Source organism: Neolamprologus brichardi, chromosome 18 (assembly GCF_056152115.1).
Source record: "Neolamprologus brichardi isolate AB-2024 chromosome 18, ASM5615211v1, whole genome shotgun sequence".
NCBI classification, from domain to species: domain Eukaryota; kingdom Metazoa; phylum Chordata; class Actinopteri; order Cichliformes; family Cichlidae; genus Neolamprologus; species Neolamprologus brichardi.
This window is the reverse complement of record NC_142121.1, coordinates 16,632,134-16,776,312: the sequence shown is the minus strand read 5'-3', so window position 1 is coordinate 16,776,312 and position 144,179 is coordinate 16,632,134. Positions and strand designations below refer to the sequence as shown.

Here is a 144,179-nt window from a genome sequence, read left to right as displayed (position 1 = left end):
CCCCTCAATGCACAAACTGTGACTGTTCTGCTTTAATATAATTCAGAATAACAGTAGTTAGCATACAAGGTCCAAATGAGAAACAAATCTATATTTCTAACATCTCAATATCTGTTTGTGGATACAGAAGAAGAAAACTGAGTTACGCAAAGTTCAAATACTTAAAGGATGAGTTGAGTGCCACAAGACCGAAAGGTCGGTACAAAAATTGGACTCAAGTGCAGGAACCTAGAAAAGAGATAACGGAAAGTTGAAGTTGTTATTGGGCCAGAGATGCAGCCTGGAGCTTGGCAGTTAAGCAGTCACACTGAGGAGAGAGGAAAACTGAGTTGGGGAGGTAGTGGAGAGGAGCTATACATGGTGAGTATATTGTACAACTTTTCTTATTGCAGGTGGAGGAAGTAAGCGATGAGGGAGGAGTGATGTAAATCTGGAGTGAGGTCAACGGTGTGGAATGGCTAACCTGAGATCCAGAGGTTCCAGATGGTGTGCAGTGGCAGGAGGGCAGGCAGGTGAGGCACAGAGCGATTTACAAAATGGGGGTAAGGTATCCTGAGTCCTGAGGTTTAAGTCAAGATGAGTTCAGGAACTGTGGCACAAGAAAATAAGGTTAGCAGGGTAAATCACAAAGAGAGTTTGAAACATGCAAACCGGCTGCCAACGTGAGTTGATGACAAACTGGCGGTGAACGAACGTCAGCGTGAGGCTCAAATCACTCTGGCTTGATTGCCTGCAATCAGCCCCAGGTGTGTGGAACTGCGGAGGAGAAGATGGTCAGGGGCGGATACCAGGTAGACTCAGGAGCCTGATGGAAAATTCCAGCCACACACCCGGACCATGGCATTGAGCCTCTTAATGGGGCTGAACGAAAGCCTTTACCTCAGCTGTCCTACACAGCGAAGACGAGAACAGTGAAGCCAACTTTGTTTTAATTCATTTTAATCACAGCAGTGCAGTGTTGTTTGTCCTATTTCTTCTTAATTCTAATGTTACCTAACAACACATTAAATTAGCCAATCAACTATGTATGTGTGCACAGTTCTGCTCCAGTTTCATCATAGTTTAATAAAGTTGAAGTTTTGGCACTTTAATATAGACTTTTAGGGCTTATTAAATCATGTGGCACATGTACAAAGATACTGAGAAATGACATAACCAATGAAAACACTTTAGCTTAATGTAGTTTCCTGTAGTTTTTGGTTAAGAAATACCCCAAACCCATGTGTGGCTTTTTATTAGCTGCTTTTGGGTGTGTGGAGATTGCATTCACGGAGATGTATGAATATAATCTGCACGTACTGAGCATCGTTTCTAATGGAGAGCCATGTGAGACTAGAAGCTGCACCAAAGTAATCTGGAGGTTGATTTTTTATACTAATTATATCCCCTAAGAGGCATCTATCGCAGCTGAGTGGGAAATGCAAAGTATGCTCTCCAAGTCTAACCGCATTACATTCTATTTATTCTAATGGATAAATGACCATCTTTATCGGCAAATGTGGTCTAACAAATTGTAGTGTCATGAATAGAAATTTAAAAAAAGAAGATATTTCCAAGCCTTATAGTGATTTATTGTTACCCATGTAACAGAAATAACTTTCTGGCTGCACATCAATAAAGTTAGAATCACCATGGTAATGTAATCTACTTTTTCTAACTTCAACTTTACAAGTTTTCTTTTTTATCATAGCTGCCATGACAAAACGGTGACAGGTTGTGACGCTCTGCTATTTATAAACAGCTGCTGCTCTGAATAAATAATAGCACCAGAATAGGCCTGTAGTATAGGTCACCTTGCTGCTCATTTCATCAAGTTCGTCAAGATTTTACTTAATGTCTGCAGAAAATATTTCACTTGAGGTAGCTCAGTAAAATATGGATTTATGACACATGGCTGACCTTTGAGAAAATGCCTTTCACGGCTCATTATTTTCATCCATTACAAATATCTTAAGTTATTCAAGAGGGTGACCGATTTTTATGTGCTCTCCACTCTGCCTGATTGTTAGTGTGATATCAAACACTTTATGAGGATGTCTGAAGCTTCTTTGGGGGTTAGAGCCAAATAGATACACAACACAGTCTGACTGTTTGGTAAGGAAGAGACAGGCTATCATTATTAGCCCAAAACAAAGGATGTGTGAGAATGCGAAAAGCAGTTTCTGCTTTCAAAATAAACATTCTGCCATTTCTTGTTCTTGTTATCTTACCATAGTGTTAATGATGCAACACGCTGACGTTTTTGTAAGTTGAATTTGACAAGGACGCAGAAAATTCCAGGTGCATTAAGAATAAGAACAAACAAATACAACAACTGCAACACATTAGTAATGAGTAGCTAACTCAAAGGTAAGACATCTGGGAATCAGACATAGAACTGAATTTAATATTGCATGCAAACATATGTTTCTATATTCCAAGCTTGATCGTCCAACAGTAGTTTGAAAGTCAACAAGTCAATGATTAAACCATGATTTCGATACTGTGTAATTCAATCGGCATCATCATAATTAACAATGCATTAAATGACTTGAACTAGTTCACGTCAGCCTCAGGTTCAGTCTCTGTGGTCCATCCACCCAACAGCCTGGTGTCATTGTTTCCAGCTTATTTATTTTAGCTACTTGTTCATTTTTAGATAGTTATACTTAAAGGTTTTTCTCAACTGTCACGGGTAATGGAAAAATACAGACTCAGTCGCGGAGCTCTGGATGCAAAGTACACAGTGCGTTTATTTACAGTGCCCAAAAATAGTTTCAAAACACAAAGTGAAGTGCAAAGTCCAACGGTGATCTTCTCCAAACTCCCAGTGGTGCGCAGGTGAGTTCCCAAAGTGACATCCAAGTGTGTGTTCTCCTCCAATAGCTTAACCCCGCGGGCTCCTTCTCTCCAACCTCCAGCTCTGTATCTTTTCCTCCTACAAATGAGCAAAAACACCAGGTGAGGAGGCTAGCCGGCTAAAGCTAAGCTACAAGTCAACAAACACTCTTTACTACCGAGCTTCCAGTACAATCCAGCGTCGACTGCCATCTGGACACACAGTTAAATACCTCAGCCCACAACGAAGGATGATCAGTGACAGCTGGGTGGCAAATCAGGTGCAGGTGTGTCAGCCACTGGGTAGGGGAGGAGGAGAGAGAGAGAAACGCACATACACACAGGCAGGTCGCCCCGGGAAGGACCGTCCGACCATGACAGTAACAGTGTTTTGTGGAGGTTTTGTTGCTCCTGTTGTGTGAAACTGGATTCAAAGAAGGTCCTGCACCACAACCAATGATTGCTTTGGTTGCTGATTGATTGCCACAGTTGCCTGCAGATTTTCATGTTTGTGTGTAAATACTCGCTAACTACTTGCCAGTGGATAGGTACAACTTGCCTTCAAAGTACAAGTTATACCTCAGTGCTGCAGCCAGCGTATTTCATAAGGAGCCACTTTTACTTTGAAGGTAAATGGTCTGTATTTCCAGTTTGTGTTGTACTTTTCACAATTTCTCTACAGCTCAGAGAGTAGCTGGACAGTGTTTATAGACAGCCCGATTAAACTACAATTGCTGCAGTGTGCTAGCCACCAGAGCAATCACAAGGATGTTTCTGCCAAGCGATTGGTTAATGCACATTATTCCCTAGCGACATGTGCTTGGTAGGAGGTCAAAAAGCTTTAGGCTATCTGTAGGCTTGTGTCACTGGGGTTTAAGAAATAACTTTTTAAGCAACTACCACCAACAATCTGTAACTACTCACAGGTAGGTGGGGAATGCTTATTTCCCCCCTTATCACAAGTGATTAACTCCTTATCTCTAGGCCTGCTTCTGTGGTCTTATTCACTTTATCTACGTTGTCACCATATAGATCCTAAAATAGAGCACAAGACATCTGGGTCACATGTCTACAAAACCTCAAAATTAACGGTCATATAGAGTGGAAACAAGATTTCTTTTACTTTGTTAATCAGGTTTTTAAAGCTAACATGTAGACAGCTCTTCAATCACATTACAGTTTACCCCAGTAATGTAACGTGCTACATTTCACTTACAATTATGATGTTACTTATGATACAAAGCATCTTCAGTTATCTGAACAAAGAAAAAAATCACCAAATAATCCTATTTTTTCTTCCTGTGCACATCTTTAACAATCGGCTGTTTTTGGTTTGTGTGCAGGAAGATGAAAATCATGGTATGGTACAGCGATACAGGAGATCTGTATTTTTATTCCATAAAAGAACAAAGAGTGCAATGGTAAAGTGCAAATTGCATCCAGGACTGAAACAACTAAATTACACTGGTAACAGAACTTCAGCTCTTTGCAAACATCTGCATAGCCAGGATGCTAACACAAAGCTAGCGAAGAATCCAGAGTGATGATAAAGCTGAGTAAATGCCAACCTCAGCTCAGCAACCAGAGCTGAAAACAGCAATCATGAAGATGATCATTTTAAGTAACATATTAGTTGCTACACATTCCTGCACCAAGAGGCATTTGCAATATTATTAATATTTAGACTAGATGATAGGTTCAAATACTTTAACATTACAAAGTATTTAGCTGTCATTATAGTAAAAACTTTTGAAAGCCTTTTTCCTCTTGTTCATTCATGATGCCACTGTAAATGGAGACTACAATGGATCTCTTTCCTAATAGCTGAACATTCTGATATTGTTTCCTGTGCCCTTTCTCCTTGTGTAATACTCTCATTGTTTAAACCTGCTGTGTATGGTGCTAGTGATGCACCACATCCTGGAGCTCATTTCAAGTGTGTGCCTTGGCACAGATGTGAAAAATACCGTGTCAACACAAGAGCACACATTAAATGTACCAGGACTATACATGTAACTACCAATGTATGGGAACGGCTCAGTGGACTTTGTCAGTGCGTATATATTTAGCCGCTGCAGTCCTTTATCAGTGTGGTGACGTCTCCCACAGTCTCACCCAGCTGTTTTTATCAAGTCATTCTGTCAGCCAGGCAACCCCACACTGCTGCATTATTCATACTCTGCTACGGAGACAGGGGAATTGGAAGTCCCGACCACCACTTTGAAGACATGCAAAGAAGGGGGGAAAGACTCTGCACCGCTTACATCTGCTGTCACCGGTGCTTTCCCAGTTGCTGTGATCACGTTGAACGCAGGAAAATTATTAATGAGACTATACTAACATGTGGAGGTGAGATCTAATTGCGAATAGATGCTTACATTTATGTGCACAGGTATTTTGTGTGCATGGATGCATGCACATGCATGTGTGAAGAATATGCAATTTTGTTTAATGTCATTGTCACCCAGTTTTCCTTTTGGTTTTGTACCAATGTTCATTAAAGCCATAAATCATCTTCCGGGCTTTGGGTTTCCCTTGCACAGGCTACAAAAGAATACAGCTCCCCTCTGTACTATAAATATCTTAGATGGTGAAACACCCCTTTCAGGCACTGTCAGAGACAAATCTAACCACCATCTTGTTAAAAAAAATTGTCTGTGTTCATTTCAGGATAATTACATAATCTGAAAATTCTGACAAGATAACGGATGTGATGGAAAAATGAAAAAAACACGTGTGCGCCCCCACCCCCACAATACCTCATATTTCTAAAAGTCTCCTTGTCATTTCAGTTTGATAGAGACTGTAGCTGTAAGGAATATGACTGATCTTCCATCACAGAGATTTTTTTTTGTCAGTCCTAACATCATAATAGAAATACAGCAAAGCTGAATAGATTGACAGCATTTCGTAGATGCACACAGACCCACACACAAAACAAAAGTAATATTCCAGAAATGAAAGAATGCATGAAACCCTGATGTAAAACTAGGCAAATAACGCCGTGACTGTGTATGCTGGTGTTTGACGATTTGCTCGTGTTTGCATAAATGGGAAAGCCTGATTGACAGAATGACTTCCAGTATTGACACAGTGTGATTGAGTTGGAGATGTGAGTGCACTCTGCTGGCAGTGTTCTCCATTTGTCACCATCTTGAGCCATGAGATGGGCCGGAAGACGCCCGTTGGACCGGAGACCTCCTATCTGCCTTGCCGTAATCCCGCTCTTAGGATGTACAGGCACGCCTACGGCCCCCAAGAACACCCATCTCATGGAAACTAATCCATTGATCCCACTCTGTGTCAGCCACCAAAGCAGTTAAAGCTGCGAGCTACAGAGCTATGCTATGTCAAGTGTAGCTCTCATCACCAAGGATTCGACAATGTGAAGATATTGTGGAATGCAAATGGTCAAATGGCAGCTTTGTTTATGAGTAGTACACAAGAAAGAGGTTGTTGAAATAGCTTCTTCTCTAATTAAGACTCAACCCTTTTTATGAAATTGATTAACATGTATAACTAATGAATGGTTTTATATTCATTATAGATTTGTCTGTAACTTAAATCTAATCAAGAAAGACAAGAAAAATCAGAAACACCATTAATCATCATCTGTTTTCCTAATGTCTAAGGCCAGCTTTTTATTCCCCAAGTATATATCAAGTCTACGAATAAAACCCAAATAAAAATTGATATAACATGATTTATGAAAGAGGCTCATTGGAGAGTAGGGCAATGAAAATGCCATCCGCCTGAAAATCTAATAAGCATCCTCTCTGAATCAGCGAATGAGGCGGTGGCATGTACAGGAAGCCTTTCACAGGGTGATCATGTATTAAACAGACTTCCTCTCCTCAAATATTCATGGGCAGAGATTTACTCATTAATCTTTCATTATCTTCTATCTCTCTGTTTTGCATACATCAGGAGCTTGAAGCTGTTATTGGTTACAATCACCTTCACTGCGTACATATTCCTACGTGCGGGTGCCTGCACTTTTGAGCTGATTATAGTGCCTACGTGCAGCAGATAATGAGTCAACTTATTATTTGAGCATCTGATTTTGCTGCTGCCTTTTCTGTCTGATTTAGGAATGAAATTTTTAAATATTTGTGATGAAGGAGTCAGAGTGTCTGGATGCCTAGCTCAAGGGTTCAGTGGGAGAGGTGTTTGGATGACCCACAGACTAACAGGATCTCTACATAAACACAGATGTTTGTCTCAAGGAGCAGATACACTTCAACTTGTCATTATGGCTGCAGACCTGTGCATAAATACAAACAGCCAAGTGGTGGTAGAAAAAGCTCTGAGATAATTAAACCTTTATTTACAGGGAAGTGAAACTCTTGAGATTAGGAAACTCATTTGCAAGAGTGTCTTGGGCCATCATGTGTGGCATGAACCTAGCATGTTTTACGCGCCCTCCTGCTGTGAGGGAACAGCACTAAACACTTCACCGTTCTCCTGCTTCCAGTTCGACGACCACCATGTTCAGATCCCCTGCCATTTGCTTTTGAAAGTGTTGTAGTGTATAAAACAGAAGAAAATAGACAGATTCACTACATGAATAAATGTGCTTAACTGCATTTTAGTACTATACAATGCAATAAGTAAACATTCTACTACTTACATCGCTTTACTCTCATAAGGGGCAGTAAACGAACTAGATTTATTCTAACTTCAAAGCTTTATGATCCGAGTCACGTGATGCTGCAGTGTGTTCCAAATTAGACCTTGGGTTGGAGACAGAGCAGGCTACAAACTATCCTCCAAGATGAAAGCAGTTTTGAAAGTCCAGTGAGGTCAGTGGTTCACTGGCTACATACTTGGCTTCCCAGAACCACCCCCAGCATGATTAAGGATGTGCTGTGATGTGATCCCTCTGATTACCATAGATGACTATAGGAAGGCAAAGCTGTGTGTAAGACTTCAGGGGGACACTGGTGGGCAGCAGTTGTATCGACCTGCTACCTTGGATTCCTGTTAATAATATACAGGGACTTAACACGCCTACATATGTGAACAATGTGCAAGAAGAAATGCCTGGGCAAAGAGAACACACCAAGTCGGGAAAGCAGAGGAACAAAAAAAGGCATCGAACTAGAAAATAAATTACACATGCACAAAAAGAAACACTTTTGAATGTAAGACGCGTACACTCCCGTTTCCTGCACATGAGGAAAAAACGCTTTAAATGAGGCAAAATCTAAATGTCGCTCCTGATAATGACTTTCGTTCTGCTATTTGTCCACTGACATCATCATCACCATGGTTCTCAGAAATTGGACCTTGTTATTCTGTCGACTCTCTTTCTACATGGTCTGACTTACTGGTAACAATGCAATTAATCAGAAACTCTGGATCGAGTTTCTTTTTTCTGAAAAACACAACTTTTGGTTTTAACTTTAGGGATGTGCAAAGGAGTTCTTTTCAGTGTCTTCAATCACTAGGAGCATTTCTTTAAAAAAAAATAAAAAGTTGCTCAGATGATTTGTTTGAGTCCACTGACTCACTCAGGGGACTCAGCTTCGTTGTGTAACCTGTTCAGTAAACGAATCACTGAACCTGCACCTTTCCCCTCGGAGTGACGGGATCTGAGACCGTCTTAGAAGCCACCGAACAACACTCAGGGCTGTCATTCCATGTGTGGTAGTTTCACATGAATCACTGAAAATGTGCAGCTCTCTTGCATTGAGTCACGGCTGCTGAAGCACCAATGTGTAAGGTGAAACTAGTACTTTGATTTAGCCTTTTTTAGGAAAGTGTGTTACCAAAAAACAAACTTGCTTTTGATTGTGTACCTTAGTATTCATGTGGCTTTGTAAGTGGAAGAACACGACCATTTAAGCCAATTATCTTGTGCTAAGTCAGCCACATCAGTCTGGTTAGCCCTGCAAAGAGTCATATTTGTGTGTAAGAATGTACTTGTTCATTTACTTTGAGTAATGTATATACTGAAGACTGGATGATAAACTGCACAACCTCACATAATATTTTGAAAAGAAACAGTACCAGTGTATCACTGACATCTACAGAGTATTACAGTTGATGTTGCACGACTAGGTGTTTGGGCAGTGAGTTAGCCCAGTATAATCAGCAGCAGTTCCTTAAATCTTGCAATATGTCTTTTGGAAGAAGCACCTGACATTGAGTTGATAACATCTTTTTACATCTTTACTGCAAAAATGAACCGGAAAACATCTCAATTTCACAGTTTTTCCATTTGTAGATTACCCTGACCTTTTCCAGGAAACAAAATGCCTGTCTTTTCTGGGAAGGATTGGCTACGGATCCAGACTGTTAACAAGCACAGGGAGATCTTTTCCATCCCAACAAAGAGTGTTGTACTTATTTTTTCATATTTATTTTATGAGATACAAAATGTTTTCTGAAGTCTTCCTGCTAACACTGGAGTTTTCTGATATGACTAATGCAATAGTGAATCACCATTGTACAGAACCTGGTCAGGCTCATCCTGTTTCCACCGCTCATCCGGCTTTGAAGAGGTACGTATGTCTGCCATCTGTTGTTATCTGGGCACCCGCTGACACCACACGAAGATTCATTCATATTCATTGATTGGAGCTTGTCGGGCCCTCTCCAATGTTAAAAAATAGATGAAGGTGACTTTATGTCCACGCTGTCAATCAGAAAGTTCAGTAAATTTGAAAATATATCTAAACCTGACTATAAAAACTGGAGCCTGACCAATATCAGCCAAAACTAAAGTAACTGATCTGCTGAATAGTAATGCATTAGCAAGTGCTGTGTAAAAGTTGACATTTTGCTAGGAAAATGGCAAATAAGTGCAGCAATTTATTGAAAAATAGGGAGAACATACATGGAAATACAATACATAAGCAAAAGGTTTGTTTAGTTCTAACAAGCTTGAAAGTTAGTAATTTGTAGCAATAGCAATGACCACCTTTATTCTTCAAAATAGCCTGGACTACGTTAGGCAAGCATTCTTGTAACAGTTCAGGAACAGTTCTTTAGGCTTCAAGGACATCCCAGATATCTTCTTGGATATTGTCTGCCTTTTGTGCCACCCTGCATCATGCTCAGTGTTCATTAGTGAGCGTCAGCGTGGAGTGCGAATTTGGACGTGTGAGTGTCTCTTTGTGAAGAGGGGAGCCTTGATGTGTTTTCCCTTCCCTGGAGGGCCCCTTTCCCTTCACCACTGTATATAGCACTTGGTGTGACTCTGTAAATAAACTCGCTTTAATTGTTTCATTCAGAGTCCTGTGTTTGAGTCCTGCCGTTCACCATGATGCATTTCTATTCAGGTATGCTTCTACGGCATTGTCAGTGCATTTGGGATCACTGTCATGCTGAAAAATGAACCCATTGCAATCAGATGCTTTCCGGATGGTAAGGCATGGTGGATCAAAATCTGATGATACATTTCTGCATGCCCAATTCCTACAGTTTCAACAAAATCCCCATCACCACGGACTGAAATGCAGTCCCAAACCATGACATAGCCTCCACCGTGTTTTACAGGTTCCTGTATCGACTCAAAGTTGAAGCTCTCCCCTGAGCACCTCCATGCATATTGATGATTCATCACGCCATAAAACCTGTTGGCACTGATTCCCAGGCCAGCTCTGGTGGCAACTGGCCCATACTTATTTTCCTCTAACCTTTCCTTAAGAACATCTTCTTGACAGCCACTGATACCATTTCTTTGTGACCGACTCACTACCTTGGCAAAACATTACTCCATTGTGACTGCAAATCGTGGACAGTCAATAGTACTGCAGGCCAAAGGTTTGTATTTTTCACATGTTTCGAGCAAAGACTACTTGGATCATGTATCCAGGAAGGAAAAACAAAGATATGAAGAGAAAATACAGATTTTGGGGACTTGTGATCCATACTCTGCCCTGGCAGCTTTATTTAAATCTCTCCGAGAGCTCCAGGATGGTGACATCTAAGTGTATCTTGTAGAGAATTGCTGATCTTCATTTATTTATTTTTATTTATACAGGTAGTCCCATTGAGACTTAATGTCTCATTTACAAAAGAGGCACTTCTAACACATTTGACAGGATGAAAGCTTTCAAAATACAGAAAAGCTACATGTATTTTCAATCTGGATGGGTAAATATTGCCGCTATGCAGGAGGTGAAAACAAGACGCTAACTACATAAAAACTAATGCACAAGGACAAAAGCTATGATGAAGTGTATTGACACTTTTGAAAATGTTCTGGAGAGAGGATATCCAATCAGAATTAATTAAGTTGTGTAAAAAGGCAGGATGGGCTTGGAAGTGATCCAATCAGAAGTTAAGTACTTGTGCAGCAAGGTTATATGCACACAATTTGATCAGCCTCTAACAAACAGGTTTTGAGGGGGTTGGTGAGGAAGTTCCCATGCTCTGTGTTTCTCATGACAATGTAACAAAAATGTCAACGCTTGGGAGGAAGAGAAGAGTTGACGTGGACACATTTCTCATTTAATGTCAAGGAAAATAAGATGCTTTGTAAACTGTGTGGAGCAACTTTCAGGGGTAAAAATATGACAAATTTTTACACTTTATATTTTAGTCAACTGAATCAAGTTCAGATTTAGTTAATCATACGATATTTAGGCGACTAAAAGTAAAAGACTTTTGATGATTAAATTATGACTAAAACTAAATTATGTTTTAGTCAAAAGATTGTGAAGAAAACAAAATCAAAATTTGCAGTCAAAATAAACCCTGGGCTGGAGGGCAAAGGACCACAATACTGTTTTTGCCCACCAGGTGGGCGTGTCCCACTAGCTCTGATGTCACATCGACTATGAATAGGTGGATGAACTGAAGGGCCAGATGCATCTTACAGGTCTTCACTGTCTTTACTAGAGTTTTTCCTACTTCTTACCAGTGATGGGCAAGTTACTTTGAAGAAGTAATTAATTATAGTTACTAGTTAGTTCTTCAAAAAAGTAACTGAGTTAGTAACTGAGTTACCAGATTCTAAAAGTAATTAATTACTTGAAAAGTACCTATTGCGTTACTTTTAAAAAAAATGTTTAAGCTTCTGGGGTCCAGGGTATAATTGGCCATTTAACCACTTTTGATTTTACCTCGACATTTCACCTTTAAAAACTATTTACTTTGCCTTGTTTGGTTTCATTCTTTTCAGCACAACTTCCTGTGTCTGAATTTACAGTTATGTTTTCATTTTGATATGCTGTATTAACACAACTGATCTAAAATCAGACAAAAAACATAAAAAAAGGTGATATTTTCACTGTAACAACCACAAACATGTTCATTGAATCATATTTCATAACTTTAAATGCAAATATAAATTGTGAATTTTAAAATCATATGCAAGTTTTGCAAACAACAAGTTATTTGCAGCCATTTACCTTTTACTCTATTTTTGAAATAACCATTTCAAACTATTTACAGAACCATCAGGTGTTCTGCATTCAATAAGATGCCACACAAATTATTTGTGCCACTCCAAAAAAATAAGACCTGCAGGTCTGACAACAGCAGGTGTATCACTCCTGTTTCTACCTGGAGACAGCAGTCACCTCATTGTTCTGACACACAACACAAAACTATCCACAACACTACACTCTGACTACACAACACACAACACACTTAACTACACGCTCCAAACATGCCAAACGTCACAAATCTCTCAACATCTCAAAACTCGCTCTCCCTCTTTTTCTGCTTTCTCGCTCGCTCTCTCTCTCTTTCTCTCTCTCGCCATCGCTCCTAAAACTTCCCCCTCTCCCTAAACAACCAAATGTCATGTCGCCATATCATTTTTGATTGGTCGAAATGGTGCATTTTTCCACCAACACGAATGGGCGTTTTTTTGTTTTGGTTTTTTTTACTTTTTGGTCATAAGCAGAGAGTGCTTGCTAGCGCTGTCCTTAGACAGCAAACATGATGAAAATATTGAGGAAAAAACACATATATTGTTTATCATGACTCTGGTTTTAGTGGCCTATCAACACACTTTAAAAACTGGTTTATGTCACCTTGTTGCTTTGTCATCTTGAGGTGGTCATGTGATTGGCTTACCACGACTACTTTATTCTTCCTCAGTCAAACAGCAGCAGTCACGCGATTGTTTTCTCCCTAGCTCCAGGTGTTGTGCCAAAAAGTGGTTTGTCTACCAGAAAGTAATTACCGTCCGCGGGAGCGCCCGCAGCTGCTTAAAGCTGTAGCGCCCAGATTACTTACAGCTACTTCCTTTGCAACTGATATAAGCCGCGGTAACCTGAACACAGCTTCAACCGGCTGTTTGTTGAAAAATAGTAACGCGACCGCACCGCATTTTACACGATACGAATAGTAATTAGTTAGATTACTCGTTACTGAAAAAGGTAACGCCGTTACTCCCATCACTGCTTCTTACCAATATGACATTCACATACTGTTTATCTTCTGTAAAACGTTTTTCAGGCCTTTGATTTGTTTGACAAACTGTGTTATCTTTCGCATTTTTTTACTAAAGAAATGAGAACAAACGATGTGTTTCAAGGTTCAAGCTTCAAGTAACAAAATCTCTAAAATGCTATTTAAAATTGGTTCTTTGCTAAATTGTCTGTAACAGTGGTTCCTTCCTTGAGTTAGATGCCTGTTTTATGTTTGAATTAATTATAGGTCAGCATTGCACAGCTTTAAAAAATCCTTGAAATGGCTGAAAAAGCAGCCAATGTCCAAGGAAAAACTTTGAAAGACCTGTAGAAAACCTGGAGAATTGCTCAAGACCACCTTGAAAAATTACAGGAAAGTCTCTTGGCAAGAAGATAAAAAGAAATGTATCAAGACTTTTGCACAGTACCGTGGTTTTATATATTGCTTTATTTTTGAAAACAAAATCCTAAATAATTTCAAAAGATGACTTGTGTTTTCTATTTGTAAATTGGTTTCCATAATTTTTATGTCACTAGTAATAATAATGATTTCAAAAATCTAACCCTGGTAATGACCTACTCAGGAAAGGAAAGAAAACATTGTGAATGCAAACAAGTAAAAACAGAAATCAATAAGCAAATAAGTAAAAATGTGACTTTGGTTCAACCTGAATTTGATGCTAAAGGTCAACTCCAAAGCCCACACTGTGTTAACAATAACACAACAAACCCAAAATATCACGACAACACCCATTTCAACACTTGTCATATTCACAGTAAAGATCCAAAGTGTAGAAGAAAAACCACCCACCGTGTATACAGCAAAAATGTCAATACACACCACAAATCCCCCCTGTGGCCCACACCGTATGCTGTCATGAAAAAAGAGCCTAACTTGTCTCTCAGTGTTCAGTCATCTGTGTTCCACATGACCTGTTAGATATGCTTAATAGCTGAAGAACACTTCAAAGACACAATGACAGAGGACACACAAAGATCCCAGAAGTTTATTTGCCAGCTTTGGATGCATCCAGACAATCACGACTTGGCTGACGGGATGTAATGGAAAGTCCTACGACTCATAGTGGGAACAGCACAAACATCAGATTCAAACAACACAGCGCAGCACTGTCAGTAGTAGAGTGCCAGCTGAAACAGATGGGCAGATAAAACAGCTGTGTGCCTAAATTAATAGGGTTTTCAGCATCAAGCTGACAGCTTGTCTCGGTGGACAATGTGTTACTCACTGACTATAAATGTAATCAGATTACAAACGCTTTTTAAAAATCTAAGTGATGTCTTGTTGGTTTAATCAAACACATTTAGCCCAAATTTTCATGTCGAATTTGATTTTTTTTCTTCTTTTTGTAGACAGCCGATGAGTTTGTTCGGTTTGTTTTTCCTGCTGATTGTAAATTGGATTATAAATTGGATTTGTTTGTAGATAGTAAGAGCAAACATAAAACATGTCATGATCAGTGGTTTGCCACCAGGTTTTTGCTTTATTGGAGTTTTGATTCTTGTTTAATAGGTATTTTATTTTCACTGTGGTATCTTGCTCTCAGTTTTTCTTGACTATTGTTTGAGGCCTTGATTTTCTTTGTACTCTAGTTTCTTGTGGCATTTATGCTCTAGTTACAGCTCAGTGTTAGCGAAGTTTGTGTTTGTTTTTAATTTCCTCGGTGTTATCAGTGTTTTTCTTTGGTCTTTCTGTGATCATTTTTGTTCCAGTAAAACTGTTTTTGTTTTGAATACAACCAAGTTTCTGTTCTGTATTTAGAAAGTGGATTACTATTTGATTTGCTCATTATTATATTATGACCTTCTTTCCTTATCGAGTCCCTGGTTTCTGTTTTATTTATGGATTTTTAGGGAATAGTTTAGTTTTTTTTGTTTCACATCGTCTAATATTTGTAGATTGTTGTATTGTGTTTATGCCTCAGTTCCTTTGTGTTTGTGTGTGTTTGTTTTTTGATTTGGGTAATTTTCTTAAGTTATTTCCTGTTTTATTTTCTAGTTCTTTTTTTGTCTGTTCTGTTTTAGTTGCTCCTCCGATCTGTATTAACTTGATTGCTTGAATATTTTCATGTCTTGTTTATTGTGTTCAGCTGTGTCTCATTTCTCCTCCTGTGTCTCATCCCTAATGAGACTTTTCCATGTCTACGCCTTTACTCGTTGAGTCCTCTTTTTACCTCCCTGTTTATTTGTGTGCTCCGTGTTTTCTTGCATTTTGTTTTCTTTGAGTTGTTGGACCCACTTGTGTGCTTCAGGCGTCAGTCAGGGATAGAGGCACTGGCAGTCGCTTCTCTGGCTATTGAACCTCAGTCCTGGGACATGGAACTTCACCTTTCTGGTGGGAAAGGACCCTGAACTAGACATTGAGACATACTACATATAGTCAGGATCACCTCAACAGACAGGTTGGATTAGAACGTGTTTGCTGGAGAGGGTCTGGAGTTGCCCTCAGAGAGAGGCAACAAGTGGGGCTGGGTATATGTTATTCCCTCGCTTCCTGCCTGTATGTTGGAGGTTTCTCTCATGGACTTCAGGATTGCTTCCCTGTCCCTCCAGTTCAAGGAACAGACTTTGACTTTAGTTTACCAAAAAGTTCTTTGATTAAACACTGGTCACCTGCTGACCCATTTGTATCCTTGAAATGTGACTAATTCCACAGAGGAAGGGTTATGGAATTAGATCAGATTTGTCTATTTTTTTAATTTAAAAATGTGGTTCAGATATAAGGGACATGTTTTTTTTGGCTATGAGTAGTGTGACTTATCCCACTCCTCACACCTCCTGAGTTGGACATATAAGTATAAGACTGTTTTTGGAGTGGAAACAGTGCAATCTATTTGCTAGTCTATGTAATTTTTTGGAGACATGGTAGTGTATCGACAGATGAATGTTTAATATTCATTAAGACTTGTGTCTATGGTCACCCAACTCACACAAATCCACCATTCAGTCTCCCGTTGGCTGCACTAATGGTTCACCCACTCCTGGATAAAACACTTGGCAGGCATATTGAGTATTTCTCAAAGCAGAGAGGAAGGCCTTCTGAGATATTGAACATCTTCAGTTCAGAGCTAATAATAATGACAGACAGGGTTTGAAACTTCTTCTTACAAACTCTAAACTGTAGATTGCTAGTTTCTGGTACTATGCACGTCACTTCTGGAATGGGCTGCATGACAGCGTTAGGTTAAAGACTCACAATCCCCTGTAAGCGAGAGACGTTAAATCTTTTGCATCTCATTTTTCAGAATGTTTTAATTAGTGTGGTGTGTATGTGAGTGAGTGCTTGTTTGTGATAGATGTTTTAGTGTGAATGATTGTAGCACATGCATTAGTTATGTTTTTCCAGTTACTTGAGTATTTAATTCATCATCCACCCCAGTGCTTTTCTGCCCTCTGATCTTTACAAAAAGAAAATAATTATTTGTGTGTTAAGCAGCTAATTTACAAAATGATTTTTCCATACTTACAGAAAGTGATTTTCCTCCATCATACCCCAATGTTTCTGAAGTTTGTGTAAGTTTATCATTGCACTCATTGCCAGTAGAGGAAAAATAAGCAGTGCGGAAGGAAGTATTGGGAACTTGACAGTCTTTTGGGAATGACTGTCAGCATTCTAAAAGAAAATTCCTGAGACATTATTACTGCTCAGAAAGAGAGGGACAACAGCGAGGTTATGCACTGCAGACTATTTACTGACTGGAAATTTGGCCCACCATGTCTACATAACAGCGCTCATTATTTTACCTGATAATGAGCACTGTGATTAATGAGTAAATTACAAACCCAATAAATCACTTTACATTAAAACAAATGTCATTGTTGGTATTTAACTACACACTTCTATTGACTTCTATTAGACAACTGAGTTATAACTTCATTTCCATTCTAGTAACAGTTCACATCACCAGTTTTCTCAAGGCACCATATTTTGTAAGATAGAGATGCTGTAGTAGTAAAGGGAAACCCCGGTGATGAGACCAACCCCAATGACCAAGCGCTTGGCAACAGAGGAAAAGAAGAACTCTCTTTTAATAGGAAGGAGGAGGCAGGGTTAAAAGGCGACCGTAGATATAAGTTTAATGTGTGAGCCAAAGGACAAACCCTGATCAAAAAACTACTCCGTACTATAAAGTTTACACTTTTAATTGTAACATTATGACTGAGTACGCATTTTTATTATAAATGTTGTCATTTAAATTCATGTTTATGGCATTATGTAAAAATGCATTTATACACTCCTCTTTCAGCCACCTTGAAGTGCTTTGTGTCAGCTGCCTGCAGCAGTGTGACCTTCCTGCCTCTTTCTCTGGCTTGCTATTATATATATATATATATATATATATATATATATATATATATATATATATATATATATATATATAAGATTGCACTTTCTTATAGAACTGGAGACAGTGTGAGACACCCTGTGAGCTTCACAGGAAGTGCATCATATTTGAACGTCTTGTGAAGTTTACTCCCTGGCCTATATTTTCAAATTCCTAAGCAATTTTCAAGGATAGAAGAAAGGATTTTGGAGAAAGAGATTTTTGTCCTCTATTTACAAAGAAGCTTTCTCCTGTTTTATCTGTAGGGCATGTTTGAAAATGTGCCTCATGGATTGCTGGTCCATGAACGGGGTGTATGGGGACCGGATGTGTCACCAGGTTGATGACGTGTTACCACTGGGAAATGCTTCTGAGGATGCAAACTTTTGACATGTGGATTTGATACCGTCTAATGGTTTCCGATGAGTGGGAAATCACCTTGAGACTAAACTTTTCAAATCTATTCTTAGGAGAGGAAAAAGAAGCCAAAAAAAAGTGTCATCTCTCTAGCGCCATCTCAACAGAAGAAAACCTCAGACAAGGATGAGAGAAATAATAAATGTCAAGTATTATTTTATTTTATTAGGCAAAAGTAGATCTTAGATGTGCTTGAGTCAGTTTGATTTATCATCTGCTGAGACCAGCTGAGTGCCTCCTAATGACTTAGAAAGATATAATTCTAAAATGTTCGTTCTCATCAAAAAATAAATAGTCACCATTTTAATTAGGTGTTAGTCACACCTAATTAAAATGTTGCTGTCCATGTCTGACTTCATTTTTAGGGAATCTGACCGAGATTTTTCACATTTTCACAAACAAAGCAAGTCGTAATCCAATATTCACGGTTCAGTTCTGCCAAAGGGGCCTTCCTTGTATGTCTCCATCTCTCATGTGTACTTGCTTAAAGTCAATTAAAAGACAAGCAAAAATGATGTATTTTTGTGTTTTGTGATACCATGGATATGATAGTGAAGACAAATGGGCTGAGCTGATTTAATTTAGTCTCTGTTGCAAGTCTCTTATGAATGTGTATTTAGGTGCGGCGCTACAAATGCGCTGCAGGTGAAAAAATATCTGCTAACACACAGCATTGTTAGCTGAATGCACACTCTCAGGTTATTTACTGCAAATGAAAATCCTTTCTCTTATTCTTTAGAGATACAGTCATGTATTCGATCCTCGAGCAGGTGTATGTGCAGTGATTTAAATGATTGATCTGCCTTAACTAAATACACCATAACTGTCTCATTTGTGTGTAGATCAGTCCTATAGATCATAATGCAGCTTTCAGGGACATGGAGACTTATAGTAACTACTATAGTAAATACTTTGAGTTTCCTTTTAGAGGAAAGGATCACCATAAATCAATAAAAAGTTGCTCTCATTGATCACCTTTATCCTTTGATGGTGTGGTGGTGTTTTCTTGCTGCTCCCTTTAACAGGACACTGGGTATGAAAATGATATGCAATGGCATTCAAGGTCACGAGGTTTTAGGTCTTACATAGCAATTTCTAGGTTATATTCCTCCACCTGTGTCACAGAAACTTGTGGGGTCAATGCCAGCATACACTGAAGCTGTTAGGAAGATATTTTAGGCTCATTTTTCCTATAATTTTTCACCCCCATACCTTCACCCCCAGATGTGTCTGCCATACAGACACATAAAAAGAACAAAGGGTTGGAAGAATACTGTCTAAGGTTTATTTTTAGATGAAAGAGAAAATAAATAAAACGCACCTTTTTTGAACAGTTAGCGTCAACGCCAACAGTCAACGGCCACGTTTTTCCTCTAGGTTTTATCTGACTTGTGTTTGGATCTATTTGTGAACTCACCAGGGAAATGTTATATCAGCTCCAATCAGTCCCACCGACTGAGGGAACCAGCTGCAGCACTGCAGCATCACAGGAGGTTTAACTGTTCCTGCACTAGAGCCGGCCAAATCAACAAATCTGCTCTCTAATAAAAACTCGAGTGCAAAACAGTCATCATCTGGAGAATGCTGCGCTTGCCAATAGTAATGCATTCACTTTGGCTCTCTTGTGGTTCTTCCCTTTCTTGATCATTTACTTAAAAATCTAGGAGTCAAAGTCAGTTTATTTATGGCCAGTGGTAAATGGTAGATGTTACAGAAAGAAGTTACATTAAAATAGGCAAAGTTCATATCATGCTCAAAAAGATTCCAAACTCATGCTAGTAAAATGAATATATTTTCTAATTTTAGTCAATGATCAGTCTCTTTTTTGCATTATTGGAGTAAGTCACACAATAATTTAAACAGTTTCAAAGCTGGAAAAACTTTTTAATCTGTGTTTTCTTGCCTTTTTGAATCCATCCAAATATTTATTACAAATCTTTGTCAATCTTACTGAACAGGAGCCGTCGTGATTTCAGTGGGGCATTACAAAAATAATAGCAGATTGAATTTATTTATGAAGCTGCTTTTGAGTGAATTACTTTCAAGCCAAGATGTGATGCTGGCTATGTGTAGTGGTACAGCTGCCTGAAATGTTAAAGGAGCTGCTTTTGCTGCCGTTAGCTATTGCAAAAAAATTCATCTTCATCCTCCAAAACATTTTCCCCACAAACATATATGCAAAGGACATCTGTACAAGTTTGGTCACTTGTGCTTTACATTTGAAATCCACAGATTCATATCTTACCTACAAAAGCTAGTTTGAAAGTGCATTATGTCATCACAAAATAACCAGGTGGGACTAAATGGGTTGAATCAGGGAAAAACATATCAAAGAATATGGGAAGAGGACAGGAATGTCTTTTTTTTTTTTTTTTTTACTTCTTTCCTGTGTGAACATTTCATTTCATCTAGTTTTTTCAGCATATGGGCTACAGGCACGAAACAACAAAGAGTAATAAAAACAATTAATTTGAGATGTTATGTTATGTTAGATATGTTATGTTTTACATAACATAATGATAGAAATAAGGACAAGGAATGTGAGACCACAGACAACAACATAAAATGGTCCCAGTGAGCCAATATCACCTCTGGTTTAAATTTACTAGCACACATATTGGATATTTCTGCTTTCATGTCTGTTTATTTCACATCATTGTCACTGTTAGTAAAAAATGTAAATTCACAGCTCTGTGCGCACAACAACTACAGTCTGTCCATACTAAAATGCAAAGTCTGTATCCACCTCTGAAAGCAACCAAATATTGTCCAACTAAAATAAGGAGAAATAAGACATCTTGCCATCTGAATAGCAAAAGACTTCACCCTGCTTTTAACAAACCTCAGATTCCCAAATCAATCTGAATTAAAGTATTTGATTACCAGTTTCCTAGCAACCCAAGACCATGGCCATCTGTTGCTTCTGCAGGCAGACGAGTCGGCCGGCGCTGTAGCCAGCAGGGAGGAATTCCACCACCCTTTCCTTCTCTCAAGCTTCTGCAGAGCCCCTTGTTTCATTCCAAAAGAAAGAGAAAGACCCAAAAGGGTACAATTTGCAGTATCTGCAAAACCCATCAAAAATACTACTTTCCTGAGTGCATTCTGTTCAATAATTCAGCTGCGGACAGAAGGAAGAAATGAAATATACACACAGATAAATGTCCCACTCTGTTCCATGCAGGCCCTGGGAGGACAGCATACTTCTCCTAACACGATGGACTTGAAATTGCAGATATGTGAAGACAGGATATCAGTTTGAGTTCATCTTCTGACTGCACCTGCCAATGTAAATTTGCACCAAGCATGTTTGAGGAGAAGCAGTGAGAGAAATTCTCAGCAGTGAACATATCCTTTTCAAACCTTTCATGAGAGTGAACCATTCACCACATCCAGTTTATTATTCTCTTAACCGCTTAACAAACATAAGGTCACATGGGAGTAGGGATGGGTATCGTTTAGGTTTTATATGATACCAGTACCAAACCGGTACTTTTGAAACGGTGCCGGTGCTTAAACGGTGCTCGAGCCGGTGCTTAAAGAATGGAGAACACACACTTTGTCCAAAAACCTCTCATGTTCAGCTGTTTTTTTGTACAAAGATAACAATGTTAGCCTTTTCTGCAGCTACAGAGCATATATGGTATCACTCTTGGCTGGAAGCAGTGCTTAATAAATGGAAAAAACACCAATTTTGTCTAAAAACCTCTCATGTTTAGCTGTTTCCCACTTTTTCTTTGGTCATTTTAGCCTTTTTGGCCAGGGTGAAGGGAGTATCTGCCATCAAATAAGAGGACAGCCTCATGTAACTACTGCTAGTTCACCTTACGTGCATTAATGTAATAACGTGGTTAGCCTACTCAATGTAAATTACACACCAACAACATTAAGCTACTCACGCAGAGAAGAACGGCTGCTGCTGCCATCATCATCCGTCATCATTTCTGCTACACTGGCAGGGCTAGGGGCCAGGACTCTCCTCTTCGGGTTCTTGGGGATGTTGCTAAATCTGGGACCGATAACAGGCACCACTCCCGCAGTAGATGGGCACGGTGTGAGGTCTCGCAGCAAGCTATGAAATACGGTGGATTTCTCGGCTTTTAAAAAAACGCTATGTGTCGCCAGGTGTTTCATCAGATTTGAGGTGTTACCTCCTTTGCACAGTATCACCTTAAAGCACTTGTTGCAGGCTGCTGAGTTTGCATCTTTTGCTGTGAAGTACAGCCAGACTTTTTATTCTGTAGCTCTGCTCTAAAAGAACGTACGTACCTGGGCCTGCCTACTATCCTCGGAAAGGTAAAATGATTGGCTAGAATCCAAAGTGTTTATGTCAGTGTTTATGTCAGATATGGGTACCCATCCCTACATGGGAGCTGGAACCAGTGCATCACACACAACCACATACTTGCACACCCACACTTATGGACAATTTAGAATCACCAAAAAACCAAACGAGTATGTCTTTGGGCTGTGGAAGGACACCCACACAAGCACTGGGAACAACATGCAAATTTCACACAGAAAGGCTCGAGCTGACCAGGACTTCAAGCTAGGAACTTTCTTCCTGTAAAACCTCACAGCAAGAAAGTTGTGGATTGTTTTAACTCCCTCAGTGGGATTATTAAACATTCACTGAGGCAGTGAGATGCTCCCACTAGAGCTGAGGAAAAGGTGCAAACTGTCTTCAATCATAAAACATAAGCTACATAAATGAAAAATGGGGGAAATGCTTTACTCACTTGCACTGATTTTCAAAAGTCAGTTAGTGGTTCCCTGCAAACCGCTGCTTGATCACCAAGTGTTATCTCCTAGCATTACTGTGGAAACTAACTGTATGTTCCATGTGAATCTGCACTTTATTTGGAATCCAAGCTCCCACCAACAACAAATCACTTCATGTCCCAATAATCTACACATATTGGCAATTTCAGAAGCCACAGTTTTTACTGGCCTTATCCAAGTCAAAGAAGACAATTTATTCATTTTCAGCACTTTGTGTCATGTTTCCATTTGGTTGTTCAATTTGTGGCCCTTCACTTGCTGTAAGCACTCTAACTCAGTCTGTCCCTCTGAGAAAAGATGCTTCTTCTCGGCAAATTAATATTCCTTTAGATTCTACAGAACTTGTCTAATATCTTTGAGTCTAATCCAAAGCAGATTTTTTCCTAAAGGCTCAAACTCAAAATGTAAATTAAAGGTCACACTAGGATTCAGAAATATTTGTTGACACTGAGAGAGGCCCAATATAGAGCCATAAAAACAGAAATAGGACTGAATTTCCTCAGTCTAGATGCTGTTGGTGTTGGAGTGAGTAGGAGGAAATATGAAACCTTTCCTCTGAAACTAAAAGAACAATTTGAATGTGCAGTGTAGGTGGGGGATTGTGTAATTGTATTTCTGTAAGGAAAGATTGGTGCTTTAGAGCCAGCATCAATTGACATATACCTTTGAGAGGTCAAGGATCAAAGCTGGGATAGGCTCCAGTTCGACCCTGAACAGGATAAGTGGAAGAAAATTGATTGATATAAACTTAGAACAAAAAGAAAGGAAGTTTTGCTTGGTGGATTATTTCTTACTTGTAACAATGATTCTTGTTAATAAATCTTATAAAGTTGGAAAGCCTGTTTATTTCCCCTTAAATGGTGCCACATTTGTGTGGCAAATACATTTGTGGTTTGAGCAGCAGAGTTGAGTATGTGGGTTAGACCCAGAAAAACTTGCTAAATCTTTGCCAGTGCCAAACAATTTATTCTGCTACTGACTTTGAGCTTCTTGTACCCCAGATTCTGAAAATCAGGTCTCTGGTTGGTACCTGATGAGCTTGGACCTTGCTACAGCAGCCAGTTGATTCTCTACTCCCAGCATGTCATATTCTTGATAGAGCCCTATCCATAGGGTAATATCAAACTGGTGTTTAACAAAGACGAGTTGCAGCATTATTTGGAGTGATCGCTAGTGCCATCTCCAAATTACAGGGCAAGTTCCATAACACGGGAGATGTCAGAGACAGACCAGTGGGGCCCCAATAAGACAACACGACAGGAAGCTGTTTCTTCATCATGTCAGCACTTAAGAACCGGCAGTCTTCTACAGATCTGCAGGATGATGTGGCTGTCTGCTCTCTACCCAGACAATCCAGAACAGACCGCACACAGGCAATCTCCTATCTCACAGGGACACCAGGGCAACTGCTGGTTGAAGAACGAGATCCCCTCCCACGACATTGTATGGCCAAGTTGAGACTAGTATGAGGAGGAGGTGCCAGGCTGTTGTGGCCATGTGTATATATACATCAGTCCTCATTAGCATAGTGATTTGTGCCAGTGTGTAGTGACTATACAAGTTACAGAGTAAGCAATACAAAGAGTAACAGATTACTTTCTCCTGAAAGTGAGTAAGCAATGAATGCATTAGTTAAAAAAAAAAAAGTAATGAGTAATGTGCAGTGCATTAAGTCTTTTGAGTAATAACCCCAACACACTACTTATCAAAATAACTAAATTATGGAAGATTTCCTGCCCTAATAAATACATTAGCCCAACTTAAGATACATTTTTGTATTACTGAAGGTTCTACTTATTTGTGTCTATTTGAGGGTCGTATAAACTGACCTTACAGGTATTTTTAAACACATGAGTGACTAGTTCAGCAGATTTTGTCATTGAGTTTACAAGACTAGCATGAATAATTACTGGACAGTTTAATTTATATTTATCAAAGGTTGGGAGGAAGGTTTGATGAAGTGCCTGGACAAGGACCAGGAGCAGGGCTTTGATGAGGATGTTGAAGGGACCTCAGGTGCATAATCCTGTTCCACTGTCAGGCTGAGCCCTCAAGGATTTGTTTGCTCCAATTTAGTCAGTAAAGCATTTGTGACATTGTGTGCTGACATTGGGGTTCAGCTCAGTCCGTGTGTTAATTTGTAATAGTATTGGCAGGTCCTGCTAGTAAAACATACAAAGCAAATTCCAACTAGTCATTGAACATTCTTGTTGTTTATTTTGGGGACTGCCCACATAAAAAGGTTGCCAACAGCTAATTATATTATATGGAGCATAAACAATTGATAATTTTTCTACATTTGCAACAGATTGTCTACTATACTCCAAAGAGAAACATGCTTTTAGGGCATCTAAAAAAAGTGCTGGTGATTTTCTTGCAGTAGTAAAAATATTACCTAGGACAATTTAATCACCTTATAAAGGAAATGACTTTAAGCTCTAATACAAAAAGTCAAGATCCAATAAGATCTTTGGGTTAATGGATATACTGAGAGAGAGAAAAAAGGTCTACAAATGAAAGTTATTGTTAGCATTATTTGTGTCATGGTTCTTGCATTCAAATAGCTTTTTGTGATCAAATAGTTTGTCTACTTTTTATCACAGTTTTCAATAACAAACAACATTTTACAAAAAAGGGAAATAAATACTTTTATGAACTTTATATTTAATGCAGTGACCATTTGGAAACATGTCCTTTGATGTATTTAAAGCAGTGATACAGCTTAGTGATGAGAAGCACATCCATCTAGCGTCCTATTAATGGGTGATCTATAGCTTTAAATCAATTCCTAAGCCAGTGGTTCCCAAACTTTTTTCGCTGGGCCCCCCTTTGTTTTACAGAAAAATGTTCGCGCCCCCCCCCCCCCCCCCTCGCACGCACGCACACACACACACGCACGCACTAACACATCCTCCAACCACACACACCCATATTTTGCTCAATTGCGGTTTATTTCACACCTCAAACATTTAGTAAACAATTAAGCAAAAACAAGTAATCTAAGAAAATAAACTGCTAACTAATTTACACTACGTCCACACCTACACGGGTATTTTTGAAAATGTAGCTGTTTCGTCCACACATAAACGGCGAAAATGGAGATTTTTTAAAACTAATTTTTTGCGTTTACGTGTGGACGAGGAATAGAGTTCATGTGCCTTTTTTCACGTCAGCTGTGCGCCACGTTATTGTTTACATGAGAGGAATTGCAGAATGGCAGATAGTCAGATTAACAGTATTTTGTCTCTATCTTCAGGTTTTACACACTTACATATAAACACGCAGTTACTGTCTATTTAGAAAGGCAGAGGCGTCACGGTGTGATTATTTTACATGTAGTTGTTTTTTTCCTGTGTAATAATATTCAACATTGCTATCAATACATTTTTCAAAAAAAAAAAAAAATGCCTCTCTGTGCAAAATGGGTTTAAAAACATGAACAACTGTGGGATACTGTTTGTCCGTGATTTAGACAGGGGGAACAAATCCTGGCAGGATCAGCCTGATGTTATTTGTATCCCACAGTAACTTTAATGCATAAAGAGCTAACATCTCCAAAATGTCAGGAGTAGTTAGTCATTACAACAAGTGTTTGTGAACTAAAAATCAAGAATGGGGATACTGTTTGTCCGTGATTTGAACAGCCCAGCGTGTGCTCCCGACAAAGGGAAAACCAATTCTTCAGGGGAGACCTACCTTGGCACTTGTGCAGGTGAAACCAAAGGGAAGATATGCTTCGCTATATTTTCTAGTCTTTGGCTTAGAATGAAGTTGATTTGGAAACATATTCAGCGATGCTTCATCTCCTGCTTTTGTGTAGGCGCCCCGTGCTAGCAGCATTGTTTTTTTTGTTTTTTTTTTCCCCTTTTCATGCCGCGCCCCCCCTGCAATGGCTCTGCGCCCCCCCTAGGGGGCGGGCCCCACACTTTGGGAACGTCTGTCCTAAGCAAGCAGTATCTACACAAGGACTGTGGTACATTGTGACACACCCGAATAGATTTGCTTTAAACCCATTATTGTATCTTCTTAGGAATATCCCATGGCTTTATGTGAAACCACAGTTACCCGTATCTCTCCAAGTGCATATCAATAGCTGTAATCTATTGTGGAGAAGGAAAGAAAAGGTTTGATCATCATTTTCTTTTTACCTGTCCAAACTAAATATTTGTGGTGGAGGAAGATCAGCTCACATTATTTTTGCCGACCACACAATTGGTCCAAATTTGACAAAAGCTTCATGCAGCTGTTTGCAGTCCTGCCAGCTGGAGATCCAGCAGCCCAAGTGACTTAATTTTTTTGTTTGTTTCTTTTATGTCCTTATGAAACAGCTTGTCTTTAATTTTGCTTGCGGTGTTGGATGCTATACGAGTCATGAAAACAGTTTCGTCCAACTGGGATTCAGTAGCAATCAATTTGGCAGTGGGACACCTAAGCAGTTTAAAATCTCTCTGTCGTCCTCTCTAACGCTAGCCCTCCTTCTCCTCTCCTCTACCAGCCTCAGAGACAAAGTGATTTACTCCAGGGCTATGTTTAGAATCCACTGTCACATCACTGAAACACTCAGTAATGTTCATCTATAATTAGAAACTCTAGTGTCACTTCTATTTTTTTTTTTCATTTCAGCCTGCTGTTGCCTTCATCCCTTGTTTGAGTATATGAGCTATACTTTGCCACCATATGGCTACCTGCAATATAAGTAACTTTGTAATATCCAAAGTTTTGTTGCAGCACATTAATTTCCCTCCTGATTCTGTGTATGTGTCTGTAATAAACAGTATCCGATGAGTTGCTGAACCTTTTCTAATTTATTCTTATTGGGGGAAGAACGTTTCCCGATTCTGTGTTGTTGTACACTTAGGTTAATTAATAGGAATGACATTTTCTGAACTTGCTTTTTCATTAATGTTAACCAAGTTTTGTAGCCAGATGTTCTGCATGTTTACACTGCAAACATAGAGTACTGTGCAAAAGTCTTGAGTCAACCTCAGAGGTATTTTTCTCTCCTCACAGACTCACACCAGGAACTGTTCACATGTTAGTTACAGGAATGGTTTAAGTCTGGCTCCTTTGAAGCGAAACATAAAGAAATCAGGTTTGAAACCAGATTTTAGCTCAGTACTACATACAGTCAGAACATTTGGGAAACTGACATCTTAAGTATCAGCATTTCCTCATTTTCTTCATCAGAAAATATATAGACACATCTTAAAAACAGGGCTGACATAGAAACACTTCATTCATTCAAAGGAAAGCACTTAAACATCCATCTTTGTTTGTATTAGCTGTTGTCTGTTTGCTCGTAGGACCCTCCCTCTCCCCTCCCTCATCCACTGCTTGCCATTCTTCCCCGCTGCTGGCATTAAAAGGGGGGGGGGGGGGGGGGGGGGGGCACCAGCCCCTTTGGAATCCTTCTTTGCCATCATTAGTATTCTGTGGGGAAATAAAAGGACCCATCTGTGGAGGTGGTGATGAGGGGGTGACAGGAGGAGGAGGAAAAGAGGGAGGGGGCATCCCCTGAGAGACCAGGGGATTAACCACTGACACATGGAGCCTGCTAATAAGGTGGTTTGGTAAAACCCATCCATAGGATCAGTATTTACATGTGTAACAGACACCAGGCGCACATATCCATACACCTACATGCATGCTACAACAACAATGTGGCTTATACACTTAAAAAAGTGTCAAAGTCTATCACACGCTGCAGCCAGACACACACAGTAGCAGTGCAGCACCCTTTATTAAATTTGTAGTAGGGCCACATCTGGTCACATACACCCAGAGAACAAAAGAAGTGGAGGAGGTGGGGGGCAGTGTCAGATATGGAGATTTCATTCCATGCTGTAGAGTATTAATGTGCATGTGCACACGCCAAGCATCTGTCACGTATAATTGGAGGGTGTCAGGTGTGGACATGGGGCCAGATTCAGTCCACCCACAACATGGATTGTCTGCTCCCGTGACTGGTAGAATCTGTGTGTCAACATCTATATTTATTACGGGGCTGACCCAGAGGTTTGGGAAGATGACTGGCTGATAGCGGATGAATGACTCTTGAGATCGTCATGAATCATGTTGCATCATTCACAGATGCCTCTCATCTACAACAGCCGTTGCAGTTGTTGATTTAATCGGAATTCGTTGATTGCTCCAAACATTTCTCCAGAGGCTTTTTTTTCTGGCTAAATAATAAAATAAATAAATAATCTGCTCGATGTCAGCTGTGTTCAGTTAGAGCATCTTTGTTAAAGCAGTAAAGCAGGACTTTGTTTGTTTTGCTCTCCACATTATATTGTCACCAAGTGCGACATCCAAGTGCTCGAGATCATGAACATGAGACCCTTCCTCTCAGGAGACTTTCCTGTTACTGGCACCGCTCAGAAGCCCCACAAGAGTCCCCAACGCAGCTTGATAGGAAAAAATCTCCACACCCCTCCTTTTGCGGGGAAGGTTCTGACACTTTTGCAGTTTTGTTTGCAAAAGCAGTCTCCGTGTAGACTTCGAGTTTCTGCATTACCAGACTGTTCATGAACGTCTGCTGACACGAGGAAGGGGGATTGCTCATTACCTTCGGGTTTCATTCATGCTAGCTAGGTAATGTGTCGCGCGGGTTGATAGCACCGCTCGGAGTGGGAATTTACTCATGGGATGAGGCAATTAACTGGGATGCAGTGCATGCTTCACAACAGTATGACAAGGAGTTCTGCCTCTGTCAGTCTCTCCGTCTCACCTAAATTTAACTTAAATGACAGTCTAGTTTAGCAAGCTCGTATATAAATAGATCACTGCAAATTGAGGAACAACAAGGTAATATAGTGCCATTCAGCGCAAATCAGGGTCTGATTGGCTTCATGAGATATGCTGGATCTAGAAATAGAATTTTGCTGACAGAGGAAGCAGTTGGGACCAAAGATCGATACGCTCTCTCTCTCTCTCGCTCCCTCCCTGCTTTAAACCTTAGGCATTTTGTCTGAGCGCTGCATTTTGTTTTCCCTTTTCCTGTCTGGCCATGCACTGACTGAAGAGACGGTGGTTTTGATTGTAATAAAGTTTACCTCTGAAATACTCTTGCGCCTGCAGAGTCAGCTTGCCTCAGAATTATGCAGACTGAGGTTTAGCCACTTAGGAAACATTAGTTTTAAATGTTTAGCATTAGTGCTCAAAGGTTGTTTTTTTGTTGTTGTTGTTGTTGTTGTTGTTTTTTCAATAAATCTGCCTAAAAACCATGAACTTACACTTTTTTGTCTAACTTTCTTTTTTCTTTTCTTTCTTTTTTGCATAACACAGAAATGTATGTCCTGTGGTGCTGTTTGAACAGCATTACCTAATGATTAGGCCACGTTTGCCTAACTGTAGTCATACAATCCTTACTTAATCATAATCATTAATAATAATAAAAAAAAACATAATCAGGACAGTGTTGGCATGTGGAGATATTAGAGAGGAAAAGTATTTTAAAAACATTAGCATTTTATAGCTGCAGAACTTCAGTGTAAATTGAGATATTTTGTTTTTGTTTCTAGTGCAAATTTGGGTGTTTAAGCTGAGCCAGAAACGTTAATGAGCATGCACAGTGGGTTGCAGATTGCACTTCAAGAAAGGGTTTTTTTTTTTGGCTTCTATGATAAACTTCTAGTTAAATGAACGAGCATCTACTTGAATTTAAATATTTGATTTTTATTGTCATGGCTACCAAGTCCTCCTTTGCAGCATTTCCAGTTTCTATCTGCCTCTTTGGCTCTCTCCCTGTAAATGTGTGAATACACAGGGAGTATTACTTCATGTAATGTGGGAATTTGCATGGGCAGTCCTTAACGTAGTTATCTGGTCGTACATTTGTGAGAATAAAGTAATTTATTTATGACAGACAGTGATGTGACACTGGGTGCTGAGTCGAGTAGGGGAGACCGGGGATAGTTGTAACATTTTTGACATTTCTGTCTGTAAATTAGAGCTCTTTTAAGGTAGTGGATTCAAAATGTAATGCAAAGTATTTACATGTCTCGGCTATTAAATAGTGCAGCTATTTTCTCTGCAGCACAATTACCCATTGCATGATATGGCCTCAAACACAAAGAGTGAAATGTTACAATTAACCCCATAGTCTGGGTTAGTTGTAACATATCCTGGGGTGAAATGTAACACAATGAAATAAGGGTACTAACAAAACATTAACATGTAATCTTTGTTTATTCAACACATGAATGCACTTAGAGCCATTTATGTAGCTATGTGTGTGTGTGACAGAATGCAGAAATCTAGCTTTTGAACATATTCCAACCTCCCAAAAAAGACAAATTATGGAATTTTCTGCAACTGAATATTTCATTAATTTTGGTTGGTCTTCCTCATTGGCTCAGTGGGCATTATAACCTACAACTCTTGCACCAATTTTGAACATAACAATGAAGCTGAAAAAATGTAGTTGCTCACCAGCATCGCAATTCCATTACTTTTTATCATGGCTTTCCTTGGTGTGGTTTGCAAAGTGCTTCAGAAAGATGAGGAAATCTGTTTCTTGCACCCATCCTGATTTATTTCCACTACCAGTACTTCCTACTGGTCCACCTCTTACACAGTGGTCTGCATAATGTATGTGTGGGAACACAAACAGTGGAGGAATTGTGTTGCCAATGGCATTAACCGCATATACAAAAGCGACCAGTGAACCTCTCTCTGCTGATGTCTTTGCCCCAACTTGTTTAATATAAGTTAAAGTAATAGTGTGGTAAGTTGTAACATCTGCATTATTGTTACAACTAACCCAGACTGTTGCTGTTACAACTGACCCAGACTCCTATAGCCATGAACTAGCTAACATTACAGCCAACGGCTAAAACATTAGCACTAAAGACCTACACAGAATATATCCCCATAGGCATATAAATAACATAATTTAAGTTTGATGAGTTTAACTGCAAAGCAGATAATGCTATTAGAAATTGAAAAAAAGTAGAAAAACTATTTTTTTTATAACTTTTTGGCATACAAATTACTTTTTTTCGTGTTAAATTGTCTGTGTTTGACAAAATGTGCTGATTTTTCACATGTGATAGCAGAACTGAGTTGGGCATGCACAGAATGAGTCACATCATTTGAAACTTAGCCCTGATTGGAGAAATTGGAAGTGTTACAACTGACCCAGTTACAACTATCCCCGGTCTCTCCTATTTATGTCCTGGCCTTTGTAGTGGTGATTATAAGCTGTAAATTAATGTCCTAAACAAGCAGCTAGATGGCGTGTGTCCGGGAAGGTGCGAAATTTGAAACTGTGAGTCAAACAATAATGATTTTGCCTTGTAAAACATGCGCTAGTCAATCTTTCCCCATATGGCTCCGAACATGCTTGCAAGCTGCCGTCGGTCAGTGACGATTCCTCCTACACCAAACAGTGGAAGTGATCTGGGCCTGCACTGCACGTCCAGCAAAACAGCAGCAGATGGTGAGAATTCTGGATCTGCGAGCCTTTGTGATGGACACCTCTGAGACTCGAGTGAGTGACAGCTGTTTCTCAGTACGTGTCTGTTTACTGTGCAATCAGCTGCCCGGGGGGGTTGGCACAAAAAGCTTAATCACAGATGTGATGTCATGAGCATGTGCCCTTCGGTGTATCATTAACTAATGATGTAGGAGGAATCGGCACAGGATAGACTTTTTAAAGAACTGCATAAAATGTCATTCTTTTTTTTTTTTTATAAAATCCTTTTTTGAATATAAAAGCAACTTTTTCATTCTTTAAAGAAATTCATAAATATTCAAAACACAGCCTCTAAAAATAAACTCATTAAGCTGCGTTGTTTTTCTGTAGCCCACTGAACACTGAATTACAATGCTTTCTGAAAAAAGATGTGTACTGTAATAGAACCTTGATTTTAGCAACTTTACTGATACCAGTTGTGGAGAGTTAAAACAAAACTGATGATATTATATTGATTATTTATTTGTATACACATATAAAACATATATAGACATGTGGTTATGCCTATACATGGTTATAAATGGGGTCTAAAGTCTGAATATATGTTTGCTTTGTTGTAATATACTACATATATTTTGTGTTCAGTAATCCATGATTGTGTCCAATATCTGCTCATTTAGAATGAGGTATTTCAAAACAGTCTGAACTCAGGTTGTAGTCACAGATGCAAAGGCATCCTCGTGATCTGATTTCCTACTATAGATGAACAAAGGAACCTTAAGGAACAGCTGCATGTATCTCCGGTTTGAGATATTATGTATCTGAACCATCTAAACACCCCATTTGTAAAGTAGCGGTTGATTACACTCATTGCTTCACATCGTGGGAAAACCGTAAAACTGGGAAGCTAATGGGTCATTAAGAGATTTAAACATTTTACTGCCTCATTTTCAATATTTATAGCCTTTGTTTACTGTTTTGTTTGTTTTTTTACATTATTTTCCTGTTTCAGAAGACTTTGTTTTAGCTGTTGTCTTTAAACACTTATCACACAGTCATTTAAGTATATCATACACTAGCAAAATGTGTGTGATTATTTGAATCTGTTCAACACTTAATTCGGACAAAGATGTAACATCGTAGATCCGGTCATTATGTAGCTTCTCATTTTTAAGTTTCTTCTCATCTGTGTTTTTGGGTTTTTTTTACCTGACTTTTCCAACTTTGTTGAAAACTGTGATGTTAACCTCCAAGGTTTGGTGAGAATCTAATATTTGCTGAATGGCTTCACTAAACATTGATGCTGATTTTCCATTTTCATCAAGCACAAATAGCATCATTTTCACATGAAATAAAAACTCACGAGCTCTCACTGGAAGAAAAGCATCTGAAAGCGTGGTGTGATCATTGCTGAGAAATATTTGACCAATCCACACAGGGCTTATGCAGGACTGACTGGGTTGTTGACCTTGACTCGGTCGATTATTGGTGGACTTAAGCAGCCCTGGCCCAAGTTCAATCCGGGCTACTTATTTTTTGCAGTGAAAAAAACCTGAAAATGCCTTTATTTCATATTTGTGTCTTATGTTTCCACTCTTCTTAAGACCAGTCAATGAAATTATTTCTAAGTGATTATCTGCAGTCTGTTTGTTTGTATTTGGAGACGTCTTTGGTGCTTAGCAGTCATTGCCATGTTGTTTTCACTGCATTTCTCAGTAATCACTGTGCCAGCATGATGATGTCACTGGACTTGCAGCAGCTGCCAAACCTCCAAACAAACAGGCATGAGCTGTCCTACTGCAACTACAAATAACAGAAGGGATGAAATTAACACAGTGCCTCAGTGACCATGTCTGAAGAGACAAAAATATCTGCGACATGTTAAGGAAGAATGATTCCATGTCAAAAATGCTGCTTTCCATTGATTTGAGTTTGGAGCAGGCAGCTGGACAATTTTCCAAACTTTTTACATTGTTATTATTTTGTAAGTCTCATCTCTTTTCATTTCACACATGTTAATTTACCACAGCAGTGTGTCATTACATTTTTGTCTTTTCTCTCTCTTATTCTGTGTTTTGTCCTGTCTGTCTATTCTCTCTTTATTCCTTTTCTCTTTCCCCCATATGACTGCCCCTCCTTCAACCTGGCTCTGCTGGACGTTTCTTTCTGTTGAATGGGAATATTTCCTTTGCACCATCACAAAGCTCTTGTTCATAGGGCGTGGCTAGATTTTCCAGGTTTCTTTAAGAATACTGTAATATCTTTACTCTGTAAAGTGCCCTGGGGCGATGTTGTTGTGATTTGCACAATATAAATAAACCTGAACTGAAGTGAACTGAAAAGCTGTTGATACAACGTCTTATATTCTGTCAGAGAAGACAAAAGACTGTGTTTTCAGCAGAAAATCTGAAAAGATTTACCTTGGAAATTCTGCAGTTCATTTCAAGCCAGAGGCAGCATTAAGATTCAGTGTCAGTCTTCCTTTAGATTAAGTTTCACCTGGTGGAAATGCTCCAATGTCAGTGTTCCCTGTTTCCATTAAAAAAGTTTTGGGGGAAAGTTCCAGAAGTAAGTCACCACTACTGCTCAAACGAACAGAACAAATTTTCTCAGCCAGCTAACTTTGGCATCATTGTAAAATTTCACAGTCAACATTTAACAGTCAACAACATTTAATTTAACAGTGTAAGTTGCACCAACTGTGGCAAACTAACCATCACAAATTTAACATGAAACCAAAGCAGGTATAATAAGATAAGATTGCCATCCATGTGCAATACTGTGCCCACCTCATTTCTTAATGTTTTGCCTCTAAGGAGTGTTTGTTGACTGAACAGAAAGACTGAACATAAATGACTGAATGATGGGAAAAGCACACAAGGAGTTGACAACAATGAGACAAGGAAGTGACAGAAACTGGACTGGTAAATGAGAATTGGAAACAGCTGAGAACACAGCTGGAATGAATCTAACTAATGGAACAGAGGAAGTAAAACGAAACAATGCACATAAACAACAGGTTATCACAATAAAGCAGGAAACATAGGAGACTAAACAGTGTCTATACTGAAAACACTAGGTCAACAACCCAGGTACCCTGACAGTACCTGACCATTTTCAGAGGAACAGTTGTTTGTTTGTTGAGCCAGTTAACACTAACCAAAGAATCCTTCAAGCATAAATATGGTAACAAACTTACAGAATGAACCCGTGTTGGGTTTAACAACAGTTTGTGGAAATGGTGGAGAAGTCTACAGCTTCTTAGGAGTGGAGATACAGATGTCACTTTTATTTTTATTGCACAAAAGAAGAAGATTACAATGGTGAAATGCAAACTGTGTCCAGGACAAAAACAACTGCAACAGCTGATACACAACTTCAGCTCTCTGCAAGTATCTGCATAGCAAAGTGATGTTAAAGCTGTATGCTGATCCCAGCCCAGCAGCCAGAGCCTCTACTTCAGTGGATAGTGAAAGCAATGAGAGTGAGCAGTAAGGCTTGCAGGACTATAGCCTCCTTTTTTCCGCCTGTACATGTTTGTACTGTATAACTACTTATAACTACTATTAACCTCTGTCTCTCTTCCACAGCATGTCTTTTATCCTGTCTTCCTTCTCTCACCCCAACCAGTCGCAGCAGATGGCCGCCCCTCCCTGAGCCTGATTCTGCCGAAGGTTTCTTCCTGTTAAAAGGGAGTTTTTCCTTCCCACTGTCGCCAAAGTGCTTGCTCATAGGGGGTCATATGATTGTTGGGTTTTTCTCTGTATCTATGAAGCGCCTTGAGGCGACTTTTGTTGTGATTTGGCGCTATATAAATAAAATTGAATTGAATTGAATTGAATTGGTGATGCTTGGAAATCTGTTTTTAACTTTGCTTTGCGTTGTTAGTTTTGTGTTCATAGGTTAAAAACTAAAAGAAAGTTGTGTGTGACCTCATCAGGATAGGGATTCATTTTGGTGTGTGGGACTGTAGTCTCAGGTTTATACTGTTATCTGACAGTTACACGACAACTGATTTCAGGTCATTTTATGGAGTAATGCAAAAGTAATGCAGTGATCTGTCCATCTATGGATGCACACAGCAAAGATCTTAACAAAGAACTCATTTGTATCTTTTTTGAACAGGGCACTTTCTTTAGCTGAATCTACAAAAAAAAAAATTATCCAACTATATCTGGCCTTATAGTTGATTCATGCTTCAAGAAGCCATTCTTCAAGGAGAAAAGGCTGAGTTATGCCATATTACCCAAGAACTTGTGTTAAAATCAAATGGAACAGGTCTAATGGACACAAATTTGTCATTTTTAGTGTATATGTTCATCAATATGTAAGGGAGAGAAACAGGTTCTGTCATGATTTGGGCAGCATTTCAGCCAGTAGTGTTGGAGATCTTGTCAGATCGATGGCATTATAATTGCAGAAAAGTACGGTCATTTTTGAGTCACACGCATACCATCTGGAAACCTTGTAATAGGCAACAGCTTAATTTTTCAGCATGACAATGATCCCCAACACACTGCCAATGCAGTAGAACCATAACTGGATAGAAAAACACACAATGCGGCACTATCGGTCATGGATTGGCTTCCCCAGAGCCCAGACCTCAACATTATTGAAGCAGTGTGGAATTATCTTTACAGAGAATGGACCAAAAGGCAGCCAAGATCCAAAGAAGAGCTTTGAATGTCCTTCAAGAAGCCTGAAGAACTATTCCTGAAGACTACTTAAAGTCCTCTCATCTAAAAAAGTTCAGGCTGTGTTTAAAAATTTGGCCCACTGTCTAATGTCATCAGTCCAGCTATCAAGTTATCCGTGCTGCTGTAGACAGTGTTGCTAAACGTTGCCACCACAGTAATGGTTTGTAAATGGCGGAACAGGCATTGTTGTCGTTTGTAGGTCTGCAATTGTGTAACAAAGTATGAAATGCAAATGACATGGATATCTGCCTTAGGAACATTAATGTTTCAGCAGTGTGTCAATCATTGTAACAAATGTTCCCTGATGGGAAGAGCTGTGTAGGAGGGCAACCCTTCCAACAAACGGAAGAGGGAAAAAAAAAGAAGAAGTGAGAAATGGTGGGATGCACAAGCACAGTCTGTTTTTCTACTACACGATTTGGATGCTTTACCCCAGGGAGCACAGGATGCTGTTCACAGGTGTGAATGAAGAACCTGGTTGGTTGCCTCGCCTCCCTATGTTTCCCACTTACACTTCTCTCCTTATAGCACAGCTTCACTTTTTACAGAGCTGCCACAGACAATTCCCAAAGAGTTGTGTGTTTCTCTGTGACAGGCATTTCCTTTTGTTTTGAATACATGTGAAAAAGATGGGAAAAGCCTGCTTTGTGCCTCTGCCTCTCAAAGCGATCACTTACCTTTTTGGTGTGCGTGTGAGGATTGGGGTAAAGCAATCTCTAGGATCTCTATATGTGAACCCTTGGAAGCATGAGAAGTTTGTAAGACTGGAAGAAAAGGAGAAGATGCATTTTAGAAAGGCAGAAAAAAAAAGAATGTTAAAACAGGAAACTCTTCCTATTATAATCAAAAGATGTTGAAATAACACAGGTTTCTTGAATCTTTTGTGATGTAAACTGGAGAAAGGGGACTTTGCAATTTCTCTTTTCTCCAGCAACTTTTTCTTCAAACATTTGTTGTTTTCTTTGTCCACAAAACTTGTTTTTGTCAGGAGTCATGCATTCAAAATCAGTACTGTTCCATCTGTCTGTATTCTACAGTCTCCTCAAATATTTTGCCTATTTATTAAAGCATTTCCCACCCCTCTCAGACGCACACGCTCATATTGCGTTCATTAAAACGGAAGAAGGAAGATAACATAACCACAAGCTGCGTGTCAGTGTGAAAATTTGACTCTCATGAGCACATAACCCATGAAGCCTGAGCCTGACAAGCGTCTCTCTGCTCTCCACTGTTCTCCATTCATTAACACTCATCTCATTCAGGAAATCTCTCACAACTTTGGAGACGTGAGGGTGAATGATATGGAAAGGGGTGCAGCAGTGGGTGTCTGTAGGGGGAAGGAGTAATAGGCTGTCTTCCTCCTTCATTTTAGAGGCAGGTGAAAGAGATGGGGAGGAGAATTAAAAGAGCATGAACATATTTCTTCTCGCAAATCTCACACTGAGTCTTCGCACCTAACTTCACCAGCAGTGATACATTATTCAGTGTTTGCACAGCCTCGCCCTAGACCAGAATGGGCACAGTGAATGTACGAGCTGCAAGAAAAATTAAAGGCAAAAAAGACGGTCAGGCTGCAAGATGCTGGTTTGTTTGCATCCCGCTGAACCTTGAAGGTCTGCGTGCGTAAGGTTTAGATATTGTCGTTCATGACCGTGTTTCTTCTCTTCAAGAGCCAAAAATGTTCTTTGAGTTTGACGTATTAGCATAACAAAACGTCCCAGTACCGCTCCCACTCCCCAGGAAGTTCAAATGCAACCCACCCTGCCACTACCACTGCTACCAGCAGAAATGTTGAGAAGCACATGGGACAAAACAGCTCTCAGATCAAGTCTTTTGGAGAACCAAGCTGAGATCAGACAGCTTTAAAGAAAATTGTTTGATGTCGAACAACGCAGAGCCATGGGGTTTGGGGAATTTTTTTTACAGTTAAATAGCAGTGACTAACGGGAATATAGGGGGTTCTGGGAATAAGCCTATTAAAATGTGTGTTAACAAATTAGGGTTTTCACTGGCATGTTGGACTTGCATGTGAGAGACAGTGTGCAAATAGTCTTTAACTGAGGGTCCAATTTGCAAACTATTCATTATTTTCTATTTATTATGTTTGAGCCTACACTTAGATCAATGGGTGTATATATTGGCCTCCACAGACAAGATTATTGTCTGCACAGTCCCAGACCTTCTGGCAAATGCTTTGTCTTATTAAGTAAATCCACATCTATGTAGACTAGACCCAAGCATAACAAACACCCAGCTTTATAACACCTGAAGCATCTACAAATAGAAGACTTGATATGGCTGTTTGAATTCTTCTTCAGAACTGATCCAGTCAATATGTTTATATTGACTGGATCAAATTACTGTGTGATATGAAAGGACATACTTGTACAGACGGTTCATCTGTTTCCTGCAGCTCCGCAGAGGGTTTTAAAGTTTTACTGCTTATTGTTCAGATTTTTAGTTCGAGTGCAGCAACAACTTCACTTTCAGCCACAAAAGCAAGATGTTTTTCAGAGGAATGGGCAACCAGAGCACTTAAGACAAAGATGTAGACAAACAAAGAAAGAAAACAAAAAAAGAAAGAAAAAATCAGAAGCTGAAAGGGTCTGAACTACACTTGGAGAGGTGGATGGAGACATAACTACACATCTGAGATCTGCTGCATATCTACAGGATATGCAAATAGGCGACTGTTTGCTAGCATAGAAGCTGTATAAGTTTATAATATCTTCTTTTTCTAGCCTTTCGTGCTAGCCTCAAGGTGTCTAGAGATGATTCATTTTTTCACAGATGTGTTCTCTGTTCTCTAAATAGGTTAGAATGTGTCATTTTTATTCATGACTTTTAATTCTTTTCTTTTTGTTTATAGCAGGCGTATTGCTAAATGCACCATTCTTTAGTCAGTTTATTAGTAGTCATCAGCAACAACGTCACCTCTTAAGAGCTTGAAAAATAGAAATCAATTGGACTTCGTCAAGTTTGTGAAGAAGTTTCATGTGCTTCACATCCAAGACGAAACTTCAGTTGACCTACGTCCAAAGAGGTAGGTCTTTTGACCTTTGCATGTGTGTCACATGATCCAGTCTTTGGAGGTTCAAAGACAACAGTTGCCTTCTTTTTTTCAAGCTCTGAAGATTACTGTGAACTGAATGACGGAGGACCTGCACAGACAGTTACAATGTAACTTGTATCCTGTGTCCATTCTATTTTATTGGTACTTTGCACATTATGTTTTACATTACTGTACATTTTTATTTGCTTTCATTTTCATTTTTTTTCTATTTTGTTGTTAAGTGCTTTTCATTTCTCCAAATCTGAATCTTTTCTCACTTTTTTTTTTACCATGTATGAACTGATTTTATTATAGCTTCATTCATCATTTGTTCTGCCATTTTTAAAACTCCTAACTCCTAACTTGGCGACTGTTGTAATAACCACTACACGTGATATTTTGAGCTTATTTTTGTAAAGTTGGGTTGTTGTTTTTTCAAGGTGCACTCATGTTCAAGCTTAGCTTGGAGACGTGTACATTTAGTAAAGTAGCTGAGAAAATGATGGTTGAGGTGATTTTCTTTCCAGGCCAAATAGCCTCATAATAAATGATGGATAGTTCTGGTCACCCATGATTACTCAAGCAGCACAGGTAAAGTGTTTCCCTCTAAGCCAGAAGCAACTCTTGATCAGTGGTCCATGTCTGCAAACCCTCGCCCACATCTCCTATTTTCTCCCTCCCTGTCTTTGCTGTCTCTCTCTCTCTAACACGTTGCTCCCAGAGGGGTTGATGTTCACCACAGTGTGCCGCCTGCTCAATGGTAGATGTGACAGAGCCCGCCACAAGAAGGGATTTAAGGGAGAGGAGGATTGAGGGATTCGTGGCTGCCACAATCAAGAGTTTCATAGCAGGCATGACAAGACTGCCCCCCCCACCCCCACCCCGCTCAAACCTGACCACTGAATGATTCATGGGGTAAAATGCGAGGGGGTGGAGTGGGTGGGAGGGTGATTGCATCACTGCTGTGTCTGGGCCTTTCTTGTACTCCTAACCCTGACATGCAAGAGAGATGTTACGGAAGAAGGAGGGGGCAGTGTTTGCACTTGAGATAAATAAACACACAAACACACACACACACAAAAGTATTGTGAAGGGAAGGAAATGTTAATCATACACACAATAGAGCAGTAGTGCTCATTCACACACAGATACACACTTCTGGCTTCACATGCTCATCAAAACATGGTGACAAAGAACGATGGGTGTGGCCATGTGGGACTGGGAGAGGTGTGGGTATCCCCACTGGAAAAGCCCTGAACAAAACCTCTCCTTCCCCCTCCATACGTGATTAAGACGTGTCTGGAGGCAGAGAGCTGATTATTAAAAGCTTGTTTGATTCCAAACTGTTTATTGAGGGAGTTAGACTCTAAATTTAGGAGCTCTTTCCATTTTCCCCAGAGAACGAAACAAAACAAAAAACCCAGAGAGACAACTCCTGCGACAAAATCAGCTGTGGAACAGCTCAAAGATGCTAATACAGATTTAAGACGTAGAGTGCAGAGAGGAGAGATGATGCGGCACTATGAGGAGGGAGGAGCCATCTTTTATTGATTCAGGCATTAATGTACATTATGTACAAATTGGTCAAGGGTGGCCCCTTATGTGGAAGCTGTGCAAACAAATTGATGCATTTGTCTCAATATCCACTTGTGGGGGTGAATATCAAATCCAATTTATGTAGGAATACATTTTTTGTCCGTTTCACCTGCCTCATTTGCTCCATACAGAACAAGTCTTGCAGTCTCTGCTTGTCAGGTGGACCGAAGCTGCTTTTCACTTTGACAGCAGAAGAGCAAAGGGGTAGAGGGGGTATAAATAAAGACCGGAGACAGCATTTATATCACACAGGTAGGTTTAACACAAAAAAAAGGGCCCTGACAACCAACAATCTGTCAGCCTTTTCTTAGCAACAGGGCAACTCCCATGAATTGGTGTCTTCGGGGAAGAAACAGAGATGCGCGTCTCCGAATGAGTGTGTGGCAGTTTCTCATGGCTAACTCACTTTGTTGAATTTCATTAATCATATTTAATACCTGTGCTCCTCTGTGGCAGTGGCTGTTGGTGTTATTACTGTGTCTCTGATAGACACACATTGTGCATCTGTTTCTTCTGTTCAACAGGCAGCGTGTGCACACAAATGTAAGGTGTGATGCAGAACCCCATTCCAATGCAGAGCCCGCTCAAGGTCTGCCTGTGCAGTGCACACAAATAGCCCAAAACACTCAGACATGCACACAAATGCACACAGTCTCCGTCTTTGTCTCGCTCCCTTTTTCCACACATACAAACACACTTGACACATGCGTATACATAACCGTGTCCCTTTGTGGACCGTTGCCATGCAACATTTCTCTGATTGGGTTAGTTGAGCTCTGGTGCATGTGCACTCACAGACACATACACACACACACACACATACTCCTGCTGGCTTATGAGTATCAGATCACACACATAATCCTTTGCCACACCCATCCTCCTCGTCTCCCACAGGACACAGCTGCACTTCCAAGGCCAAGGATGGAGTGAGGAGAAACACAAGGCAGTCCAGGAGGAGAGAAGCCCTGTGTGGGGCTCTGCAGCTCAGTCGTAGCTTCTCTTGATGAGCTCCTCAGAGATGTTTGATGGTTCTTCAGTTTGAATTGCAGATTCATTTATTTGTGCATATTCAACCTTTTTCCTTTCCTCAACTTGAAAGGCACAAACACATCTGTGATTTCACTTTTGACGCATTGCAAACGTGTCTTTTAAAAGTTAGACCAACTTCACACAATGCATTTGCTGCTTTATTTTCTGCTGTGCTTTATGTTTGTTACAGGAGGAGATCTGTGCTCATGGAAATAGGTGGTTCTTCATGTAAGCTCAACATTCATAAGCGGGCAGTAAACTGCAAACAAAATCTATATATTCTAGTCAGCGTGTGTGATGTAACTGTGGCTCTGCTGCACTTTCGTAATTCAAAAGACACGTCTCCTCGAAAAACAAAGTGATGTATTTCAAAGATTAGACATTGATTAGAAAATGTTGTTGTTTACAAAAATTTATTCATACAAATCTTACAACACTTTCATAACAATGACAAACGTAAAACCCCATATAAGGACTCCTGTGTGTATAACGATGTCACTTGTACTAAGGTTCACTTTTAAAACACATTGTTTTCAGATAGATAAGAGATTAAACATTGAAGTAAGGCGTTCGGCGCTTTCAGAAATATCAACAACAGGCATTTTCTATGATCTGAACAACATCTCTATTATATTCTCAAACCCTTTTAAATCTAGATAGTGATGCACAAAGTTGTAATATGTAGGGAATATTTTCTCATTGATAAATTACTGACCCAAAAGAATCGACAACACGTCATAATCAACAGTAACGAACACTGGTCATTGTCTACTGTTCTCACAGACACTGAACACCCCATGCACACACACACACAAACAATCAGACACACACACATACATCGCCTGCTCCACTGACATACACATTCTATTCACTTTTCTAATATACTTTATACTCAACAAATCATTGCCATGCTTTAAAAGAAAGCCTAATTCTACTACTCTTGGGGCAGACTAAGCCGAGCGATTAAACAGAGGAAAAGGAAGTTTTAATGTAAGCTAATGGACTGCAGCATTGTAGGGCCACTAAAATTGCCATCTGTCACTTGTGGTGAATATTCTTTTTAGTATTTTTTTTTTAGTATTTTTTTATGTTTTTCTCACGTCGAAGCAAGGCACCAAAAGCCAAAAGCTGTTTCCACCTCCGCATGCATGTTCAGTCACTCGTCCACACAAACAAACATTAAATGCACACACGCTCACAGATAAACGCAATATGCACATACGCACTCACGCAAAGCCTGTACGATGGAGCCAAATTGAAGAAGGAGTGTGTTGATAGTTTCTATGGGGGAACACAGGCCACTGATTAGATTGCAGGGGTGCATAAAGCTGCATTTGCATAATGTTGAATAAATACATGAGATATCTCTCTAATAAAAGTCATAGGGAATATCCCTCTGCTGGAGGGCTGAATTTCATTCACCTCTGTTCTGCTGGTCTCATCCACCTTGACTCACATACTCTTAAACCTTCTTATGAAACCAAAGTGAAGGGAATTCAACGTCTGACATTTTTTTATCAGACTCATTAACCCTGATCTCACTTCAGCAGGTGAGCAGAGGCAGTGGTGCCATCACTTGTTTTGTTTGTTTGTTTGTTTCTGTATTGACGTGCGACAAACCTCCTCTGGCTCGTGGGTGCTGTAACCTGTGTCTTATGCAACAGGCTACTTTGCTTGCCTTTCCTCTCTCGCTCTCTCTCTCTCTTTCACACACACACACAAACACACACCGTCTCTTTTCCCACTGCCTTTTCTTCGACTCCACACACACATCTCTTTATCAGCTAACACTCTTCACCTGCTTCCTCACATACTCTAACACAGATCAGCTTTACAGTGAAACTAGAGCATTAACATCAAACCAGAAACTTGGCATGGCAATCTAGAAGCTAAAGAACTTGAACTACTACTACAACCAAGACAAAGGCAATCAGCATATAAGGGAGGTGAGGGGGTCCAGTGTCTTGTTCTATGATATCCACAATGACAGCAGCAGGACAGGTAAAAATAAAATCAACAAGTCAGTGCAGTACCAGTTTCTACCACTTCTAGCCCTCTTTCTTCACATTTCTGTCACAAAACATCTGAAAGGGGGGTGGGGGTGGGGGGGTGCTGAAAGAGGCTTAGCACAGCTCATCTCCTACACAGCAACAAAAGCACAATCGCATGCAGTTTGTAAGTGAAAATTAGCACGGTGTCAGTTTTCACATGCACCATTAAATCAGAAATAAGAGTCCAGTATCTCTAACCCCAACTCAGACGCTACATTCCCTCTCCTCCTCTTTTGTCAAACTGCATCACTTTCTGCTCCTTCTGAGTCCTTTCTGAATATTTCGGAGCTTTGCCAAAATACAATCAACAGTTTAAGCATTTTTTTCCCCTTTCTCTTCTCCATTTAATCCTGTTGACTGAACAGAGACAACACTGAGATGACTATGTGCTCTGTGTAATTTTTATACTGTACACAATACACATATGTGAAACATTCCTTAGACAGTCGTATCGAGCATAATTTATCTCCCACTGTAAATGACTCTCGAGGCGAGTGAGCAAGCAGTGTTTTCTGCATACTGTTAACAGCAACTCGAGTGCTTCCTTTCTCTTTAGTAAAGGCATCAGTGCCCTTGCAAAAGCCTGCAATGAAATTGGAAAGAAGGTTGAATTTTTTACCAGCACTTACATTGACTGAACGTGTAAGTCAATCGGTTAACCATCAAATGAGAGGCTGTGGAACAAAAGCCGTCTGAATTCCCCTTGGAGGGGCAGCAAGCTATACAAACCCACAGAGCTCCCATTAAGGGAGCGTGGAGAAGCGTGGACAAGGGCAACATATATCATTTAGGATAAGCCGGATATGCCTCACATAGCATGCTCACTGCTTCTTTGGGCCTGTTTGGAAAACAAACAACACTAAAAAAATAGAACGTTGGTTACAAAAATAAGTATAACATTCAATACTTTGATTGTCTTTTTAAAATCTATTTATTTTCTGCATATGTAGATGACTTTTAAAGATTTCAAGCGCATAATGTTGAAGGTGCACAATTATCTCTTTTTTTTACTGGTTTCTTCTTCTTCTTTTTTTTTTTTATCATTTTGTTTTGTTTTCAACATCTTAAACATGAAAATAAAATATTGGTCCACAAAGTATAACTGTGCGGTATCAAGTGCTTTTGTACAAAAAGAAAAAAAAACGATATTATTATTAAAATATTCATTTTAATGGCTTTACTTCATACATAAATACATGTTGAAAGAACACAGGCGCAATCCACTGGTTGGTCAGATATATCTGAATGACTTCGATTTAACGACTGGATGTATATACACAGGAGGGCAGTTTGAGCGCCTTAACAGCGCTACAAATAGGCAAGCCGGCGTCCTTTGTTCCTAACTCTCTGTCTGTACCTTCTACCCAGAACCGCTGCCAGGTATTTCTGCACGGCCATCTGCTTTCTATAGCGACTGTAGCTGTCAGTGAAGATCCCATCTGAGTGTCTTTTGGATAAGGGCTCTGATTCTTCCTCCATGCTGTTGTCGTCACTAAAAAAATACAGAAGATAAATAAAACAACAGTGACATTAGTTATAGCTGCGAGGTCTTGACTGGTTTGTGCTCTTTTTGATGTGGCATTTCAACTTTGATCATCTCTTCATCTGGCCAGTAGTCATTAATAATGCATTTATGGGCCTTTATTTTTATTTTGTTTTATTTTATTTGTTTTGTTTTGTTTTTTACGTTAAAAATATATATATGTGAGGAAAGATTTAGTGATTTAAGCGTTTTGGAAAGGTTATGAAATATTAATTTACATCCCATTACATATTCTGACGCTTGCTTTTTTTCCCCCCACCACCCATTAATGTTTGTAAAAGCAAAATCAATTGATAGGTAAGACAAGGGCTACAAATAGCGCTGTATTTCAGTATCTTATTCTTAAAGAACATAAATCGTGGATGCAATGTCACGCCACATCAAAATAGGAGCAAAACGGTGGAATGAAAATGTCCAGACGTTATATAGAGGGGTAGCATTTTTTAAGAAGAAGAAATAAACCACACACGCACGTAAAATGACAGACAGTGACACAGCAGCCTGAACTTGAGCAGCGCAGAAACATAAAAAAAATAAAATAAAAACGATGACTGCAGGTGAACGCTAATAAGAAATGCCCTTACCCTGCACGAATTGTCATCAGAGAATGCAGATAATGTCTCGCTGTTAACTGACCCAGGATCTCCCTCAAGGCTCTATCTAATTCTTCCTCAGCATGCCTTTCTGGTCTGAGATGATAAAACGCCAAAACACATAGATCGTCAGTGACTAAAATAAAAATAAATAAATTAAAACAAAATTAAAAAAATATATATTAAAAAGCGCGGACAAAATGATCAAAAGTAGCCTAAAATGTTCCCGCCCACTCGCATGTCCAATATCACATCAAGTGCAATAAATAAATAAGAAAAAAGAAAGAAAGAAAAAAAGGAATTACAGGCTATCCTTTACGAATCTGCCGACCTTTTTTTTTAAATCTTGATTAAAACTGCAGGGAATCAACATTTTAGGCTACTCGGTATGAAAATAAGACAGGACAAATAACATGAGAAACTCTGGGAAAAATAAAGCAAGCAAACATTATAGCAAACAGCAACAAAGTCATTAAATTGGAATCCAGCCCAAGGCTTTGGCTGTGATACGAAGGCGCATTTACCTCTTCTCCTGTGGGTAGTATAGGGTGTATGCGTCGTCGTTTAAGGATGGCGGGCTTCGTATAGCAATCTGATCACTATCAAAACCCATGTCGGATAACGAATTCCCGTCCTCATCGAATGCGTCGTTTTCAAGTCTGCAAAAAGAAAGAACATTCATCACAATTTTGATCAATGAACACGTGTGGACGCAGGAGTGAAAGGATGCCAAATGTCTGTATCTGCCTTTAAAAACAGCGGGCGGTTAAATGCAATGGAAAAGGGTGAAAACGGGGGGGAAGGAGGCTTTTTAGAGTAAATAAATAAAGAAAAATAAGCCAGAAAACGAATAATTTAAATTTGGCGAAAATAATGACTTGAATTTTATTAAATGGGTCCTGCTGTATTGTTTTTTTTCTTTGAATATGTTTTTCTTTCTGGAAGAAATCGGGTTTTTTTAATATATATATTCCACTTGATGCTGCCGGCTCCAACCTTATTAATTATTTAAAACTCGAAACAATGGGTGTGAAAATGATCACATTTAGTGTAGGCGTGGAGCTCAAAAATATTAAAAAGAATTCAGAAAATACCTTTTTTATGTATTTATTTATTTATAATTTGATCAACGAGAACCACGCCCAAAAATGGATATGCTTTTCCCGAAGAAGGAAAAAAAGAAGAAGAAGACTAAATCTTAAATGGATAAAGCTCTCCTATTCGTTTTGCCTCGCCTCTCCTTGGTGACGCCAGTCCACCGTCATCCCGAGGGCTATCCATTGCATCGACTGCATTCTCATTTTTAATAAGGGGAGTTCCGTGAACCGTCCCACCGGACAGATACTCCTGTGCAATTTCCATACTCATTTTCCACACCAGCCTTGCATTTGATTGTTTAAAAGCCTGCATGTCCTTCTGTTATCATGCTTAACTGGGAGATTCTAAAACTTGCGCGCGGAGTTTCTGCGCAATAGCGCGCATTTATTTGAAATAAAGTGAACAAACCTCTTTTTCGTTGATTGCAACAAACGTAACAGCAACATTAAATGAAACGTGTTGCTGAGGAGCATTTCAAATAGAACATAAAGGACAACGATAACAACCCAGAAACCTACCTAATCTTGGGGTAACTTAGTCCAAGAGGTGTGCAGAAGACGCTGTAGTGCATAAAGATCCCGTAGATGAGCAAGATTAAAGTCGCTTTACTCGAACTGGCCATGCTGTTAGGAAATGAGAAACAGACACAACATTAAACAGAGCAGTTACCTGACAATAAAGCGGCTTTTTCTTTGTTGTACCAAAATCACAAGGCGGTGCTACTTTATCACCACTAATAAAACTAAAAAGCTGGTTCGAACATGAACCTGTTTGAATTAACTGGATAAAGATAGCGTCCACTGGCTTATACCAAAAAAGGATCATTAAAAACGAGGGGTGGGAAGAAAAAACGGGATATTTTGTGTTTTATTCACCTCATCTTGTAAAAGTTACACTGCGGTAATGACACCAAATCCTCTATGTTCAGCGTCAAAGTAGCTAAAAAATTGCAGATCTCCACGCAGTTCACAAAAAGGGAAACATTTCCATTACTTTATCTCGCTCTGGAGCATAAATTTCTCCGAGTTGTAAGACAGTCCGCAGATAAAGCACATACCTATAGCAGGAAAGCAGAGAGGAGGCTGTGCTGTAGGTTGTGGTCCGGGCGCGGTTGTGGCAGTGCGTGTCTGCGTGTGTGTGAGAGAGAGAGAGAGAAAGAAAGAGAGAGACGGTATCTTTCTCACTGCACTTCTTCCCTGGCTGAAGCGCCTCCGTCGTCTCCTTATGTTCCCCTCAGTGCTGTCTATCTCACTTTTATACCCAATTAATAGGACTCAACCGGTCGCAAAGCCAAACAAAAACTCGGTGGGAGAGTACGCTGTCTGTGCGTCTACATATCGTTGCTCTAAACTTTTGTCCTGTGCTGTGATTGCCTTGGATTTTTATCCATGTATCGCAAGCCTTGCCCCCCTCCTCCTCCTCCTCCTCGTCCTCCCCCTCCCTCCAATAAGTCACATTAAGGATGCTATAGACGTCATCATGTCTTCCTCCCGGAATATAATAGTACAGTTCCTTCCTCATCGATGCATCCGTCAGACTCACCCCCACCTCCCTCCGAAGATGGAAGTTTACTTTCAAACTTTCTTCTTTTTTTAAAAAGAGAGAGAGAGAGAGAGAGACAGAGAGAGAGAGAGAAAGAGAGAGAGAGAGAGAGAGAGAGAGAGAGAGAGAGACCCTTGTGAATGCATACATGAAATCATCAAGTTTTGATGTGACGCCCAATACAGATCAGTTCGTCAACGCCTTAACCACTACATGCTTTTCTTGTTGTTTTTTTTCTTCTTTTTTAAAAATATAAAATAAATAAATAAAACTCTCACGTCACCAATAGGTTAATTACGCTTTAGTGATTATCCCTGATCTGGGAAGTGGTGCTGGTGGTTTCAAATGACTTGATGGTTTTGATGGAGGGTGATCAGGCTTCCGATGACCAAGTCCAAGGCCCCTGGGGAGTCAGGAGCTGTCCAGTGCTGAAATGACTCGTCTCAAATTGCGGCTTTAAGACTTTACATTCACTTTTCTTTTTGTTCTAATCGTTTACAACAATTGCTCACTGGATGTCGAGGGGTGGCTTTAATGGCCGCGCAATGAGAACGCTAAGGTCTAAACCTAACCTCTGGATTGTTGAAATAAACGAGGCACATAATCGGATTTGAACGAGGGCTGGTGACGCAGGATGCTGGTTCGGAGAGTCTGCGTGGCCGAATAAACGATTCACGTTTTCCCAGCATTGTTCTCAAATTATCTATGTCATTACAATCTGCTGATTGATGTGTTTAAACGAAAAACGACGATGCAATGCTTTTTATATAGAACATGTGTCAAATAACCAAGAAGAAGGCCTAATCCTCTCCACCCATAGTGGACTGGTGACGTCTAATCTAATTTCGAGCTCGTGAAGAGTAAGTCGAACCTCTCTGTATCTGCAGCTTCTGAACAATTTGCTCTTTATTGTTTGTTCTAATGCCGCAGTCAGATGATTGGAGCAAAACTTGGCATTCTTTTTTACTCCATACATGAGACTTTTCATTTTGGAGGTTCGGAGGCCGGTCTAGCAAACTTGAATATTTTTCGTGGGGACTGGTAATATTCGCCAAATGGAGGGGTCAGGAGACGCTTAGGTTTAACTCTGCACCCCCACTGAATCAGATCTATAGCTCACCAACCAATCGAAGAGTTTACCAAAGAGGGGAGACGGAGACATTCACGTCAGCGTTTTGTTTACGCTGACGCAATATGACGAAAAGAGCCAGTCACTGCGGGAGGGGGCTATCTAGAACCTCTCCTTGATTCATATGAAGAGAACAACTTAAAGCCCATGCGTTTCAACTGGAGCAGACTGCTAATATTAGGCCGGGTACAGCAGGTAGCATGCAGCTCCGTAGCCTGAGCAAACGGCGCCATCATGAGGACAGAGGACAAACACGCTGAGCCATTCTGCCGAGGTTTAGTCATCATCACAGAAGCACACAGAAGGAAAGAAAGAAGGGAGAAGTGGAGCAAATCCTCACACCAGTAATTCCTCTTCATAAAGTGTCACCTTGTTAGTGAAACAGCTTAACTGAGAGCTTCATTTAAAATTCGTGTGATTTCGGCATGACATTACAACTGAGACGGTTATTTTGCATTTAAAACACAGACGCGTAAAATGGAGCTACTCCAGCGTGGCCTTGAATGTCACTGCATGTGTTTAGTGAAGGCTCATAAAGGCCAGTTTCCCTATATGACTGACCCATAATTGAAGTACCTGCAAACTCTTGCAGGCTCTTTTTTTCGAGCTGGAACCTCTGTGAGTTGCTAAACATCGACCATCAGAATCAGAAACACACAACACCACAGAGAGATCAGAGATAAGGCAAAGGGATATATGTTCATCAGCTTTTCTACAGATTTCTGTCCGATTTGTTATCTGTGGAAGATTTAAATTCAGATTTCCCTTCAGTCCATGTTTATCTATTACATAATGCAATGTAGTAATAATAATAACAGTTTATGTGCTTTATCAAATGCAAATAAAACCGAATTCAATGATTCAGTGATCTCAAAAGCCGTATTTGACAAAAGACCATAGAAAACAGACCACCCTATGGCAACACGTCTTCTTTTTTTAAAAAAAAAAAAAAGGTCTGTAGACAAGTGTGAACTGAGGAGACCAGTTGCTGGTCTTTGGGGAGAGAAATGTTCCATTCTTGTCTGCTATAGGATTCTAGTCACTCAACAGTCTTTGTCATATTTGTTTAATTAATTTTTCGGTTGGTGAAAGGGTCTCCGCGGGATTCTTTTCTAATAGAGCCAGGTTTAGCATTCTCTTACTGAAGGCTTTCCCTGGAAAACATGTCATCTGGATGGACGCATATGTTGCTCTAAAAGCTGCATATACCTTTCAGCATTGATGTGCTGCACACATCTGGTCTTTCCAGCTGTGAAAGCTGCCAATTACACAGACACTAATGGACCCTCATACTATCAGAGACACAGGTTCAAATTTTACATTTCAGTTCATCTGAACACAGAACAGATTTCCACTTTTGCCTCAGTCCATTTTAAATTAGCTTTGGTCCAAAGGAGAAGACAGTAGCACAAGCTTATGTTTATGTTTATTTAAAGAGATCATGTCTAGTAATTAACATGAGAACTTAAATTCATCATGTAAATATGCCAGATTTAGCCACACAGACTAATTTTCATCGGCATACAGCGTCTGTTTTGCATAGAAATGCTACTTTCGACTGCTTCCTCACTCACAAGGGGTCACAGGTAGCTTTGGTTGTTTGATTTCATAGATTCTTGCACTAGATTACCTTCCTAACCCAATCCCAAATGATTTTATGTCTCTCTCTCTCTTTAATATTGATTTTCAACCCCTTGCACACAGAGATTTCTTCAAATTCTTGTGTTTTGATTATGTTATTTGTTGTAGATATATAGATATTCACAATATTCAAATTTTTACATTGAAGAACATTATCTTGAAATTGCTCCACAATTTGTAGACACAGTTTTGTTGAAAATTGGTGATCTTCCATCTGTTCTTTCTTCTGAGAAACTCTGTCTCTAAGAGGTTCTTTTTATACCCAGTCATGTTGCCTGTCCAATCGCAGCTCATATCCGATCATACTGCCAACCTCTTGTTAATCAACCTAATTAGTAGCAAAATGTTGCTCCACGTGTTTTTTTTTTTAGTTCCACTTTTTGTTGCCCTGTCCCAACTGTTTTAATGTGTGTTTCTGCCATGAAATAAAAATGAGCTAATATTTATCATGAAGTAGTAAAACATCTCAGCTCAGTTTTCTATGGTGAATAAAATATGGGTATATAAGATTTGCAAATGATTGCATTCTCGTTTTATTCACAATATCCACCTTTTTTGGAATTGGGGCAGTACTGAACTACAATACTACTGCTATTTAAAATAATAATAATAATAATAATAATAATAATAATAATAATAATAATAATTAGAAGAAGAAGAAGAAGAAGAAGAAGGGTGAGGTGGGGTGGTCAGGATTATCTATGATGGATAATGGTATATTGCTCAGTGGCCTCTCCACAACAGCTTCAAACTTTCTAATCAGGTTATTTGGACTATAGCTGCCACTAGTGCAAATGCTACTCCCCCATATCTTGACCTTATTACAAAAATAAGAGGAGGGCTTTCTTAAGGACATTTTGAAATGCTATTAATCTTTCATCACCTTGCAAGCCATGCACGGCCCATTGGCTGATACCCCTGAATCAGGAGGTCAGCAATTAATGGAGGGCACCACCAATAAGCTCATAAAGAGATCAAATTAACACTGAGCAGAACTGAGTGTAGCTTATTGCTGCAGCCCTCCTCCACAGTCCCAGTTTCTTATGTGACCCTTAGGGAAAATTAATTGCATACCGCTGCCCTGAATGGAATTTAACCAACGTGTTTGAGCAACAGTTGTGTTTATTTCCACCCCAATAACTGGTTCGCATGATATTTAATCTGAGCATGGATGTTTACTGTAAATATTGTCCTTTTTTGTCCTGTCTGTCCCCTCACCCACAGCTGGTGACGACAGATGGCTGCCCCTTTCGGAACCTGGTTCTGCCCGAGCTTTCTACCTCGCACTGTCGCTAAGGTCTTTACCTTAAAATATAACGTGCTTTGAGATGACCGTTGTTGTGATTTGATGCTATATAGATCAAATGGAATTAAATTATTTAACTTTAAAGGCTAACCGATAATAAAATATAATATTAAATCTGACCGATGAAAAAAAAAAAATGCAGATATCGAGCAGTGGAAATCATTGCATGATGACAAGCAGTGACCGTGCAAACTCTGAGAATCCTTGCTCGTATGCATCCGAAGTGTTTTGCAGAGGGAGTCACTTTCTATGAAAAAAGCATCTGGGGGACATGCTGTGGCGCCTGCGCACTGTGTAGTTAGAGTCAGTAGGGGTCAGCAAATCACTTGAATTTTGTTTCATCCCTTTACAGACACACTCCCGCTGTGTCTGTAGTCAGCTTTTGGTTAGGTGTTCAAGATGAAAGCCCAACATTAGCCTCCCGCTCCCGCTCTCCTTCCTTTTCTCAATAAATATTTTGAAATTATTTTAAATATGATTTTTTTTAAACTACCGCCTCTGTGTAAGTTTAGAAATCTTATTGAAACAATGAATATTTTAAGTGTTTTACACACTATGATTTTTCAGTCTGTGCTTCGCAGACAGTCTAGCTGAAACGCGCAGTCTTTTACACCTATTGTTAACTCAAGTATCTGCGTGAACACACCTCTTTTAACCGTTTGTAAAACCCAGATGGCGCTAAATGCCTGCGCAATATGAACAAAGTTCAGAGGTGAACACCACGATGCGACTGCGCTTTATTTTTATGGCCAAATAATACATCTTAAAAAAAGAAAAAGAAAAGAAAGAATGAATGGAGATTGTTGGAGAGCATAACTGAAAACGCTTTAGCTGTCCGGGCAGATGGTGGGCTTTCTCCTTTACATGGATGTCGGCCATATTGGGCTCACGGGAAAACCGTTCAATAGGACACAATGATACCTTCAAGTTCTATCGGAAATAATAAAACGTCGACATGAGCAGGCGTGGGCTAGATAAAAGTTTGATTTGTCTGACCAAATAATTGAATTATTCAGATTAAAAGACTCTTTATCTTGTTGCAGTACAAAATATACCACGGAGTAAGATATCCGTTACACATGAGTAGTTTACTGACAGATCGATCTAGACAAAAGTAATTACTTTCCAGTTATCCTCGGTGTGGTTATTTGCTGTACTTCTGTGAGCAAGCTAAAAATCCTTGGGTTTCGTACAGTCTGACAATTAGAAGAAGCAATTTGGTGATATCACATTTTTAAAGAAACAAAGGCCAAACATTCAGAAAAATAATGGTCAGATTAATAATAATAATAATTATTATTATTATAACATAAGCGTCTTCAATCCTCATTATAGTATACACACACAAACAAACCGTGCTATTATATATATAGTAACACTGGATACGAATGGATATTTATATTATGCTGCCTCTCAAACTGGAGGTATGATTGGCGTTTGAAGTTGGGATTTGCCGATGTTCGAGTCTAATCTGAGCAAGTGAAGGCAGCATGATTCCTTCTTTGGCCTCGTCTGTTCCTCGGTCCTAGTCCGGCTATTGTTGTGTGTCTTTCGGGGCAACCCTGACCTATCGGCAGGCGGTGATTTCTGATATTTTAAACTGCTTTGCTCAGCGCCTCCACCGCCATATTAAGTAGTCTTTGTCAGCTGGCGGCGTGTCCTCGCTTTGAGGGAATAATAATTTTTAAAAAAAGGATCCCAGTGAAGGGCTCAGTGCTCGTGAAGTAGTTAATCGGTATGGGACAGACGGAAGACTGAGATTCCACGTTAGTAGAGTCTGCTTGTGTCGCCCGTTTCCACTTAAGGTTGTCGACGTGAAATTTAAAACGCTGGGGGAAAAAAGGCTCACAGGACGCATGTAGCCGACTCACCACACTGCTACGGTCGCTTTTGAGGTAAGAAACGCTCGCCAACAACTCACATTTTACGTTGGAAGTCGATTCAGCAGGGCCTCGTTGTGTTTGTGACACTTGGAGAAAGTTGGGAAGGGACCAGAGGAGTTTCCTCGCTGTGTTGCATTGTAGTAAAAGCATGTTTCATTATTAATCCGCGTTTAAGACCGCGGTGGGGTGGGGGTGGGGGGGTCGGTCCTGTGTTGGAGAGGACAGCTGTTTGGAAAGGCTCCAAAACCGTCCTGGGACAAGACGAGAGCAGAGTTGTAGCTATGATGAGAGGTATTATTTATTCATTTACATCTTGTAAATCTTTATTTCAACTACATATTTTGGTTCTTTTCATACAATAAAAGTTTACCACCCTGTCCCTATCTCTGTGCCTCACCCAGTCTCCCTCTCCACACATGCATCAGCTGCTTTAGGCCTCAGCTGTGATAGGCCTTTTAATGCAAGGCACTCATCAGATTTTTCTAAATGGCAACATGCAATTTAATTACATGTTGCCAGTGTTTTGATGGCAACTTTGCTATTGCGTGCTTTTATTGTGATAGTGCAGCTCTGTTCCTCAGACTTATACACACGTGTGTAAGATTTTCAGGCATGCTGCTGTGTTGGATTGTGTATGTATCCTAACATTTACTGCCCCTGACTATGCATGTGTCTGTCGGTGTGCTTATATACTCTGGTGCCACGGTAATCCCTCTGTTAGTACAGCCCCAGTTGGCTGGACAGTTGTGTCTCCTTCTCACACAGACACAAACACACACATATACACACACAGCTGGAATGGAGAGGGCAGTTGGTAGAGGAGTGAGGAGCACTAACAGGTGGTGTTGGCTGCGGTCCAGGAGCTTGAATTTTAACTGGGTTGAAGGATCCTTGCATACTCTTTGAGTGTCCTCATGGCACGAATGAGACTCTACACTGTCATTAAAGTTTGCTGATTAGAAGCCTCCAGTCTTTTGTGCCACAAGTGGAGAGGCTGAAGTCGTAAGGCAGCTCCACACATGTTGGCAATCTAAACAAATGTTTGGATTTTTGGTGAAAAATAAAAAAAAATAAAAGAGGAGAATTCACCGTGGGCAGAGGGAACAAGAAGAGCTCTTCTTTTTAATAGCTTGAAGATGGCTCTTTCTCTTTCCCAGCCTCACTCTAGCCTTTGACGGGCACAGCAGGTGGCCTCGACGGCATGAATGGATTCGGAAGGAAGTTCATCTCCTAGCTCCCCGACAGTCCCCTCCTCTCGCTGTGATTGGCAGAGATGGCAGGCTGCCCTGAAGATAAGACCGAGCTGGGCCTCAGAGAGTGTGCCAGGGCAATTACTGCGTTATGCTTTAGTAATGGGTTTTCAGGCCCCTGTATATTTTCATTGCTCAGTGCTTGTGGCTGGCGTTAAAAACCAAGGCGATTAACTTTAATATTATGCAATGGCTTTATCTTTATCAGAATGAGCAGTTTGGCTGTAGAAATAATGTTTACTTATGCATATTGCACATGCTCATTAATAACTTTTTTATGGTGCTGAAAAGATCAATGAAAAACAAATGAGCAAGGCTGGAGTGATTGATGAATTCATCTGAAGAATCTACAAAAAAAAATACTGAATGATTGCTGGTTTTCAAACTTTTCAAATGTGAGGTTTTTTTCTGCATTTGTCTCATTTACACCACTATGACTCAGTTTTTTCGATTTTTGTTTTCAGTGTCCAAAAAGTTCAAAAACAACTCATGTTTAAGGATTTCCAGCGGATAGGGTTAATCCACTACCAGGATCACATAACCATTAGGAAATTGGTGCACGTTTTCATCTATTCTTGGATATAGAGTATAAACATGCTTCTCTCTGTAATTGCACCTGCTCTAATAATCTGGCTCTCCAGGTATTTGAGTATTTCAATACAAAGGTTTTTCTTTATGCAATGTTCCAAATAGGGCTTCAGTCTATATTTGTCTCTATAAGTTGTGAAATAGTGGCTTTAAGTTAAGTTCAGGGCTTTAAGTTTGCGTTCATATTCACACAGTATATTTACATCCTGTCTCCATCAGCTGTCTTCATTATCCATTTGTTAATACTGCTTTAACAGATATTTAAACTGATTTAACTTGTGAGAACATTGCCGTGCACATCATGCAGATTCATTTTGAGCTATTTGTAACTTATTTATTCCTTTTGTTGAAGCACTGGAACAGATGTCATTCATTTTAAAGCTCTTCTAATGATTGACAAACCTCCACCTGTTTTATTTACATTATTATCAGACTATGTTAATTTACAATCCACCATTATATCAAATAGTTTTGTTTTCTTCGGTAGGAACATTCTTAACACTCAGTTGGTAACATTTAACACCAGTTTATTATCTGTCACACAATCTTCTACAGCCTTCAACTCCTCATTACGTGTTTCCTTTAACTTATCGGTTGAGGCTATAAATACACATACTCTTGAGTCATCAGCATATATAGCAATCTGAGCCTATTTTAATAAGATCATTAATAAAAAGACAAAATAATAATGGTTCCAAACAGCTACCTTGGTTACTCCACACGTTACATGTCTTGTCTTTGACAGACCATTAAAATAAATAATCTGCCTACAATTTCACAGACAAAAGTATGTTATAGCTGAAATGAGTTTGCTGACCTGGAAGCAGTACATATGTTATCACTGCAAGATAACATCAAGTATTATTCAGGCATTTACAGCTACCATCTGAGCCTTTCAGTGACAAACACAGCACTTTTAGTCTGACATGGACAGTTGTCTAGTGCGATTACATTGCAGTCATTTCATAGTTACCCATTATAGCAATCTCAATCACTACCAATGCAAACAGTTGTGATCCAACCAGATTGGAACCAGTTAGAAGAAACCTGGCTTATACAATGTTGATAAGCCTGTAAGCTACCAGAATAGTTTGCCTTAAAAAACTGTCAGAAACAGAGACTGAACGATGAAAACCTTTGCTGATAGCTTTCCGTACTTGAGTGTTTTTTATATTTTGACTTACACTCTATTCTGGCTTACATATTCTGACTTAATATACAAAGTCTTACACTCTGAAAAAATACATCCTCTGTTGAGCTCTGGTCTCGGGTATACACCCTACAAGCCCAGTCTGCGTCACAGAAATGTCCCAAGTGACTGCAAAGTTTGCAAAAGGCAGTTGTGTAAGGGTCAAAGTCTTCTCCAAAGTTGCGTCATTCGCGATGTGTCACCTCAGTAGCCAGAGTAAGGAGCTTCATCTCACAGGACATAATGCATGAATATCACATTTATACAGAGCTGTACTGAACCATTTTTCTGAAAGCAGACATGCTGGAATTTGTTTTATTTCTTTTTTTTTTAAAAAAAGCCCTCAAATAATTAAAACCAGTTTGTCCATTAGGATTGAGTTTGTTTTCTTTTCGTTTGACTGATCTGAGATTTAACATGATGTTTTCTTTTCCCTGTTTTTGCTTAGTTAGTCTGCTTACAGTTTCTGCCTGATATCTGCATCAAATTGCTATACTGACTGTATAACTGGTTATCTCTTGTGTGGTAGCTCGCTAACTCGTGCCATTATAACAAGTATAAGGCTAACAGTTTGTAATGCTGGAATTTTTCTTAATTTGAATGTTGATGCATGCCAGCCGCAGCAAATAGCTTCCCGTCTGTAGTGCAGCTTCATTGTTGTATTTTCCCCTCTGGGAAGCAGCAGCCTGTGTCTCCTTAATCTGCATCAGCATCACTGGTAGTCTGGCACATAGCCTTGCATGTCGCATGTCCCTGGATAGAGTCTATTGCCAGAATTTGTTTGAACACACACCAGTCGCTGGGAGTAAAGTTATTCATAAATATGCGTGGGAGTATCTGGATAAGTATATTTCCTTTTCTTCTGTTATTCCACACAGTGGTGGTTGTTTGAAGTGCAATGCAACTAATCAGTATTGTCATTCTTTATTATTGCACCATTTGTTTTCTAAATTAACATATTTTTCATTTCTGTAAATGGTCCGTTTGATCTGAAGGAAGATCAATAAAATTTAATGAACGTGAAGGTTTATGGTAAATATAAAAAAATACCATTCAATTAATGTTGTTGACCTAAATGCATCAAAGCTTCAAGCACTGCCATGGTAATCTATGTCCAAATCAGTGCTTCATTTTTTTTTTTAAATACATGTACTTTACTAAAGAAATCAAAGAGACCACAAAATAACTCACAAAAAACATGATTTATAATGCATCAACATTATTAAGGTCACTTTATTGATCCTGTTTGACGCAAGCTGTGATGACACCACAGCTCAGTCACCACGTATACAGCTGCTGAGGGTGTGCCATACTCACTGTAGTGTTCTTCTGAGTGATTGGTGTTGCCACTCAGACTTCTATACAGCACAAGTGCTGGTCTAGGAGTAGAAAATGTCAAAAAAGACAAGCAAAGAAAATCAGAATTTGTTTGTTTTCCTTTAAAGTATTCTCTGGAAAGTCTGATCTTCTCTGGAAATCAGAGGTTCTGTGCTATCGCTGAGGTGGTGGTTTAAAAACAACACGACCAGCTGGAACAACAACAAAGCGTGGCACGCACCAGCGGATGTGGGGCCACCCTTTGTGGTGCTGTTTGCGGGGGCAACATCAGTGGGTAGTTTATTTCAGACAACATTTAATGGTAGGCGAGACCACCACAGCTGTCATCTGCCAACAAGTGACACTTGTCAAAATAACCTGTCTGGATACAGTCTATAAAAGAAGCTACTTTTAACTGCTTGCTTATTCACAAAGGATCACCGCAGCAGACAACTCTGTATGTTTGATTTGGCAATTTTTTTTTTTCTTTACGCTTGATGCCCTTCCTGGTCCAACTGGAATAATTTCCAGTTCTTACCTAAAAGGAATTTATAGGTTACAAATCTACAGGAAGTTTGGCAAGTAACCACAACAGCTATTGCTAATGCAAACTAGGACTGCAACTAATGATTATTTTGGTAGTCGACTAATGTGCCAACGATTGTTTCAATAACTCTTATCTCCACTTCGTGTGGGCAAACCTCCTGCACCAGGCTCCACTACCTCACCTCCTCAAGTCTGCTCACCTGTGAATGTCACCCTGTTGTCTCGTCCCGCAGCAAATTAAAATAATGACTCACGAACATTTGAATTTGAAAATTTAAAAATAATCTAATGTAATTGTAACATTTCTCAATAGGACATGGTTAATTCTAATTTTACTATGATTGCATTCTCTTTAACGACTACTCAGGCAATCGTTGCTCAAGAGTTGGGAGTTCGCCTTGTAATCGGAAGGTGCCGGTTCGAGCCCAGGCTTGGACAGTCTCGGTCGTTGTGTCCTTGGGCAAGACACTTCACCCGTTGCCTGCTGATGGTGGTCAGAGGGCCCGGTGGCGCCAGTGTCCGGCAGCCTCGCCTCTGTCAGTGCGCCCCAGGGTGACTGTGGCTACAATGTAGCTTGCCATCACCAATGTGTGAATGTGTGTGTGAATGGGTGGATGACTGGTTGTGTAAAGCGCTTTGGGTCCTTAGGGACTAGTAAAGCGCTATACAAATACAGGCCATTTAATCAGTACACAATAAAAATATAGTTCAGATTACAGGTTTAGCAGTATTACTGCTGTTTGCAAGCACTGCTTCCGTCTTGGATGGTGATGTCCGTGTTGGTAGGGTGTCTTTGAATTTTCAGGTTGGAAGTTTTTGGGGATTGTTCCAGTTGAATATTCTAACTCATAATGCCATAGATCATAGGCTCATTACATGATATGATGTTGCCCACACCTATGCTGATGTGTAGTGCACAGCTTGTTTAATTACTGTGGTTGTTCCAAGTGGTGCCAGTCGATAGACTTTTTTTTTTAATGCCAAGATTATTATGTTTTTTCATTCTTGTGTCTATTTGTATTTGTCTATTCCTGTTGTACTTATTTTTTACGATCTCTTCTATTCCGATAGTTTTAGTAATCTGCCTGCAGGAATCTGCTAACATTTGTAAGCCCTTATATTGATACTATGATTAGTGTTCTTTATACTAAGGTGATGATTGTTATTCTCTTACTGATAATTAAAAAAAAACTAGCCAGAATTGAATAGGAAGAATCGACGGTGCTGAACAGGCTAATCACAATAGTTGAGGGCTTTGCTGACCTGACGTGTAATTACGGTTCTCTATAGGAGCGCGTCAGGTTACAGCATAGAGTTAAGAGGGTTTTGTGGTTATGTCATAGGTCACAATGTAGGTTTCACGCTGTAGCAAAACTTGAGCATAGCTCTTTTGCTAGCTGCTCCTGTTGTTAAACTGTAGAACAAATAGTTCTGCCTGTAAAGCAGTGCAGTGTTGCTGATTATCTAGTAAAACTTTTTGAAACAGGATCAAGCCGATGCCAGATCGGCATGCCCAGTTTTGTCAAAATCACTGTTATGTTATGTTTTTGAGAAACTATGGGACTAAGATGTCCTTTGTGAGCTGACAAAATACTCCTATTTCTTAAATAAAAAAAATTATAGCTCAGCTTCACGAAAAATTGAGTTTTTAAGAATGTATAGTTTGCACAGGGCAATAACACAATGGTAACATGCACTATACATTATCCATCTTAAATCAGATCATGACCCAAATCACTGTATGGGCTTGAGGCACCATTTACCGTGCCCCTTGGAACCACCAGAAAAATGGCACATTTCTTTCAGCTAATCTCATTGTGTGTATAACAGCCTCATTTAGGAAGCCATCTGAGAGAAGATACAGTAATCTGCCTGTAATTTGATTTGCTGTGAAGGCGATTTAAGCTGTCATTGCTGTTGGCAGATTTGTCACACTAGAGAAAACACTGGTAGTAATATTTATCTTTGTGACATGCTCTGGCTTTTTTTTTCCTTTTACAAAACTGCAGTTGATGTATACTACAATGATTTGGCTAAGCTGTTGTAATGATACCATTTTCTATTCATGCCAGCTGTACTTGTAAATGTTTGTCTATGAGGCCATCTGGTTGTTTTGAATATTTAATTGGAGCATTTGATTGATAGTTGGCTGTTGGGTGCCACTGTAAGAACAGTTCTGGGCCCTTATAAGCTTTTGTGCTGTTGGTGTTGTAGGAATATGCATGGGATCGTATAGTTCGGGGGATTGTGAGTGTGATGTGCTCTGTGGGGGAGCACCACAAAATCCTTTCTCTTTGTCCATAACAAAAGGTGGGGGCAGACAAAAGAGAAAGCCAGAGGGAGAGGTGAAGTTTCTGCCTTTCTCAGAGCACATTTCCCAGTTTAAGTTTTAAAGAAAAACTGGGTGGTTCATTTGTTACGTCTCTCTCTCTCTCTCTCTCTCTCTCTCTCTCTCTCTCTCTCTCTCTCTCTCTCTCTCTCTCTCTCTCTCTCTTCCCCCCCCCCCCCCAAGAAAAATAGAAAACTGAACCAGAATATGACGGACAACTCTCCAATGATGTTGGGGCATATTTTGATATGGACAGTAGAAAAGCCAGTTCCAGTTCTAAAGGAATCACATTCCACATGTTTTTAAGGCATCGTTGAAGATTTGTATTTGATAAGTTGTTGCTGTGTTATGTCTAGATTCTGCTTCAGGCCAATTCTTGAGATCTAAAGTGAAACTTGTGGCTGTTGAGCCAGTTTAACATTCAGACTTGCTCAGGCTTGTTATCCATCCATTACTGTCTTAGAGAGCAAATAATATGAAATCATAATGGTGTAAACAGCAAAGGTTGTTTAAACATATCTGTGACTTTGGGAACAAAACGGTAGTCTTCACAAGAGAAAGCCATGCTTATGTCTAGATTTTTTAAATCTGTAAAACATTTTTATGTTGATACAGTGATCCATACTGATTTAACTTGATTTGGTCTTCATCTTTCCAGTTATTGACCCTTCATCTTAAAGCAGACATGCCACTTACATTCTTCTTCATCAGTTTTTATGCTATTAGCGGCAGGCTAAAGTGCTGCTTCCAAAACAAACAGAATTTTGGATGTTTTTTCAGAAATGTTTTCACAGATTTGTTCCAGGTCAGCTCTATGGTTCTGCACTTTGTGTATCGGACAGATGAAGCAGCACGTTTTGAAAAAAGGTGGGAAAGTGAAACAATAGACCACAAAGGTTGTGCAATGGGGAAAAAGTATAACAAATTAGATAATGATACGTTAGTCATAGTTTCTGTCAACAACCATTTTTTTCCTAACTCAAACAAGAGGATAACTAAATAAAAACTAATGCACAAGGACAAAAAATATAATGTAATGTATCAAGACTTGTCAAGGCCAACATGTTCTGGAGAGATGAGATCTAAACAGAACTAATTAAGTGATGTAGAAAGGCGGGACGAGTTTGGAATGGATCCAATCAGAAGTGACCTCCTTACGCAGTAAGGTTAGACGTGGGCATGTGATCTCCCCCCCCCCCCCCCCCCCCTTCCCCAGCTAACACGGTGGGATGGGGGTGTTCAGCTAACTTCCACGCTTCCCGTTTCTCATGAAAATGTGACAAAATGCCAACAAAAATAAGATTCCTAGTATTTAGCAAATCTGACTGGTAAAAATCTGACTTTTACTTCTTTATTTGATCTTGTGATTAAGAGTTGTGCAACAGTTTGATGTTGTGTGTTGTGTTTTATGAATGAGAAGAAACCCAGAGCTTCCACAGAAAAAACACAGAAGTGGGGAGTATATGCAAGCGCGTCATCAATGTTCAAAAGTCAGTATTGATAAGTTATGGAGGTGCATTAGTGCACATGGCATCTTTATACATCTGTGGAGGCTCCATTATTGCTAAACAAAATCATGGACATCATAAAAGAGGCATGTGACTTTAAATGTGAGTTATGTTTTTGTTGGTAGAAAGTCAGTAAAAGTATCAAGTGTTTGGGTTTTTTTGTTTTGTTTTTTATAGTCTATTTTGGGTGAATATGTCTTGGTAACCAATGAAGTGCCCAGAGCTGGTTCGAGATATTTGCCAAACTGAGAGGCTTGCATTTTAAGGACTTCGACGATATAGGTTTTCCGAGCAGCTTATTCTGCCAATTGTGTGGTTTCTTTTTCAGGAAAGGCCTCAGAAGAGGATGTCATTCATTACAAAAACACAACTCCATAGCGGAGCAGGCTGAGTGCTGAACTGACCTGGACACAGCTCAGATCCATCACACATTAGAAACATTAAGAACATTAAAGGGGAGGCCTAAACGGCAAATGTACATTTTGGTGGCATCAAAATAAAAATCATTGTTCCCATAAAATCCACTTGGACCTGTTTTTTTTTTTTTTGTTTTTTTTTTTTGGTCAGCTTGCTAGCAGTATAGAGTTTCTCCATTGAAATACCTGCGTAAGTATTCTGTTATACTAGAAATTTAGTAGACAAATTTTAAAAAAAATAATCTGGAGAATATTATTTTCTATCCTAGCATATTTGGTTTTCCAAAACAGTTTTCTAATCTAGTTTTTTTTTTTGTTGTTGCATTTTATAATAACCGACTTTAACTAATTGCCAGTCGTAATGCTGCCGTGCCCACACAGCTCACATGCTGCTGTCACCTGCTGGTTATCTCGTGCTAAAACTTCTGTTAGCTAGACCTCCTTCTGCAGAGGATGTCTGGATTCTGAAAAGCAGCTGACTCATCCTCATGATTTCTAGTAATATATTTCATTATAATTGTCATATTTGCATTTGATTTCTTCTAACATTGTTGCTCTAGACACATAAATAGAATTTAACTGCAATTTAACTGTGCAGTACAGTATAAATATAAATATTGATTGTTTCAGGTCTGATTCTTCTGGCTCAGCATTAGCTTTCCGTGAGTCCTGTTTATTTGTTCTGAGAAAGTCAGTGCACCATCCATTCATATAAATGGATCGATGTGAAACAGGAAGTTTGAATTGCTGTGTTGCTGTGGTTGTAACACAGCAATTCACAATCCGAGAAGTGATTTTGTTGGTTTCAGTTTGATGAGACAAATTGGCCGTCAAATGTCTTTTGCTTGCTTTGTTGTTTATTGTAGCTGTCGACCTTTAGCTGGATTTTAAGTAGAAAGGCTCAAAGGGTTAACAGCAGTAACGCTGTAGGTCTCAGTGCAGTGTAGCTTTTGATTTTGTTGCTGATATAATCGCTGCCTTGCTGCTTGCACATTGCGATTGCGATCAGGCTGTGTTGGGCTCCTTTGGCGCTATTCCCAACAGTCGGCATGTTTTCAATCTTTTATTTACTCTGTGGTGCAGAGCTGCACTGAGCTACACACAAAGAGAAATGTGCAGTTGTTGTGTTAGGGCTCATTTATGCATAGAGAACAACAAACAGGCCGAGCAGGGGATTTGTGCTGCAGTTTCTTTGTCGGGTGTTTTGTTACTTAATGGGAGGTGACTGCTGAACAGTGTTTCTTTAGCTTCAAGGCCACTTAACCTTGGAGCCAAAGCTCAGAGCGACCAAAGCTACAGCCTAACCTCTTAGCACAGAAGAATAACTTCACCTGACTCAGCCGCTCACATATTAAGTGCTATAATCCTTAACTAGCTTCAGAACAAAGATACTAATTCAAATTGGAACATTAAAAGAGATTTGATGTACTTATATAACCCTTAATTAGGCTTAAATTGTGGTATGTTTAGGGTTATTATTATTATTTTCGCTTACAGAGATACTGAAGTTTATTCAGGCTTTTGAAAGGCTGCAATTTCCAAATTACAAGATTCACACTTTTAATGATAACTCGCACAGCTAATGTCTTAACAAGCTGGAGGAGAAAAAAAGTTCACTTAAAGTTTAGTCAACCGGTCATGTTCCTCGCAAATGTAGTCAACTGTAGCTAATTAACTGAAACGCTGCAAGCTTGCGAAAGTTTCTTTAGTCAGAAGTACCACTTTTGTTCCATTTTAATGACTGAAGAACACTTTGTGAAGTTGAGTGAAAGAACAGCAATTTGCACATAGTTATCAGATTTCACGTGTCTTCAAACCGCGTCATGTGGTCTGGAATACAAAGATAGCGCTGCGGTAGAGAACAACTGCAAATCCTAATATCTGAGACACTGAAAACTTTTGTGAATTTTTTTGGCTTCAGATACGGTATAAACAATGAATCCATTATGTTAATGTTACAGATCTGATAAACACACTATTAAAACATTTACAGCCCGTGCAACCGTAGGTCACATACCAATGAAAAGGTTTAGCCATGTGATTTAAGCCAACCAAAACCGAAAACAGAAAACAAGGCAAACACTCAACCATAATCCAGCATTTGAACACACATTATCTTTTTTTTCTTTAACATTTGAATGACAAGTTAAAAGTAAAATCAGCGACTAAAGCTAAAGATGCTTCGATCCAGCTTTTTTTCAGTTTCCCACCCAGTACCAGTTACATTGGCTTTTAGTATCTAGGAATATGACATGATGGTTTTAAACTGATGAACTGTAGTTCTCACTGTGAGGAAGGGACTGTGACTCATTCTTTTATGGCGTGCACTGAACCAGCGTCCTTCTACCTTCTCCCTCAGTCTCTCTGACCGAGTGTAATGAGCGCAAAGTGTGACGGGAAAAACAACCATGATCTGATATCTTCATTCATGCCAACTCACTTTGGCCACAGCTCTGCCATTTACCACTGATTCCTAACATAATTATTGTTAGTATTATCAGAGAGTATATGCGATTATACAGTAACATTGTACACTGTAGATTCTATAAACAATTATCCATTTATAATGACATATTATAAAAAGCAGTACTTTTGGATACGTGTGGCTAAATAATTATAGAACAACTTATAGTGATGTATAAATAAATATAACATCTTTTCATGAAGCTGAATCTGTGTATTAGATTGGCATATTTATTTATACCATATAAATATATTATAGGTTGCATAATCAAAACAGTTCTAAAACGAGGTGGATAGTGTTTGGAATTAATTAATTAACTCCTTTTGGAGAGGGTAGTGATTAGATTATGTTTTAGTGAATATGATGGATTTATGATTTTTTTTGTGTGTTATCACATATTATTTATGTGTGAATTGAAGATTTGACTAATTGAAAATGTAGTTTTTCCACAAGTAATTTTATCTCCACCAAGTGCTGACTTTAATTTTATTGGTAGATTGATTAAACCCGTAACAGTTGTATGCAAATCCTTTCAGCATTAACGGTATCATAAGGGATGAGTGCACACTTCAGCTATTCTGTTACAAATACCAATGTGACCCTTCACTTACGGGCACTTGAAACTATGTTGTAACATTTTACAAATGCCAGGATATGAGTCACTGAAACTGGAGCAATCTTGGAGTTGAGCATCCATCTGCTGTGTAGTGGCAGCTTGTTTCACTCTGCTGTCACGCGCATGTGCGCGCGCACATGCACTCGACCTGCATACACACAAGTAGTTTGACATAGAGGTCAAAGGTGAGAAAAATGAGTAAACAAAGCAGGCACTGTAGAGGATGCTGTCAACCGTTGACAACACACACGAGCTCTCACACTCAGACACCGAATACGTTTCTTTGCGATCACACACTCTCCTAATTTGAGCCCAGATCATACGCTGTGCAGACTAGACTGCTAAAATGCAATGTACATGCTTTTAAATATCTTTATCCCAGCATGCATTTCATGCACAATCCGAGCATCCAGTTTACTGCTCCAGGGCAGGTGTGGTTGGTATGCTTGCACTGAGTACAGTCATTGAAAAGTTCCCTTTTGGGGCTTATTGGGAACTTATTCTGAAGATATGAGCCAAAATATTACTTTTTTCAAATATCCCATAATGTGACTGTATAAACAGATACAGGTCCTCACAATTTGAGTAATCCCTGGACCACACACACACACACACACACTACTAACTCACTGAGTCATGTGTATCAGTAAGCCTGGGAGGGAAGAGCACCAGCTCTGAATGCCAAAGGGCTTTTTCTCCCTTTCAAATCTGTGTCAGTGTAGTGTGAACACAGGGGAGAGATGCCCGTAGGCTGGAATCGTTTCTTGCTGTGCAGCCTTGAGAGGTTTTGTCGGGACTTGTAAAGTCACGTGAGGTCACTCCTTGTTTTCTGTATGCTAGAGTCAGGCTGAAACCCTCCAAAATGCTTTAGGCTAATGATGAACAATATAGTAGTTTCTGTTCATTTGTGTCTTCAAGTTCAGCCCTCATGACAAAGCTTATTATCAAGTCAACATTTATGGTGTTTAGCATAAATTTATTTTATCCAGCGAGACATGATGGTGGCTCATGTTACAGATATTTTTCACAGATTTGTACTTTGTTTTTGTTTTTTGTTTTTTTAAATTTGCCTAATTTGGACACATTTTTTGGAAATTATATCATTTGCATTTCATATTTTATAGTTAACAGCATCGCATTTACACCACAAGGGTGACAAAAGCATCTTTAACCCAAAGCATCTTTCTTGGGCTACTGGTATCCTGGTATTTGATCGTCAAATCTTCCTCTTCCTCGCAGGCTTGATGATGGGTTGTGTCAGGAGTAAAGAGGACAAGGGTCCAGCTCTGAAGTACCGACCAGACAACTCAAATGCCACTCTGGCCAGCTCGCCCCTGGCCCACTACGGGCCCGAGCCTACAATGATGGGGCATTCCCCTGCTATGAATGCTCACAACAACAGCTACAACAGTCATGCTGCTGGCCTCACACCCTTTGGCGGGACGTCTTCAGTCATGACGCCCTTTGGCGGTGCCTCCACCTCCTTTACTTCAGTGGCTGTGAACAGTCCCTTTCCCAGTGTCATCTCAGGTTAGTTTGTGGTGAATCAACATATTCTGTATTCATAGATTTCTGTATTAGAGAAGTTATAAATGAATTACTTGAACAGCTTTCCTTTCTATTGTGTGATGCACAAACTGTTGTACAACGTTAGAATAAACTCAGTTGATCATTTGTTATGCAGAGGACGTAAGCAGCAGATGTTATGCAAATGAGACATTTGAAACGAGTCAGCCAAAACATCATTGCTGAACAGACCCAAAATAGGTCTGTATTATGGGAAGCAATGCAGAGGCATGGCCTCTCCTGAGCCAAGAAAAACAATAACATGGACTGGATTGAGTGGCTTTAGTAAATGCAAATTGCATATTGAAAGTTTTTATTTCCTACACTAGTTAGACTTAGAATGACTTTAGAATTAAGGCTGTGTCGGTCATAGAATGACTCTGAGTGGATTTATATTTAAATTATGCAGGAAATGTATGCAACAAAGCATAATGTTGCCTCATAAAGCACGCACACATCCCTCATTCCCTTCATGGCTCTTTCACGATGCTGTGGCCTGAGGGGCTCCTATGGATCTAATACAGCCCTTTTAATTTTCTCCTCAAGATAAACATATCTGAGTCCCGTTGTCTCTCTGCACTCCATCACTTGTCAGTTCTTTTTATTGTGAATAAAAAATTAAATGACCTCCCTTTAATTTGAGGTGATGCCACTCATTTTGAGAACGCTAGGAGGAATATTCTGCTTCTCTGATGAATTCTTAAAAATAAATCAGAGCTGAGAGAGCCAGGTGTATATGCAGACCACCTCTGGTGGTATAGCAAGGAAAATAAATACCTGAAACAATATTTCGCCGTGTTCTGCCATATTTCCATTTTACCTTTGTATTAATCTGTAATTTAAGGCTGTAACAAAGAGCGATCAAAATGAGTGTGTGTTTAGAGGAATCAGGCGTTTCAATTTCTCTCACTTTCAGGTGGTGTAACGTTTTTTGTAGCGTTGTACGACTACGAAGCGAGGACGGCAGACGATCTGTCTTTTAAAAAAGGGGATCGCTTTCAGATTATCAACAACACGTGAGTATATTTGCTTTTTACACTGACAAAATGCTAGGCGGATTTTGTGTGTGTGTGTGTGTGTGTGTGTTTTTAATCCTTCAGTGTATTCAGGTCTGATATTAAGGCCGAGATCTGTCTGGGTTAATGGGTTCCTTTAATGGGCCATCTGTTTAGTGTACATTGCTTTTCTCTTGCCAAAGAAAAACATGCAGTTAAATTTATGACATTATACCAAAAAAAGGATGCTTATTATTGGCGCTTTGATGATAACTGAAGGTCAAGAGTACTGACAAACCAATTAGCTTTGTAAACCAATGCTCGTTTACTTCTTTTAATTTTATTTTGTGGATTACTCAAGTCTTGTTCTCATAGTGCTTTGTAAGGATATCATGATTTAGAAGGAGAAATATGTCACTTGATACCTGCCGCAGCAGCTTTACCTTGTACCCCACATGTGCTCAGGTGTGAAAATAGGCGGCGTGCCAAGTGCTCTGCTCTTCTTGTTTGTCACGTTCCACGTCCCATCCTACCACTCTGTGTGTTCACATTGCTTTTGCGGTGATGAAAATGCCATCTGCTTCTAGAGAAGAGGTGGGACGAGTACAGATTGGCTAAAGGTTTTCAGACAGATTCTCTCTTCCTTCACTTTTAATTTAAGCTCCACATCTGCTGTTAAACACACTAGTAATTGTGTCTACTTGCTTATTTTAGCGTTCTAGAAAATTTTGATTCTTCTCCAATCAGTTTTACTTTTTTTTTTTTTAAAATAATAGAAAACACATATATAACATTATATAGGGCTTTGGAGTTGATATAACAGCCCAATATATTGTGGGACCGCGCCGCGGTTCAGTAATGCATGCAAAGGAAGAGCTGGGTTAAGGGTGGGTTCCAAATGGGTTTGCATCAACAGCAGTAACTGTAGGCGATCTTGAGTTATTTAAATATTGCTTCCTGCTGAGGTTAGATGTTATCAGCTGATCGCAAGCTGATCTTGACTTCCTGTTTTGACTAAATGCTTAATATGTGGTCCTTGTGTCACATCACAAGTCTTTGTCAGTTGTTTGCAATTAAAATAAAGAAACTCAAACCCTTGAAATTTATTTTAAACATGTTTTTATCATCTGTACAAGTGATTTTTTTTTTTACAAAAAAGCTAATATTAGTCATCATATATTAAATAATTTTGTTTTCATTTAATACTATATTAAATAATATATCAGTTATTTAGTTTCAATTGATTTAAAAAAAACAAACAACAACATTCAGCATCTGAACTCCACCCACATTTTGATGACTCAGACTGCTGACGTCTTTGGATGATGTTAATCCTACCTCTCTGTCTTTTTTTCCCCCTTTGTATACTTTCATACCAGCTCCCTTTCTTTTGGAATGGATAGGTTTTTTTTTAAGTCAAACTTTTGTGTTTGTATTATGTGGTTCTGATTTCTAATTTACTTCTCTCTTCAGGGAAGGCGACTGGTGGGAGGCGCGCTCCATCAACACTGGGCAGAAAGGTTATATCCCCAGTAACTATGTGGCTCCAGCAGACTCCATACAGGCTGAAGAGTAAGAACTCGCACAATTGCCTTTCCAAACATAGTATATTTTCCTCTCTCCGTCATCCAACAACTTTTATTTCCACGTCTATCTTTTTTTTTTTTTTTTTTTTTCCTTCTTGTTTTTTTCCTGTTCCTCACCCAACTTAGTTTTCCTCTGATTAAGACAAAATCCTGCTGCTGGGAGGACACACAATGTGACAAACCCATCATGTACACATGGCAGAGAGTCTAAACAATGAAGCCATGTATTGTCACAGGAGCCGATGGCGTTCTCTTTTCTGTTCTTCTTGTGTGACAGAAACATTGTGCTGCTTTTACACAGTTGTGGCCTAGATTCTCTTTTAGCTGTTGGCCATTTTCACATTTTCACTTATGTTTGAGGTTTAAACTGCTCATTTAAATAAAAATAAAAAAAACCTGGGTAAACCTGCCCAACTTTGCCTTTAGCATGAAAAATAACTTACTGTGACTGAGTTTGCAGGATTTTAGTATATGAAGCAAAAAAAAATTTAACTAATTTCTTTGATTGAACTTCGCAAAGTAAGCCTTACAAATAAGAAAATGTAGATTTTTGTTGTCATTTACATCTGGGAGACAAGTGGTAAATAGAAAATATACCATGGAATGGCTGTTCCACCAAATTCATCCCAGGGTCAGACCGTGCGATGTTCAGAGAAATTGCAAACAAAGCCCAGACACTGTATACACAAACAGAACAAGTATAGCTTGTTTAGAAGGGATGCCAGGTGAAGAAAAAAATGGCGGCACTGTTTAGGTTTGCAAAGTTGCATCTGAACAAACCACATGACTTCTGTACCAATGTTCTTTAGAGCGGTGAGCTAAAGCGTCACGTTTGGTGAAAACCAAACACACCATATCAGAACAAACACACGTCATACCAGCTGCAAGCACGGTGGTGGAGGTGTGATGATTTGAGCTTTTTTTTGCAGTCCCAGGACGTGAAGGGTTTTATTATAACACAAGATTAACCACGCTGTGCATGTCCTCTGACTTCAGCCTTTTATTTTGCCGAGCCAGCTAATTTAAAAAAAAGCCTCGCTTTCTTGAACCTCCTCTGTAGTAGACCCCTCAGTTCATCTTTCGGTCACTGAGTCAACCATGAATTCATCTTTAGATACCTAAATATTCTAGAGTCAGAAGCCATCTGTCCGACAGCTAAAGCTTGGCTGAAATTGGGTCATGCAACAGAACAGTGATCCCAAGCAGAGCAACAAATCTACAACTGAATGTCTGAAAAAGAAAAGAATCAGGTTTGTAATGGCCCAGTCAAAGTCCAGACTTCAAGCTGATTGAGATGCAAACCTGAAGGAACGCTGTAAAGAAGAGTGGGGCAAAATTCCTCCACAATGATGTGAGAGGCTGATAAAGTCGTACAGAAAATGAGTCCTTCGAGTTATTTTTGCTAAAGGTGGTTGTACCTTTTGACCTATTAAAGCATGGTATATGTTTTTAAAAGGATCGCAAAATCTTGTGATAACTTTATTTTCACATGACTATAAATTGAAACATGCAAAACACTTGTTGAAGCAAAGTTTTAAACAAGTGATTATTATTTTACCTTAAATTATATTTTAGATTTTTCCCTTGTCTTATTTTCAATGCAATAATATTAACTCCACATATAAATACCTGACAACTGGTTGATGCCAAATATATTTAATTTCTGAAGAAATTTAACTCCCCGCTGTCACATTACTAAAAAACATATCCCTATTATATGAAGGAGAAAATGTCAATTGTGTGCAGTGTATCACAGTGGGCCCTCCTCCTGTGACTGATTGTTTGACTTTATTTTGGCAGATGGTACTTTGGTAAAATGGGCCGCAAAGATGCAGAACGCCATTTATTGGTTCCAGGAAACCAGCGGGGAACTTTCTTGGTACGAGAGAGTGAGACGACTAAAGGTAGGATGATTTATAACAGACATAAAGATGGGCGTGGGTATAGAGACGTCACCACTTCCCTTTAAACTTGAACTTTAGCGTCATGACGATTTTCTTCTTTTGGAGCAATAAGTGACTCTATTTGGACACGAGAGCAAAGTGTTAGCTTGCCAAGTCACATTTGCTGACAATTTATTTAGAAAGATGTTTCTATTTTTTTTTTTCCTTTTTTTTTGCCTGTCCCATTTGGTTCTTTAGCCGTCAGAATTGTTGTCTGAAGACCAACAAGGATACAATGGATTTATTTTGCCAAATGGATCATCATGGCTTTGCCGTATTGGTCCATTTGATCGACCTTTGTTTTTATTATTTATTTTATTTTATTTTCAGTTGTTACAGACAGGACAGACATGAGTGAGGGATAGGAAAGGGAGAAAGAAAGAGGAAGGAAAAGAAAAACAGAAGGGGAGAGGGACAGTGAGAAAGGAGGGGGGAGGAATCTCTGGGATCACCTGTTGAGAGAAAAAGAATAGAAAACAAGCAAAAAAAAAACAAAACAACATACTAAACACAACACCATCGCATTAATCTAGCTAAGTGTAAACAGCAGTAAATACTAAATATTGAATGTTGTTGTGCAGCACGCAGGACAGACAGCGCACAATGTGCTTTGAAGTAGCAGCCAAGAAAGGTGTGATTTAAGTCTACGAACAGTGAACACCCGTGTGCACACCTGTGTGGATCGGCGCGCTTGTATTCAAATGGTCCCCCCCCCCCCCCCCCCCCCCCCCCAAAAAAAAAAAAAGATGTTTCTATAGAGTGCTGTGGGCATCACAGGAACACAGATACCTGCTGATTCAGGCTAAATAACATACAAATAAAATTTGTAATATGGAGTACAGACATCTTGGCCAGCACCAACACCAAAAACAAAGTTTAAAGGTCTCACATTTAAAGACTGGAATGAGTGTAGCATTTTTAAATACTGGATGATATTGAGATCCGGTGCCTCAAGTTCTCATTTGGTGAATTGAAATTTTTGGCACTTTTGTGTTTCATTTTCCTTCTCTAACCAGACACACTAGCAGCGTAGCTACATGAATGGCTGTAATGCTTTGTCACTTGACCCACCATTATCGCTTTACTGTATAGTTTAATGTAAAATAGAACCATAGATCTATCTGTCTGTCTTTGTCTGTCTTTTCATGAGATTTGTAGGCTCATCTGTGACTGTGGCTAAATATTTTTTTATTTCTTATCGGTTTAGTTATTTTAGAGTGTTTATTTTCCCGAGCAACACATCTAATTTCATTTCTGTGGATTGTTAAGGTGCGTACTCTCTGTCCATCCGTGACTGGGACGATGTAAAGGGAGACAACGTCAAACACTACAAGATCCGCAAGCTGGACAACGGCGGTTATTACATCACGACACGAGCGCAGTTTGAGTCATTACAGAAGCTGGTGAAACATTACACAGGTATGCTGCCCATCTTCTGCACACTCGGGCGTCTTATTTACATGTGGAACGCATTTAGACAAAGTGTTGTTTATAACTGGACAGATGTTTTTTTTTTTTTGTTCTTTCCTTTTTTCAGATGCATATTTTATGAAGCCTAGTGGTGTTACTTGGACAGATGTGATGTAAAAGTCACTGAGACCATAGAGACTTATTCTTTTGAAGGGTTTTAGCATTGCAAGTAGTCCCCTGCCTTTTACTCTGGCTCCATACAGTGTGTAGACCAGCAGATTCAGTGCTCACAGTGAGAAATGTATTATTCAGCTGCAGATCTATGTGTTGAATATGTATGCGTGTTACAGAGGCTTTTTTGCTATGGTGATTCTGAACTAGTCGCAAGCAGCGCTTTCACCGACACGGTCACAGCTCAGTAACTCAGTAACGAGGTTCTAAAAAAAAAAAAAAAAAAAGTTTAACCCACTGGGACTTAAGCCAGAGGAGGCCATGAATACAAAAAAATGTTTCACTTTTTTAAAAAAAACTGTCTCATGTAGCTGAAATCTGCACAGTATTGATAAACAGTCATTCTAAAGGTCTCCTTTGGTATCTTAAAAGAAAGTGACTGCAGCGCATGGTGTGTAAGCACATTCAGTACAAACTGTTTGTAAGAACTGCACAAATCCTGTTAAACTTGTAAGAAAATCTATTTTAAAAAAGAGTGTTTGTTAAAAGATACTGCGTTTCTGGTTGTGTTGACCGCATTTTTCCACATAACTGATAGAAATCACTCGCTGCTGTGTGGGGTTTTTTTTTTTTTAAAAGAACTGTTACGGCTCAAAGCTCTGCAGCAGTGTAGCCTTTGATCTGCAGACAGAAAGTCAGGAACAAGTGAGAAAATCTTCACTGGATCTTAACTGCTCAGTGTTTGAATACAGGCTCGATTTCCACTCATTCCTCTGTTTTCCCCTATTTTGTGTGCAGAATTCCAGCAGGACATAATGTAGCGAGTGGTGCTGCTGCCAAACAAAAAACAAAAACCCAGAACCTTGATCTTCTTGCCTTTTTAGTGAAGTTGAAATCAAAATAAAACACGGGATACTATTATGGTGAAAATCAGATTATTTCTGGAGGGCATGTTGGAAATAAATAGTTATTCTGTGAGGTGTGGGGACGGGGAATCAAATCTGTTGTGATTTGATTGTAGTTTGCTGCCTGCTGGTGGCCAGGACTGCATGTGGATAAAGCACTCCAGATCAAAGCTCATTCACTCACTCATGTTGTTTTTTATGTTGTTGTTTAAACTCACTGTTTTTTTTTTATGTACTTCTTCCTGTGTAGAACATGCGGATGGTCTGTGCTACAGGCTGACGACTGTGTGTCCCACAGTAAAGCCGCAAACTCAGGGACTAGCTAAGGACGCCTGGGAAATCCCACGAGAGTCACTCCGGCTGGAGGTCAAACTGGGACAGGGCTGCTTTGGAGAAGTTTGGATGGGTAAGAGGCCACTAGAGCCGTACTCAAGCACACAGTATGAATGATATTATTTATTGAAATCAGCCCTGCAGGCACAGAAACCAATGCTTCTATCTTTCATTGTGCACACTCACACTAAAGAGTGACAAAGCAAAATTCATCTACATGCCCTCCAGACGTTATGTGACAATGATGGCTGTAGTTTTTGTTTCCTGCACAATTGGTTGACAGCAAGGACGCTACTTTTATGTCTTTGTTAAATATGGAGCTGGGGATTGAAAACAGCAGAGACTTCATAATAAAGAGATATGTCACTGAAAGAATCCTGAATGGAAGCTGTTGGTAGGAGTATAAACCCTTATTATAATCTTTATTGATGCACAAGTGCTTGAATAAGTGCCTGGAGGCATTTCAAGATGGCTGCTGGGTGGCAATGCTTGCTTCTAGAAGGACTACAGTAAACAGTATACAGGAAGTAGTAGTATAGAAGCATTCTGACTGTGAAGGGGAATTCTTGGCAAGGATGAGCAACTTTTTTTTGTTTGTTTGGGGTTTTATTGTTTTGTTTTTATGCGTGTACAAATTAAATAAACAAGATGCTGTCTTGCATCTGTCTGGATCCATTTCTGCTCTAACAGAGCAAGATAACATTTGAAAATATAAAACAGATGCTGTTTTTCCCCCTTTTGTCGATTCAAATTTACTCAGTTTATTCAAACCACAAAGAGACAGAAAAAGAGGATGTTTCCCTGCAAAAGCACTCCCGACACAGTAAACGCCTACGTAAATGTGTTAGTAGCTGAATAGTTATTGTGTGAAATATGTCAGAAATACATGGAAAGGCTGCCAGAAACAGGAACTTTACTCAGAGCCATGTTTCCAAAGAATTTGCTGTTTCAGGACGAGGTGACGAAGCACAGCTGTAAACATGACCGCGATGAGCCGCGGCGTTTCGAAAACGTCTTAAAAATTTGATATGTTGTCTTTGTGTCCTTTTCAATTAAATATGGGATTTGATTGATTTGTGGGTCATTGCATTCTGTTTTCTGCACTTTAATATTAATGAAATTATTAACAGGGTTGTAGATGGCCATGTTAAGGGATACATTGCAATAAACCAGTGGCCTTCCTACTTCCGATGTTAACAACTTGCAGACATAAATCCCGTCTGTAGTGCTGGTGTTTGACACAAACACTTATAAATTAGTGAAGAACAGGAACAACTTTGTGGACATAAACACACACAGTCATTAGGGCCTACAAACATGCCCACTGTGCATGATTTATATGCGCATGAATATGTAACTTATGTAAAGTTAATGTGAAAAACAAATGACACTGGTTTATATTAGTGTTTTAAGTTGAGTGGCACTAACGTCAAGAGTGGGCTTGTCTTGCTGCCTCACCGGCACACGTACTGATGTCAGAGCTGATCACACACACACACACACACACACACACACACACACACACACACACACACACACACACACACACACACACAGCTCCAGTAATCACAGGTCACTTCCTACGCTTCTTTTCACTGGCCTGCTTGCGAGACGGGGGCCTCTGAGTGAACACGACTCTCTTCTTTCATCGTTGAGTCTTTAATTAAGCCTGCCCTGCAGCAAGCCTCGACCTGCAAGCCTCCACTGAGCAATCCCAGGAATCCCTCTCTGTCGCTCACTGCTTCGTGGTTTCGTGATGGTTTTTTGCTCAGCTGCAGTTCGTGCTGCTCGTGCATTTTGTTTTTTTTAGATGATGTTCTCTATGCACTCCCCACCTCACGTTATTACTTATAGATATTATCATTGTCCTACTTTGTCCTTCAGCTTGCGTGCGTGCACGCAGAGTTTGTTCGCTATGATTCATTCATGAAGCTCAGCCCTCTGACGAAAGCAGTAGATCTCCTGCTTTGGCTTATTGTATGTAAGCAGGGCGTGAGTAAGTGGCTCTCAATCAGGAAGTGGCCGATTATTTCAGCTGCCATGTTCTCTCCATACATGGGAGCCCTGCCAGAGGTCCGAGTGATTTTAGGACCGACTTTTTAATCAATCCTAAAACGGTTAAAAAATGGGCCTTTTTAGTCTTTTAATGAATTGGAAGTGTCTTAAATTGTATTTCCCCTGTATCTTTCAAGCAAAGTATTTACTTTTGCAAAGTAAATAAGTGATCATTCACATTTTGTTTCATATATATTCAGGCACATGGAACGGTACGACTAAGGTGGCGATCAAGACCCTGAAGCCGGGCACCATGTCTCCAGAGGCTTTCCTGCAGGAGGCTCAGATCATGAAGAAACTGAGACATGACAAACTGGTACCTCTCTATGCCGTGGTGTCCGAGGAGCCCATATACATTGTTACTGAGTTTATGGGCAAAGGTAAGAACTGTTCAGTTTCCAAACCAGATGTTATGACGATGCACACAAAGAATGTATATCTTAAATTTATTTGTATAGCCCAGTATAACACGGAGGTTCCAAAGAGATTCACAGGAACTAAAGCATATGAACCCATATGAAAACAGACATTTAAATAAACAAACAGTCCATCAGAAATAAACACAAATAAAAAAACACACAAATCGTGTTTGGTTTTAGAGCCAATAAATGAAGAAATGAAATTTAGTTTTAAACCATTTGTAGTCATTCATATGTTAAACACAGTGCTAAAATGCTCATTAAATCAGTGTCGCCTGGCTCTACAGATAGGTGTGTATCGACTGCACAACTACACTAACAAATGTTTTGCTGTTTGGTGACGTTTCCAAGTGGTAGCATGTATAAGGAGAACAATACATGACAACTGCCTTGTGGAATGCCATAGAAGTCACGAGTGGTTGATCTCCATAGATGATGATGAATTTTCTGTTAGTGATAATATAATATGATCTAAAACATTCAAGTATATTATAAAAGAGTCATGCTGTGACTGAAAAGCAGATTTTCAGCTTCATTTTTCATCTTTCTTTTCATTTTTTTTGGAATAGCCAGCCAAACATGCCCATACCGTTTGCATTGACGTCTCTTTGGGGCTTGTAGTTCAAATAACACTAAAAATCAAAAGACAACCACTTTGAATCAACTTCAGATGTGTGCTTCATTTGGCATGAAATAACAGGAGAGCTCGCCTCACCTGGCCACGAAACTGCTCGTCAGTCAGTTGTCTGAAAATGGAGACTGCGTATTAAAAAAATGGCTATAATACCCAAACACTTCATGCATTCATTTTTGTAAAACCTCTGAATTAAAGCTGAAAAATCTTCCCTTCAAGCACAAATTGATTTGTTTATTTGGATTTAAATCCACTGTGGTGGCATAGAGAGTCAGAGCGGCAAGAAAATGTATGTTTATGCAGAGCTTGTTTGAGTGCAGCTTTGAGATAAATACATTTTTTTCCACTCCAAGAGTGAGGCAGGAAGTCTGACACATCTTGTGTAAACCTTAGAAGTGAAAATATCGACAGACCTTTCAAAGAATTAAAAAAAACTGACGTCCTCTTGGAATAATAATTTGTGTCTGTCAATTTTTCCATTAGAGTGTTTCTATGAAAGATCTTCTGTTTATCTTTTAACCTCAGAAAAGTAAATGCAAATTATTTCAGAGCTTATATAATGTTATCCCTGGCCTCAGAGCTCTTTTTAGAGCTGTCACACCGATTATACTTAAGCTAAGCGATCAATAGTCAGCCAGTCCATAGCCACTCCTTTCACTCTGATCGATTGATATATTATTTGAGCAGATGTTAAACAAAAGCAGCAAAAAGGTAAAATTTGAACTCATTAACCGGTAGAGAACTGTGATTAGAACAGCCAGATAGTTCCATCACCATTTAATAATTATTACATTCTTAATCTGACCCCATTAAACACACACAAACCTTCCAGTCAACAACTTGCTCACCACTGGATCCCCAGCAGTCCATCAGCCTTTAAAAACACATCACAGTTCATTTGAAGGGTTGTATTCACTTTTTAACAGTCGTGGTGCCTCCAGGTTATTTCTGTTTCTGTTTATTTTGGTGTTGTCTTTATACACGTTGCAGACGGATGTATTGATTCTCTTGACAGTAGTCTTCTAAACTCTGGCAGGTAGTTTACTGGACTTTCTGAAGGAGGGAGATGGAAAGTATCTGAAGCTTCCCCAGCTAGTGGACATGGCTTCACAGGTAGGATGAAAACTCAGTCTTTAAATGCTAACACAGGTGCAGCAGCTCCCCATGTCTCTTCCCTGCCCAGCTGCTCTTTTAACTCTGACTGAGGGGAAAGATTATCATACATCAGCAATGCAGCGGAGAAAGCTCCACGCGGGCTTCTTTCCAGCCGTGTGTGTAGGTGTGCATGAGTCAAATATTCACGCCCTGTGAATACTGGTTTCGGTTTGTTCTCCATCTGGCTGGCATAATTTATTTAATATCTACCCTTCCCCTCTCTGCCGCTTCCTGTGCAACAATGTGCGCCTCCTCTCCCCCTCCGACAGCTCTTCACCCCTGCGTGTGCCTCCCCTCGTTGTCCCCCACTTAACTGCCTGTAGCACTTAAACGCTGCTCACCAGAGGCCATTTAAGCTCACTGGTTCAGTCACCTACTGTGATCTGCTCTTAATTTGCCTCTTCACGCTCACAGGCTCCCTCTCCACTCTGCGGAGTAGTAATTTTTCTTTTCCTTTTTTTGGGGGGGGGGAATTAAAACTGAAACAGGCTGAAACCCAGAGACGCCTCAGAGGGAGTTTACAACAAGTGTGAGAATGGTGTCGAATGGCTGTGTTTAGGATGTTTATCCAGATGCTGTTGGTGTCATTGTCACAGGTGTAGAGTGCCTTGTTTGAGTTTTGTCTTCGTGTATTCTTGACACCTAAATGCAGCTATGTTTATTTGATCTATAATTGAAAATTAAACATCCTTTTTTCATGCTTCCACTTTTGCTTTCTGAAGCTGTTAGAATAACACCATTACGTCCTGTCCAATCCAACTTAATCCCAGATTGCAGACGGCATGGCCTTCATTGAGAGGATGAACTACATCCACAGGGACCTGAGAGCTGCCAACATTCTGGTCGCTGATAACCTGGTGTGTAAGATCGCAGACTTTGGCCTGGCTCGGCTCATCGAGGACAACGAGTACACCGCCAGACAAGGTGTGTGACAGGGAGCGGATGCAGTTGGACGCATGTTTGTCTGCACTGACTATAAATAGAGAACATGTTTATACTGGGCCTCGCAGTGCCTGTTCTGATCTATTTAGTTATGACTGCTGCTTAATACAGGACTTGGAGCTTAAATAAATTGAGTTGAAACTGAAAATGTCACAGCAGATTTTGATATTAGCTATAAATAAAAATGCAATTTGCAGGCCCGCTACATGAACCATGATTTTGTTCATTTAGGCTACACGTGCTTACATTTTTTGAGCTGAAGGGTGGTTCAAAAAATCAGTTAACGTTTCTAAACAGTTGACCGATTTGGCATCCTGATGTGAGGATGTGCTGCTTTTTCACAGTTTCTAACATTTGAAAAGTTTAAACTATTGATTTACCAACTGAGGAAATATTCAGCAGTCTTATTGATGTTTTCTTTGCCCATGCTTGACTCGCCTCGCTCTTTCCTTTTTTTTTTTTTGCCAGGTGCTAAATTCCCCATCAAGTGGACGGCACCTGAAGCTGCCTTGTATGGACGCTTTACCATTAAATCAGACGTCTGGTCGTTCGGTATCCTGCTGACTGAACTTGTGACCAAGGGCAGAGTACCATATCCAGGTAAAGACAGCACACGCAGATACATGTAATGCACTTTTAATTTTTGCTGTAGATCCTTTTGGCCCCTCCTCCTTTGTTCAGCTGAATGGAGTTCTCCTGATGGTTTGCCCCAGGAGACAGTTTTGCGTCACGATTATTTTCCAGCACGCTATTGTCATCCTCAGTCATCTGGGGCTTTTTCACCCTGTGAATTAGAATAGAAATCCACACATGTGATCTGATGTGAGTCATCTCAGGTGTTTAGTGACTTGTCAGTCACGGGCAAAGTACCCTTGCTTGTGTGAGCCCCCTTCTTATCTCTTTCTTCCACCTCGTTTCTGCCCCCTGCTGTATGAGATCAGTACTGCAGTGTGTGCCTTTAACTGTGTTAAACTGACAGTGATTACAGAGCATGCCATATGGACGACTTAACGATGTCTTGTAGAGGTCCATCTGGCTCCAGTGGCCTTCTTGGTTTCAGTGCAAATCATTCCTCTAATTATTTCACCCCAGAGCTGCAGATTCAGGGGGTTGAACCCACTTATTTGCATTTTTTTAAACCATAATGTGTCTAACTGTACATGTATGGTCTGCTCTTCTTATTTGAATTCGATGCTAGACAGTGCAGATGTATTTGGATGCAGTTAGACCAAGTGTCTGGACCATGATGTGTCATTTCTTTCCCATTTTATCTCGAGTGTGTGTGTGTGTGTGTGTGTGTGTGTGTATAGGTATCTACTGTTACCCGAATAGGCAGACATGATGTTAGAGCTGAGGTTTTAACATGCAAGATGTAAATCATGCTACCACCTCAGCAGCCGACATACTGCTGCCACCACATCCTGGTCTCAGCAGCTGCTACGGGCTTTTCCTCTCCTCTCCGACTGTGAGATAATCTGATCCCCACTCTCCCACAGAGAGATGGAGGGGGGAGGATGCGGCTATGCTGTGACCATGCCGCTGACTCTGTGTCATAACCTCTTTTAGCTGCAGTTGAGCTCCCCACGGAGCTGTTTCTGTGCTGTGTCACAGAGTTCATGATCACGGTCTTCCTGTCTTGGGAAGAAATCTGTGACACTGGGACCCGGAGCTGGAGCAGTTCTGTTTGTTTTCTTCTTGTTCAGTTTTATGAGTAAACCAGTAAACTGGAGGAAGCTACGCAGACTTCTCTGTGAGAGCGCTGGAGCACCTGTATCGATCAGTTTATTTCTGCTAACAGTCTTATCTCCCTGTATGTTTTAAAATTGACTAAAAGTCTTAACAGGAAATAATGAGTGAACTTCAAACTGGGTCACTGAGGTTTTTTTCCCCCCTTACCACAGTGGTCTGCGTGGGCATTTAATCCTGCTGTCAGCTGTATGACGGCAGCGCTTTCTACAGTCAGGCTGCACACTGAGCTATTTCCTAATCAAAAGTTGTACTAGTTTTCTTGACCAGAAAACTTTGGAAGACTCCTTCTGTTATATGGTTTTTCAAATAACCACGGAGAGGAGATTTCATATTGATGTGGAAGTCAAACTATATTAGTTGATTGTGTGTGTGTGTGTGTGTGTATGTGTCCGCGTCCGCGTCCACGCGTCCAGTCTTGGCTGGATATTTTCCAAAAGACACAACTTTCAGATACTATAGAATTTTTATTTATTTATTTATTTAGTAGCTAATAGCGCTAATGCCTGGCAATCTGTTTTTGGCGATTCAACTAAAGACGTTGAGAAGATTAATTTATTTTCTGCCAGTCTGTTTGTAACAAAGTGCCTTAAACATACAATTTAAATGTAACTGCAATCAATTGGTCCAGTATGTGTAGCCTCAACACTGGTTCATCTGCTTGAATTCTTCAAAGGCAAAAATAAATGAATACATCCGTACAAGGACTGGAGTGAAAATTAGTGAAAAAGCTGCCAATGTCCAAAGAAAAACTTTGAGAGATCTTCAGAAATTCTGAAGATCTATTACTCATGACCATAATAAATAAAATTAATTATATATAAAACGTCTAGAGTTATATTAAACCACCAATCTATGAAATTTTATTCCCATCCATCAGAGTGCACAGCTTCACTCGGCACATAGGTTAGATGGTGCGATAATTTCCCTTTTTGTCTGTCTATAGTGTAAATTTCCACTATTACAATCCCATTGCCTTACTTAGATCAAATAAATGAATAGATGTATGAAGTACCTTTGTAATACATGTTTGGATAACCTGACTATATAATGGCTGTCCATTTATATTGTATTTCTTGTCCTTTTTTTTCCTTTAAGGTATGGTGAATCGAGAGGTACTCGAGCAGGTAGAGCGAGGTTACCGCATGCCCTGCCCACAGGGCTGCCCCGATTCACTGCACGAGATGATGAAGCAGTGCTGGAAGAAGGAGCCAGATGAAAGGCCGACCTTCGAGTACATCCAGTCCTTTTTAGAAGACTACTTCACAGCCACAGAGCCACAGTATCAGCCAGGAGACAACCTCTAGTCGGGAGGATCTGGGACAAACTCTGGCAAACCGGGGTACATCGGCAGAGATCAAAATCCAGGAAAACCAACAAGTTTCTGCTGAAGCTGCAGAAAATACTTTTTTTTTTTTTTTACAAACTTTTCCAAACTGACATACCTGATGTAGAAGAAGTAGAGGTTTGTCCCTTGTGTACCTGGGGGGCCAAATACGTGGGGAAATGTCCAAGCGTGCAGATCGGCGCTGGCGGGTTGAACTCTGAGAACTCTACATATCACAATAATCCATATAGGCTGGCCACAACACTGTGATCCAAATTTTCAAATGAATGGTTACTCGCGGATGCATTTTTTTAATGAACGTTTTTTTAAAATGAGAAGTTCCCCTACCCTTCCTCCAATCCACCACCTTTTTTAAATTAAATTTAACAACAAAAAGTCTTTGATATTCGAGTGAGAGCTTTTATATGTATATGAGTTTGGTATGAATATGTAGGTTGATAAGAACAGACTGCTGACAAATCAAAGGAAAAACAAACGGCATGGATTTGAGTCGATTTGTGGCGACTCAGTGGGCACAAAGGGGGCAAAGGATTCGAGTATTTCCTTTAATTTGTCAGCCATATGTATGTAGTGGGCGCCCAATTACTGTGTGAGATGTTACGTATGTGCTCTGACTGTAAAGTGTGGAGCATTATGAGGTGGAATAAATGGAGGAGGAAAAACGGTGGTATCGTATGGATGCAAGAATGTACTGAGAGATGACCGCAGATGTACATACAGTATGTATAAAAAGTGTATTTGAGCAGGTGTGACGAGGTGGAAGAAGCAGGAATAACAAGTGTTTTATATGATTCTTTTTTTAACAGGATTGTTTGAATCTCAAATGAAATTTTCTTTTTTTTTTTTGTCATTTAATCTGGGACTTGAAATCATAAAGAGGTATTTTGCTAATTTACAAGTGCAAACAGTTTTTCCTGATTAACGTTTTGTATAAGAAAAGAAAAGATTAGACAGTTCAGCTGTGAAATTTAATTAAGATTGTCTTCATCTTTCTATAAGATTTGCTTCTTGTCTTTCTTTCCCTGTTGCACTGCTCTGATTGCTACAGAAGATTCTTGTAGATTTCTCTTCATTATTGCACACATCTACACAGTCGAAATGCAACTATGCAAAGCCGTGTGGTGATTTTTAATGAAGCATCTCCAGTGGTATTTGCATGTGAGCAGCTCCCCTCTCCTATGATTTTCATAGTTCAGTTCCCGGCAGTACAGATGATATATCACTTCATGTGCGAGTTAACTAGAAACAGACAGACAAAACAAACACCTGGCACACACTGTGTTCCAGACAGGGCTTTAGTGCTTTTACAGATCAAAATCTAATATCAAATTCTAAGAAATGCTCTCATTCTCTGTCCAGGTGTGTGTGATGGGGAAATTTGGGAGTATGAAAGCTACAAAGATGTGAACTTTTTTTGTTGTTGTTGTTGTTGTAATTCTTTCTGTTCATCACTCAAAGAACATATGTGATTGTTCTTAAACATAAAGACATGGGGACTTGAACTAGTAGGGACATGAATAATGAAATTAATGAGAAAAGTTACTAATAATGATTTTTGTACAGGAAAAAAAATAAAAGGTTTACTCAAAGGTTACTTTTACTACTTGTATTCTTGACGAGTTGCAGTGATCCTCTTGAAGAGTCCGACCCAAGACGTCCAGGTGTTTTCTTCAACGTGGCCATTTTTTAAAAAAAATTCATTTAAATTCATGCTTCTTTTTACTTTACTGAATACGATGATTTCTGACTTTGATTTGACATTTGTAGATTTCAACAAGATGATGGCTACAATACAAACATGCTCGAGTTGTATTCACTGTTGCACACTGCAGTATTACTCATCTTCGAACCTGTAAAGAAGCAGAGAAAGCAATACCTAAATGATCTCCAGCGTCGTAGTAAAACTGATGAATATTGCATCAATATTTCAGAAAGATTCAGCCTTGCTATCTAATGACATTTCTGCCTTTTCTTTAAAAAAAAAAAAAAAAAAAAAAAAAAAAAGACAAGTGATACTGACAAAAGCATGGGTGAAGGGTTCAGTCATTCTGGCTCTCACCTGACCATCTCCTTGTACTTCTCCAGAGCCTCCCGAGCCACATACTGAATGAAGGCTGGGTCCTGCAGCTCCAGCTCACTGGGAATGGTGAGGGTAAGCGGAGGAGAGTTTAGGATGCTTACCTCCACCTTGGTCTCACGAACAGCCTCATTCTGTTCATTGTGGCTCTCTGGTGCCACCTGGAGAGTGGAAGAAGTCATTTTACATCAAGCACTCCTTTGCAGTGGCATATACAATAAATATTCCACTTTTACGATCAGATTTAAAATTTTCCTTTTTGCTAAAGCTTAAAGTTCGGGCTGGATCAGATGACTGAACCATTCCTATGTTACACTGCTATAGGTGAGTGCTGCTGGGGAGGGGCTTCCCGCGATGCACCGAGCATTTCTTCTTCACTCGTCTCTTTTCACTCTGTGCATTTATTCTCCACTGCTGTGTTTAATCATTAGCAATTAAACTCTGTCTCTCTTCTATATTTTATCTTTTGTCCTATTTTCCTTCCCTCACCCAATCAGGCATAGCAGATGGTCGCTCCTCCCTGAGTCTGGTTGTGCCAAAGGTTTCTTCCTGTTGAAAGGGAGGGTTTTTTTCCCCATTGTCACCAAGTATTTGCTCATAGCAGGTTGTGTTATTGTCGGGGGTACTATTTTATAAATGTTTGCGATTTAAATTTGGTTTATTGAAGATTTAAGAGTTCCATGACAAAAGCTCTGTGGATATACGTCCATTTAAATTTCTCTTTAAGAAAACATATATCTTCTATTTTTATTTCATATTTCATCATAGCTTTGCCACCTCTTCCACCATCCCTCCTCACCTTGGTGATGTGGAAGATATTTTGTGGAGCGCTGCTGTTGCTCACAGCCTGAGCCACCCAGCTGTATACAGCTGACATGTTGCTGAGCCAACTGACTGTTTCATCAGTGTGGTGCTGGACAATAGACAAGATCTCATCATACTGCTCTTTGGAGATTTCCAGCAGCTGAGAAACTTCATCCAACTCCACGTGCAGTTCCCGAACACTGGGACACTCTGGAGCCAAGAAGAAGATAAGGTTTTAAGTTTCAAAATGTCAGCTCGAATGAACGTCCAGGTTGAGGCTGGTGGTTGCTCACCTGTGAGCAGAGCTCCCTGGCAGTTCTCACACTCGCTCTGTAGCTGCCAGCACTCTGATGTCTGTCTGCGGAGGGCTCTGCACAGCTTCCTGTTCTGCAGGAAGCGAGGAAGACTTTCCCTCTCTACAACAGAATTTGTTTTATTTTAGTTTGCTAACACTTTATGGAACAGCTAACAATGATAAAACTGAGTCTGTACAGTTAACTTACAAATGAATGCAAAAATGCAAAAAATGCACTGAAATATGTTCAATTACATTTAAAATGATTTCAACTCAGTAGTTCCAAACCATGTGACACTGGGAGCAAGGAATCTGCATATTTTAATTCCAACCAATTCCAGCAGCACCTCTGTTATAAATTTACAGATGGAACCAGAGAAATCTGCAGCTGTTATCATTTTTTTTGTATATTTTTAACCACACTGGCACACGTGAGGCAAACTGCTCAGCTTAATCATTACCTTTCTTCTTCTCCTCCTCCACTGTCTTGTGGATATCATCAAACACCTGGGTCACCACAGCTCCAAACTCATCCACCACACTTTTAGCAAAGTCAAAGAAGGATTCCACTACTTCCTCTAGCCCCACACCCTGCATGAAGCCCGAGTCACGGGCAGGGTCGTAGGGATCAGAGGTGGTTTCTTCCATCAGGATATCGGTGTTGTTCAGAAAGGCTCTCTGAAGTGCTTTGTCAAGCCTGCTGCTCAGCTTAGAGACCAGGGTGACGCTACGGTTCACCAGCATTCCCACTTTATTGACCAGTCGGTTGAAGGAGTCTTCCATCTGGACGATCTCTGTGTCTGTGTTGTTATCCTGGTTTACCAGAATGTCCCCTGCTTCCAAGTTGGGCTCACGGGGACCAAAGCGCCGGGAAACTCTTTTAAAAAAGTTTTCTACCTACAAAACAGAAGTGATGGAAATTGATGCATTTCACAGAATAGAATTGAACAACTGTGATTTCAGGATTGGGAGATAATTCAAAAACCTCCCGTTTTAGCTGAATTTAGCATCTGTTACTCAAACATCAGGATTTATTTTGAGGTATTGTTTTATTGTTAATATACAAAAAACCCCAAAATTGCTAAAATAACAAATACACAATGAAAAAATTAATTAATGATAATAAATTAATAAAATAATATTTCAGTTTTTATCTCAGTATGTATCTATTTTTTAAAATAGATTTGCACTCAATTTTATGACTCCAACCAATTCCCATTACTGACTAATGTATTCAAGCGACTTCAGTCAATGTTATTCAACGCATTGTTATGAAAATACAACAGTCTGTCAGTGGGAGAAGATTGCGCCAACTGTACAACTGTCATTTTTCAACTGAGAACATGTAACTTTATTTCTAGCAGCATTATTTGAAGGGCATGAAAGTCTGCATACCTTAGCATGGAAAGAAACAAAGCCCCTGCGGCAGGTGGAGGTATAGAAGTTTTTACATGCATCCTCCAGACAGGGTCTGCAGTCCTCCCACTCAGTCTGCAGGGAGTCTTTGCACTGCTCCTCTGCCTCTTTTAGCTTCTCAGTCACCTCCTTGGCTAGTTCTGCTGCCCCCTGGTGGTCAAAATAGGATTCTTTAATATATTTTCATCATTGACCTAAATCTTTTATTTTCTTTTGCAGGAAATCAAACGTCGATCCAACCTTCTTCTTTTCACTGCTGTTTTTCAAAGACCTCATCAGGTGTTCATGCTTCTGCTCGTTCCTCCACATCACCTCCTTCATCTGCTTCACCCCATACAAAGCTCTTCTCACCTCCTCATCCACAAGCTCCTCACCACCCAGTGACAACTCTGAGAAAACAAAAGGAATCTGAGTGCATTTTAGTCTACACATAAACACACTATTAAACCCTAAAAGTTTAATATTAAGAACAAGAAACACATTTCCTTCAAAGTCAGTTAAAAATATTTCTGAACAAAAGAATAATTAGTTGAAACAAATCTACTTGGAAGAGTCTGTTCTGCAAACTCACGTTTTAAAGTGTCCTCTGAGATGCCTTCACCTTGATCCGTAGGTACAGAATTGAGGAGACCCAGCATCACCAACAAAAGTGTTAAACCCAGCAGGAAGTTCATTTTGGAGCTCTGTCACAGCGACAAATAAAGAGTCTGACAGGATATGGTCACTCACATTTAGACACTGAGATTTAAACACAAGTAGAGCCTATCTGTGCATTAACTTTAAGATTATTATCAAAGAGATCGTTTTGCAAAGATGAGTAAGCAAATACTTTAGAAAATATTACACTTATGAATACTCAGTCCAATAACCTGCAAATATTCAGTTAATATAGGTAAATATAAGGCATGGATAGACTTTAGGTCCAAAGGCTTTGGAGCACTGATGTACCATACAGAGTTATTAGAGTTTGTATTTCTAATTGATTTTATTTTTATTTTGTTTTGACTTTTAGTTGTTGTTGTTGTTGTTGTTTTTATACTTGACTCAGTCTTGTAGACATCCAAACTCTCAATTAACATGTCAATGTGAGTTTTACTAAATTAATAAATATTAAAACTAAGGGTTTTTTCCCTCTAAATTTTTATTTTATTTTACTTAGTTTTCCAGGTTCACAAAATTGCCTCAGTTTTTTATTTACTTTAATTTCAAATAACTAAAACATTTAGTTCAGTTTTTTGGTTTTGTTCTAGTTAACTGTAATAACATTAATGCCATGGCACTTCAAAGAGCTGCCAGTCTCTCCATAGATGAACTGAAGACGTCAAAGAAGCGCCCACTGTTTCTGTCGGTGTCTAGCTAAATGCAGTTATGCACTGCTTAAAATAATATATATATAATATAATAACATACACAAGTATTCAACAAGTATTCAACAATTCAACAAAGTCGGGAAAGTCCTTTGACTGAACATGAAGGTGATACATCTAATTACCTCTGCCGTTATGGTTTTGGTGGTATTTGCATGTCATTTTGTTTGTGAACACAACAGCTTGAAAATTTTGAATGAACTGTGCTAAAACTTTGTAGGGGTATAGAGTGAGGTCATGTTAACAATGCATGAACATTTCTCCTACATCCACCCAGCTCTTCAATTTAATGATTTGTTGGTCAAAAAATGGCAAAAAGCTTTTTAACTTCGAAAGTATGCACCACCACGGGTGCTGTGTATTGCCAACATATAGAAAGCACCATATAAGTATTTAAAATATCATGTCAAATCTGACCTTTCTAGATTAATATGCTAATAATGCTGCACATAGTTACTTCAAATGTCAGTTTTGAGACTGACAAGAACTTTTTGAGTACAGCTAAATCTTATTTTTTATGTACTTTAAATTGATAACAACTTTAATACATATAGTATGTTCATGAGTATTTTAAAACCTTTTTAACTTGATATTAATCCCTAAACATTTAAACATTCCATTGTTTTAATAATCAATGAAATGAATGCTACATGTGAACTATATGCACAAAAATTAAAAATACTCAAAATAACAATTATACTCAAAATTATGTCAAGTATATTAAGATGGTGAACACCTGCACTTTGCACTTGGCTTTACTGCACTACGAACTTCTAAAAAGGACAATGAAAATAACATGAATATATAAAGAATACACTTCTTTTCCTTTAAATGTAACTACTCCCCAGAGAGTGAGCTGCCGAGGTGGAGGTTTGTGCTCTCTGGAGTTTTTTTCTTAGGCTTTCTTTCCTTTGCTTTCAAATCTAACAATTTGACTTATTTGTGCTTGCATACACAAATCCATCTTTATCTATTTTCAAGAAAACAATAAGTGCTATCTAGTCGGCCACAAAGGAAACAGGATTTAAGGGTCATATAGAAGTCTGCCACTTGGTGGCGCTACACAGCCACTAGGCGCTGAAAAATCCCACCTCTCTCATACTTACTTCTCAGTTACCATATTTGTTTACATTTCACCAATAGTTTCCTGCACAGAATAGTGATCACTATACTTTACTCCATTTAAACAAATTTAACTTATATTGTTTAGAGCAATGGTGTAGCCTGTTATGACTCTATGAGGAGGCTTTGCCCCTTTTCTTTTCTTATCTTTTTATTCATTTGGCTGACTGAGTTTAGTTTTTACTTTAAGCAGCACCAGTGTGAGGTCAGCAGCAGGCGGTGATCACCAAGCAAAAGGCACCGTAGGGTCAAATTCAGCTCAAAAATCTTGCAAGCTGTGTTTCCGACAGGAAAATCTGCTGTGTCAGGAGGTTAAGCTCCATAAAATCACAAGGATACACAAAAGAGAAAACTTTAAAAATACATTTTTGAATTGTTTTGAGTTGGGTTGCCAGTTTGGTAACAATTAAATCATCTGCCTGAATTTTCTAGAGCCTGTGCCCTAATTATAAGCCTCGTGAGTTACACAATTTGGCATGCAGCAGGGATTTACAGTAAACAGGGATGAACTTTTTAGGGATGTGCTAAAAACAGCTTCTCTATTCTATTTTACTGTCTCCAGTTTTTATTAAAATATGTTTAAACTGATTCAACTATAACCCAATAACAGACTCCTGTCTTTTCCTTGGCGTATCTCACTTTTTGCCATTTGCCAGCTGACATCCAGGATGAGTGGGTAAAAAAAAGGGGGAAGAATGGTGTATTTTTTTTAACATGATTTAATTATTTATGGTTATGGTTATAAATTTAGGTTAATTTTTAAATACAGCTGCTGAATATTTGAATTTTATTTATGGCAATAATTAAAGCATCTATCTATCTACAACTGTTACTGTGCTATCACAGCTCATGGAAAATTTCCGACTTCACTTAATGACAAAAATTAGCTGAAGAAGTGTTGATTAACTAAAAGACAAACATAACAACAACAGAGCAATTACATGAGGCACAACTCACCAGCAGCAGACTGAAGGTGCTTCTCTGTCGACCGAAATAAACAAAGTGGTCGGTGTGGACAGATCTCGACAGGATATCTTGACCTGACGAGATCTGTTCGTAATCTTTCCACTTCAGCTTTATCCTATTACTGTCTTTGCTTGAGGTTGATGCCCGGTAATCCGGCAGTCGTCACGCTGACTGAGTGGTTTGTTTTGGAAAAAGACTGCTTAGTCACATCAAACGTACTGTTGACAACCATAAAAATGTATTTATTTCAAATGTTGTAATGGGGTATCGGCACATGTCAGACAAGACTAACCATCAGAGGCCAGAAGTCTTGTACGTGCACATTAGAGGCTGAAAGGTTTGAGCGAGGTTTACTCTCTGGCTGCCTTTTATATGAGGTGCAGAGAAGATGTCCCTGAAGGGATTCAAGTTAAATAACCACAAAAGAGTCAAAATATGTCTCAGAATCAACTGCAAATTCTTATTACATCTACCAGCAGCTGTACATCTGTGTAAAGGCTTTTGGAAATGTTTGCTGCACACACAAATATTAATGTTAAATTAACCATTAACCAGTCAACCAAGCAACCAAGCACACATGGTTGTCTCAGTCCTGTTCACACACACACACACACACACACACACACACACACACACACACACACACACACATGAGTGATATAAACACAGTGAGCTGAGATTTACACGTTATTCTTTCTGTTGTTAAGCTTGTTTTGGTTTTTTTTGGACCTGAGCCAGACTGATCTCATAACCTATACTGGCACAGGTGAAAGAAAATACACACAAATCCTCACTTTGAAGTAATATTACACTCTGTTATATATTATATCAATAGAAGCCAGTCCAGCCTATTTTTTTTTAGTAAAGGGACACATTCCTCTCAGCAGAAAGCTGTTTCCATTAAAAGTTTTCATTCTTGGTCAAATGCGATGGACTCTCTCACTGCTGCTCCCATCATTCTCAAAAATGTGCCCTCTTTGCATGGTGTGACCCAGATAATAGAGTCCTTATGGATAATAATCAAAAACAGCCAGTGCTTCAGCCTCACTGACACCTTCTGCACCTGGTTCCTATAACACTGCAGGGAAAACCTGTTCCTCCCATGTCCTTCCATGGCTCAGCTCAACATAAAACAGTTGAATGTATAAAACAGCACTTGGCTGTGTAAGACTTCAAGCACACAATTACTCATCGAGAAATTCAGGTCAATTTTATTTATATAGCGCCAAGTCACAACAACAGTTGCCTCATGGCTCTTTATATTGTAAGGTAGACCTTACAATAATACATACAGATAAAAACCCAACAATCATATGGCATCCTATGAGCAAGCACTGTGGCGACAGTGGGAAGGAATTACTCCCTTTTAACAGGAAGAAACCTCCGGCAGAACTAAGCTCAGGGAGGGGCGGGGCCATCTGCTGCGACCGGTTGGGGTGAGAGAAGGAAGACATGCTGTGGAAGAGAGACAGAGATTAATAACAGGTATGATTCAATGCAGAGAGGTCTATTAACACATAGTGAGTGAGAAAGATGGCTAAAGAAGGAATACTTAATGCATCATGGGAATCACGCAGCAACCTACACCTGTTGCAGCATAACTAAGGGAGGATTCAGGGTCACCTGGTCCAGCCCTAACTATATGCTTTAGCAAAAAGGAAAGTTTTAAGCCTAATCTTAAAAGTAGCGATAGTGTCTGTCTCCTGAATCCAAACTGGAAGCTGGTTCCACAGAACAGGGGCCTGAAAGCCGAAGGCTCTGCTTCCCACTCTATTATTTAGTAGTGTGAAAGTGAGGTGCTTTAATAGGGTGATATTATAGGGTGGTACTACAAGGTCATTAAGGTAAGATGGGACCTGATTATTTAAGACCTTGTATGTGAGGAGCAGGGTTTTGAATTCAATTTTGGATTTAACAGGGAGCCAACGAAGGGAAGCCAATACAGGAGAAATATGCTCTCTCTTTCTAGTTCCTGTCAGTACTCTTGCTGCAGCATTTTGGATTAACTGAAGGCTTTTCTGGGAGTTTTTTGGACTTCCTGATAATAATGAATTACACAAATAGTGCTGGGTGTGTGTGTCATGAAAGTCTGAAGTCCTGGGTTGAAGACATAAGCAGAGAACTGAATTATAATGAATGAAACTGTTAAAAACTGTTAAAAACTGTGCCACTCAGCTAAGAACAGAAAACCGAGGCTACAATTCACACTAGGAACTCATAAGGATCCTTGCAAAACAGGTAAAACCCATCGATAAATTCTGTTGATTGCAGCCTGTTTACAAAGAGAAACAGGGATATTAGACATGAAAACAGATACAAACATTGGAAGTGACTTTTTGGCATGACACCTGCATTAGCAGCATGCACCTAATAAAATGTGTGTGACTGTATTTATTCATTTGATAACCCCTTTATTCAATAATTGCATCTTTTTCCATTTTATTGAGCAGTTATTTATACAGACCAAAAGAGAATGAAAAGAAGTGTGGAGCACTATTGTACTCAGATCCTCAAATGAAAACCTGTGCTCCTCATGTATTCTGGAATCTTCTCCAATTTCTTCACATTTTTAACTATATTTAAACAACTGGAGCTCCTCTTAAAAAAGTAATAATAATAAGAATGATGACGTAAAAATAAAACTATAATATGGAAAATCTGAAATGAAAATAGAAGTCTTCTACCTTTTATTTTATTTTATTTTATTTATTTATGTATTAATTTAGTTAGTTTGCCATGAGACAAACATTTCAGTCCACTCTGTTTTGTGTTTTCGGACATAAAAACTGAACCAATAACGGGGAACACAACATTTGGAATCACTATAATTCAGAATCATTCTCCCATATTAAGACTGGGGAAATCAAAATGAACCGCACAATGGCAGCTGTGTGTGTGTGTATGTGCAAACACCCTCTGCAGACGGTGCGCACAGATGTGAGGAACACGTGGTTTCTCCAAGCAGCCACTTCCTCTCACGTATGGATTCCTTCACTTTGGAGTTTCTCCTGTTACTCTTGCGGGTGTGACTGGAGCGCTCATGACTCGGATACACCCTCAAACTCAGCATCCCTTCCAACAACCACATAACTATTTTACATTTTTCCTCCCTGCTTTTTTAGATCTTCTTCTTCCATTCCTTATTTTAAGCAAAGTGCGTCCTTTTTTATGCAGCACTAAAGTTACCTGCGCTGAAGGAAGTCTAGCTTAAAGAGCTGCGGATGGAGCGTTGAAATCTTATTATTGTTCTTATTATTCTTTTTAATAACCTATCAACACGCTAAGGAAACCGGGAAAGCCCACGGATTCAAGGTGCCTTGGCGCATAACGGGAGGTTTCGGGCAAATGCCACTGCGATGCTGTGGATGTGACTTCAAACAGCAGCTTCACAACGGTAGAGTCCTGTAAACAACAATGAAAGGTAAGTTTAGTCTGGGGAAAAAAGTTTTAAAATGATGGAAAATATCTAAATAGCAAACTTCGGTCTACTTTCTGATTACCCCACATTCCTCTCGCGCTTTTTTGTCACACTTTTCTGCGCGCTCTCTCTCTCTCACTCTCTCTCTCTCAGTCTGGGGCATGAGGAATGCGTAGGCTACAACTGGCGTCTAACATCTGGAATCAATTAAGGCACTCTGTTTGGGATTGTTTTGCATCTGTCCACTGCTGCACATCAAACACTAACCCGTGTTAGGAGAACTTTTCAAAACGGAGGAAAAAAACGAATCGTGGTGCAGTGAGTGACAGCCTGGGGAGGGAGAACGTGTTGTTTTAAATCAAGGTTTAGATAAAGATTTCCTAGATGTGATTCTCATGTGTTGCCCTGGTGTTTTGGACTAAATTAAGCTCCTCCATATCAGTCTCTGAGGTCCAAGCTTTATAGGCCAGTAAGCTGTTTCCCTCTTACAAATAACAAACACTGCATGGTTACTGCCATCTTGTGGTCTCTCTTAGAGAGCTTCACATTTTGACCAAATTTTTGATCATCTCTGGGATTTCACATTATTTCCACCCAACAGAATGACAGACATTGCCCTTATAATTTCAATTTCTGATATTCCTGATTTTAGAAAAAAATAAAATAAAATAAAAAAATAAATAATAATAATAATGAAAGGGGAATGATTTATGGCCTGACCATCAAATTAAAGAATTCAGAAATTATGGCACTGCATAACCTCAATGCAAAAACCCCCCCAAAACAAAACAAAAATGCAAATCATATAAAATCCATTGTTAAGGCAGGTAAATACTTGCTAGGATCAGCAACTTAAAATAAATTTTTAAAAAAAGCGAAATCAGCTACATCATAAACTACCTTTCAAAAACTACAAGATTCTTTTTCAAGGTCTCCACAGAGTCCATACTCTGTAGAAATAGAGGAAGTGCATTCTGCAATCTGGGCGCAACAGCTTGGAAGGCTCCTCTCGAGTTCTGAAACGGGTGTGGGGGACCACTAGAAGGTTTTGATTCTTGGCCCTTTCTTGTTTAGACAAGTAAACAGACGATTAAAGTAGTCCAGTCTTGTAGAGACAAAAGTATGAATTATCATCTCAAGTTCACTTGATGACTCAATTAATCTAAGTTTTGAGATGTTTCTCAAATCACAAAAACAGGTTCTTACTATCCATTTTAAGTGTCACTCCAAGGAAAAAGCTTGACCAAAAATAAAACCTAAATTTGGAGACCTTGGAGAGTTTGTCACCTTCAGAAGGCTTAAATGAGCAGTATAGCAGAATATCATCAGCAAAAGATGATAAGAAACATCAAGAAACTGCTGTATAAACTGGCCTAAAGGAAGAATGTACATCAAAAACAGAATAGGCCCCAGCACAGAGCCTTAAGGAACTCCACTCTACTGAATCCTACTGCTTATTTTTATATAGATATACAGACATGGAAGTGTAATTTTTTTAAAATCTAATCTTCAATGAAAAAGTAGAAAAGAAAAGAAAATAAGTTTAATTATTTCTTTAAAGTGGTTGTGCTTTACAGATACTGCACATTGCTAATACAAGCAGAGATTTTTAACAGAATAAATATCAGTATATATTTACACTGTTTATCTGTATGTATTGTTACTGCATTCATTTAAAATTTGAATATAAATGTGAAGGGACGTCTTAATACAGAAGATAATTAAAGGGAAATAGATACTTACAGAAGGAAAACACAAAGAGGCACTGGACTGCTGTAGGATTCAAGTTTTAAAATACTGATGTTGATGGGGCAATATATTGGGCGATATTAGCTGTTTTTCAATATACTGGTATCAGCATTTAAAGAAGAGATTGAAGAAACACCCTTCAATTGTGTTATGATTGTTAATGCAACTTCTCTGTTGTCAACACGTTTGGAATGCTAGCTGATCCAAGCAAAGTCAGGCGGTGCAGAAACAAGTAATCCACCACTTGCCGTGACAATAAAGCACATTATTTTTCTCTGTATTATCTTAGTAAGGACTCATAAATATCTATATATAACAAATGTTATTGAAATCTGGCAATGTTTCATCTGTCTGGTAGAAAAAAAATATCAGCCAACATATATATCAGAGTTTTAAATCAGTAAATATCAGTAACGGTCTGAAAAATCTTATATTATTATTATTATTATTATTGTTATATATTTTAAACTTTCTTTTCCATGCAGGACTTTGTTTATATCAGAGAGACAGATAGCCTAACCTTCCAAAATGGACAAATTGTGTCCTCTCAGTATTATGTAACTATTAGTCTCACTAGTATCCACTTCTGGAATGTTAAACAATCTTTCTTAAGTATCCTGGCCCCATGCAGCAGTACACATCGCCAAATCCAAATAACACTCACTTTGACTTGCGCTTTTTTCAGGTCAGCCCTTCGGGTAAAATTCCATTTCCCAAAAATGACTTTTCAGCAGCTCCAGACTTACACTGATATAACTATTGTAATGGGATGTTTCCATGTTACTTGGAAACATAAACAGGAAAGAGGTTGTTGAGGGTATAGGAATAGGGAAACACAAATTGTAAGATTGGTTTAGTATGTTTTACAACACTTTAGATTGTTCTGGTCACCTCTTAGCTCCATCTGCTCTCTGTCCATGGGGTCTGCTAAAAGGTCAGAGTCATTTATTTCAGTACTAGACCTTGGAAAGAGGCAGCTTCCCATCACATGTTTCTTACTTCTCCCATTTCCAGCTGAAGAAGCACTGATAGAAAAGAGTCACTGCTCTAGTCTTCAGACATCTATTGCCCCTTTTAAGGTTATATAGATGAAAAAGGGGGTTTTTGTCATAAGATTATTGGGACATGTTCTGTTTCTTTATTTTCATGGGAGAATAATCCCACACAGTGGTTTTGGGGGTTCAATCCTGTCAAGGTTGGACATGTTGATAGTCTGACTTAGACAATCTCTGTTGGACAAATTTTGGACATGTTTTTAAAATGTCAAGGGCAGATTCAGTGGGCAACAAATATACATTTCCTATATGATTTTCTTACAGTAATCTTTGAGAGAGACATGGTTTTAAATATCCTCTACATAGGAATATTTTGATTTAAATTGACTGGAGAAGTCTGTTCTTTATTAAACTGTAATTTGTGTAGAAAACAAAAGCTAAGCTTACTTGTTTGCTTAGGGTTTCAGTAATGTTTCAATCGCTTCATCAACAGGCACAGTTTACAGTATATTCAAGCTCACATCTCTTTATTTCTGTCTGACTGAATTTAACATTGTATTGCTTTTTGGTTTCTTTTTGTTTACTTTCCATTAAATTTTATCCCTTTTGCTGTTTTCCTTCCAGACGACTTTGCTGATGAGGAGGAGGTGCAGTCCTTTGGTTATAAAAGGTTTGGTAAGTAAAAAGTGACTTCTGGAACCATCTGCTGTGACCACCTTAACTGGTTCATATTTCTTATGACACATCAGTGATTTTGCACACTTTTTGTGTGTGTGTCTTGGCTGTAGCCCATCTGCAATAATCCTTGAGGTTAAATGCAGACTGCAACTCATTTCCGAGAAAGGTACTTATTTTTGGCTGTAGTTTTCATTTTCATTTTATTTCTTTGTTATAATTGAAAAGGATTACAGTGGAACGAGAAACCACAATATCCTGGGTGTTCCTGACTAGCTGATAACTTTGCAGTTTTATCAGCACATGTGTACTTCTGTTAAACCCTGAGCTGTATAAAACATAAAAACTGCCTCCCACTGGATCTGTTCTTGGTATGTATTTGGGTCTTATGCAGACAGGTTTGTTGACTTACCCACTCATCAGGTAATATATATATACCTCAAAACAAATGTTGTTAACATCCTAGATGTATGGCTATATTGATATCAGCCATTGGCTTGTGACATATGCAGAATCTGTAGGCAACAGGAAAGATTTCTGATATGTAAAGTGGATCTGAGAGTCCACAAACACCACATAAGATTTTCTTTTACAGAGGAGGTACCCTTTGTTGGATGAAAAAATGTACATTTCAGACATTTCTGTACTGGCTTTACTTTTCAGACACCATGTGTGGTGCTTAAATGGAATGCAGTTTCCTGCAATTCCCATAAATGCCCAATAAAAACAGATCAAATTGTATCCTTTTAATATTTGAGTGTTACAGAGTCCTTAGTGTTTATGCAGCCTAAATGCAGTGTGTGAAATACCTACCTTAAATAAGTTAAAGTCAGTTTAAATTTTATGTGTAGAGATCCAATTTGCAGCAACAGTCTTCTAATTTTAGGTAAAGAACCTACAATTAGAGAGAAACAACTCTACAAGCAAGCATTTAGTGACAGTGGGAAGAAAGAACTCCCTTTTAACAGGAAAAGACCTACACAGCTAGACTTCTGTGTGGGGGAAGCTGTCTAACACGACAGTTTGGAAGGAGAAGAGAAAAAGGACAGCATAGGGAGAACTTTGGGAGAAAGAAGACAAGTCAGTGACACACAATATTAGCTTGTAATTACATTATCGGTGAAAATAGGTGAGTGAAGAGGAAGAGCTCAGTTAATTATAGGAAGTCCCCCAGCAGCCTGAGCCTATAACAGCATAGTTAGGTGATGGTTCAGGATCACATGATCCAGCCCCGACTATACGTTTAATCATAAAGGAAAGGCTTAAGTCCAGTCTTAAAACTAGAGAGGGTGTCTTTGTCCTGAATCCAAACTGAGAGCTTGTTCGATGGGGGAAGGGCCCTTAAAGCTGAAGGCTCTGCCTCCTGTTCTTCTCTTGGAAGCTCTAAGAACCACAAGTAAACCTGCAGTCTGAGAATGAAGTGATGTATTGGGAGAATATGAGGTCGCTAAGATATGATGAAGCTTGATTATTCAGGACTTTTTATATGGAAAGAATCATTTTCAATTTAGTTCTGGTTTTAATCAGGAAGAGAAACTAATGTAGGAGAAATATGTTCTCTCTTCCTGGTTCCTGTTTGTACTCTTGTTGCAGCATTTTGGATCAACAATGTATCGCATGTACAAGACGTTCCAAATGTTGTTTATTTTTACAAGTAGATTTTGTTTATTTTCTAGGCTGTCTTTTACTGTATGTGCGTTACACATGAATGCATGTGCTGATCCAACTCTTCTTACAAGAATAGGGCAGTTTGCATTTCTTTGCTTCCAAACCAAACATCGTTGTTGCTATGAATGTGTTTTTGTGTCATTCAGACAATATTTATGTTGCCCATTATTTATTCAGACCATCTGCACTTTTTATTGAGCTGTTTGACCTCTGGTTTCTAAACAGCTGCGTGGGATCACATAAGTGATAAGGGAAATATTTTTTCAAGTAGCTCTGTGGCATAGATTTTGTACAAGCAACACAATCCCTCCCTCCCCAGCAATATTAGTTTTGGATGGACAGGGAGAAATTTGTTTCATGTTGCTCTTAGACCTTCAAAACATATTCACTCGGCACGTCATTTCTATATTTTTCATACTACAACTAGTCATTTAAGTCCTCAGTCTTATAGGGAAGCATCAGCATTTCTTGTTTGTCCACTCAAGATTGAACCATGACAAGATGTAGTTTGATGTTTCGATATAAACAGTCACATACTATGAGCAGATTGATATTGCACTCATGTCTTTGCATAAAACTGGGAGCTAGAAGCCATGAAGACGGGAAGCTTAGAAAAACATGTAGCTTGCATAGTTTATACATCCACGCTACATTTCAGGGATTTTCTCCAACACAAAATGTTAAACTGTACCTTTAACTTGTCTCCTACACTTATACATTAGCAAAAAAATGGTATGTTGCCCTGCGTCTCCTATGTCTTCTTTTAATGACAGGAAAGGTGGTGTTGACTCATTCTGACGTTTACTTTTCACAAGTGGTCTGTTTTCCCACTGAGAGTACGTCCAAACCTGAAAAGTTGCTGAGCTGCTTCCTGTGTCCATACTGGAGGTTTATTCATTGCCGGCCCGTACTCCAAAAAAGAAAATGAGACAGAGGTGGAGTGTGGGTTTCAGGTCTGGCCTGTGCTGTGTCAGCAAAATGCCAAAGGAGAGAGAGGGAAGAGGGAAGTGGGAAAGTCTATTTTTTATTTTATTTTAAAATGCTTCCTTTATCTTAGCATCACTCAGTGCCCAGTGGTTGTTTTTGCAGTTTGTAATCTGCATTTATTTTTGACTAATTCCACAGGGAAACATTTTTCCATTGTTTTGTTTTTGGGTTGTTGTTTTTTTGGTTTTTTTTTGTTTCTTTTTTTTTAGGAGCTGATGAGTCACGTTCTTTGCTTGACTTATTTTTGGGAACAAGTGGTTTTAATTTATGTTTGAGTTTATTACAAGAAAAGAATGCTTTCTAAATGCCTCCTTGTTACTTACACCCCCCTTCCAGAACACGCATGCATGCACTTTATGTTCCGTTGTCGTAATGAAAAAACACTTTCTGGTGTTTTCAATAAAGAGCAGGAGTCTTGGGAGGAAACAGAGTGAAAATATGAATATGAATGCAAGCAGAAAAAAACAAACTTAAGAAACTAGGTAACTAAAATAGAAACAATGAAGGACAACCCCCCCAAAAAACTCTCTCTCTCTCTCTCTCTCTCTCTCACACACACACACACACACACACACACACACACACACACACACACACACACGCACAACTTTGCTGGTTTGTTCTGTTTGACCATACACAGAGTCAAGAGAAGATAAGTTAATCCTGGATTGACCAGTGATAGTCTGGCAGGAATGGACTTGTCTGTGGGGGCCAGGGTAAAGCATGCCACAAGGGCTTCTGTTCAGAGCATCAAAGAGGGACAGTCGCAGGGCAGCTGAACAGACCCAAGGAGATTAGATTTAACAAGGTGCTGGAAACATTCCTCAGAGATTTTGATCCGCAATGATATGATAGCATCACACAGTTGCTGCAGATTTACATGAGGCAAATCTCACATTCCACCACATCTCAAAGTTGCTCTATTGGATTCAGATGTGGTGACTAGGGAGGCCATTTGAGTACAATGAACTCATTGACATGTTCAAGAAGCCAATTTGAGATGATTTGAGCTTTTTGACATAGCACGTAATTCTGCTTGAAGCAGCCAAGAGAGGATGGGTACACTGTGGTCATAAAGGGATAGAGTTAGACTGTTGCATGTAAGCATTGCCCCAAAGTGTGCCAAAAAAATCTGTGACAGTATTACCATCTCCGGGAGGTTAAACCATAAATACAAGGAAGGATGGATCCATGCTCTCATGTTCTTTATTTAAAATCTTGACCCTACTATCTGAATGTTGCAAGAAAAAATTAGGCTCTTTAGACCAGTTAATTATGCAGTTTTGATGAGCACAAATTGGGAATGGGAACTGTAGTCTCAGTTTCCTGTTCTCTCAGGAGTGGCATCCGGTGTGGTCTTCTTCTGGAGTAGCGTATCTGCTTAAAGTTCAATGTGTTGTGTGTTCGGGGATGCTCTTCTGCCTTCCTTGGTTTGGGGCTGAGAAATATGAACTCAATTCAAAATCACCACTATGTGATCAATTCTTTTCTTCTTTTTGTTTGATGTTGTACCAAAAGTGTTCCCAAATATCGGACACTGCATTTTTATTTGGTAAAAGCTGCTCAAGTTTCACAGTCAGCTCGTTGTTTGAGTTTTGTCAAATCAAATCAAATCAAATCACTTTTATTGTCACATCACATGTGCAGGTAAACTGCTACAGTACATGTGAGTGAAATTCTTGTGTGCGAGCTTCACAAGCAACAGAAGTGTGCAAAAATACAATAACATAAAAACAAGCAAAATATAAGACTCATGCCGAATCTTTTCAGTCTCCTGAGAAAGAAGAGGCGCTGCTGCGCCTTCTTCACTGTTTTGTTTATGTGTACTGACCACATAAGATCCTCAGCCAGATGTACACCAAGGAAGCGGAAGTGATGGTGATGGGGATGTGTACTTCTCTGCACCTCTGGAAGTCCACTATCAACTCTTTGTCTTTGCGACGTTGAAGGTGAGATGGTTGTCTTGACACCAGTGGGTCAGGGCGCTGACCTCCTCCCTGTAGGCCGTCTCATCACCTTTGGTGATAAGACCCACCACTGTAGTGTCATCCGCAAAACTTCACAATGATGTTGGAGTTGCTAGTGGACATGCAGTCGTAGGTGTAGAGTGAGTACAGGAGAGGGCTCAGTACACACCCCTGTGGAGCACCAGTGTTCAGTGTGATGGGGGTGAGGTTGATGAGGTGAAGTGATGCTGCCCAGTCTGACCACTTGGCGTCTGTCAGACAGGAAGTTAAGGATCCAGCTGTGTTTTAAAGGGGACGGTACATGCTGGAGTAGTAACACAATTTAAAAGCAAAAACAGGAAATAACTGACTTCGGTAAGATTCCTATACGCTGATTTCCTTAGAGAACTGGATATTTTCTACTTGTTTTTAACAATTCCTTCTAAACCCTCGAGATTGTTGTGAGGAAAATTCCCAGTAGATTAACAGTTTCTGAAATACTCAAAACAGCCCGTCTGGCACCAACAGCCATGAGATGTTCAGAGTCACGTAAATTCACCTTTGTTCCCCATGCTCAGTTTGAACTTCAGCAGGTCGTCTTGACCATGTCTGCATGGCTAAATGCATTGAGTGGCTGCCATGTGATTGGCTGATTAGATATTTGTGTTATCATTTACTGTAAACCAGACATTAAATGCAGATTTGTTTGTGGTACATCCGCTAACGTTGGTCTTTGATGCTCACATTATCACTAATAACAGTGCAGTAGTTATTCACACATCATTTGTCTCAATCTACAGGGTTCCTCTAAAAAAAACATTTTTTCTATTTATTCTTTTTTCTGGGTTGTGAGTGAGTTTAGTGTGTCATTATGTGCGTCAGAGGCCACTGTTCCCATGCATGTTGTATTCATTAAGGAATAGTACACGTAAGTTGTTGCCACGTTGTTTTTTCTACATTCTGCATAAAGATAAACCTTTCTTGACTTCACCCTGCTTCCGACTGAGGGCCTCTTGAGTGTATAAGCAGTAGCTTCAGCTGACCATAAATTGTTTCATCTTCAATGTTTGACTCCAAATTTGTGGAAAAGGGTGTTCAGATATGAAAGCCAGGTGGGGTGGAACTGCAGTGCGTCTGACTTTCTTGCAGTAGCAGAGTTAGTCATTTCTTACAGACCAACAGATTTTTTTTTTTTTAGCCCTGCCATAATTTTAGTTGTTTAGCCTGAACCACTAGCCTAACCAAACTTTAAGATATCTCAACCATTCTTTTGTTTCTGTCCCTAGTTGAACCCTCATGCAGAGCACGATTGTGAATACACTTGTACATAAATATAGGAGGTAGAGAAATTGAGAATGAATGGAATTTTCCAGAACCAGCATTTGTACGCAGATAGTAGGAGTGCAAACTTAATATAAACTGCTTTGTATCCAAAATAGGTCTTAGCCATGCACAGCTGGATGTTTTATGGTGTATATGAATTTGTATTGAGTTGTGATTCTGTCTGAACTCCACTAAGGCAATTTGGAGATCACAGTACGTTCCAGCTGCCTCCAGTTACATCTTATTCACAGCATATAAGACTTCCTTTAGTACAGACATTGCCACATAGATATAAACTCAATAACACAATAACTCAAAATGTCAGTGAAAAAGGATCTCCAATTTAAAACATGATACTTCTAGAGTTGCAGCAGAGTTTCTGTCAGTAAGTAGTTTTATATATAGCCACAGTTGTTTTTGACTGAAATTGGCCTAACCACCTCATCCTTCGTCCCCAAGGGATATGTTGGTCAATTTTAACGAGATCCCTGGAACTGACTGTCACCTTCTCTCACATAATGGATGCTTGTCAAGCTCTGCATTCATGGCAGGTTCTGGCTTAAGAATAACATGGACAATATTGGAAGCATCTGACTGTATTTTCTCTCTACAGTCTCAGACGGGCTGGATGACGAACTTGTGTATATGTCTCAGCATCAGCGTTACACTTAATGAAAGTCTTCTGGCCCCAGTGATGGCCAACATAAACTTATCTGCTTCCTCTCTTTGAAAAACAGCAGAAAACTTCACTGAAACTGTGCATTTGTCATTGCGTTGCCGTGAATCACCTCGCTGCTCGCTGTCTGACTCGCAGACCTGGCTCAGGGACTCTTGTTGCTCCGGCTATGCGTACATTGGCCCCAGTCCAGCACAGAGCTAAGTGTTTTTCTTGTTTATGCCTTAATACTTTCATTTTGATGGCTTAAAATGTCTACATTTTATCCAGAAAAGTAGGTTATGTAATTTTTCCAGTTACTCAGCTCTCATGTCTTTTAAATGACTGTGTCAAGTATGCATTTGTGTATTCATATCTGTGCATCTGCTGCAAAGGAAAATTAGAACCGCCCAGTCACCCTGAGCATTACTATGCAGGACTGAATACACGTAGTTCAGTACAATAGTTCAGTGTTTTTCACCCACACTCCTGTAAATCAGATTTTCTTACAAATAGTCAGAGTCAGTGAATAGTTTAGATTTAGTCAAGTTTAGAGTTTGGAGACACTAACTCACTGAATTAATTTCCTTTCTGGGGCTTAAAGTGTAAAAGAAACTTTCAAAGCATGCAAATATTTGAAAGATTTAAAAGACTGAGATCAGGATATTTTATGACGATTATTCACTGATATCAGTGACAAATATGTTTTTATTGCTTTGTCACATCAACTCAACATAATTTTTACATCTGGCCTGTGCTATATTTCCCCTAATGTACACATCTTTGCATCCAAAAAATACTGGTCCTCCCTTTACACCGTGCATCTTGAAGAAACAGTAGTAAGATGTTAAGTAATAGTGTATGTACTATAAGTAAAAACAAGGTGTTTGTTCAAGCGCCAAGAAACAGAATATACTTCAGACCATTTATTCTGCCTCCATGATTGATGTGAACAAAACAGGTCCTCACAGCTGTGAGATCCCTCTCTGTCTCCACTGCAGTGTGTTTCGCACACAGTGTAGGTGTTGGCACTGTGGAAAAATAAAGCTTTCATTACTCACCATGTTTATTGGACACATATTTTTGGCCAAATATAATGTAATAGTATTGGCTTTTTCACTGTGTCTTTGTAAAATGGATAGATGTGTATCCAATGTGCAGTACAGGCTCACCTTTGAGACTGACTTAGGCTACGTTCACACTGAAGGCGAAAGCGCATCAAATCTGATTTTTTTGACCCTATGCGACCCATATCCAATCATGGTATGACAGTTTGAACGGCACAAATCCAATATTTTCAAATCCGATCTGGGTCACTTTCGTATGTGGTACTGAATCCAATACATATCCGATGTTTTAGAAAGCGACTGCTGTTTGAACAGTCATGTCGCATTAAATCCATCTTTTACGTCACTGACACAAGACAGACGCCAATTATCAGTGCCGGAGAAGTGCCTGAGAAGACATCGCAAACGCTTCCTGGCCATCCAGTGTAGATGTCAGTGAAACTGTTGGGAAGACAACATTGGAGAAACGTGAACATTTTATTTGTACTGTATCATCTGCAGATTCTGACAGAAATCTGCAACTATCCTTTGAAGCACCGCTCCTCTAAAACAGCAATAAGGATAATTATTAGGTTATCTACATTATTATGTAAATAACAAAATAACTTAAAGCAAAAATTGGTCCGAAAAGTCCGAAGTCTTTATATTAAGGGCCATCAGTCAAACAATATTGTTTGCTCTGGGTCTAAACAGAGCGTGTTGTGTGTGACATCTTCTTTTGCGCATGCGGGCCGCTTTGAGCGTTCACACTAGAGAGCGTTTGCTGTCGCATTTTATTTGTAGCGTGAACGAGCAGACAAAAAAATTGGATTTGATCAAAAAATCGGAATTGAGCATTAAGACCTGCAGTGTGAACGTAGACTAAATGTTGGGTGATTCACATTTGCAACTATTTCTTGGCCTACAGTATATTCTACTGCAGCTAATGGTGATTTTGCAGGCGTTTGAATAAGTTAATTGTGCAGCTTTGCAATGCAGGCACCACTCTACAACAATCTTTGCATATGATTTGTTCTGGGTTAAAATCACTTTCTCTAAATTTGAAGTATTTCCAAACAATAGACAAGCAACCTTTACGAACAAGCTCTTTGCCTTCAACTGTGCCAGACATTTGATTTTCTGTTATCTGTTGTCTTTTAAGATAATGATACTGATCCAAACTTTATCCAAGAAACTTTGCAGCACAGGGAACAGCTTAGATTGGCAGATGCAGGCATGTGGTCAGGCAGTGGCTTAGGGAGCAATAGCGTTAGATTAGCTTTGCGTTCGAGCATTGTTTTTTAAATCAGTAGATCATGTTTATTTAATTGTGGGAAGCCAAAATCATGTTTGTAATTAAAGCTGAAATAATTTTGTGGCCCTGTGACACACTGCATGCATTTTTTAATTCGATACATTTGACATAAAACAAATAGCAGCTGCTAATTTACTTCTGAGAAATGTGGACCAGAGTAATAGGTGCACTGTTTCTGGGAAGGAATGCAGTGAAATCAGATCTTAAATTTTCTTCATTAATTCATGGCGCTATTTTGCATCAGTGGGAAAAACATCAAAAAATCTGATGTTTAGTTTTTGTACTTTCAAACTGCCTAATCAGCCATCAAAGAGCCCACGACATATGTAAATGATTGGGAGCTCTTTATTCTGTGTCTTTGTGGCGACATACCACATCTTATTAGATACAGTAAAAGCTGTCTGAATGATTAGACTAGTGAGAAATGAAATGTATTGGCATCCTCGGATTAAAAGGTATATTGCATTAAATAACTACTTTGATATGCATCACAGTAAAACTGCAGCTGCTTAACAAATAGTTAGATACCATCGTCTCTGTGGTCAGCATCTTTCCCCACAAGTAAAGCCAGACTTGGCTGGACAGCCTGCTCAGTCCACGCTGTGTGGTTTTATTGGCTCTACTTGGCGATGAAGCATGAAAGAAAGTGCTTTGTGGCGATGGGATAGAGTGTAGCACCACCTCAGACAGACTTAGGGTTATGACCATCAGGCTGGGTGATGATTGTAGCTGATTCAGTAAGTGCTTCCACGCTGGGCCACCCAGCCGGCATGACCACACAAAAATCCAGCTGCACAGATGGTATGTGGAGTTAACACCAGCGCTCAAGTCAAAATCCGAGCAGGTTTGGACTGAAACGAGAACGCAATGAAAGATTCATAGCCTTCTTGACAAAATATGTCTCAGGTCATGTTCTTGTGGTGAATTTGAGATTTGTGGGGCTTTGTGAGTGAACTCCATGAATGTCATCCAAGACAGCGGTCCCCAACCCCCGGGCCTCGGACCGGTACCGGTCCGTGAGTTGTTTGGTACCGGGCCGCGAGAGTTGAGGCTCAAGTGTGAAATGTATGGTTTTCAGGGTTTTTATCGGTTTTCAGCGTTATTTTGTTATCGTTTTATCGTTAACTCGGTTTTCCTGGTTCTTTTCACGTGTGTTATGAATAAATCTTCTTTTTTTCGGTACCGGTACTGGTTTTATTTTGTTGTATTTATCCGCAACACCTTAAAGGCCGGTCCGTGAAAATATTGTCGGGCATAAACCAGTCCGTGGCGCAAAAAAGGTTGGGGACCGCTGATCCAAGACAGATAGTTCTCCGTGAGGCTCCACTATGGGAGCCATCATAAAAACAATTTTCTCTGAATAACATGGTTACAATTAAAGAAATGTTTGATATTGATCACACTTATGCAATCCACATTTTACCAACGAGCACAGCATGCTTTCCTGGTAATAGGAAAATTGCGTGGTTCTTGAGGCATAATGAGATTATAGATATGGCGCATTCGCACATGGAGGTTTCCAAAGTTTTAAAAGGGTGCTTGCTTTAGTAGCATCTAGTGAATGAAGCACTTTGAACATTAAAGGTTGAGGGACTCACTGATATGGTCAATTCTTTTATTCTTGTTGTTTTTTTGTTTGTTTGTTTCATGTATTGTCAGAATATATGAAGTACTGCCACCTCAAAGTACACAGAACAACTCAACACTAACTGATTTCTGTGGGCTAGAGGGCTCAATTATACCAAAACCATTGAGTACAGGCCAAATGTATGCACTTGAATCTTACATTACTTTATGTTCATGCATACAAGCTGTTCTTGCTTTTGCAAGGATTTTTATTGTGGGACTAAGTGATTAAAACCAGTTTTCAATGTTCCTTCATAATTTATTGTTTGCATCAGGGATGCTGAAAGTGAGTGGCTGTTTATGTTATTTCTTTTCTGGCAGATAGAGTAATATAATTGGCAAGGATTTGAAAATAGCATTAACCCCATGTATGATGTGATTAGCTAATATTGGTCCTTTTATTATGCTTATTGAAGAAATTGTTTTTCAACCTAAAAACCATTGTTTTATCTCAAGAGTGCCAAAGGAATCTGTCAGAAGCAGAAATACTTCTTAGAGAGACAAAATTTGGCTAATTATATATAAACAGCTACGTGTCTGAATGGTGCTTTGCTTTTATCTGCTGCTCAAATATGTTTTGACTCTGTTGCAAAAGCAGAAGCTAAGACGCAAGCCTCCACTCTATAAAAACACATGAAAGCCTTGTGTTTCGATTTCACTCTGACTGATTTGCTGAAAAACAACCAACAAGGGACTGCTAAAGACAGAATGTTCTGGCGACACGATGCAGATGGGTAACCTGCCAATTCACACATCGCTTTCTAGCTCAGTTTTGTGTTCCTGCCTGAAACTGTTCAGATTTTTAGTATATTATTAAGCTGCAGAAAAAACATGGAGTGTGATGATTCAAATGATTCGCTAGAAGTTTCTGTTTGGTTTAATTAGCTATATGTCAGGTTAAACGCAAAGCTTTTGTTGTACCCTATTTTAGCTAAATGTTTCCACAAGTGTTTCACACTACTTACCTTCATTTGTTGGAGATAATTATACCTGCTAAAAGGTTGGTTTGACTTTATGCATCACTAGTGTTTTTACACTTGCTGTTCAAATTTAAAACAACTATAATGAAATTACTGACCATTATAATTGGTTGAATTCCACTGACTTTCATCAAGAACTGATACTAAGCGGTCTAACTTTTCCACGGTACTGTTTAACTTGACATTAACTCATTCCAACATGCCAACATTGGAACATGATCAGGAGAGACCAGGGGGTCTGTTGTACTGCTCACAGGCCAATAAAAATTGTTTATGGGTTCTCTATGTTTTGCTTTTTGGGGTTTTGTTCTGTTTTTTTGTTTTGTTTTGTTTTTCAAATTCATGCATGCCCGTTTTACCGGCTGGCTGGGACCTTTCTTTGTGGGATTTTCATGTTTCATGTTCTCTCTGTACTTCAGCTTCCTCCCACAGTCCAAAAATATGCACATTAGGTGAATTGGTGACACTAATGTGGCTGTAGGTGTGAATGTGAGTGTGAAAGGTTGTCTTTCTCCCTATGTCATCCCTGTGAAGGTATACCCTGCCTTTTTTTTCCTTATGACAACCCAACTGTAACTCTGAATTGGATAAACGTAAGAAAATGGATATCTGTTTTAAAATGAGAAGAAGCTTAAAATATTCTGTTCCAGAACCAAAAAGGATGAAAAGTTTGTGTTTTATACATTAATAGACTACTGCCTGGAATTTAACGTGTCTCTCTTTAGAGCTTTACTCGTGATGTAGTTTCAAAAATGTCTGTGCTTATTTGTGTAATAATACTTTGTCTGGCTGTACTAAATATACAGCTTTTCACATTTATGTTTAGTGCCCCTCTGCACATAAAAACGGCAAATCTTTCTCATTGTAATTAATGGTTTTATGCCAGTTCTGGAGAACTGGGATATCAAACGTTTACAAGCACTTAATGTGTATAAAAATACATACTTGCATGCGCCTGTGGTTGCAGGTGCTGTTTGAGTTGCACTTTACAGCAGTCCCCGGTAATATTAACTCCCAGTTATGTTAAAAAGCCCTGCCTGTGAGCACTCGTAGTGGACCTACCTCACACGCTGTATCAGCAGTTGGCATTTCTTCCACTGTATATTGTGGCAGCAGATGTGACTCTAACTACATATCTCCTCATCCCATCATACACTATTGGCCTGGATTTAAATGGAAACTGCTGACTAGAACAGAAAGGCTTTTTGGTCACAGCCACACAAAGTATGAACAATACAGTGGCCCAGCTTTGTTTACGAGGCACACATGCACACTTAAATGTATGTCTTAGGATTACAATATATGACCCATTTGTCATAGTCTGTCTTTCTTTAACCAAGCACAGATGGAATGACAAAACTGGGGGTTAATCAACTCCATCTTGGATCTGCAATTGTCTTTGATATTCCAGCTAACCGTTTTTTTTTTCTTTTTTTCCCCTCTACCAGTTGGAAATAAAAACACAGAGTGCTCAAAATTAGAAATGCATCATAAAGTTTCCCCTAAAAAACGAGCTCAGTTCTATTCCTTTTCACAGCTTGCACAATTCCTTCAGTAGCTCCAATTTTTTTGTTTTACTCGCTCTGTGTTGTTATGAAATCCTACTGGAACTAAGCACTCAAAGGGCTTTTAGGTAAACAAATGTTGCAGGCAGAAATTTATGTTTGTTTTTATAAAGCAGCTGGTGGCATTAGGAAAGACTCATTAAGGAGATAATTTTGCATGAAATTGTGTTGTTCTTTTGCAAGAGAGTCGAGCAAGCAAGAGAGTCTGGAAAATTAGTCATAATAGTTATTGATGGATTGATGGTCATTAATGTTTTGTTTATTCTTTTTTGTCAAATGAAATATCCCCGATTACACGTTCAAGATATGAAAACATGAATTACATCAACTGGCATGTCTTTCTGTAAGTAATACTCGGATTTGTTATATTTTCACCATTAAATCTCACTAGCTAAAATTGAAACTGGAAAGAGGAGGCCTCTGTTGTGTAAGACAAAGGTTGATGGCATTCTGAAGAGAGGATGTGTTTGAGTCACCCGTCCACATTGTATATCCCAGTGGAGTGTTTGTATTACTGTCTTTGGCCAAAGCCTTATGAGTACAATATACAGTTTTTTCAGCTTTAACCAGTGTGTGTGTGTGTGTGTGTGTGTGTGTGTGTGTGTGTGTGTGTGTGTGTGTGTAAAACATGGGCATGTCATCCTGCTCAGACATGCAGTCCTCTATATGTTATTTAACAACATACAGATCTCTCCTAACTGTAACACTCTTAACTCCTTACTCATCATGAAAAGGAAGTGAATACCAGTGGGAAGGTTTCTTATAAAAACACTCAACATAGTCCACTGAAAGCAAAGTTTAGAACTTAGCCACTTGCTTGGCACGAAGGAATGATGTATCAAATGTTTGCATGCATCCTTTGATTTGGCTCCACTGTAACAAGGCCCAGATGTGCTAGAGAGAACCTGGGGCTCAATTTAAAGTGTTATAAACCTGTCAGCGGATTTATGACACTGTAAAGTTAAATAAAATCGCCTACTTTGCGCCAGAAAGAAGAAAGCAGCGGATAAACAACAGTAGAATGGTTAAGCTTGATAAGCATTTGTTAGAATTTATTTAATATTACTTTCTACACCAGGATCCTTTTCTACGTAGCTGCAGTGGTGTGTCTAGAAAATTTTTGTTGGGGGGGCCAGGTAGGGGCACAGATTTGGAGAAGGGTGGCAGATGTAATTGGCAGATAATGTTAAAAAAAAAAATTCTACCAACCATAATTCAATAACCCTATAAATTATTTTTTTAAACTTGATTATGAACTTATACAAAATGTAGCAAGATATTTAAAAAAGAACTTTTATTGATTATAAAATACGCTATATCGGATTTATATCGGTATCGGCAGATATACAAATTTATGATATCGGTATCGGACATAAAAAAGTGGTAACGTGCCATCTCTAACATGAGAGAGAGAGAGAGCCTGGCTAAGCTAGCTCGGCAGTTCAAGGTGCCTAATGTCTAGGTAATTTGTCTCAGTGGTAGCTTCCCCTGTGGCATAGTGCTTACTTATTAGCATTCCTGTTGGCGACTGTTAGCTGCAGGAGCCGGAGTGAGATGCAAGGACATCGGTTCAACTTGCAAAACCTGCTCAGGGTTTAACTGTTTAACATGGTCCTAAAAATGGCATCAGGAGAAACATAATCAAGTTCTTTAAACCCAAACTCCACCAGCAAGATAGAAGTGTCGTTTGCTTTGATGTATTCAATCCACATCTTCTCGCTGTGCTGAAATAACTCGGCAGTTATTAAATGGATTGCTGCATCCTCCTTGGCCCACTGTGCTACATGTTTGTTTGATAATCTGTGTGTTTTTTGTGTATCTACTCAGTTTGTTGAAGCAATTTCCAAACCAAATTGTAAAAAGACAAGTCCAAGAATGATTATGGAAATCACAAACTTGAACTCGATCCACAAATATATCGAAGTAAAGTTACGACGGTTTATAGATCTACAGTTTACAGCTGTAGACAGACAGATATCACAGGGGTTTACCATTTAAAAGAAAAATATTTGCGTTTCCTTAGGAAATGTGAACATGCTCTATTGACAGAATCAGAATGTGTCAGACTCCATTCAGGTGGGGAAGAAAAGTTCTGTGTGACTAATCTGGGTTTTGGCTTATCATCATTTTCCACTTATATACAAAACACAAGGCAAAATCAAAGAATTAATGTGGTAGCCATCCACAGCTACTGTATGTAAGGCTCTGACCTGTACAGGCTTTCTTTGTGTTGCTATGGAAATTTCCACTGCTACGCAGGAGGGAGAGAGGGCTTGCAAGCAAGTCTAATGTCAGGTATAAGGAACTGGGGAATTTTTTTCTTTCACTGGCTAGAGTCCAGATGAAGTACAGCTGTTTTAGAGACACCGCAGTGGAAGGCTTCATCTTTCACTGTCTGTTTTTCCCTCTGTCTCCTAATCCTCGTCCTCTGTGTTTCTTCTACTTTCATAGCAACAATAAAGGATTTGCCAAAGATAAAACTGACTCATAACAGAGCACAACTTCTCCTAAGTATCACCGACAACTTTAAAAGCACTCACAGGTCAATTTAACATCACTGATCTTATCATTACAATGACACGATATGCTGGGAAACCTTGGATTCTGGCATTCATGCAGATGCTACTTTGACCAAGCCTCTCATCCACGCTGACAGCGATAGGACTCTGAAATGGCAACAGTATCCCACAACAGGGGAGACAACAGTTCGGAACAATGACCCAGGCTCCATACTCTCCATATCCCAGATCTCCGAAAGGGAACAAAATACACTAGAAAAAGCTCGATGCATAGAGACGCCATCCTGCATACTACAGGACCCACAGGATCTGCCTAAATAATCTGATGGGTTAGCATTCATTTTAGTATTCAATATAAAAATAAAAACTGCAGTCAATCCTTCAGAGAAATACTCTATGGGGAAGTGTAGAGCTTAATACTCGGTTAGCAATGTTTATACCAGCAGCTACAATTCTAAAATGCTGAATTTTTCAATATCTACAGCACGTTCCCTGCTAATCCATGCTTCCTGAGCTAGAGACACAAAGCAGTGCCATCCTTGTAGACCAACACTGCTAGCTGTTGTTCTCCAGATAAGGCACAAGTAGTCTTGCATTTTTCTAGAAATATATTTCTTTTTGTCTTCATTCAAAAGGACAAACCACAAAAAACTGACTGGAAGCACAAGGTTTTCATTTGACATCAATAAAATGTAAGTTGCAGTATATCCTCCACTATACCTCTGCTCTTTGTAGCATTTTATGACATTTATTTGCCTTGTGGGGATTATTTGGCTCAAGTCCAGGTTGCTGATGAGGAATCTGGCTGCTCTCCTGCTTCTCAGCTCTCACCATGCCTCAATGGTTCTCGGCATTCTGCACCAGGCCTTTGGTGTAACAGTCCCTTTTAAGTCAACTCATGACATATGTCATCATATTTATGTTTCAGTCACAGTGGTCCTATGAATATAAAACAAAATGCATGTGCTGACTAATGAGGTACAGAAGTAGATTTGCTGTCTGCATGTACATAAAGAGAGGACTTGAGTGAGTTTTTTTTTTTCTTAAAATACTCCATATGGTAAATTTAATTATCAAACTTTGTTGTAATGTACTTTGATTGACATCATTAAATGGACAGTATAAGTGTAATGTCAGAGATTCTGACTACCTTTCACTTTGCACATTTTAACGTCAAAACAAAACTGTGTCAAAACAATCAAAAAATGTCTGATGAATGGTTATAGAAACAACGTAGGTTTATTTTACTTCTTGATTCTCTGCAAAAGAATCTTTTAGCTACCTTGGAAGTGTTAGTGTGGACCACATCACACAAAATTGTTGTTTATGCAAAATCTCTTGGAGGTTAGAAAAAAAAACCCCCGGCAGTGACAAGCAGTGGGAAAATGTTACAGCCCTGGAACAAGTCATCAGCTGCTCTGCCCAGAATGAATTTCCATGTTAGTTCAGTCTAAGCGTCGCTGTGGGGAAGAACATGGCAGTTATGGTTTTTAACCCAGGTTATACACAGTATGTGCTAAATTCTTGTTATGCTAAGTGTAGATACTAAAAAGTCTTGAAAAAAAAACCACAATTATTTTTCTGCCACAACAATTAAAACACTCTTTTTTTTGTCTTTGTTTAAGATTTTAAAGTCACAGACACATTTTTTTTTTCTATTTCTGTGGGAAAAATCCGGCCAGGAGAAAAGTTATTGATGCAAAAACGTATGTGAAATTCATCACCTTACACTTTCCTTGCTTTCAACCCAGAACCTGCAGATGTTCAGCTGCATGTTTACATGGTGTGATGCTGTACTTTAAACAGCGTGTGTTCAGGGCCAGTGGGGGATTCTCTGATGGAGCTCTCCACACATAAGGACAACAGTGGCCGGCATATCCATGTCTAGCTCCATGGTGGTCCCCCCCCTTAGTTTGTCAGATATGATGTTTGTACAGATGTCTGGGTACAAAGCAGAAAGGACAAACCCTCACTGCCCCTTTGGTGGTCCCGGCCTACCCCTGACTTTAAAGCATAGAGCCTCCTTTGGCTACAGATTCTATCCCATCATGGGTGACGAGACTTAAAGGGACACATCTAGGACTCTGATGCTTTTTGAAGGAGGAAGTCATGTGAAAAAGTCAGCCCAGCTGTGCAAGTCTACATACCCATAATGCCAAGGGGCACCAGAGGACTGACCCAGAAGCATTGCCTATGTAATGCACTCATTTACTCATAGTCCTGTAAAAAAGAACGTTTTCACTGGTTTTTATGTGAGTGCAACCCATGTTTCAGTAGCCTGTAAAATGACCTTTAGTAGCAATAACTTAACATAACCATTTTCTGTATGACTTTATCAGTCTCTCAGACTGTTGTGAGGGAATTCTGGCTCCTTCTTTACAACATTGCTTCAGTTTCTTAAGTCTCTCTTAAGGTCCTGCCAAAGTATTTCAGTCAGGTTGAAGTCTGTACTGAGTCTGATTATCTTTACACTTGATATCATCCTTTCCAGTTTTTGAATAAACATTTAACCCTTTCATGTATGAATTATGAGAACCTCAATCAGGATTTTTTTTTCTTAAGTATTTTTTTTTATCTATCTTGTTATCTGACAACATCACCTTTGGAGTGACACATCAGTGTCCAATGTTGTGGTTTATGTGCAAGTATACCATCACCACGGACACAAATACAAGAAAACAGACTTTGAATAGCTGTCCACTGTAGTCACCACTATGCATGAAAGGGTTAAAATAGTATTAATACATTTTATAAATGACATATAAAGCCATAGGTTTTGGCTAGTTTCCTGCATACATAGCAACAAATAAAATACAAGATGACCTCGCTGATCATCTAATGAATTTTATTAATGAGTTATGATAATGATATTGTACTATGAGCAGTAAGGCCAACAGAGCTATTTGGTTATACCTGAAGTTTGAAGGGAACCTTTTATCAACACTGCTACTGTGGAAATCTTTAAGATTCTGCCATTGTTAAGATTACACGGCTGAATGGAAGGATCCTTAGTATCATTTTTGTCTCCATTTCAATCTTTTAATACAAGATATACTCAACTGTACAAGTTATCTTTTGGATTAACTTTTCTGACTGTATTCTGTGACCATGGTGGGTAGATAACATGTTTCTATAAACAATTATCTCCTTATTATTGTTATTATTCCTGCTCAACAGCCTTGAAGACTGCTGTTGTGCTCTGTGAGGTTCTTTGACCCATTTCAATGTATTTCAGATTTAAATAAAAAAAAAAATTTTTTATTACAGCTTGGGTTTTAGTAATGAGTTCCAATAATGATAACTAAAGAAAGATGAGCATCCAGGACATTACAGTGGTTGTAAACAAACCCTGATGTTAGCTACTTGAAGTTTGAACTCTAAGACCTTTATCCATACTGTTGCTTCCTTTGTCTTTCAAATGAAGCGATAGCCAGTCTCTCCAAACATTTAGCTTGCTTACAGTCTGTATGATAGCTGCACTTTCTTCCCCAGTCAGTCTGGTCTTTCAGCAGTGTCACTGTGTTTAGTGATCACAGCAGTTGCTTAAGTGAGTGCACTGTTTTTATAAATAATAGAACCAATGTTGAAAGTAAATGGAAGACCCACTTTGTTTTATGATTATCTATAGCATATGACAATTATTTTATGGATCTTATGTATAGGACACCTTTTAACAACATCTTTTAAATAATAGTTTGTTACAGCTTAAGTTGTATTGATGAGTTATGATAATGGTATGATATTATACTAGAGAAACATGAGTGTCCAGGCCAAGACACAAAGTTATAAACAAACCCTGACGTTAGTTATAACTAAAGTTTGAACTGTAAGCCCTGCATCCACACTGCTGCTGTGATTTGTTTGTAACGGCAGATGGTGATATTGCACGATTTTCACATTTTGTTTGCAAACATCCAAATCGGGAATGTGTGACAATTTTCCATAAATTCTCCTTTCCTAAATAACCTGATAACCTGAAGTTCTTACCTCTTACATTAAGAGCTTTTTGGCCTGTTGTGAATTCACGGCAGCTGTCTTGTATCTCTGCTTACTAAATGCTACTTTGTCAATTCGAGTAAAGTCAAGCAACCAACCTGCCTACAATGTTTAGCATTAAATCACTTAGTGTTGGTGATTTTTAGGAAGCAGAAGTAAACATCTGTGACATGAATGACCAAAAATCTCACTGTCCCAGTGTTCTAGGTTTGTTGCCAATGACACAGAAGGGGAATAGTAGTGTTTTGTATTGGTTCCTCAGTCATATGGATAACACATGTGCAGTGTTTTCAAAGTTTCATAGTGAGTTTTCTTGGCAGTTAATGGGGCCAAATGTTTTCAATTGATACTCAACAGGAGAAAAGCACAGCCTGTGCCACCACAGACACGCAGGTCTAAACTTAGTGATGACGTAAAAAAGAAAGAATCCATGTGGTTTCACTTTTTATATGAAAACATTTGGGATGTTTTTATGAACTTCCTTCTTCAGCTGGAGCGTGTATGGGTTACTACTGCAATTTTATTCTTCTTGCTTACAGCCAACCTAGAATAGAATAGAATAGAATAGAATAGAATAGAATAGCACTTTATTATCATTGTAAATGTACAACGACATTATGGGTGTTTCACGCCAACTGTCCCGGAATAAAATATATAAACTATAAATAGACAGTGCTGTACACTGTTCACTGGTTTGTGACACAGACCCTGTTGTGTGTTACAGGAATTCAGGAGGGTACAGAGTGCACCAAGTGCAAAAATGACTGGGCATTAAGGGCAGCCATCGCACTCCTCTATGTGCTCTGTGCCCTGCTCACCATAGCGGTGGCTGTCCTCGGATACAAAGGTAAGCCGTAACTGAAGTTAAAATGCCTGCTTAAACAAATACTCTAATTTTCAGCTGGATTGCAACTTCTGACATCCACAACAACTTACCTGACAACACTGAACCCCCAATGTGTGCAAAACGGGTAGAAGTGGAATGGCAGATGATGACCTCAGTTCTTCCAGAGTGGCTCAGTTAGACCCTTTCTTACAAGCCAAGAAATATTGATGCTCTAAGCCAAATACATAGACTTTCCTTTAACTACAGATGATTGAACACGTATTTAATTAGGAAATTGTGTTCTTCACTACCCCTCCACAGACTGGCATAATAGATCACCCAATTATGTAAATGTAAAAAACATATTCTTGCCATTTCCTTATATTTACATGTGAATTAAGTTCCTGTCCTTTGTGCGCCATGGTGATATTACTTGTACAAGCCCCTGGACTGTCAAAAGGCATAGCAACTGGCCCTGTTGCCCTTGGATGTATAATCCTGTATTGTACTCCTGTAGGTGTGTTTGCTGGTTTAGTATGACGTGATTCCCAGAAAGTGAGAGAGGATCAGTATGAATGAAATTCTGTATAATTTTATTATGAAGTTCTTTCTCTTCACACAAACTTGGTTGTTTTTTTCCTTTTTTTGTCTAATAGATAGAACGATAACAAACAAAAAATACGGTACACAAAATCTTGCTAGAAAGTCCAGAAAGGATGATAAGGCCAACTTCAGGAAAGAGTTTGGACAGACAGAGAATTAAGATGTCTGACTTCGGCACAATTATAGTTTTTTTCCCCTTTGTTTACTCCTGACCTGCCCTCTGACTCCCATGGTCCCACAGCTTCTCTCTGCCTTCGTCTTTTTCTTTGACATTTGATAAAACATTAAATGGTTGTATCACTAACAGTCAAGCCAGAGGCTTTGGCCTAAGATTAACCACTCTGTTGACAGAAACCGTTGTTTACTGTCCACCATATTTGACATCTTTAGCCACAGCTCTAAATGGGAAACAGATTGTGTGGCGCTGTCCTTACTGCATGCATGCTGCTGTTACTCCCTGTTTGAACAATGGAAATAATATTAAATAGAAACAGACAGGAATTCCACATATTTCAGGCGTTATCATCGGGGAATACTTTCTGTGCCTTACACATTTGTGGTCCAAAGCAGTCACAGAAAAATATGCCGAAAGTATCCTCGAGTGAAACACCGCTACAGTCCTACCTGCTCCACAGGCAACGGATGGCATATTTGCCTAATGGGGAAAGACTTAATCCAAACTACTCCACAAGTTTAGATTCAAATCAGAATTAGGTGCTGTCAGGTTTGTTTTAGGCTTCCAGCTTTGCGTCTGTGTTAGCGTCGAGCCCAAGTGAGTTTGATGTCTTGGCTCTAATGTCTACCAGATGACTGTGCAGCGACTACCCAGGCTTCCCAGCCCAAAGCAGATTTTATGGCTTGGTTGCAATTTGTTATCTCGTGAACTACAGACTAACTCACAAATTGCTGTGAGTGTCCAAAATACTTTGAGTGTGCAAGAAACCAATCTGAGCTCTGCATTCTATGACTTTCTTTCTGTGCACTTTGTTATAGATATGCTGCTATTCTTCAAGTTAATGCTTTAATTCCTGTTAAAGAATCGTTTATTTAAATGTCTGCTCCAGCAGCTTTCATCAGTGTTAATCTCAGTTTGGGTAACTGCCTAGCTTTTGCTCATAACTTGTCCCAATAGGCAGCCAGACTTACTAAAAGACTTACTTAAATTAGCAGCCTTATATAACTCGCAGTGCCTTTCCAATATAAGGATGTGAAAAGGATGGAAAGATTAACAGGGGTGAATGAGAAGGTATGTTCAAGATCAGTGGGGAGTTTTGCAGGTGTTTCTAGTTTATTCTAGATTTTTGTCACTGTTATCAATGGAATAAATTTATAGTGTTTCTGATTCACCCAAAAGAAAAGCATGTGACCATTTCAGAGAAACCAAGACAGATTTAAAGGAGATTACTTCAGTTCTCAGCAGTTACCCAACAGCTCTTTGAAGCTGTTTTTGTTTGTCCCAAGTGCATGTTATTGTTTCATGTTTTTGTCACTCCTGGAATGATAACAGTGAACGCTTAGGGTGTTTTCCAGTTCAGTATTTAGACGCCCACATACTGAGAGAAAAACAAAGCATGGAAGAGAGGAGACTCTTCCTGCAGATGTAAGGAGGGAGAAAATGGAACCAGAGTCGTAAAGCGCTGGCGTGGTATTGATTATGTGTTTGACATTATTTACACTGATGAAGTGGAATTTGTGAGTGTTCACTGAGGATGGAGATCAACGGATACACAGTTGCCCGGTTACAAAAATGTTAGGAAAGTTTTTCACTCCATTCAATCCCATGTTCCCATCAGTGGTGTTTAACTTTTCCAGTTTTTCAGTATGAGTGTAACAATGCCCTCTGCTGTTAAGAAGCCCTTCTGCAGAATATACTATATCTATCTTCAACTTTAAGACAGTCTCTTTCATTTTTTCTTAGTGGTTGAGAAAATGGACAACATGACAGAGGGCATGCAGAATTATGGAGGCAAGATCAATACTGTGGAGACAGACTTAAAGAAACTAGGTAAGTCCCAGTAACACAAGATTATATCATAGATGCAGAAAGCTGCAGAGATTTCAGTGACGTGTACAAGAAAGTAGGTTTTGGCTTTGACACTATACTATATTTGTATGTCCTATTAACAGTGTGTGACTGTTTTTCAGATGATCAGGCTGGAGTGATGTCAGTTAATGCCACTAGTGAGATGAAGACTTTCAAGTCAGATCTGGAAGCGTTACAGAATCAACTACAGCGCATTGCAGACAGGGCAACAAGTAACAGCGACAGGCTGGATGAACTTAGGATAACAGGAGGTGATACGGAAAGTGGACATGTCTCACTGCAGCGTTTTATGGAAAACAATGATGCTTCACTGCGTGGCATCAAGCAGACCTTGACCTCTTACAGTGGAATGATTGACAGCCTTGAGGCGGACACTGCACGGCTCCAGTCTGAGATACAGAGCCAGGTCAAAGTACAGAGCCAGACTCAGGTTGATGTCAGTGCGCTGAACATCACGCAGGCCCAGCAGCGCAATCTCCTCAGCACACTACAGAAGACAACTGAAAATGCAGGACAGGAAGTTCAGAAACTGAAAAATGACTATCAGATTCTGCAGCAAACAGCCAGACAAACACGGGCTGACACAGAGTGGCTGAAGGAAAAAGTTCAGAACCTTCAGGTTTTGGCAGCCAACAACTCCGCCTTGGCCAGAAACAATGAAGAAGCTCTAAATGACTTGGGAGCTCAGCTCAGCACTTTAGCCAGCCAAATCCAGAATACCTCAGCTCTCACAGAGGGACATGACCAGAGCTTGCATGAGATGATGGACCACCAGAGAGACCATGATAATGCCACCTCGTTTAAGTTTGACAAAATGGAAGCACGATTAGACAGACATGAGAATGACATGAACCGCGTGACTGGAAACGTTAGCTTTGCCGCACAGATTCTTGGTGTCATCAGTTCCGAGCTGAATGGCCTGAGGTCCTGTGCTGAGACAGTAATGCAGCACTCTGACCTGTTAGTGGGACTGAATGGAAGTGTGACACAGGCCAACGCAGACAACAGAGAGCTGCGCGCCCAGCAGGATGAACTAACAGCCAGGTTGGACAGAGAAGTCAACAACTTGTCCATGGTGATGGAGGAGATGAAGCTAGTGGACAGCAAGCACACACAGCTTATCACCAACTTTACCATCCTACAAGGTGAGGAATACCTGGTGTGCCTGATTCAGAGCTTTTCATCTTCATATGTAAATAAAGCACCTTTTCCAATTATTTGTGAAAATTATGACAAGTATATTTAATTATTCTAGGTATGGAACTAGTACATTTTTAATTAATATAGAAAAGTATAAGAATATATAGATAGATTTCTTCCACTTCCATTTTGTTAAATAAATAAGTACAACAGTTTTCAGTTTCTTGGGGTAAGTTACATCATCTACAACCTTCTGGTCTTAAGAAGAATCATATTTATGAATTATTTGTGACTTCTGACAGTGACTAGGATTGTACCTCTTCTGGTTTGTAGTATGCATTTGTACCAGCAAGATGAAAAGAAATATAAGATTACAAGAAATCATTTGTGTGACATTTTGTGTGACAGTGCATGTAAACATTAATTGTTACACATTGTTCTATCAGTTATAGTTCACTTATCTGCTCGTATTTCAGGTCCACCAGGTCCAAGAGGGCCCAGAGGTGATAGGGGTCCTCAGGGGCCAATGGGCCAAACGGGACAAAAGGGTGATAAAGGAGACAAAGGAATGCCAGGATTGGTCGGACCTAAAGGAGAGCAAGGTGCAGCCGGACCACCAGGCGCAGCAGGTCCAAAAGGTTCAGTTGGGGCTCGAGGTCTTGTAGGACCTAAAGGATCAAGAGGGTCTAGTGGTCGACCTGGAAACCCTGGTGAGAAAGGTGACCCTGGGGTTCCAGGGCCTCCTGGGAGGGATGGACCTTCCGGAATGCCAGGACCGCTCGGGCCACAAGGGCCCAGAGGAGCAGCAGGACCTTCAGGTATGGAAGGACCCCGTGGACCTGTTGGACCCATGGGCCCTCCAGGTCCTCCCGGTCTCCCAGGACTTCCTGGAACTCCCATATTTGTAAAGCCACCTCAGCCCACTCAGCCCCGTCCGGTCCCTCAACCATCTCAACCTTCTAAACAAGTACAGGAACCACAGGGCTCTGTGTCGGTCCAGCCTCCTGTTGCCACAAGTCCAAAGCCTGGTGAGTTTTGTCCTGTCTCACTCCCATCAAACCCAACCGCTCATGGCAGATGGCTGCCCCTCTCTGAGCCTGCTTCTGCTCGAGGTTTCTTCCTATTAGAAGGGTGTTTTTCCTTCCCTCTGTCACCAAGTGCTTATTGATGGAGGTTGTCTAGTTGTTGTGGTTTTCTCTGTATTAGGGTTTGTAGGGCCTTTATCTTAAAATATAAAGTGCCTTAAGGTGACTGTTGTTGTGATTTAGTGCTAAATAAATAAAATAAAATAGAATCGTGCACGGTGGCACGGTGGTTAGCACTGTTGCCTCACAGCAAGAAGGTCCTGAGTTCATTCCAGCCTGAGGATCCCTCCAGCCTTTCTGTGTGGAGTTTGCATGTTCTCCCCGTGTTTGCGTGGGTTCTCCCCGGGTACTCCGGCTTCTTCCCCCAGTCCAAAGACATGCACTTTGTGGGGATAGGTTAATTAAAAAATCTAAATTGCCTCAGGGCAATTTAGATTTTTTGGTGTGAATGTGAGTACGAATGGTTGTCTGTCCCTGTGTGTTAGCCCTGCGACAGACTGGCGACCTGTTCAGGGTGTACCCCGCCTCTCGCCCTATGGTAGCTGGGATAGGCTCCAGCACCCACCGCTTCCCTGAAAAGGATAAGCGGAAGCGAATGGATGGATGGATAGAATCAAGTGATTAGATAAATTAGACCAGGAAATTTTTGTAAATGTTGATACCTTGTACCATCTAAACAGCATCTCTAGTAATTTTGTTTTCTTGGATAACATGTATGTGGTAATTCATTCTTCCAGGTTGTCCACGTGAATTCAGAAACTTTGGAGACAGCTGCTATTACTTTTCTTCTGGTTCACAGAGGCTCAACTTTGATGAGGCCAACCGGTTTTGTACTAATCGTTCAGCTCATATGCTCATTATCAATAACAATGAAGAACAGGTAAATTAAATTAGATCCATATATTCCATATAAAGCTATTGCTAATTTTAAACAATTGCACAAATTAACATAAAACATTATTATAAACATTTTTTTCTTGTTACGTCTTCTTTTCTATTCTACCTCTAGCAATTTGTAAAAAAAGCCATCACAGGAAAAGGATATTTCTGGCTTGGACTGAGTGACAGAGAGGAGGAAAATGTCTGGAAGTGGGTAGATGGAACCATACCAGTTTTCACGTGAGTTGCAAATTTGTGTATGTATTTTAACTGTACAGGACAATTTTAACAAAGTGTAACCAAGTGTCTTTGTGGTTGTTTTTAGGAAGTGGAAGCCTGGCCAACCTGATAACTGGAAGCATGGTCACGAAGACGGCGAGGACTGTGCTGGCCTTATCCATGAGGCCAACTGGAATGACTTTTACTGCACTGACCGCATTGGTTTCATCTGTGAACATGCCTTTGACAGTTAGTACCTTCTTCATATTGGACTTTTAAATTTCCTATTTGTGTGTATTTCCATAGTTGCTTAATTTGTGTTTTTGGAAACAAAGCCCATATGACGACCAAGTTTGTTTATTCAACTCCAAATGTATATTTTTAAAATGTGTCACAAATGTGTAATGTCTTAAAAAATTACTCAAATAGTCTTTTGTAGACTTATTCAGTTTTGTTTATCTAAACAGATCCAGTAATTATGATCCCCTGTTCAAATTGGACTGATTCAAGACCACCTTGATATATTTTATTAAGTTTTTCAAAAGAAAAATAAACAGTCTAGTTTATTTTATAGTTATATAGATATACACACAGAGACATATACACACACAAAGAAAGAATTTAATCTATTTTGAAATTTTGTAATAAGGCTGTAACAAAATGTGGAACAAGTAAAGCACTGTGAATACTGCACTGTAACAGTGAACATCCCCTGCTAAGTGGAGCTTAGTCATCATTAATAGCTGTTCTTTCATACAATAACACCTCAAAATGTCACTGTGAGAGCTATAACTGTAAATGCAACATCTTGGGCGCACACACAGAGATGCAGATACAAAATGTGTTGTATTTTTTTTGTTCTCTTCACAGTGAAAGTTCCAGTTTTATAGCATCCATCTAAGAAGTAGTGATCAGTCTCCTTTCAGGAGAAAGGTGAAGAGGTTGAAGACGTCACTATAACAAGGGCCATGCGGAGGAGCGCTACGTGACTAGAGGACTCTGATAAAGCCAGCCCAGTGGAGCATCACTGACACTTGGACTTTTATTTGTCTTTAAAGGCACTTTACAACATAGTACCGTGCAAAAGGCAGAGCAAACACAGAGCCATTCCACTGTTGTATTAATTTAGATTTTGTACTGAAAAAATATGAGTATCTTCATTTATTTAGGCTGATGCAGCCACAGTTGTACATGTGTATCTGTAAATAATATTTTACAAATGACAATTAGTTGGTTGGAACTGAATTTGATATTGTTTAATTTGTTCAGTTACTCAGTCTTTACACATTCAATCTGTCAGAGTATACTTCAAATAGAAATCTTTGTATCCGATAAAATACTCCACAGAATCATAGAATCATCATTTGTTTACAAGCAAGTTCCCACAAACATGGTGAGCAACCACTTGTAATCATTACCCAATAAATACCTGTAACCTAACAAAAAGAAAGAAAAGTAGAGTAAATTTTCTCAGTGCTTTTTTTGGAGGATGGGGGAGAATTGATTGCTGATGTGAGCAGTGTTGCTGCTTTACAAAGGACTGTATTTCTTGGACTTTGACCTGCCAGTATTATCTTAATCTGATATATACATGATCCGTATGCACATGGTTTGTAATGTATCCATTATCAGATGATTTCTTCATTATGCCAAATGCAATATGTGAAACATTATAATTTTTATAATCATTTTTTTGTTGTTGATCTTATGGACTGAATAGCAATGTTTAATCCAGTTTAAGGTTGATCTGTGAGTTCATTCAATCACCACATTCCGATGGATCAGGTCAGAATGCTTAACACAATAAAATGGGGAAAGAATTTGTGTGGAATCACTGACTGTTGTCCATAAAATATACAGATTGGTTAGCATGAAATGCCAAGTGTTTACACATAAAAAGTAAAGGAAAATAGAAACTTTAAATTTCAAATATTACTGCTAATCTGCTATTTATGTATTACTTGCATTTTTATTTTGTCTTCAATAAAACTAGTGTATAACAGTATAACATCAGTACTTTGAGAAAAAGTAGCAAAATATTACAAAAAAATCTGAACTTCAGCTAAACTTACATATTTCACACACTCTAGACAGAGTGTGTGAACATCCCTGATGCTGCCTAAACCTACATACCATTGTATTAATAATATAATAATAACATGCTAATATTATAAATTGACAATTACAACACCATGACTAAATAATGGATTTATATAATGTAATATTCAGTCTTTCGAAAGATAGATAATTTCAGATTTACTAACGTATATTTGTATGTTTTGGGCTTTGTTTGTTTGTTTGTTTGTTTGTTTGTTTGTTTGTTTGTTTGTTTGTTTGTTTGTTTTTTGATATGTATGCTTTGTCTAAAAAGTGAAAAATGCATAAAATAATAAATGCGGACAATAATACCCTTTTTAAGATGATATACTTGTTCTAAGCACTAACAAAATTCTTAAAATGTATGATCTTTTCAAAATTATACTTGAATTATATATATGCTAATATTGGTGCCAATTTTATTTATATATATACACATATATACACTTTTAATTAAACTCAGTGTGCTTTCCATACATTATAAAAACATTTTTAAACTGTATCTCGGTAATGTCCTAAAGCAATTAAAACAACTAAACAGAACTTTAACATAGACCCAGTTGCAGAGATGGGCAGTAACGCGTTACAAGTAACGCGTTACTGTAATCCGATTACTTTTTTCAAGTAACGAGTAAAGTAAGGGATTACTATTGCAAAAACGGTAATTAGATTACCGTTACTTTCCCGTAGGAACGCTGCGTTACTGCGTTACTAAAACCGTGATTTTCTTGCGAGAATGTCTCATGACAGTGACGTAAGCGAGTGCGACGTGCGTGACAACAGCTGTGTGCAGATCAACAATGGATCATATATCGAGTGCGGGAGAGAGTATGAGCGTGCAGCGTTTAAAGCGTGGAAGTACTGACCTTACTTTGAGTTTGATTCCATAAAAAGTGACAAAAACATTAGTGTCCGTTGTGCGTGGGAAGAAAACTTCTTTTTACAGCGAAAAAACCCCCCCTAAACTTCCAAGCAAGCACCGAGTGCGCTACGACGTAATGGGAAACTCACAGAGAAACTGCCGTATCCTTCCACTGACCGCTGCGGCACACCTGCACCAGGATAACCCTCCGCCTACCCTACTCCTGCTTTACAGGTGAAAATAGAGCAAAAGGACCGCTAGTCTTTGACTTTATTTATTTTCTGCTGTGTTTTACTTGCATCTGAAAGAGTGAGTGTAAACACAATATATATATATATTATGTGCTGGAATGTGCAGAAAATAGGTTTAAATGTTAAACTAATTTCTTCAAGTCAGAGAATGGTGCATATAATTAAAATTTTGCTTCATGCATAAAGGTAAAAGATTAAAACTAACAAAACAAGTTTTAAAAAGAGACTTTTCCATTTGATTACATTTTGTATGATGATTATGTAGAAAAAGTAGAATTGGGCTGAAAGATCTATCGCTTTATCACCTATTCAGGTTGTAAATCATGTTTTTAAAAAGTAACTAAGTAACTAAGTAACTAAGTAATTAATTACTTTTGAAAATAAGTAATCAGTAAAGTAACGGGATTACTTTTTTGGGGAAGTAATCAGTAATTAATTACTGATTACTTTTTTCAAGTAACTTGACCAACACTGCCCAGTTGTGTCTTGACTTTAGGCAGCTTGGTCCAAAGGACAAGACAACAGTGAGGCAAAGCACCCTCAGCGCATTTAGGTCCAACTCAGGGAATAGTTAAAAGATTTGCACCTCTCTAGAGAGGTCCACTTGGTCTTACTGAGCAAGTCAGAGATGTACTTGAAGAGCAAGCCACTGAGAGTTGTATGAACTAACAGAGATTTTAAACGTAATCCTGGGTGGAACCAGGACCCAGTGAAGACTTCAATATTGGGGTAATTTGATAAAGTTTCTGTTTCTGTGTAGGGATTCTGGATGCCGCTGCTTTAAACTGGTAATATATCCAGTAATATAACTGGATAAATATATCCAATATTTCTTTCTTGTCTCTGTTCAATTTTAAAAGGTTTGTAGACATCCAGCAGTTAATGTCATCTGTGCTAGAATTACATATTGGTTAATGTAGTTTCGTTTAGACCACTGTTAATTACTTAAATTATAAATTACCCATTTATTGCTTCACTTACGCCACACGAATCCTCTAACTACAAGATTAAAGTCTTTATGTGTTACTCATTTTCACGCGCTGCAGCCTCACATTCACATTTTGTCACGTGATCGACATCACCTGACGATGACATGTTATTTTTTTCTATGCCAAGGACAATTTGTGACTTATGATTCATTCTCTCTAGTTTGCAGACAGCACACAGGGATGAGCAGTAGTCTGACAGGGAGTGTTAAACTGTAGAGGTTTATAACCGTTTATTAAATACAGTTAGGGCTCCTTCGATTACCCAGAATGCCCTGCTTGTTGCCGTCTGGCGAAGGAGTGACTGTGTAGAAAAGAATCAGTTAGCTACCTTTGATACCCATTAGGTTGTCGTTACTATGCATTTGTATTGTATCAAATAAGAAAAAAGAGGGAAAGAAAATATCTGGGAAAGGCGAAATCTGTTGTCGTCTATACACCAAGCGATGCCTCTCTTCACGACCAACCCCTTTGACCAAGATGTTGGTGAGTAATCACAACTGGAGGCTGTTATTAGCAGGCTAGCTAAGTAGCTGTGACCAAACAGCTTTGTTTGTGTTCTCCAGCAATGGGCAACATTTCACTTAGCCACTGGATTTATATTATTGTTATATGGGTAACGTTTGGTACATACTGTAGGTTGTGTAAACTGACAACCCATGAACCCACTGAAGCCCATGATATTAATTTTGATGTCTGTTTTGCTTGTTTTTGAGGAGCATAGATGGCTAGCTTGCTCCCCTATCCTATGTGTATATTTAGCTAGCAAACAGCAAGTGACCGTTTGGCGATAGCATCCTAAACTGGTGATGTTATTCTCGAGATGTATTACGTGTATTATTTAAGTCAGGCCAACTCTTAATGAAGGCGGAGACACAGGCTTGTCATCGGATCACTGAATTGAGTTAGCAAGCCATATCACTGGCTACCTTTATGTATCCCATCTTCTGTTAGCTAACCACAATTATGTGCTTGACCTCTCACAGTGAGTGGAAGTGAAAGAGGATGCGGAGCTATGTGAAACCACAGAGTATCGCTGTATTTCCTGTCGTCTCTTTGATCTTTGTCGAGTGGTTAGCCACCTAATTTTCATGTAGAGTGTGTAGTTTTCATATAGATGAAAAATGCACAACACCGTTCACTTGCACAGCCCCATACACAGCCTCAAGCCCAAACCCAGCAGTAAATGCTGGTTTGGTAAAACAAACCAGCCTTTAAGTGATCGTGCTCTTCTGTTCCTGGCTTTTACTACTGTTGTGAGCATCTGTTACTTCACTATACTGTTTTGTATGACATGACAGCAGCCAAAGTGATTTAGAGGCTTGAAACCCACATAGTCAACATAATGAAAAATAATAAGTGGAAAAAAACGTCAGAAATAAGAATAAAAAACATTACTAGTCAACTAAAACGGGTGGAAAAAAGACATTTGCAGTGAGTGTGATCAAACCATGAGGGACCTCAGACTTAATTAAAGCAAGTGTAAATAAATCATTAGAGCTGATTTAAAATCATCAGCTGTTGATCAGGTTGTTATTTGGGGAAGCAGATTATTCCAGAGCCAGGGGGCCATAACCACATTTGCCTGGTTGTCTTTAGCTTTTAGTTGAGTAAGGGGCACTGAGAGAAGTTGTTGGGATAATGAGTTGGTGACCTGCAGACAAAAAAAATATCTGTTATGGAACTCATTTATTTGAAACTTCACAGATAGCCAATGCAGTTCAACTAAAACAGGAGCAATGAGCTATCTTTTTTTTGTACAAGAGTCAATCAGCTGCGTTTTGAACCAACTGGAAAGCGTGGAAATGGGCAATTCTATATACAGAGAATTGCATTAGACCAGGTGAGATTTGGCTCTAGCAGTGGTTTCACTTGGTAAAAGCTCTCCTTCCATTCCTTTGATTGCTAAAATTCACGGAATGTCTCATAAAAACACAAAGATTGAATGGTTAAAGGACTAACTGCCTCACTGAGGAGGGTTGTGTAGCTCGGGGGGTCTGAATAAAATAACTTCAGTTTTTCTTAGTTTCTTTCTTTAGTTTAAGGGTTTGTTTTTGTTTTTTTACATCTGTGATTCCAGATCTTCCAAACATTCAAAGAGGTTCTTTATGGTTTGAACACAGTCAGGTGTGGCAGGTAGATAAAACTGGGTGCCACATAACAAGGATAATGAATTTTGGCTTTCTGTCCATCTCTAATACTTCCAATCTTGTTTGGGGTATATAGAAATATTTTTCTAATGCTTCTTTTGTCAAGAGCAAAAGAAGCAAAAAAACCTTTTTAATGTACTTATTACTTCCCAATTATTACTTCTACTTCCCAACAACAGCAACTGATGACTCATGTTAGAAAGCAATGTCAGCTATTTACACATCTTATTTCCATTCCTATGTTTATACTTGGAATACACTTAGCTCTGTAATAGACTGGGAACCTGTCCAGGGCTAACTTAGACTCTTGCTCTATGACAGCTGGGATAGACTCCAGCCCAACTGCAACCCTGAAATATCAGCGCTGTTGATTGCTGTGGGCAAATAAAGGGATGGTATGTGATGCCACTGGCTGATGTTTATTATTGGCTAAATATTATTGGCACAACATTCAAGAAGATGTTAAAATGTTGTCAGACAAAGCATTTTAACATCTGTTTAATCTAAATCTAAAATGTTCTTGTTAAACACCTTATCTGCTCAAAATTGCACAAGTGGTACTTGGTAAAACATGAAGCTGCTTCCAAGACCAGAGGAGTCAAATACAGTACACACAGAGTACCGGTAGATTCAAGACTAACCATTTCATTTGGAAGAAAAAACCCAATTCTTAAGTGGCATATAGAACCCACTGCTGATTGAAATGCACTGATCCTTAGATAAACTTCAGGTAAAGTCTTCGCAGATCATGAGCTGTTAGATTGTGTTCACTGTAGTGCGGTAGTGTTGATGGGGTGCTTCTCATATATTGTCAGCCCTTTGTACCCCATTATTTTTATGCTTATGTGTAGAGGAACATAGTAATCTTGTTGTTGTGATTTCTCAGTACCAAACATGATCATGAAAAGAGGATTCTCACGGACCGTTTACAACAGTGATTCTTTTATTTTTTTGTAGGATTACAGTAGCTTTATTACTCCTCTACAGAATTCCCATGTCTCTTCTTTCCCATCTCTAAATACAGTCATGCAGGAAAAAATATGCTTTCGCTGTAAAGACTTCTTCTCATGCCAGTTGGTGTTCTTCTTTCCTGCAGAGAAAGCAACCAGTGAGATGAACACTGCTGAGGACTGGGGCCTCATTCTGGACATATGTGACAAGATAGGGCAGTCACGCACTGGGTCAGTTAACTTTCCTCATTCTGAGGCATACCAACACATTTCTTTTATATTTGAGTTTTGGATCATTAGAATATATATTCAAGGAAGTCTAAAGAAGTTTAAAAGAAGAGTTTAATATAGCTTAACCCTCTCAAACCTTTGAGTTGTGCTGTTCTGTTCCAGGCCCAAAGAATGCCTCCGCTCTATAATGAGAAGAGTGAACCACAAGGACCCTCACGTAGCCATGCAGGCACTGACTGTAAGCAGACTCGTAACAAACAGCCATGTTTTGTTTATGTTTGATAACTTATTTCTTAAATGACACTAAGCTATAAGCTTATAAAGTAACCACATTTACTCTTTTATAAGTGATAAATTACGTATGTCAGAAGTATTTCAGCTGTTTACTTACTTCATGAGGTTCATGAATAGGATGTACACTTTGTCTTCGCAGCTTCTCGGTGCCTGTGTCTCAAACTGTGGGAAAATTTTCCACTTGGAGGTGTGCTCCAGAGAGTTTGCCAGTGAAGTCAGTAATGTCTTAAACAAGGTGTGTGGTAAATTTCACTTTCTTGTGTGTTGTCCAAATAAGCCACATTAACTATGTGGGATTTCTTCAAAAGGGTTCACTTTTGATCCGTGTTGGCATAAATGCTTTAATGTGTGTTCTCCAGGGCCACCCCAAAGTCTGCGAGAAGCTGAAGGCCCTGATGGTGGAGTGGGCGGAAGACTTCCGCAATGATCCGCAGCTCAGTCTGATCTCAGCAATGATCAAGAATTTACGGGAACAGGGTGTCACGTTCCCTGCTGTGGGCTCCCAGGTTGGTATATGAGTATGGTGGTTTATACCCCACCCCCACAATTGCAGTGGATACATACCTGACGTAAGTTGGAAAATGTTTACTGTTCAGAATAAACGCTAATATTAATGTGAGAAAAACAAACAAACTAGGAGATAGTATAGCGACTGCTGTTTAATGGGTTACTATCGCATTTCACTCATTCGCTAACAAAACTGAAATGATGTTCGCTCAACAAGCATCATCGTTACCTTACGACAGGTAAGCTAACATAAACATTACTGTAAAAACATTAATATAAACAAGGTATCAAAGCGACACACTAACTTAACTCTCTAAAACTGACCCACTCAGAGTTGACGTCACAGCTCCAGATTGCTGACGTTTTACATTCTGGTGCACTGCAGTCCTGCTGCTGTGGAAGGAAAAGCTCCGCTTTGACAGTCTGCATTCAACTTTGTTTTCTGGGAAGTCCTTTAAAATTCCATGTCGACTTGTTTTTATAGTCTATGTCATCAATTATGCCAACGAATCGTTGCAGCGCTAGTGGTTAAGATCAGAATTTTAAGTTCTGGCTCATTCTATTTGTAATGCTAGTATCTCTCTTGGTTTGCTCAAAATCCATCCACGTTCTTTTATTCTTTTGATTCATGAGTGTAAGTCATTATTTATGTGAAGCACATGATTATTGTCTTCACAGGCTGCTGAGCAAGCAAAAGCAAGCCCAGCTTTAGTGGCAAAGGATCCCTCCACATCAACAAACAAAAAAGAAGAGGAGGATTTGGCCAAAGGTAAAGAGGACTCTATCAGATAATCAGAGCACCGGACCATTTTTTATTTTGTTTTTGTAAAGGATTCTTGTGTAAAGACTCTTTTTAGTATTCAGACACACATAGAAATGCATTAGAAGCATGTTCATTAAACACATTTTAACTGTTGTTTATTGGCTTTGCAAAACTCCCCCTGTTATTGTGGATTAATGAATTGCAGATGTTCCACAAGGTTTTCAAGGGCAAACACACAATCACACTCTTGTGATTATCTTATTATCTCTCTTGTGTGCAGCTATCGAGTTGTCTCTGAAGGAGCAGCGTCAGCAACCGCAGACCTCAATGTCGAGTCTTTACCCAAACACCTCCACCCTGCTCTCCTCACACAAGTCTGACGGCAGAAAAGTCCGTGCCATCTACGATTTTGAGGCTGCAGAGGACAATGAGCTCACCTTTAAGTCGGGAGAAATTATCACTATCCTGGACGATAGGTGAACTTTTACACACATATAATCAAGAGCACACAACAAACCGGGACTTTCAGTATATAATAGTGAGCAGATTTCCTGGGCCTATGTTGCGTTCTTATTTGGATGGCTGTTCTCTTTGAAGCCTTTTTGAAATGCTCTTTAGAAAAGCACAGAATCCATGAACTCAAAAGAAAAATACGTTTTAAACATCACATCTATGTATTCATGCTTTAAAGAGGTCTGGAAATGACTTTGTAAAATGCCAATGAAATTATTAAGGATTACATTCAGTTACTAAAGGCAACATTTTTCTTATAATTGAATGGGCTTTTTGTTTTCTTTCTCCCAGTGACCCAAACTGGTGGAAAGGGGAAACATATCAGGGGGTGGGGCTGTTTCCCTCCAACTTTGTCACTGCTGATCTCACTGCAGAGCCTGAGATGAGTGAGTACACACACTTGAATCATTGCTGTTTCTTTGGTAGCCCATTTAGTCCATTAGCAGCATTGCTTTATAGATCTGGGAGTGTGATATCCAGAGAGCAGAGTGCAGTAAGAGACACAAAATAGGTACTGAAAAAATAACACTGCCTAAATTTCTGGGAAGGAGTTCAAGCAGTGTGTGATCAGCACTTTCTCCTGCTGATGCTCTTTTCTTATGTACCAAATCTTTTTCTGGTATAATTACAGAGCCCTCTGAAATGCAACATTCATATTCATATGTTGTTATCTTTATGCTCTGTTCTATCTAATTCATTGTTACCACAGAAATGTTTTGCTTGCTAATTGTATGGCTTTGTCATATTGTTGATTCTGTGGGTTTGCATACTGGGTATGTACATCATGCTGTTGCACTTCTACTGCCTTCATGCTGTGTGCCACCGTTTCTTGTAATTCAAGTTCAAGAAAAACTTTTATCTAACTTCTATTTTTATCTGATATCTGTTTCTGTGCTGCATGCTTCTATCAGAGCATTACAGGTGATCAAGTTAGTTTGTCCTTATCTCTTACGTTTGCGTTGCTGACCACTGCCACTGTTGTGTTGTCTTTCTCCTGCTGCATCTGCGGCTGCTTGAAAACCCACAGTGAAGACGGAGAAAAAGACAGTACAGTTCAGTGAGGACATTCAGGTAGAGACCATAGAGCCCGAACAGGAGCCAGTGTACATAGACGAGGTGAGTGCTCTGCTGTGTGCGCTTTCTTACTCAGATCATTCAGATTTATTAAGGTCACAAGTTGCTACAGTAAATAAAAAAATCTCTTCCAGTATAAGATAAAAAACTTTATTACTTCTGGATTAAGTTGTGAAATGATCTCACATCTATCCGATACTTATCACATCTTCTCAGGACAAAATGGACCAGTTACTGCAAATGATTCAAAGTGCGGATCCAACAGACAACCAGTCTGACAGTGTTGAATTATTACAGCTTGAAGGTAATTTTCATTCATTTATTTATTAATTTCTTATGCAAAATATGAATATATGAAAGTGAAAGAAAAATATTTACTAACATTGTATACATGCTGCATTTTGGAAAAGGTGGATTTCTGTCAGCCAAAGAAAGAGATTTAAACAATTTTTTCATCAGGTGCCTGCAATCAAATGGGGCCCCTCATTGATCAGAAGTTGGAGGATATTGACAGGTACATTGTGTTGATGTGGTGTGCTTTATTCATAGAAATTCCGAACATTGTAAGCTCAGCAGAAGTGAATAACACGCAGAAGGTGTTTGACAAGATATGGATTGCTGATTGTTTGTATCACCAGGAAGCACTCGGAGCTGTCAGAGCTGAACGTGAAGGTGATGGAAGCGCTGTCTTTATATGCCAAGCTGATGAATGAAGATCCCGTCTATGCCATGTATGCCAAGCTGCAGAGCCAACAGTATTACATGCAGCAGCCTGCCAGCGCCGCACAACAGGTGAAGTCAATACAAACTTCTTCTTTTTTTAAATTTGAGAAGCAGCTACATTCTGAAAGGGAAGTACCAACACTGGGAAGTCTAAGACACTTGGAAAGAAAAGATAGATTACCATGAACCTGAATGATTGAGAATCTACACAGACAACATTAGGAGCTGTTGTCATTCTTTCAAGGACTTTAAAGCTGATTGAATATTAATATTTCCTTTGTGTTTATATTTGTCACCACAGGTCTACCCTGGTCAGCCTGCATCAGGTTCATATGGCATGAACAGTGCTGGGGTGCAAGGCTATACCGTTCCTATGGAGCAACTTCCTCCTGGAACTCCCATTCCTGGTCAACCAGCTCCCAGGTGAGTTTGAGGTTACCCACGGTCCTGCTACAGCACACAGTACAAATACTAAGATTATTGGTATCAGTTTCCGCTGTTGTTCTCCTCTCTTTTATGTGAGATGAAAAATGGCAAATACATTTAAATGCTTAATTACATTCACGCTTCACTTATTCTTTAAGTTATTTTTACATATGGTAAATTTTCCGCTGGTATCAGAGGCTGTTACTCAGCTGCAGAACCAGGCTTTCACTTGTTCCAGCGTTATAGACAAAGCCTTCTTAAATACCTGAACAACTTCTGCTTTTTCCTCATTGAAATTGAATCTTGGTTTCCACATTTTAAATCAAAGTATTTGCTGTACTTGGAATTGAAAGCAATAATTTCTCACCATTGAGCAATTCCTTACACACCACAACAGTTCTGTTCTTAAACAGACAGAGGTCTTACTAGTGTTAATATCTCCCTCTTGCTGTAGTATAATATTCACTTTTTCCCCATCATTCTTTTCACAGTGACGTTCATATGTACATGGGCCAGCCGCCAGTGTACACTGCAGCTCCAGGCGGCATGGCACCAGCAGATGTTCAGTCCTACCAGAATCCAGCCAGCAACCCTGGCCCAGCACCATGCACAACTCCCGCAGGCATGACGCAGACCGCAAACTACAGCGCTGCCTCTGGCGTGAGCATAGCACCCTCCACAGATGTCCCACAGGCCCCCTTCTCAGAGAAAGCATTGTTATAGGGCCACAGGAGCTCACTGATATCCTCACAGGCACATATGCACTCTTACATACAGACACACACACACACTCACAAAAAAACAGACCTGATCAAATAGTTATAGTTGAAAATGTGTTTTTATTGCATAAGTTGACACCAGATCAATTAAAACACAATTTAAACAGAGTTAACTAACATTGGCACGTTTTCTGTTGTATTCAGCCGATATACAGTGAAAGCTGCAGTGCAGAACTTTAATTTCCTCCCTCTGGCAGTCAGAGTAATTAAACAAAAATATTATTTGATTTTCACTGGAAAGCGTTAACCTGTTATTTGAAGATTCATGCTGCTGTCAAATGACTGCGCGTATGTCTAGCAGACGTTTGACATACTACTTTTATATGGCGGAGTTTACACTGGACTTCCATTTTTTTTTTTTTTTTGAAGGAGTTGGAGAGTGTTCATTGTTGTTGGCTTTCCGTGTTTCTCTTGTTTATACAAGCATCAAATCTCACAATACCAAACACTCTACAAGCCTGATGCCAACTAGATACGAGTCTTTATTCTTCTGTTTTTGTTTGATTTTGTTGGTTATGTAATTTTTGGCTTGTAAACAGTTTCTAGGTGCAGTCCCATCATCTTCTGGTGGTAGTAGACACTACATCCTACCAGGTGCTAGTAAAATAAAGGAACAATGTATTTCAGGAAAAGAAATAGTTGGATAAACTTTCTTTTCTTTTTAAACAACTATTCAGATAGCCAGAAAGATCGTATCTTTCTTTTTTAGATCTTAGTCTCTCATCTGACTGGTGAACTTTTCTTTTTTTCATCCACAGTATTCAAAGAAATTAGAAGCGTAAATCTACTAAGGATTTAGTTTCTATCTGCCATACATCTAGCCCAACTCCAGCTCCCAAAGTTTAGCTCTGGCTATTTCGCCACACATCTCACATTTCAAACTTCAATAAACTGCAAAGTTTAGAGAGTTTTATCAGGTGCTAATAGCCTTGACTATAGCAGACGTTCATTTTTATGCAAAGGTCCCACACTCCAGCTTTAAATACACAGTTCTGCTTCTCTTACCAGTAAAGAAGTGATCATGGGGATTTTTTTAAAGAGCTCACACTACACTGAGTCACAAAGTGGGCACTGTTGTTTTTTTATTTTTATTAGTATTATTATTTTTTCCCACATTTTCACAGATGTCCTGTCTTTAGCATAAAAGTATGGAGCAGCTTTCAGTTTCCATCTCTCAAGCCCGATCACTTCAAATCTAGATTTGATAGCAATACATACATTCTGATTTTTTCTTGTCACGTGCAAAACCATTATGGCATTAATTGCTTTGTGTTTATTTCAGACTATTGAACAATTATGGCAACACTGGATTACAAAACATTTTTTTCCAATTATTTCCTAGAAGAAAAACTAAAAATTTGGTGCTAAGAAGTTGTTTTTAGGTCATATGGAGTTAAATTTGCATGCAGAAAAGGGTTGTTTTTCAGCAAAGCAAATATTAGATTCTCTCTTCCAATATTTAATGCTGAAGCTCGACTTCAGCATATGCCATTATTTTTGTTTTTTTCCCCCTGTATTATTAAATTTAATAGTTCTCACACAACAACTTAAAAATAAGAAGAAGAAATGTCAGTTTCCCACTTCTAGCTAGCTATTTAAAAAAATGCAATTACTATTTGATCAAGTGTGAAATATATGCACACACACACAAACACACAGCTTCACACCACCCTCGGTACACACACTGAGACTGCACACACACAATGCACACTACAGGCTGGCATACAGCAGCGAATGCACATACAGACACAGCTGCACTACTTGGTTCACGTATCCTGTGAGTAGTGCGTGATCATTTTCCTTCATTCACACACTGACATAGAAATAAAATGACAGTGTCCCACAGCTTTCTCACCCACTTAAACAAACTATAGTTCTAATCATGTCTCAGAAAGGGGTGTCAACTTTTTTTCTTCTTCTTCTTCTTCTTCTTTTTTTTAATTAAAGGACTTTTGGTCTGCTGAAAACATCAGGATACTCTTACATTTTGTATATGTTGTCAAATTTTAGAAGTACTGAAAACTGAAGCCACTTTGTTTTTGGAGAGAAAAGAAAGTAGAGGAACTGAAGCATGCACATAACTCTTGTATATACTGTACTGAACTAGTAGTGAAGCCACATGATGACCTCATGGGTGGCGCTGTATGCTAGCACAGCTCCGGCTGTTTCTCTCAGCCTTAAAAGCGAACTCTGCAGTCGGGATTTTTCAGATGTGTTGAGCCAAAGAGAACAAAGTGGTTGCAGGGAAAAAGTGTCTGAAAACAAAATGGTATATTTCTTTATTTCTATTCTTTTTGCATTGTTTTTTTTTCCCCTCGAAGAAACAAGACTGACTGCTTAATTCATGCTGCAGAGTTTTCCTTTTAAATCGGGCAGTTACGCATCTTTTTTGATGGCTTTGCTTTGTGCCCATCAGGGGCTGTGTTAGCAAACCTGCACCACAGACTTGGCTACTAAGTGGGAGAGCCCCAGTGTCTCCCCAGTGTCTTTAAAGCATTTCTTTAGTTAGTGTTGGAAAAATAAATGCTTTCTTTTTTCTTTTTGTAGTACGTTTTAATTTATGTTTGGATTATTGTTAAGATATTTTAAATGGAGAAGCAGTGAAGGATGTATGTATTCAGAGAATAGATCAGGATATGTAATATTCTGTCTAACTTAGTTGTATATTTAATTGCTTACACGAGAACATGGACATTTCTCTCTGTGTTTGATACATGCTTGATGTACTGTAGGCTCAAATGATAATGTAAAAGCTGACTGAACCCCTCCATGCTTTTCAAACCTGTCCGTTAACACTAATACAGATTCTACCTGAAGGTGTCTCTGATTCTGAATATTCAGAGTCAGGATTTGTAAACGGCTCTTTACCAAAGTCTCCCTAAGCTAAACAGTTAGCGCTATGTAAGTCATTCAAGATCAAATGTACAGGTCTGCTCCTCATATCCTACCGTATTCACCTTATTCTTCATATTTATCTAATTTATATTGCTTCTACTCGGACAAAGCCTTTGGGAAAGAGTTCATGTTTACAAAAACTGACTGGAGTATAAAAAAGGAAACTAATTTATCTGTTGTATTTGACATCGAATGATGTTACATGAAGGAATTATTAAGAATTGTTCAATTTCTGGTGAAATTAGTGTGTTGATCTAACAAATTGGTGTCGTTTAAGTTTTTCAGGAGGTACTATGTTTCAAACTTCCTACTTCTCGACACCACTGTGAGATTACAAACCGACTCGTGTTTTAAGCTCTGTACCTCCAGTTCCTTAATTGAGCGCTAGAAAGATGAAGAATATTTTTTGTTTCTTTGTTTTGTTGCCTTCAACTAAAATCAGGAGCGAAATGGAAAATTAATGTGTTTGTTCAAAGAGGGTTAAAAATATCCAAGTAGCAGCTGTTCTGGGACCATAGGAGCCAGTTTATTGTCACGTATCATCCAAATGTCACATCTTGTTGCACCCCCAGAGTTGGACTGTAACCTGATGTACTGTTTTTGTTTTGTACAGGACTGAGATGCTGCCATTTTTTTTTTTTTTTTTTTTAGTTTTAAAGCAACATTATTGTAAAAGTTCCGTCTAAAGGTGTACCCTGCTGTTTGTATGTATTCTTTTAACCATACTTATTAATTGGTATTCACAATAAAACCAGGCCAAATGTACAGAATACTAATGACTTCACTTGGCTTGATATTGTGTTCATATATTTACACAAGTAAGGGTAGTCCTGATTATCACAGTATGACACACACAGTCTGAGTTATTTAAAGGATTATCCGTCTGTCATGCTAGGAAGTATAAACCACCATGAATCAGTTTCACCTGCTTTGGTGTGACTCAGTGTGACAACAGGTGCAGTGATTAGGCAACGACCAAACAACCCCTCCAAAACAGCAAAGACTGTGCAGATGGTCGATGCAGACTGTTGCTCTCTCCCTGCTGACTGATTTTTCTCTGGTTTTGCTGCAGCTGGTTCAGGTTGCACAGGTAGTCTCCCAGCGCACTGCTGTGTCTCCCAGCGCAATTCCCAGAGTGTGGAGGACATACCAGGAAATGGACCTGCTACTGCAAAGAGAGCTTAACAGGGAAGGAGAGGGGGTGTAAACCCAGCAGCAGGACCGGTATTCGTTTGTGTGGAAAAAGAACGCTGCCAGAGTTCTATGTTCTATGAGTTATGAAAGAGACTCCATGAGGTTGTCATATAGGTCAATGCTCACAGCTCAGCATCATGCAGCTTGACTGGTGTTTACCACTGACACCCTGTTCTCTTCACAGATGAGAGCGGGTTCATGCTAAGCAGATGTGCCAGATCTGAAAAAGAAACAACACGTTATGCTTTCTAACTGGACAGAAGATATCACTGACGTTTAACCGATTTGCTTTTATACTGTGATGATTGATGCTTTAATGATTAAGTTTTTGAGCAATTTTGTTTAATTGTTTACTGTTTGTGAGACTTAGGTATTTCTGCATGAGGAAAACTTATTTGGTTGATATGAATTAGACATAATGGACATATCTGTTACAACAGGTAAGACAATATTTTACAGTCTCTGTCCTACATGCCCTCTGCCTTTAACATAACACAATGCAGGGAAGTTCTCCCAAAATTACACAAGCACCCAGGATATTCCATTCATATCGTACTCACCAGTCAAAGACAGGCCAGCCAAACTTTTAAACTCCTTAAGCTCCCTCCAAACCCCTCCTACAATCAGCCCTACATGATTGAGAAACTTGGAAAAACTAAATGATTATATAGTTTGATTTCATTTCAGTAAGAAACTAGAAAATTGTCCTCTTCCTTGCCACTAGGTGGAGTTTGGTGTATGTGTAAGCAAGGCTGTAAGCGTGTCACTGTGATTTTAAATTAAATTATTTATACAGCGCCAAATCACAACAACTGGCTTCTTTAAATGAATGCAGTAGGAAGTAATTAAGTTTTATCTGTTTGGGAATTTAACAATGGAAAGGTATACCTCCATTTCAGCTACACACACACACACACATACAAATCCATCCATGGTTTTCCAAATGTTAATGCTTTATATATCAAGAATGTATTTCATAACTAAGTAATTTTTCTTTAGAGAAAAGCAAGAACCTAGAAAATCCTGCTTCTTGCCACCAGGTGGAGATCTGAGCATGTCTGAGCAAAGCTGCATGTAGCCATTCAGCATGTCACTGTGATTGTAACTGCAGTAGGAAACTATTAAGAATAGTTTATGCTCACTATAAAGGTTTATCTGGTTGAAATTTTAACATCAACTCACTGGAAAATTATATCTGCAAACAATGTGTGTATTACTGTAAAAAAACAACAACAACACATGCGTCAAACAACCAAATATCTTAAGATAACACTTTTAGGATCCCACCTGCATCTCCTCTTCGCATAAGTGAATGCAGAGAGGTTCTCCAAAACTACACAAGTATCCAGGATGGCACATTCCTAAAAATCCTCCATATTCACCTGCGATGGGCATTTAAAAACAAATGTCACTATTCCTTTTTGGAAGGTGTGCACAGTT

The 144,179-nt window shown here is 39.3% G+C and overlaps 5 protein-coding genes across 6 annotated transcripts; 3 read left to right on the top strand and 2 right to left on the bottom strand.

Moving 5' to 3' along the window:
- Positions 1–42,917: 42,917 nt before the first annotated feature.
- Positions 42,918–49,206, bottom strand: adcyap1b (adenylate cyclase activating polypeptide 1b). 2 transcript variants are annotated; one of them, XM_087831770.1, is made up of 5 exons: positions 48,864–49,206; positions 48,325–48,429; positions 47,233–47,367; positions 46,700–46,804; positions 42,918–46,064 (listed from the first exon to the last, which is right to left on the bottom strand). In XM_087831770.1, exons 2-5 carry the CDS (start codon positions 48,426–48,428, stop codon positions 45,881–45,883), a joined length of 528 nt encoding a protein of 175 aa, XP_087687896.1. In that variant the 5' UTR covers position 48,429; positions 48,864–49,206; the 3' UTR covers positions 42,918–45,880. The 2 variants fall into 2 exon arrangements, with proteins under 2 accessions (XP_087687896.1, XP_087687897.1); XM_087831771.1 differs by lacking the exon at positions 46,700–46,804 and having other exon boundaries at positions 48,864–49,192.
- A 5,731-nt stretch (positions 49,207–54,937) lies between these two features.
- On the top strand, positions 54,938–86,327 carry yes1 (YES proto-oncogene 1, Src family tyrosine kinase). Its single transcript, XM_006792188.2, has 12 exons — positions 54,938–55,319; positions 68,770–69,060; positions 70,013–70,112; positions 71,565–71,663; positions 73,478–73,581; positions 74,890–75,039; positions 76,357–76,512; positions 78,695–78,874; positions 80,584–80,660; positions 81,473–81,626; positions 82,113–82,244; positions 84,489–86,327. The coding sequence occupies exons 2-12, from the start codon at positions 68,775–68,777 to the stop codon at positions 84,695–84,697; spliced, it is 1,647 nt and encodes a 548-aa protein (XP_006792251.1). The 5' UTR covers positions 54,938–55,319; positions 68,770–68,774; the 3' UTR covers positions 84,698–86,327.
- On the bottom strand, positions 86,016–92,835 carry clul1 (clusterin-like 1 (retinal)). Its single transcript, XM_006792186.3, has 9 exons — positions 92,777–92,835; positions 89,902–90,013; positions 89,571–89,719; positions 89,310–89,480; positions 88,376–88,811; positions 87,913–88,035; positions 87,615–87,829; positions 86,798–86,976; positions 86,016–86,588 (listed from the first exon to the last, which is right to left on the bottom strand). The coding sequence occupies exons 2-9, from the start codon at positions 90,002–90,004 to the stop codon at positions 86,573–86,575; spliced, it is 1,392 nt and encodes a 463-aa protein (XP_006792249.2). The 5' UTR covers positions 90,005–90,013; positions 92,777–92,835; the 3' UTR covers positions 86,016–86,572.
- A 2,932-nt stretch (positions 92,836–95,767) lies between these two features.
- Positions 95,768–127,894, top strand: colec12 (collectin sub-family member 12). The gene is made up of 10 exons (XM_006792189.3): positions 95,768–96,206; positions 99,572–99,622; positions 119,973–120,095; positions 122,596–122,682; positions 122,823–123,866; positions 124,338–124,889; positions 125,684–125,826; positions 125,956–126,065; positions 126,151–126,293; positions 126,915–127,894. The coding sequence occupies exons 1-10, from the start codon at positions 96,200–96,202 to the stop codon at positions 126,932–126,934; spliced, it is 2,280 nt and encodes a 759-aa protein (XP_006792252.2). The 5' UTR covers positions 95,768–96,199; the 3' UTR covers positions 126,935–127,894.
- Positions 127,895–130,357: 2,463 nt separating this feature from the next.
- Positions 130,358–140,863, top strand: stam (signal transducing adaptor molecule (SH3 domain and ITAM motif) 1). The gene is made up of 14 exons (XM_006792190.3): positions 130,358–130,726; positions 133,487–133,571; positions 133,734–133,809; positions 134,005–134,100; positions 134,225–134,371; positions 135,051–135,141; positions 135,416–135,611; positions 135,940–136,034; positions 136,676–136,764; positions 136,939–137,026; positions 137,182–137,236; positions 137,361–137,514; positions 137,747–137,868; positions 138,363–140,863. The coding sequence occupies exons 1-14, from the start codon at positions 130,687–130,689 to the stop codon at positions 138,592–138,594; spliced, it is 1,566 nt and encodes a 521-aa protein (XP_006792253.3). The 5' UTR covers positions 130,358–130,686; the 3' UTR covers positions 138,595–140,863.
- Positions 140,864–144,179: the final 3,316 nt, after the last annotated feature.

Excerpts from the sequence above, each read along its gene's own strand:
- adcyap1b (XM_087831770.1), bottom strand. The coding sequence starts at position 48,428 with ATGGCCAGTTCGAGTAAAGCGACTTTAATCTTGCTCATCTACGGGATC. Across the intron at positions 46,805-47,232 it reads TACTACCCACAGGAGAAGAG|ACCAGAAAGGCATGCTGAGG; the intron begins GTAAATGCGCCT and ends TTATCATCTCAG. Across the intron at positions 46,065-46,699 it reads CTGATGACAATTCGTGCAGG|TGACGACAACAGCATGGAGG; the intron begins GTAAGGGCATTT and ends GTATTTTTTTAG.
- yes1 (XM_006792188.2), top strand. The coding sequence starts at position 68,775 with ATGATGGGTTGTGTCAGGAGTAAAGAGGACAAGGGTCCAGCTCTGAAG. Across the intron at positions 70,113-71,564 it reads TTTCAGATTATCAACAACAC|GGAAGGCGACTGGTGGGAGG; the intron begins GTGAGTATATTT and ends TTCTCTCTTCAG. Across the intron at positions 76,513-78,694 it reads CTTTGGAGAAGTTTGGATGG|GCACATGGAACGGTACGACT; the intron begins GTAAGAGGCCAC and ends ATATATATTCAG.
- clul1 (XM_006792186.3), bottom strand. The coding sequence starts at position 90,004 with ATGAACTTCCTGCTGGGTTTAACACTTTTGTTGGTGATGCTGGGTCTC. Across the intron at positions 89,481-89,570 it reads ACAGCAGTGAAAAGAAGAAG|GGGGCAGCAGAACTAGCCAA; the intron begins GTTGGATCGACG and ends TTTGACCACCAG. Across the intron at positions 88,812-89,309 it reads TTGTTTCTTTCCATGCTAAG|GTAGAAAACTTTTTTAAAAG; the intron begins GTATGCAGACTT and ends TCTGTTTTGTAG.
- colec12 (XM_006792189.3), top strand. Across the intron at positions 122,683-122,822 it reads GACAGACTTAAAGAAACTAG|ATGATCAGGCTGGAGTGATG; the intron begins GTAAGTCCCAGT and ends ACTGTTTTTCAG. Across the intron at positions 123,867-124,337 it reads CAACTTTACCATCCTACAAG|GTCCACCAGGTCCAAGAGGG; the intron begins GTGAGGAATACC and ends CTCGTATTTCAG.
- stam (XM_006792190.3), top strand. The coding sequence starts at position 130,687 with ATGCCTCTCTTCACGACCAACCCCTTTGACCAAGATGTTG. Across the intron at positions 137,237-137,360 it reads AAGTTGGAGGATATTGACAG|GAAGCACTCGGAGCTGTCAG; the intron begins GTACATTGTGTT and ends TTGTATCACCAG. Across the intron at positions 137,515-137,746 it reads CTGCCAGCGCCGCACAACAG|GTCTACCCTGGTCAGCCTGC; the intron begins GTGAAGTCAATA and ends TTGTCACCACAG.